This window comes from Juglans microcarpa x Juglans regia, chromosome 1D (assembly GCF_004785595.1).
Source record: "Juglans microcarpa x Juglans regia isolate MS1-56 chromosome 1D, Jm3101_v1.0, whole genome shotgun sequence".
In the NCBI taxonomy this organism is placed as follows: domain Eukaryota; kingdom Viridiplantae; phylum Streptophyta; class Magnoliopsida; order Fagales; family Juglandaceae; genus Juglans; species Juglans microcarpa x Juglans regia.
The window spans coordinates 34,718,627-34,837,048 of record NC_054594.1 but is presented as its reverse complement, the minus strand read 5'-3'; the positions used below and the strand labels follow the sequence as shown (position 1 = coordinate 34,837,048).

The 118,422-nt window shown below is 36.2% G+C and overlaps 7 protein-coding genes and 3 long non-coding RNA genes across 13 annotated transcripts in view; 5 read left to right on the top strand and 5 right to left on the bottom strand.

Moving 5' to 3' along the window:
- Window positions 1–5,871: 5,871 nt before the first annotated feature.
- Window positions 5,872–6,201, top strand: LOC121267851. Its single transcript, XR_005941091.1, has 3 exons — window positions 5,872–5,905; window positions 6,020–6,093; window positions 6,181–6,201. It is a non-coding gene; the product is annotated as an uncharacterized LOC121267851 (long non-coding RNA).
- A 32,700-nt stretch (window positions 6,202–38,901) lies between these two features.
- On the bottom strand, window positions 38,902–39,186 carry LOC121248592. Its single transcript, XR_005937482.1, has 2 exons — window positions 39,020–39,186; window positions 38,902–38,981 (listed from the first exon to the last, which is right to left on the bottom strand). It is a non-coding gene; the product is annotated as an uncharacterized LOC121248592 (long non-coding RNA).
- A 3,690-nt stretch (window positions 39,187–42,876) lies between these two features.
- LOC121236450 (5'-nucleotidase SurE) lies at window positions 42,877–51,231 on the top strand. 4 transcript variants are annotated; one of them, XR_005934764.1, is made up of 12 exons: window positions 42,877–42,893; window positions 43,360–43,401; window positions 43,473–43,611; window positions 44,364–44,458; window positions 45,211–45,275; window positions 45,534–45,577; window positions 46,417–46,494; window positions 48,041–48,194; window positions 48,642–48,818; window positions 49,910–49,969; window positions 50,108–50,323; window positions 50,354–50,438. XR_005934764.1 is itself a non-coding variant. In XM_041132882.1 (12 exons), the coding sequence occupies exons 3-11, from the start codon at window positions 43,481–43,483 to the stop codon at window positions 50,216–50,218; spliced, it is 915 nt and encodes a 304-aa protein (XP_040988816.1). In that variant the 5' UTR covers window positions 42,877–42,893; window positions 43,360–43,401; window positions 43,473–43,480; the 3' UTR covers window positions 50,219–50,237; window positions 50,896–51,231. The 4 variants fall into 4 exon arrangements, 3 of the variants coding, with proteins under 3 accessions (XP_040988816.1, XP_040988834.1, XP_040988822.1); XM_041132882.1 differs by lacking the exon at window positions 50,354–50,438 and adding an exon at window positions 50,896–51,231 and having other exon boundaries at window positions 50,108–50,237; XM_041132900.1 differs by lacking the exon at window positions 50,354–50,438 and adding an exon at window positions 50,473–50,608 and having other exon boundaries at window positions 50,108–50,237.
- Window positions 51,232–52,510: 1,279 nt separating this feature from the next.
- Window positions 52,511–53,309, bottom strand: LOC121234583. The gene is made up of 2 exons (XR_005934423.1): window positions 53,010–53,309; window positions 52,511–52,780 (listed from the first exon to the last, which is right to left on the bottom strand). It is a non-coding gene; the product is annotated as an uncharacterized LOC121234583 (long non-coding RNA).
- Window positions 53,310–68,277: 14,968 nt separating this feature from the next.
- LOC121239140 lies at window positions 68,278–72,119 on the top strand. Its single transcript, XM_041136289.1, has 7 exons — window positions 68,278–68,505; window positions 68,898–69,015; window positions 69,305–69,393; window positions 69,499–69,545; window positions 69,656–69,744; window positions 70,262–70,395; window positions 70,874–72,119. The coding sequence occupies exons 1-7, from the start codon at window positions 68,410–68,412 to the stop codon at window positions 71,576–71,578; spliced, it is 1,278 nt and encodes a 425-aa protein (XP_040992223.1). The 5' UTR covers window positions 68,278–68,409; the 3' UTR covers window positions 71,579–72,119.
- Window positions 72,120–74,706: 2,587 nt separating this feature from the next.
- Window positions 74,707–78,446, bottom strand: LOC121256400 (heat shock 70 kDa protein 8). The gene is given in 3 exon segments (XM_041157199.1): window positions 74,707–75,366; window positions 75,369–76,577; window positions 78,257–78,446. Coding segments are annotated over 2 exon segments (1,716 nt in total). The 5' UTR covers window positions 76,576–76,577; window positions 78,257–78,446; the 3' UTR covers window positions 74,707–74,857.
- An 8,637-nt stretch (window positions 78,447–87,083) lies between these two features.
- On the top strand, window positions 87,084–90,586 carry LOC121241046 (thermospermine synthase ACAULIS5-like). Its single transcript, XM_041138647.1, has 10 exons — window positions 87,084–87,566; window positions 88,232–88,298; window positions 88,395–88,489; window positions 88,583–88,685; window positions 89,162–89,250; window positions 89,352–89,508; window positions 89,604–89,679; window positions 89,759–89,817; window positions 90,015–90,151; window positions 90,243–90,586. Exons 1-10 carry the CDS (start codon window positions 87,424–87,426, stop codon window positions 90,328–90,330), a joined length of 1,014 nt encoding a protein of 337 aa, XP_040994581.1. The 5' UTR covers window positions 87,084–87,423; the 3' UTR covers window positions 90,331–90,586.
- Window positions 90,587–108,711: 18,125 nt separating this feature from the next.
- LOC121239665 lies at window positions 108,712–111,362 on the top strand. Its single transcript, XM_041136941.1, has 8 exons — window positions 108,712–108,889; window positions 108,976–109,041; window positions 109,144–109,241; window positions 109,378–109,415; window positions 109,516–109,603; window positions 109,691–109,900; window positions 110,027–110,092; window positions 111,029–111,362. The coding sequence occupies exons 1-8, from the start codon at window positions 108,853–108,855 to the stop codon at window positions 111,200–111,202; spliced, it is 777 nt and encodes a 258-aa protein (XP_040992875.1). The 5' UTR covers window positions 108,712–108,852; the 3' UTR covers window positions 111,203–111,362.
- A 2,318-nt stretch (window positions 111,363–113,680) lies between these two features.
- LOC121267175 (photosystem I reaction center subunit II, chloroplastic-like) lies at window positions 113,681–114,589 on the bottom strand. Its single transcript, XM_041171038.1, has one exon. It carries the CDS (start codon window positions 114,436–114,438, stop codon window positions 113,806–113,808), a length of 633 nt encoding a protein of 210 aa, XP_041026972.1. The 5' UTR covers window positions 114,439–114,589; the 3' UTR covers window positions 113,681–113,805.
- Window positions 114,590–116,726: 2,137 nt separating this feature from the next.
- Window positions 116,727–118,422, bottom strand: part of LOC121235148 (probable linoleate 9S-lipoxygenase 5) — a 5,885-nt gene continuing 4,189 nt past the window's right edge. Inside the window, exons 7-9 of the mRNA XM_041131423.1 lie at window positions 118,189–118,422; window positions 117,826–118,089; window positions 116,727–117,724 (exon numbers count right to left, since the gene is read on the bottom strand). The exon at window positions 118,189–118,422 is cut by the window's right edge and continues 71 nt beyond it. Of these exons, the coding sequence (XP_040987357.1) occupies window positions 116,956–117,724; window positions 117,826–118,089; window positions 118,189–118,422 (1,267 nt within the window). The 3' untranslated portion in view covers window positions 116,727–116,955. The remainder of the gene's footprint in view (window positions 117,725–117,825; window positions 118,090–118,188) is intronic.

The following is a 118,422-nucleotide window of genomic DNA, read 5'->3' as shown; positions in this document are numbered from 1 at the left end:
ATCAATCTATCAATAAGATAGTATGTCGTTGATTTCTTTGTCTCCACCAATTTTTGACATAAATATTCAATGGATAACAAATTCTGAAACTTCGGATTAGTAAGCACGTCAACTTCAAAATACTTCAATTGAAACCTTAAATTAATTTTTTCGTTCTTGGAAAAATCAAGAGGATACTACTTTTTCACAAGACAATAGATATCGTCAATATTAAAAGATTTATAAGCATCATTTGGATCTAAAGCTGAGCTAAGGGTTAAAAGCTTGAGAAAGTCTACTATGGCGCCCCACTATGATCGCTCAATTTAACCGCTGGTCAAATTTATTTATTAATTTATTTTTTATTTTTTACTCAGTGGTTAATGAAGTGATTTTAAATGTATTGGTGTATTTTTTTTATTTTTTAAAAACATTTTAATGTATTAAAAAAATGTGAAAAGAAAAAGAAAAAGAAAAAGAAACAAAACCACTGGGCGGCACGCCCAACGGTAAGAGTGGGGCGGCATAGTAGCTCCACTCTAAAAGCTTTGTTGCTCCTTCACCAAACCTATTGTCAATCTCTTGCATTTGAAAATCTATAATAGCATTAAATATTTCAAAATGATAATGATGCTCTATCGTAATGTGATCTCGTTGATGACAACCATGACTTTGTACATAACAAAAGCTCAATTCTGGAATGTCAATATCAAATTTCTTGGAGAAAGAGACAACATTCGCAAGGAAACTTTCCCAACCTTCATTTCTCAACTTTTGAATAAGTCTTTTTGTAGTAGAAACCATATTCATGGCATTCAAAATGTCTTGAGATTTTTGTTACAAAACTTGACTAAAAACATCAGTAATACCCATGATTCCCTTCATTAAATGCAAAATAAATATAAATTGGATGATGTAATCATTTTATAAGCAACATTCACATCCCCGCGTTGAAAGTAAGTGTATCCTTTTTTTATTATATTTTCAAGCACCGAGCAAGTGGCTCAAAACATTCGTAATAGATTGCAAATAAAATAAAAATGAGAACCACAACGACAATCACCGGCTCGTTTGACAATGCCAATTTAGTTGCTCCTTTTCCACTTTCAAGTTCATCAATAGTTATCATATGTACAATTTGTGTTGCCTGAGCAGCTTGCAATTCATCATAAAGTTTACATGAAGGGCCCACCACATTGATAATGAAATTCAAATTTGAGAAAAACTCATGAACAAAAACTTCCTCTCTAGATGCAGCAACTAATGCTAACTGTAATCGGTGAGCAAAACAATGAATATAGTATGCTTATGGACAATCTTTAAAAAATAATGCTTGCAATTCTTTCTATTCACCATGTATATTACTAGCACCATCATATCATTGTCCACGAATATTTTGGATATAAAGACAATGATGAGAAAGAACTGCAGATATTTCATTCTTTAGAGTCAATACCGATGTATCTTTAACATGTACAAGATCAAAAAATCGTTTTTGTATAAAACCATCATCAACAACAAATCTCAATATTATAGTCATTTGCTCCCTCATGCCTCATCTCATACTTCATCAACAATAATACAAAATTTAGAATTTTTAACATTTTCACGAATTTTATTTCTCATTTTCTTTGCAAGATCTTCCAAAAACTCAAAATGAAGTTATCATCCTAGTCCATAAACTCCCACTATCTCGCCAACTTGGCCATGAACAGGGATCGTGGTCAAACCCCTCCCAGAAGCGTCGTTAGGGTTATCTTCTCGTCATGGTCTTTAGTGGTAGGGGTGGACAGCATCTGAGGCCTCCAGCGGAGGCGGGGGACGAAGGGGGGCCAGCCTCGCTCCGTGCTTCCCCTGCCCCACATATATATATAAATAATTATATATGTATTTATATACATAAACAAAAAATCCAGGCATAAAACGACATCATTTTGTATATGACAAAGTGACGTTGTTTCATGCATGGGATTTTTTTTTTTTTTTTTTAACTTAATAACATATGACCAAACAACGTCATTTTTTCATAGACAAAACGGCATCGTTCTGGTCATATGTTATTAGCCCCTACGTCGTGACTCCCTTTTTTCTGGCTTTCTATGAAAAATCTCTCTCTCTCTCTCTCTCTCTCTCTCATCTTCGTCGTCGTCCGTTTACATCTCTGTCGTCGAAGGAAAGAATCGAACCTGATAGCTCTCCGATTATGTTTATTTTATTTTTTGTTGAGTTATGGAATGAAGATTAGAGGAATGAAGGGATGTAATCGGAGTTGAAGGATGTGATTATGTGTTTGTGAATTATCTGTTGTGGAGACTCGATTGTGCATATGTTTTGGTGTGTGTTAATTTTTGTGTGAGAATGATTTTGTGAATTTAGGGTTTCTGATTGGGTACTAAGAATACTTCAAGTATTATCATAATATCTATTTATTATTCATTATTTTATTATTATTTTTTATCTACTTTTTGCTACTATTTAATATTCTATCATTATTTTATTATTATTATTTCACTACAATTCATAGAATATCTGTGAATACCTCACTACCCAAATGCAACAAATTTAATTTAGGGTTCTAGTACTAAGTATGACCCCAATGAATGTAGAAGAAAGTTAGTTGTATGGTTATTATGGACAAACTTTATTTTCAGTTTGTGGAGGGGGAGGGTTCTAAAAATATTCCAGTTGCTTGGAACCTAGGTTTAAATACTCATTCTCGCTACGCTGTGGCAAATGATATTTAAAAACATTATCAAAAGGAGAAGGATTTATTGAGGGCCAATTGGTGGGTTAAGTTGTAAGCCTCATTACCGATACTTGGACATCCATCCAAAATTTTAATTATATGTCTTTAACTTTACATTTCATTGATTGTGATTGGACACTACATAAGAAAATTGTAAAGTTTTGTCTAATTTTTTATCACAATGGTGAGATGATTGGGAAGGTCTTTGATGTCGCCATAAAAGAGTGGAGGTTGGCACGGGTTTCTACGGTTATAGTTGATAATGTATCACCTAACGATGTCGCATTGGAATATCTTAAGACCTAGGGGTGCTACCCGCCTCTTACGGGAATGGGCCACCCATTCCCTACCCCCCGCCCTTGCATGGGCAGGGGTAGGGATTTTTTCCCCGCAATCCGCTCCCATCCATGCGGGGGCTGGGTACCCCGTCCGCTACACAGTGCAGGGGAGGACCTCCATCCGTCCGCCGCCCCCTACACAGGGTGCAGGGGAGGACCTCCCCCCTAACTACCTCCCCCAACTAGGCCATTGGCCCATAAACACATTTAAACCTATATTTGGGTCATTTTGGGCTTAGAATTTAACTACAAAAATAAATATATTTAAAAACTAAAAGCAAAAAATAAATTATATAGATAGAAACTATTAACTATATACTAAGTTTCAACTAATACCATTAAGTATTAACTAATAATCATCATTAAGGCATTAAGCTATTACAATTATACAAATTAAGAGAACTAATAAACTATTACAATATTACAAACTGATCTAAAAATAGTAAATATTACAAATTGTACTATTAACTATTGTAGCAACATTACAATTAATTTTAAATTAACAAAATTATAACATTTCTAATTTGATCAATTTGGGACGGTGAGTTTATTGAGTTGCGTTGACTGCTGTGAGAGTATAAGAATTGAGATCATAAAATATGCAATATTAATATGTTAAAAATAAACAAATTAAAATTATAAAGTTATAAACATGAAACAAAAATTTAAATTTCAAAATATTAAAAGTACTAACCAAGATGAGATTTGGTCATTGGGATGAAAATGAGCATAGATCATTGGATCCTTAGGATTAGGATTCGGCATATGTATATTGAGAATATAAAAGCTAAAAAACATACAAGTAAAATAATTAGTTACTAAAATATTATATAAAATTATAAATGTAAAAAATAATTAAGGGACAAATTGTGCAAACAATGGCAATGGTGGGTTCGATACACACAAAGTCATACTGCAGCGGAGATAGCTATAGACGTCGTCTCATGTATCACTACAACAATTAAATTTGAAATTAATACCGATTAAATGAAAATAAATTAATTAAAATAAGAAAATGAAATTCAAGTCCCACGATTACCAAATCCAAGCTGATCACCACTCTCCTCCTCGACGTAGGCCTCCTCATAGTCAAGAACATCTGGAACATGAATTGGAGTTTCCGTGATCCAATTCTGCGTGTAAATCAAAGCATCCACAGTAGTATGAGCTAATGAACTCCAAAATGAATCCAATACGTACCCTCCGATGCTAAAGGCAGACTCTGATGCCTGGATTTTTCTTTTTAATTAATATATATTATAAATATATATTATATATATTATATACATTAATATATATGGGCAGTGGGGCGGGGTGGGGTGGGGGGGGGGGGGGGTGTGGGGTGGGGCGGGATATTTGTGGGATGGGGATCACCCTCATCCCACTCCACCCCCTGCTGGGGGCACTAGATGCTGGCAGGGACCAACCTCGCCCCGCATCTAGACGGGGATCCGCCCCGCCCCGCCCAGACAGAGGCGGGGCGGAGGGTGATTATTTGCATGTTAGATGTGCTGCACATATTTTTTATTTTAATTGTATCTGATGGATTGAAAAATGTTGATAACTCGGTTGCACGAGTCAGAATGACTGTGATATTTGTGAGATCCACTCTTGCTAGATTGGAGAAATTCAAAATTGCTGCCAAGGAATGCAAGCATAACATCCAAGAATGTGCCTTTGTACTGATGTTCCTACAAGATGGAACTTAACATTTTTTATGTTGGAGGCGGCCTAAGAATATAAGTCAGCTTTTGAATTATTGAGTATTGAAGACATCCAATATGTCAGATATTTTGATGAGTGCGGGGGATTAGGAAAGCCTATTGATAATAATTGGGAGGTGGTTTCTATCTTTGTAGATTTTTTAAGGCTTTTTCGGGTTGACATTGAAAATATGTGGTTCTTTGTACTCTATATCCAATGACTCCACCCAACAAATATGTAATGTGAAAAAAGAATTGGATGAGATGTATATGAGTGACCATACTAGGATGCGGAAAATGACATTGATGATGGGGATCAAATATGACAAGTATTGGAGGGATTTGAGCAGGCAAAATATTTTGTTGACTATTGTTCTTGACCACTAGGCCCCAGCTCAAGATTGATAGTATAGAATATGATTTGAGACTTGTGCACGGGGCCACATGGGTTGAACTTATTAGAGGCATGGTTAGAGACACCCTCGGTAGATTGTTTGATGAGTTTACCGTGATCAGGGGCGGTAATGCACCTACACCTACCCCAACACCTTCTCCAGAAGCCGGGGTGGGGAAAAAGCGTAGGTTTATGGGTCCAAAGCCTCTCACAGAGCCCCCCAACTAGTTCGTTAATCTACAGACGAAGTCGGAGGTCAACTGATATTTGGCAGGGGATCTTCTCCCATATACAGAAGGGTTTGATAGATAAGCTTGGTGGAAGATCAATGCCATGAAGTATCTCGTTCTTGGAGAGAGCCCGCATGATTTTGGTTATCCCTATTATCACCGTAGCCTCATAGTCGGCTTTTAGTACCGGAGGGCGCATATTGGATCAATTCCAGACTTCTTTGTCCCCTATCACTGTGGAGGCATTGATTTGCATGCATAATTGGATCAAATGGACTCAAATTCATGTTCCGGATGTTCTTGACTTTAATGAGGCCGACGAGAAGGAGGATGAAGATCAACCTGGATCTGGTAATCGTTGATTTCATTTTATTATTTTGATTTATTTTATTTATATTCATTTCATCGATATTAATTTCAAATTTATTTGTTATAGCTATACATGATACGTCTACCTCCGCTGCAATATGACTTCATTATATTGGACCTCGACCCACCTTTGTTATTTGCCATAGGTTTGTACATACTACAATTTGTATTGTTCCCTAATTTTTTTCATGTTTATATTATTTTTGGTATCTAATTATTTTTATAATCTTACTGTCATACAGTTATATGCAAATATCAAGTCTCAATCCTAATTCCAAGTCGAAATTCAAATGATATATTCTCAATGTCGCATCTTGATTCCCATCTCATCTTGGTTAGTTAGATTTTAGTTTGTAATATTTTCATTTGTTTCTTGTTTATAATTCTAATTTATCTTTCTATTCAATTGTTAATGTTTTAGATTTTATGATCTCACGACTCATAGCATGCAACATTAAATTCTATGTCCACCCTTGGCCACTCGCTCCAAATGTCAAAGTCAAAGTTTCCCATTGTCACTTTTATCATTTTTGTTCAATTGTATTTAGATTTTACATATTCAGTTCTTTGTAATGTTGATACAATCACAATGTCTCTTTTATGTTTGTAATTTTGTAATTATTTTCTCTTAATTTGTATTATTGTAATAGTTTAGTTATTATAACTTTATTATAAATTCTATTATTGTAAATTATAGTAGTTTAAGAGTTAGGACTTAGGAGTATTAGTAGTACTTCTTTAATCTTTTTTTCTTAATTTGTATTTTTTTTATTGTAAATTTAATTTATTGCTATTTAAAAAATTATACATTTTTTTTCTATTGCTGAGCTCAAAATGGCCCAGAAACACCTCTAGAAACAATTTTTGGGTACATGACCCATTTGGGGGTCCCGGGGGGGGGGGGGGGGGGGGGGGGGGGGGGATGGCACCTAGGTACCTGGATGGGGTACCCTGCCCCTACACGGGGGCTGATGCCAAGGACGAAATTCCCACCCCCGTCCCATGTGAGGTTGGGGGCAGGGAGGGGGTGCCCCCACACCGTATGGTGCAGGTTGCACCCCTACCTTCTACAAGAGACAATGTGTACTCCTTTCTCCCCTCCAACTCCAACAGTGTTGGCCAAGCTCCAGCACAACTCCCTATTTGGAGATGTGCTTCTATGGTTTTATCTTATTTGGCTCAATAGATAGTTCTATTCCTTGTTTGATTTTATTCATTTTATTTATTTTCTTACTCTCTTTTTCAACAAGTATAAGAACTCTCTCTTTTTTGAAATTGTGGAGAAAAAAACGCACAACAAAAAAGTAGAGTAAAAAGATGCAAAAAAAATGTACAGTAAAAAAGGCACAGAAAAACTTACAGTAAAAAACACAGTAAAAAAATGCACAGGAAAAAAAAGAAGAGTCGGGCTACTCTGCCGCCCAGAGTAGCCCGCTCTACTTGACCGATAGTTACGAAAGTAACTTTTTTTTTTTCATTTCTTATTCACATTCTTTTAATGTATTTAAATATTTTTAAAAAATAAAAAAAATAGCAATACATTTATAATCATTTCCTTCATCATTAAGTTAAAAAAAAAAAAACAATTTTACTGAACGGTCAATTTGGAGCGGCATACTAGCTTTATTCAAAACAGAAATGCACAGAAAAAACGTATAGTGAAAAAACGCATAAAAAAGCACAAAAAAAAAAGAAAGAAAAAAATGCACATAAAAAATGTACGTAAAAAAATGTAGAGTAAAAAAAACACATAGACAAAAAACACACAGGAAAAACATAAAGAAAAAATGCATAACAAAACGTACATAAAAAAACGCACTTACAAAAACGTATGAAAAAACGCACAGCTAAAAAATGCATAAAAAACGTCCAGAAAAAACACAGGTAAAAAAAGTACAGAAAAATGCATAAAAAATGCAAAGGTAAAAAATGCACAGAAAAAAAGGTAAAAAAAAATGCACAGAAAAAACGCGCTTACAAAAACGTACAGAAAAAACGCATGAAAAAAATGCACAGGTAAAAACGTACATAAAAAAATACAGATAAAAAAATGCACTGTCAAAAAACAAATGAAAAAAAAGCACAGGTAAAAAATGTACAAAAAAAAGTACTAAAAAAACATAGATAAAAAAATGTACAGTAAAAAAATGCATGAAAAAGTGTACAGGAAAAACGTACAGTAAAAAACACATAAAAAAGTACAAAAAAAAATACACAAGAAAAAGGTACAAAAAAAAAATGCATGAAAAAAAAAGGCACAAGTAAAAAAACATACAGAAAAAATGCATAGGTTAAAAAACGTACAGAAAGGATGCATAAAAAACTGACAGAAAGATTGTACAGAAAAAAACGTTCAAGAAAAAAAGTGCTGTAAAAAAATGTAAAGCAAAAAAAGGTACAGAAAAAAACCGTACCAAAAAAATACGCATTGCTAAAAGAATAGTTCAATATAGGTGGCCTCATGAAATGAGAAAAGCTTGGGCCAGATGGGTTTAAAACAATTTTTTGCACTAGCCAATGATAATATGCCACGTAGGCATTCAAGGAAAACACTAGAAACCCACGTCCATCCGATCCCCCTCTCTTCCTCCACATCTCTCCCTCCCCCATCATCTGCACTCAAACTTTTCTATCCAAACAAATCCTTAGAAAAGCTTTTCTCTGTTTCACTAGGTTCCACCCCCTTAATTTTGCTCGCATATCATATGTTAGAGGGCCAGATTACTTGTGTATTTGTTTCGCACTCAAAATTGTAACTTTCTACTGGCTTCAATTGTTCACGTTCTAAAATCTTAAATGAAGTTGGAACTAGCTTTTGAAAGTTGAAGGAATCTTAACTCACTAGCCGGGTAATCTAGGAGAAAATCATTTTGGGCTAAGGCGCATCACCGTCCATTTCTACCATAATGAATAAAAAACAAAACGGAAAAGGAAACAAAAGGCCAAAAACACAAACTAACCTAGATTGCCGCGACGGTTGGAGGAGATGCAAGTAGAGAGGACTCGGAAGAGAGAGAAAGAGAGGGATCACGAACCTAGAGAGAATAGGCACCTAGGGGGAAGGGTTTGGTTTGGTTCGATTCGAATGCTAAGCAGTGAAAGTTGCGATGGAAAGAGATTCGAAAGAAAATAGTTTTTCTCTTAGAAAAGCTCGAGTGCAAAGATGATGGGAGGGAAAGAGATTCGAAGGAAAAGTGGTTAATCATGTGAACGTGGGTTTTTGTAGTGTTTTTATGGAGTGTCTACGTGGCACATTAGTATTGATTGGTGCGAAAAGTTATTTTAAACCCGTCCGGCCATAACTTTTCCCCATGAAATATAGGCTTTAATGTGAAATTTAAAAGACCAGTCCAGTTGCCTTTTCAGCCCTTCCGACCCACGAAGCCCAGTCTTTGTCCTATTGCTGGGCCTCTGCCCATTCGCTATCTGCCTCCTTCTCTTTCCAGGTTCTCTACGTTCAGTCCCGACTCCCGAGTCTCATCATCCGTAGCTACATGTATCGACTATCGTACTCCATGTATCGACTATTGTCTTCTTCGACTTGGCTACACTAGGGATGATGAGTCTCAGTCACAGATAGGACATGAGACCTAACTCATTTGGGCTCAGCCGTCTAAACCCCGACTCGCATCCAGTCACCCTTTGGAAGCATCGTATGCTAGTTTCAAACTCTAGGCTTTGAAGGTTTAAAAAATAATTCAGAAATATCGAATTTTACATTTGGAGTCTGAATATGCAACGTTAACATCAGGGATTTTGAGAATCATAACTTCTTCTTCTTCTTCTTCGTCAACAACACTACTCAGCCATGCTTCAACAGCTTGGGTTTTCTCGAAACATTTTTTCAGTGCCTTGTCTCTACAAGAAAATCTCCAAAAACTGCAAAAGAGAGCGCTCCCGGACGGTTTGTGAAATGGGGCTCTCTTGGTTTCTGTAGGACATCAAGGTTTGCCACCAGGTTCACGCCATTGCAACCGAAGCCGTTGGACTCAATTATGGATGTCGAGAGGGTGAAGGATCGCTCACCCGAGGACATCACTTCAATTTGGGATGATGTAATGTCTGAGAATTTCCATTGAATTTTCTTTCCCTAGGATTCGAGTTTTCAGAAGTTCTAAATTATTTTTTTAATGGGGTTTGGTCTAATAAAATAGTTTCTTTGATCAGTTTGGGTGCTTGACAAGTTACAAGAAATTGGTGCATTTTTTTGTGTGTACATTTGAGGGGCTGAAACAAATAGAATCAAGCTTATTGTCATGATGACTTGTAAATGTATCTAATACGATTATCATTGACTTGCTCTTATAGAGAGGGATTTAAAAGATTCAGACACACTTTTAGTATGTTAAAATAGGAACTTTCAAGTATGTGCTATATGGCGTATCCAATTAGCTCTTATTGGTGGAGGGGCTAGGCCATATTTAGACAATTTACTCTCTGGCTAAGTTACTTCTTCGATATCAGGGAGTTCTTATTGCAAATTGGTCAAAGTGTTGTTTTAAGACAATTCTATTGTAGAATTGGGGTCTTTATGAGAATATGATATGATGATTTTTTCTGTAGGCATTACTCCTTACTCTTTGCAGTGTCAAACACACAATTTCTGAATTCTCATCTCATTAATGTACTGTGCAGAGGTTCCTTTTTATACACAAATATGAGGGAATAATGTTTGTTATAGAAGAAATGATCCAGTGTAATACACAAAAAAACAGAAAATTACTAAGGTGTCCCTGGAGTATGTACAACAGAGTGGTCTAGTTTAATACGCCCCCGCGAGTCCATGGGGGTTTCACCAACATTGAGATTCGAACGAAAAATGGAGAATTTTTCAGAGACTAAGGGTTTTGTAAAGATGTTAGCAATTTGATCATTTGAGCTACAGAAAGCTACTGTCAATGTCTTGGCAGCAACTCTGTCCTGTACGAAGTGGTAGTCAATATCCATATGTTTAGTGTGAGAGTGAAAGACTGGATTGACAGAGAGGTAAGTGGCACCAATGTTGTCGCACCATAAAATTGGAGGCTTGGAAAGAGTAGTACCCAGCTCCCGAAGCATGGTCTGAAGCCAAATAAGTTCAGCTGCAGTGTGAGAAAGGTCCTTGTATTCAGCTTCAGTGCTGGATCTTGCAACTGTTTTATGCTTTTTGGAGCTCCATGAGATGAGGTGATTAGCAAGATATAGACAAAAGCCACCAGTAGAACGTCTATCATCTGGACAACCACCCCAGTCAGCATCACAGTATGTTTGAAGGGTAAAAGAGGATGAGTACTTGAAGAGTAATCCATGATTAATAGTACCCTTAAGATACTGAAGTATCCTCTTAACAGCAGACCAATGTGTGAGTTAGGGGAGTGCCTGAACTGACATACTTTGTTTACAGCAAATGATATGTCAGGTCTGGTGTAGGACAGGTATTGGAGGCCTCCAACAATACTCCTGAATAGTGCACAATCATCAAAGGCAGGTGCATCAAACTGAGAGAGCTTGAGAGAGGCTGCCATAAGAGAGGAAATAGACTTGGCTTGAAGCATATTACTACGTGCAAGCAAGTGCATGATGTACTTGCGTTGAGACAATATAATGCCAGAGTCACAATAATCAACTTCAAGTCCCAAGAAATAAAATAAGGAACCAAGGTCCTTAACAGGAAAAGTCATGCTCAGATCACGAATAACAACATCAATGGCATGTGGGTGTGATGAAGTGATAACCATGTCATCAACATAAATCAAAAGAAATATGTGAAGGTCACCACGTTGTAAGATAAACAGAGAGGGGTCAGATTGAGAGGCAACAAAACCATAATCATTTAGCCAAGATGTTAATTTTGCAAACCAGGCCCTCCGTGCCGGTTTAAGGCCGTAAATAGCCTTGTGCAATTTGCACACATGATTAGGAAATTTGGGATCAATAAAACCTTGCGGTTGCTGCATATAGACATTTTCAGATAACTCTCCATGTAAGAAAGCATTCTGAATATCAAGTTGGCGCAGGGGCCAACCACAGGTAACAGCAATTGAAAGCACCAATCGAATGGTGGATGGTTTTACAACCGGACTAAATGTTTCATTATAGTCCAATCCAGGTTGTTGGTGGTAACCCTTAGCTACCAACCGAGCTTTCCTTCGTTCAAAAGTATCATCCGAATGAAATTTAGTGCGATACACCCAAAGACAACCAACAATATTAAGAGAGGGATTATAAGGTACCAAGCTCCATGTATTGTTTCGAAGGAGAGCATCATTCTCAGTAGCCATAGTTGCTCGCCACTCAGGGAACTTGGCTGCGACATAGTAGCTTAGAGGTTCATCTGGAGTAGGACCTGTAGTAAGAAAGCAATGTCATGTAGGATATGGTATCGTGCCATCGGTGGAGATGCGAGGTCGAGAGGAATTTGTGTGACTTCGAGTAATAACAGGAGATCAGGGAGGTTGTAGAATGGGTGGGTGAGAGGGATTTGAAGAGTGCGGCGGAAGGGAGGGGAACTCTCTGGAGGATTGAAAGTCGGGAGAGAAAGAGTTAGGGTTAGGATTAATTTGAGGTGGGCTGGGTAATTGAGTTGGGGCAGGCGGGCTTGGTAGTGGAGATGAGGTAGACGGGCTTGAGAATGGAAGAATGGAAGACGGGCTTGGGCCTGGCCCGAGAATAGAAGAGGTGAACAAGGGAAGAGAAACAGTGGGCTGGGAGGGTGAATTGAATTCAGATTGGGGCTTTGCACCATGAAAGGGGAAGGAAGCCTCATTAAAAATAACATCCCTAGATATATAAAGCCTGCTGGATTTTAAGTCAAGACATTTATATCCCTTGTGAACAGGGCTATAACCCAAAAAAAGACAAGAGGTGGATCGAGGAAGAAGTTTGTGTTTGTTGTAGGGTCTCAGATTAGGCCAACATTCACAACCAAAAACCTTAAGGAAATTGTAATTGAGCTCACGATGATGGACTAAAAAATGAGGTGATTTATTTTTAAGAGACCTTGTGGGAAGAAGATTGATGAGATACACAGCTGTTTCAAATGCTTCAGGCCAGAATTTTGTAGGAAGAGATGAGTGAGCAAGAAGAGCAAGGCCAGTTTCGACGATATGCCGATGTTTTCGCTTAACAATACCATTTTGTTGATGTGTATGTGGACAAGAAAATCTATGAGTAATACCAAATTTTCGGCATAGTGGAGTGAGGGAAGTAAATTCGCCTCCTCCATCTGTTAGAAGTGTAATTAATTTAGTATTAAATATACGTTCAACTAAAGGAAGAAATTGAGAAAAAAATTGATAGCACATCAGACTTGAATTTTAAACGAAAAAACCATGAATATCGGGTAAAATGATCAACGAAGGATACATAATATTTGAAGCCTAGTCTAGATAGTACAGGACTAGGGCTCCAAACATCAGCACTCACTAACTCTAAGGGCCTGGTGTACACAACCCGACTAGAAGAAAACGGTAATTGGTGACTCTTGGCCACACGACATTCTGAAAAGATAAAAGGAGTATCACTTGGAGAAAATTCCAAACAGCTTGTGTGCAATATTTGAGAGACAATGGCGATAGATGGATGGCCCAAACGCTGGTGCCACTGGGAGAGAGGAATCCGTTCTCCAGTGTGAGTGGAAGGCTGTGAAGATGAAGAAGCTGAGGAGGGAAACACGTACAACCCGTTATGCGTTGGCCCTGTGAGGAGGATTCTCTTGGTCCGATTGTCCTTGATACAGAAATGGGAGGAGTGGAATTCAAAGAAACAATTATTGTCAGTGCAAAACTGAAGAACTGACACGAGATTTTTAGTAATGTGAGGTACATGAAGTAAGTTGTGTAAATGAAAAGAAACAGAGTTTGTAAGAAGAGAGGATTCATTGAGATGCTGAATAGGAAGGCACGATCCATCTCCAACACGTATTGCCTCATTACCTTGGTACTGCTTAGATGAAATGCTCAAGTTGCTCAGATCATTTGTGATGTGGTGAGTGGCGGTAGAGTCTGGATACCAAGACGAATCAGAAAAGGAGGTGGGTGAGGTGTAGTTGGCAGAAAACTGAGGACTGGGTGTGTTGTGCGATGGAGAAAAACTTGGAGGTGGTTTGGTTTGATAGGAATGATCAAACCGAAATCGGCATTGGAGAGCAACATGGCCATTTTTGCTACAAACTTGGCACGTAGTGCGAGGGCCAGTAGGTGTTTGCTGAAATGTTCCAGAGGGCCCAGGTGTAAAACGGCCACCACGACCAAAGGATCGACCACGCCCTCTGCCTTGTCTCCCACCACGCACAAAAGACCTACCACGTTGGTCACGACCTCCACTAATAGTATAATTTATGGAGGGTTCAAAAGTGTTTTTAGAGGTGTGGGTCATTCAGCTTTCATGGATAAGTAGAATTTGATATGGTTCGTGGGAGGAGATGGGTTCAAACCGAGTGGTAATTGACATGACAAAGGGCTCATAAGCATGACTAAGACCATTAAGTACATAGGATACAAACTCCTTATCAGGAAGTGGGTTTCCAATAGATGATAAGGTATCTGCTAGTGACTGAACTTTGCCATAGTAATCTGTAATGGATTGATCTCCTCGTGAGAGGTTAGTAAGCTGAAATTTGACCTGAAACTCTTTGGCTTGGGAATGAGAGGTAAACATGGAGGTCAGGTTGAGCCATAGTTCCCTAGAGGTGGTAGAAGATAATACATGGCCAATGACCGAATTGGACAGTGAAGAGAAGAGAATACTAAGAACAAGCTGATCAGTTTTGTTCCAAGTATGAAACTCAGGATTTGGTTTGCGAGGTGCATCTGATCCTGAGGCAAGGAATCGGGAAGGACATGGAAGAGAACCATCAACATAGCAATAGAGATCTTGCCCTCTAAGGTATGCAGTGATCTGAACCTTTCAAATGAGAAAATTATCAGCTGTGAGTTTGGTTGTAACAATGTGAGAAAATGAAGAAAGAATGGAAGAATGAGGTTAAGGGGAGGAGGAGGAATCAGGCGTGGCCATGGATAAAAAAAAAAAAAAAAAAAAAAAAAAAAGAGACTGCTAGTCGAGTAGCTCTGATACCATGTCAAACACACACAATTTCTGAATTCTCATCTCATTAATGTACTGTGCGGAGGTTCCCTTTTATACACAAATATGAGGGAATAATGTTTGTTACAGAAGAAAAGATCCAGTGTAATACACAAAAAACAGAAAATTGCTAAGGTGTCCCTGGTATATGTACAACAGAGTGGTCTAGTTTAATATGCAGCCATTACCTTCTTTTTTGTGTCACCGTAATACAACGTTTAGAAAAATCCATAGATGTTTCTCTTTTTTGCTTCTCGGGAGAGGAAATGTCTCTGCGTACATGACTCTGAAATTCTTATTACTCCTAAGTTTACAACCCTTTCTAAATTCTCTGGCCAAACTTAGAACTTGCCTTGTAGAATAAGCCTTTTGTTGTCGAACACCTATATTACTCAATGAAGTTGCATCCAAGGAATTTCTATTCTTTGTAAAAATCTACCAATGGTCATTTTGGGTATATTTTGCATTGACTATGCCTTCATATTAAACCTTATTGTTGTATTTTCGGGACGATAAATTTTGGGTCCATTTCCAAAATGTTAGGGGCCACATCTTGGGGTAATGAATAGTCTTAACAAACATGTTAGACCGGTTAGAGCACTCTAAATAATTTATATGGTTTGCCCCCGTGCCCCCCATTTTTTTTGAGAAATAAATACATACTAATGGGCCTAGTATTCAATAAATTTCCATGGCCTTGTCTCAAGTTTTAAAAATAATACAACTTGTCCCAAAAATTTCTTGGATCAATTCCCAATTGGCTTATTAGAATATTTTAACCTAATTATTAAGCCCAATAAAACCCATACTCTACCAAAATAAATTTTAGACCCGTAACCTTCTCTAAAATTACTCATTAAAACTTAAATGTGCTTTTCATACATATTAACCCAAACGGAAAATTTATAGATCGCAACTTAGCCTGGGATTGGTGCTAGGCCAGGGTGTTACAATAAATCATTTATACCTGTTATAAAAATGCCTCCCAAAATTGAACGAAAAGAGTAGTTTTCTATATATTCTGTCTCTTTCTTGTAGATCGGGTAGTGGTTACCATCAAAATTTTGAATTTTGTACCGTACCAGCCGGTACGGCCAAAATATACCATTTCTGTGGCGTAGCCAGTACAGAGAATGATATAGTTTCGTACTGGTTACTGGTTAGAATTTCGGCCTTTACTTTTTTCTTCTTTTTTTTTTCATTTCTTCAAACTGCAAGCTCATTTTTTGATCCAAAATTCAGACCAGATTATTTATAATTTATATATATATTTAATTTGTTCATATATAGACTATTCTGAAATAGTATCCGAAATGATACCAATACTGAAATATTTTGTTTCAATGCCTTTTGATTGAAACAGTTACCGAAACTGTATTCGAAACATAGGTTACCATACTCCTTGTGCTCCTAAGTGATCTTGCTAAGTCATAGTCTTACAAAGTCTTGGATCTAAACTAGCTTTGATATTTGAATCTCATGCCACTAAAGCTAAAGATTCAACACCTAGGCCAGCACCAAGCCCAGAAACAATTTAGTTATTTTGGGTCCAGAAACAGCTTTTGGGCCCATGTCCCATTTGGGGGTGCGGTGGGGCGAACGGATAGGGTATCCATCCCCGCACCCTGGTACCCGGATCGGGTACCCCGCCCTCGCACCACGGGGGCAGGTGTCGGGGATGAAAACCCCACCTCCGCACCATATGGTGCGGGTAGCACCGCTAGTTGATGGTCATGTGCTCCCTGTTGAACGAGATAGGTACGTCTTCAGACTTTCCTCCTATCCCTGCTTGATGGTGAGGAAGTACGCTGTTGGGCGTCGCCTTCGTCGACTTGACATAAAATGGGTTAAAAATAGTCGAGCCAACTCACCAAAACTGTCTATAGAGCTGGGCGCCAGAGACCCAAACCATACTCGTGTTGGCCCATTTAAGGTCAGCGGGAATGCCCTGTATGCCACCTCCCTCAGGAAACCATGCAATGTGATGTGAGCCCTAAAAGTTTCATAGCTATGAGCTAGTCCCAAGGCTTCCTCTATGTCTCTTCTGAGCGGTCAGGAACGAGTTGTCACAGGCATACGAAGTACACACAAGATCTTTAACAATCCCATAGACGATACCATTGTTAACGTCATGTTTTGTACGCCTTTGGGCCAGGTTCTAGCAACTCAGGTCTTCAGAACTGGGCTTTCAAAAATAGAGAAGAATGCAACTGGAAGAGGGTTTGTAAAGTCTCATGGAAGTTTGTAAATAAGTAAGAGAGTATAGGGATCATATAGAGGTTTCTCGCACCTGAGAGTTGCTATTTATACTGGAGTCTGGGGGGACAGATCGTGTCTGCCCCATGGAGTCTGTGTCCTTCGTACTGTTCCTTTTGTCAGAGTCTTTTAATGTGGCATGACTCTGCGACGGCGCCATTAATTTGGCGTGTAGCTCAGGTAGTGGTGCCATTAATGTAGTGTCGTTTCCTGATTTGCCTCGTCCTACTAGCGTCCTTGGTGGTTCGTCGATGTCTCCATGCCAGAGGATTGAAGGTGCCCCTAACTTCCCTCAAATTTACGTGGACAGGTACTCAAGGGCTGCACACTGTTAGAGGGCTCTCCAAGTCGGCAATTCTCATCCCCTTGTAGTATGCTCATTCATGGAGGTTGCGTTTAGGGGAGACATCCCGTAGGCCCGGCCGAAGAGTCTACTTGTTCTAGACAGGGCCTTCTCTTCTTATTCCCTTAGTTGCCCTTCTCAGGCATGCTAAAATGGGAGAGAAAAACCCCTTACACCCACAAAATAGAAGAATCAAGCATATCCACTTTTATCAAAATATAGGGAACAATATCATCATCTCCTTAAATATAGAACAGAACTGAAGTCATATTGCAATTATAGCCCATGGATTGTGGCATATGAAACTCACGCATCTACAGCACCACATGCATTGATGAAAATTGTAGAGCAGCCAATGAGGATTTTATTGATTGTGCGCTCTAATACTCCTGTAAATGTAACTGTGAAAAATCTGGGGAAATGGATGAGAAATGTAATATGCTAGCTTACTTAGAGGGTGAGGACCTCCATGTATGAGGAAGAAGAAGAGAGAGGGGAAAATAACAACTTCATGTAGGTTTTGCATAACTGACACAATGCATGGCGTCACTCAAATAAACTTGCCAGTAGACGTAATAAACATATTCTTCTTCTAAAAGACTAGTAGATAAAACGACAATGACAACTAATTACACGACACAGACTCAATTAATACCCATATGAGTTTTACATTCTCCAGACCCTTCTGCCATGGGCCTTACTCTACTAACCTTTACTAGCCCAATTTCCACCCTAGCCAACTAACCCAACTTATTACATGCAAATGGATAGGAAAGCCCAGCTCATGGATCACGACCGAACCCTATTAAGGAAGTTTAGCATTTTCTTCTTCAGTTCTTCATCTCAAATCCTTCATCGCCAGACGTGTCACAGAGTCACCCCCATGAGAGCCCATTGCCCACAAGGTGCGGGTAAGAAACCCTCAGCTTTTCATACAATTCCCAAGTAGCATCATCAACGTTTTGCCCTTGCCACTACACCAGACACTCGACCAAGGGCATATTTTTACTTTGCCGAACCCTACGGTCCAAAATATTCAAAGTTTCTGGTTTGAGTATGTCGTCGCTTCCCTTGGGAGGTAATGAAGGAAGGAGCACGTGCCTCTGTCCCAGTTTCTTCCTCAGCTACGATACATGGAAGACAGGATGGATGGTGGCCGTGGGTGACAACTGGAGTTTGTAAGCAGCAAATTTGACCTTTTGGAGGATGGGGAAGGGCCCATAGAAGCGTGGAGAGAGTTTAAAACTCCTTCGGTGAGCTCCACTGAGTTGCCTATATGGTTGCAGGCATAGGTATACTAAATCCTCCGTCTGAAATTACTGTTCTTTTCTCTTCAAATCATAATATTCTTTTCATCCTATTCTAAGCTCTCTGAATGTTGTGCTTGAAAATGTGATTCATGTGTTCCCTTGTCTATAACATGTCTTCTACTACCTTTATTTTTTACAGCTCCGGAATGTAGGTCATTAGTTTAGGATGGGGGTACCTATAGAGTGCTTGGAAGGGGGTTACCCTCGTTGAGGAGTGCAGAGTGGTGTTGTACCACCACTCAGCGAAGGGCACCCACTGAGACCAGTCTCGTGGTCTGTCCCCTGCAAAGCATCTCAACAAATTTTCTACACATTTGTTCACTGCCTCAGACTGCCCATCTGTCTATGGATGGTAGGCAGTGCTGAAGGCCAGCTGTACCCTTTGTATTTTGAATAGTTCTTGCCAAAATTGGCTTGTAAATGTGTTGTCCCTGTCTGACACAATTGAATTAGGCATTCCATGTAATTTTAAGACATGTTTGGTGAACAAATAAGCAATGATTTTGGCTGTGAATGATGGGTTATATGAATAAAGTGTCTCTATTTTGAAAACTTGTCCACAATCACCTATAGGCTGTTGAACTCGTGTGAGGGGGGTAGACCTTCCATAAAGTCCATTGAGGTATGAGTCCAAGGTTAAGAGGGAATGAGAGTGTTTGCAGCAGTCCATGAGGTTTTGACCGGTCAACTTTGCCGCACTGACAAACTTCACAGTTCCTTATATATTCTTTCACATCCTTCTTCATACCATCCCAGTAGAAATCTCTCCTAAGTCCATGGAGGGTCTTATCATAACTCGAGTGCCCCCCATAAAACTTGCATGCAGTAATTGTAATAACTTCTGCTTAAAATCAACATCTTTTGCTATGACTATCCTTTACTTATAAAAAAACAATCCTTCCCTGAACATGTACTTCTGTGGTAGCACCCATTCTCTAAGCTTTTCCAAGAGATTTTAAATTCTTTGATCCCCACCACAACCTTCCATAATCTCATCCATCCATTCTAGTGTTGGTACATATAAGACAGCAATAGTGGCTTCCACCTTCTGTTCCTCCCCTTCTCCTTTTCTAGATAGGGCATCTGCCACCCTATTCTTAGGACTTCTCTTATACTCTATCAGCATGTCATAGCCAAGTAATTTTGAAGTCCATTTCTGTTCCATGGGGGTCCCCACCTTCTGCTCTAATAAATACTTCAGCTTTTGATGGTCTGTCCTATCCACAAAAGGATGACCCAACAAGTAAGGTTTCCATTTCTGCACTTTCAGAACTAGTGCATAAGTTCTTTTTCGTAAGTGGACAGATTTAGGATCCTTCCTTTCAATGCTTGGCTATAGAAGGCCATAGGTCTAATTTTTTTGCATCAATATTGCTCCAATTGCGCATCTTGATGCATCACACTTTATCACAAAATGGAGGAAAAAATTAGGAAGAGCCAGTACAGGGGACTGACTTACTGCCCTCTAAAAAAGCTGAAAAGCCTCTTTAGCCTCTACACTTCACACAAACCGGTTCTTCTTCAAGAGTTGAGTCAATGGGGCTGCAATTGTACCATAACCCTTAATGAACCTGCGATAGTACCTTGTTAGGCTCAGGAACCCTCTTAAGGACTTCAAAGAGGTTGGAAAGGTCCAATCTGTTATGGCTATCAGCTTATTAGAATCAGCTCTCACCCTTTCAATTGAAATCACATGTCCCAAGTAGGCCACATCTTGGACAGCAAACCTGCACTTAGACATATTGGCCAAAAAACTGTGTTGTTTTAATGCTTAATAAGTTAGGTGTACGTGCCTGAGATTCTCATCCAGATTAGTACTGTAAACCAATACATCATCAAAAAAGACCAATATAAATTTTCTCAAATAAGATCTAAATATCTCATTCATTAGACTTTAGAAAGTGTTGGGTGCATTAGTCAACCCAAATGGTATGACTAGGAACTCATAGTGACCCTCATGAGTCCTAAATGCAGTTTTAGCTACATCTTAAACCAATACATCATCAAAAAAGACCAATATAAATTTCCTCAAATAAGATCTAAATATCTCATTCATTAGACTTTAGAAAGTGTTGGGTGCATTAGTCAACCCAAATGGTATGACTAGGAACTCATAGTGACCCTTATGAGTCCTAAATGCAGTTTTAGCTACATCTTCAGGCTTGACTCTGATTTGGTGGTTACCCGAACGTAGATCCAGCTTTGAAAACAATTTAGATCCACTCAACTCATCCAGCAACTCTTCCACCATTGGGATATGGAACTTGTCCTTCACTGTCACCTTGTTTAAAGATCTATAGTCCACACACATCCGCCAAGTTCCGTTTGCTTTTCTTACTAGTGGTACAGGAGATTAATAGGGACTTTGGCTTGGCCATATCACTCCTGAGATCAGCAACTCCTTGACAATTTTCTATATTTCATCCTTTTGGAAATAAGGATACCTATAGGGTCAAGCTGAGATGGGTTGAGTGTTTGGTTGTAAGATGATACTGTGGTCATGGGATCTTTTAGCCGGTAGACCTTTTGGTTCACCAAACACCAAGCTATATTGTTTGAGAAGTTTCTGGATTAAGGTTATCATCTCTTATTTCCAATACTTGCAACAACAACTCATTCTTTTCCAGTTTATTGTTTTGGTTCAGGTTCCCTTCTTCAATGAGTTTAGCTGGCCATAGCCCTTGCAACTCCACCAATTTACTGTTATACTAGAACTGTATAGAAGTATATTTAAAATTCTACAAAATAGATCCTAAATCATGCAAGCACTACAACCCAAGCACCATGTCACACCCTGCTAACACAAGCACAAAGGCATCTGTCACAAAGACATTTCCCTGCACCCTCACCCTCAAGGATTCACAACTCCCTTCACTCATCACCTGCTCCCCATTGGTTACTCTTACTTTAATTTTTTTCTTTGCATCAACAATGATTCCACCTCTTTTAACTACTGAGGGGTCAAGGAAATTATGGGTATTCCTTGAGTCTATCAAAATGACCACTTCTTGGTTTCCTACTCTCCCTTTAACTCTCAGAGTCTTAGGGTTTAGGGACCCAATTAATGCATGAAGTGATACTTCTGGTTGTTCTGTGTTAGTAACAAAATCCAGCATTTCTTCTCCATTAGTAACTTCTTCCATCTTCATAGTGTCACTAGCATCCTCTTATATCTCCTCAATTAGGAATAACTTGGGCTGTTGGCACTTATGGCCAGGATTTCACTTGAAATCGCAATAGTAACATAGACCCCTATCTGTCATTTCCTTCATCTATTGGGGTTTAATTTTTTGGACAAAGACAATGGCTTTTTGGTGGTTAGAAAAGGTGTTTGTGTGGCTAGATGGGTGTTTTAGGATGCCTGGGTCATGGTTGTAGCTTAACCCTCTCATATGTTTTCTAGAGAGCCCCACATTCTCCACCTGGATCTTAGCCAAGTTGTGTGCTGACAACAAGTTTCAAGGGTTGAACATTCTTACTGTCAACCTTATATCATCCCTCAACCCACTGAGAAAACAAACTCAATTTGTACCCCTTAGAAAGACCTCTCAGCCTATTTGACAGCCCTTCAAAAATGGTCTTATATTCCTCCATTGTTCCTGTTTATTTTAACCTTGTGAGTGATTCCATTGGATCATCATAAGAGGATGGTCCAAACCTCACTAGTAGGGCCCAAACCCCTCCCAATCCTGAATGGTTCCAAATTCTTCTAAATTTTGAAACCACACAAGTGCTGGCCCTTCCATATGGAATGAAGCCAACCTTAGTTTGTTTTGAGGGAGTGTGTTATAATATGCAAAATAATGGTTGGTTTTGTACAACCAACCATTCGGATCCTCCCCATGAAATGCAGGAAAGTCAATTCTTACCTAGCGAGGGTGATGCTCTAGATCTACCTCAAGCTAGCGGAACCTCTGTTGCTGGTTGTTGGAAGAACTCTCTTCCCTGGGAGGCTCATTGTTTCTCCTCTGCAACTCCACGGTAAGAGTAGCTAGTCGTTGCATCACTGCATCAGATTTTCTTTTTAATGCTAACATTTTTATTTCCAAGGTCCTGAGCTGGGAGTTAGTGGATTTCTTCAAGGACATGAGCCCATCCTGAAGCTAGTTGAAACAGGTGCCTTCAGCCATGATGTAACTATTAGAGTGATGGTCACTTGAAATCACTCTCTGATACCGACTGTAATACTCCTATAAATGTAACTATGCAATATTTGGGGAAATGGACGAGAAATGTAATATGCTAGCTCACTTAGAGGGTGAGGACCTCCATGTATGAGGAAGAAGAAGAGTGAGAAGAGAGAGAAAGGAAAATAACAACTTCATTCAGGTTTTGCATAACTGACACAGTACATGGCGTCCCACTCAAATAGACTTGCCAGCAGACGTAACAAACACATTCCTCTTCTAGAAGACTAGCAGATAAGACAACAATGACAACTAATTAAACGACACAGACTCAATTAATACCCGTATGGGTTTTACATTCTTCAGACCCTTCTGCCACGGGCCTCGCTCTACTAACCTTTATTGGCCCAATTTTTACCCTAATCAACTAACCCAACTTATTACTTGCAAATGGATAGGAAAGCCCAGCCCATGGAACATGATCGAACCCTAGTAAGGATAGTTTAACCTTGTTTTCTTCAGTTCTTCATCTCAAACCCTTCCTCGCATTCAAACATGTCACAGGCGCGCGTGATGCAATGATGACACACAACTGTAGATTTGACATCCAACTACAGACACATGTTGTCTTTCTTCCGAAGAAGAGAGTTTGAGAGAGAGTGAGGAGTGAGGAGTCTTCTGTGTATTATAACATTAACGCTTTGATAGTGGCGGACCTATGAAGTGCCCCCCCCCCCCCCCCAAAAGTTTAAAAAAAAAATATATATATATATATTAATTTTTTATGATTTAATAGGATGATATTAATCTCATCTTATGTTGGCCTCCTCTCTAAAAAATTATCTTGGCCCCCCTTTACAAAATTACTTTGATCTTATAGATTAATTACTTATAAGTCCAATTCGAAAAAATTTAATTTGATTTAAAAATAAAATAAATAAAATACATCTCACATAAAATAAAATGATCTAATAACATGATGACACATTTTTACTATAAAAAAAAATAAAAAAGGGAATTTGGATGGTTTTTTCTCGTTCCGTTGCCGCCTAAAAGGCTACACTGCAGTTCTAACTTTCTACTACTAAAAGTTTAAGTCTTGAGTTGTCCTTACCATATGCCAAAAATCCAGCTTTTGATCATTGGCTTACCGCTTACATATTCATGTGTTGAAGCAAAGTTTTGGTGTAGACCTACCGCTACAATAATAGTATCATGAGCTTTGGAATTTTGATAGTTCCGCCACTACCAGTCGCCTGATACTATGATACACGGTTTGACTTTTCTCTATTTTTTTTCCTTTTTTTCAATTTTCTTCTTCTTTCATATATATAATGGTATTGAATCTATTGAATTTGATTCAGTGTTTTTGAAGTTTTTTTTCTCACTTTTCCTCTTCTTTTATGTATTGATGCAGTTGTATTTTTGTTTAATTTTTTTTTCTTTTGGAAATAGATTAATTACTACTTGGTTTGGCTTATATATAATTATGTCTATTGAATGGTTATTTATTTTGTGCTTAAAAATTAACTTTAAATTCATGTTTCATGTCTAATTGAATTCATATATATCTAACTTTATTTTATATGTTTCAATTTGATTTTAAATTTAGGTGCATGAATTACGTCTAAATTAAAAACTATCAACTCATTCTTCAAAAGAAAAGAAGTTGATATTCTAGAAAATTCTTCTAAAATTCTAAGGATTGAATATGAGGAAAATCCTAATTGTAACTCTCCAATTGTGGAGTCTAAAGAGATTCATTTTACATCGTTAACACTTTATTCTAAAGATATTGATATATCTTCTCTACAATGAGATCCAAAATTATGTCCTCCTATATGGGACTATTCAGTCAATAAATGTGATGAAATAAGAAGAATTTAGTTGAAAATGGGTCCATATTTGATACGTCTCTCAAAATATCCATTTTCTGGTTCTGAAAAACATCCTCATCGCTTTCAACCTTCTTGGTTTGTACAATTTGCATCTTGGCTAGAGTATTCTCCATCAAATGATGCTACATATTGTTTACCTTGTTATTTTTTTTACAATGAAAGCATCTCAACATTCTGAATGTGATGTATATACTATCATAGGATTTAGAAATTAGAATGAGATTAATGACGGAAAACATTATGCCCTTTTTAATCATATTGGAGATGATCATTGCTCTTGTCATAATAATACTGTGAAATCTTATAAAGATTTGTTAAAACAATCATAGCATATTGATAAAATAATGAATGCACAAAACTCCGAACAAATTCTCAACAATCAACTCCAAGTAAAAACATCTATTGATGTTATTTGATGGCTTGCATTTAAAGTAGGGGTGAGAATTGGGCGGTCCGGACCGGAAAAACCGACCGGACCGGCCAATTCGATCCAGACTGGACTGAACCGGGAATGGTTCTGGTCCAGTCCGGTCCAAATTTCATAGGACCGAATTCCTTCGATCCGGTCCACAGTCCAGGGGTTTTTCGGACCGAACTAAACCGGACCGAATGAAAATAAAAAAATATATAATTTATATATATTAATTATATAATTTTCATTTAACCAATTAACCTAATCCTATCACTAACTCACCATTAAGTAATTATTAACTAATATTAATATTTATAATTTTATACTAATACTAATATTTTTTACTAATACTAATATTTATAGTAATACAAGTATAATTTTAATAGTCTAGACTCTACTTCTAGATTCTAATATGGTATTAACACTAATAGTCTAATATGTTAATTTGTTAAATATTAATTACTAATTTGTTACTAACTTAGAGTCTTAGAGTATGTCAAGTCTATTGTCAATGACTCAAATTCAATGTATTATAAATTTATGATAATTTTCAAATTTTTAATATATTAAACTTTTAAGTTTTTACATTTTGTATATGTAAATTAGTAATATGATTAATAAATCATTGTATTAGGTACATCATTATATGATTAATAAATCATTTTATTAGCCTGTAAGCCTATTAGGTATATATAGTTATAACTTATAACTTATAGTGATATTAATACTATACTATTATACATATATTATGTTATAATACTATAACTTTTATAATATGCTATTAAATTATTAATACTATAACTCTTATATGCGTATAGTTATTATAACTTATAATAGTTATATAGTTAGTATAATATAATACTTATATTATACTAAATAACTATAGACTATACCAAATTACCAATACTAAATTACTAATAGTAATAGTAATACTATATACTATAATAATAGTGATATTAATATTATATATAATTATAGACTTATAGTAGCATATTAAGTTAACTATACTATTAGTCTATTATACATATATTATACTATAATTTTTATAATATATTAATATATACTAATCGTGGAATATATATTATATAATAATACATTGATACTAAATTATTACTAATACTATATACCGTATTATGCTATAACTCTCATAATATATTAATATATACTAATATTGTATATTATACTATTATAGTGTTATTGTTACTACTGCATATAGACTTATAGTGTGTGTGTGTGTATATATATATATATATATATATTATAATGATATAGTAATTCTAATACTATATATTATGTAATAATACATTAATACTATAGATTTATAGTGATTAGTTATTATGAATCATGATTAGTATAAGTTATACTATATAATAGACTAATAGTATTAATATTAGACTATTAGTAATATAGTATAGCTATATACTAGTAATATACTAATATTAGTTATAGTGATTTAGTATAAGTTATAACTATATTAGTATAAGTATAACTATTAACTATAGTCTCAGTCAATATTAGACTATTAGTATTTTTTTTTATACCATATTAGAGTCTAGACTATTAATATAATACTTGTTTTAGTATAAATATTAGTGTTAGTATAAAATTATAAATATTAGTATTAGTATAAAATTATAAATATAAGTATTAGTTAATAATTACTTAATAGAGAGTTATATACTAATACTATATATTATATAATAATACTTAATACTAAATATATATAGTGATAGACTAATTGTGATTAGTATAACTATATAATAGTATTAGTATTAGACTATTAGTAATATAGTATAGTTATATATTAGTAATATACTAATATTAGTTATAGTGATTTAGTATTAGTTATAACTATATTAGTATAAGTATAACTATTAACTATAGTCTCCCCACGACAAGATGAGGGAGGAAGCTCAGACAAGGGGGCCAGGACCTCGCCTTGACCGACCTGCTTTCACCATCAACAAGGCCGACACCTCCATTGCCCACGAAGACAATGACCAAGGCACTGTCCGCTGCTACTGCAAATACGATAGGTCCACATCCCACAACATCAAAGACTGCTTCTCCCAACAAGGGAGGAGGGAGCAGGAAAGAATGGGAAGGTCGAGGGCTGCAGCAAGATCACCCTTAGGGCTGAGCAAAATCCAACAATCCGACTCCGAATCTGACTCCGCTCTGGGTCCGCTCCGACTCCGACAAGTCGGAGTCATTGACGAACCAACTCCAGCTCCGCTCCGCTCCGATCCGCCTCCAACTTGGCCCTCCGACTCCGCCTCCGATTTTATACATTTTATAAAAAGATATGTGTCTTTCTATATATTAATCATTTAAATTTTATACAACTATATCTTATATAGTTAGTTAAACTCAATAATGCACTAGTTAAATAATATATTTATACTATAATATATAGACTAAATTGACTAATAAATAATAATAGTTTAGTATATGACTATATGTAAATATCATACTATTACAAATTTACAATATTACTACCATGTTACATGTAAGTTGTAACACTAAATTACTAATGTAGAAATATAATAATATGTAATACTAATGTATATATAATATACTATAAACACTAAGATGCATAATAACATCAACATGTAATACTAATGGATAAACACTAATCTATAAATTTATAATAACATATAATACTAATGTATAATAACTAAAGTATTATCATATAAATTTTATATAACAATATCTTGTTTTAATTATATTTATTGACTTAATAAATTCTCAACATATTCATTTTGATAAATATATTAGTAATACTAATATACATTAGTATATTAAATCACTAACATATTAATAGTATGATACTATAGTATTAGTAATTATACTATAAGATATAGTAATAGACTAATAGTACATTATAGTAATACTATATTATATATAAAATAGTAATACTATTTTTTGAATCTTCATATATATATATATATATATAATATATATAAAATTAAAAATAGATTCATAGTAATTATAATAGTATACCATAGTAACTATAGTATATGGTGCCTTTTTTTTTTTAATCTTCATTTCGTATACGGTGCCTTTGTTTATTGTAGTGATTAGTTAGATGTGGATATGAAATCGTGGATGATGGGAATACATGTAAAAATAGGACTTTCTTTTTATTTTTAATTCTTGAATTCATGTTAGTATGTTACTTGTTTTATTTAGTTGTATTTTTTATTATAATCAAAAGTTTAATAAGTTTAGATTGTAATTTTGAGAAAATTGAAATTTGAAAGCCCACAATTTTTTTTTTTTAAAAGTGGGTCAAATATGAAGTTAAAAAAGACAAAAAAAAAAGTCCAAAAATCCGACTCCGCTCCGACTCTGTTTCGACAAGTCGGAGTCGGAGGTGGAGCAGATTCTGTACATCTCGGAGTTGGAGTCGGAGGTCGGATTCGACCTCTGACAAAGTCGGAGTCGAAGTTGGAGGTTGGACCCTCCTACTTCGAACTGGTCGGTGCTCAGCCCTAATCACCCCTGCTCACTACTGCCCAGGGGGGGACCTTCACTAAGAGAAATTCAGACAATAGATGGAGGATTTGCAGGCGGGGGCACTTCCTCCTCTAGCAAGAAGGCACATGCCAAGCGGGCCCGATACGAGGAGGTGTATTAGGCGGAATACCACCTCACCAAGCACAGAAGGGGTGAACCGACTCCACTCATCTCCTTTGGAGAGGCGGACGAAGAAGTGGTCTTGTACCCTCATGATGATGCGTTGGTAGTGACCATGTTGGTCGACTTCACCACCTGCAGAATCCTCATCAACAACTGGATCTCCATAGACATCCTGTTCTAGGAAGCCTTCACCAGGATGATAATATATGTTGTCTTGCTGCACCCAGCCCCTACGTGAAGGGTTTCTCTGGGAATATGGTTCATCCTATGGGAACCATCACACTGTCGGTCCTCACAGGCAACGCCCCCTGCACCACCTCGATCGTGGTCGACTTCCTAGTGGTGAGAACCCCATCATCCTATAACGCCATCATTAGAAAGCCTACCCTCAACAGCTTGCGAGCCATCACGTCGACCTACCACCTCAAGATGAAGTTTTTGACTCTCCGTAGAGTGAGAGAAATCTGAGGTGAATTGGTCCTGACGAGGGAATGCTATGTCCAAGAATTCAAGTAGAAGGATGATGGGGTTACCTCGGATGGCACCTCTAAGAGGGAGTAGGTCATGCACTGCATGGAAAGCCCTGACAGGCCTTAGTCTACAAGTCACCCTGTCAGGCTCGAGGGAGAGCGGGAAGGTGCATGGTCCCAGAGGCAGACACAAAATGGATGAAAGCTCCTCGGATGAAGGCTCCATTTTCCTTTCTTTTGTAATGCGTTATTTAATTACTATAAATTCTTATTTTTTAATGAAAGGTATGATTTTTTAGGATAATGCAACACATCTACTTCGAGCTTTCGTGTTTGACAAAACATCGATAAGAAGATCTAGTCTTCAACTGCCCGAACAACATACCTCTCGCTGGATCAAAAGAAGAGCTAGGTCGAACTACTCCTCCCGCAATGGAGAGCGGGTCCCCCCCTACCACCTCAAGATGAAGTTTTTGACTCCCCGTAGAGTGGGAGAAATCTGAGGTGAATTGGTCCTGATGAGGGAATGCTATGTCCAAGAATTTAAGCAGAAGGATGATGGGGTTACCTCGGATGGCACCTCTAAGAGGGAGTAGGTCATGCACTGCTTGGAAAGCCCTAACAGGCCTTAGTCTACAAGTCACCCTGTCGGGCTCGAGGGAGAGCGGGAAGGTGCATGGTCCCAGAGGCAGACACAAAACGGATGAAAGCTCTTCGGATGAAGGCTCCATTTTCCTTTCTTCTGTAATGCGTTATTTAATTACTGTAAATTCTTATTATTTAATGAAAGGTATGATTTTTCAGGATAATGCAACACATCTACTTTGAGCTTTCGCGTTATTGACAAAACATCAATAAGAAGATCTAGTCTCCAACTTCCCGAACAACATTCCTCTCGCGGGATCAAAAGGGGAGCAAGGCCGAAGTCTACTCCTCCCGCAATGGAGAGCGGGTCCCCCCTCCTACCACCTCAAGATGAAGTTTTGACTCCCCGTAGAGTGGGAGAAATCTGAGGTGAATTGGTCCTGACGAGGGAATGCTACGTCCAAGAATTCAAGCAGAAGGATGATTGGGTTACCTCGGATGGCACCTCTAAGAGGGAGTAGGTCATGCACTGCTTGGAAAGCCCTGACAGGCCTTAGTCTACAAGTCACCCTGTCGGGCTCAAGGGAGAGCGGGAAGGTGCATGGTCCTAGAGGCAGACACAAAACGGATGAAAGCTCCCCGGATGAAGGCTCCATTTTCCTTTCTTTTGTAATGCGTTATTTAATTACTGTAAATTCTTATTATTTAATGAAAGGTATGATTTTTCAGGATAATGCAACACATCTACTTCGAGCTTTCGTGTTATTGACAAAACATCGATAAGAAGATCTAGTCTCCAACTTCCCGAACAACATACCTCTCGCTGGATCAAAAGGAGAGCTAGGCCGAAGTCTACTCCTCCCGCAATGGAGAGCGCCCCCCCCCCCCCCCCCCCCCCGCGGGCGGCCTGAACAACTTCTCCCGACATCCGCCGCAATGAAGAGTAGGTTCAGAGCCAGCCTGACCCAACACTTACTTTCTTTGCGATATCAATGAGCGGGAGTGAGACTAGTCTCAAGCTACCTGAACAAAGTACCCCCGGGAGACCAAATGGGAGAACTAGGGTGAACGCCATTCTACCCCTCCTGCAATGGAGAGCGGGTCAGGCCCCCTAGTAGCCTGAATAACTTACCCCGACCCCTATTGTGAGGAAGAGCAGACCAGCTATATCACTGTCTGAATCACCTCTCCCATGGGGTACCAAAGGGATGTGTGTAATGCTTAAGGCTGCTTTATCCCTCCTGCGACAGAGTGTGGGTCAATCCTCAGTTGCCCGAAGACAAAGACTTACCTCCCTCGTAAGCGTCAACAGGTGGGAGCCAGTCGAGTTGCAAACTGTCCGAAAACTTACCTCCCCGCGAGATTCAAAAGGGTGAGTCACTCTAAAGGCTACTCTACCCCTCCCATAGAGGAGTGCAGATCCAGCCCCCCGGCAGTCTGAATACTTATCTCGACCTCTGCTGCGAATGAATAGTGGGTTCAGCGCCAGCCTGACCCATATCTTACATTTTCCTGCGATGTCAACGAGCGTGAGCGGGTTCACTCTCAAACTGCCTGAACAAATTACCTCCCAACGGGGTAGCGTGGATGAGTTGAGTCGAAGGTCGCTCGAACCCTCCCACAGAGGAGAGCAGGTCCAGCCTTTCGGCTACCCAAATACTTTTTCTGACTCCCACCGCAGCAAAAAAGTGGACCGGCCCCATGGCTGTCCAAAGAAGTTACCTCTATAGGCTACATGGTGTCAACGAGTGGGCGCGGGTTTAGTCTCAAACTGCCCAAACAAATTATCTTCCTGCAGGGTAGCAGGAGCGAGTTGAGCCCCAGGTCGCTCAGACCCTCCCCCGAAGGAGAGCTGGTCCAGCCTCTCGGCTCCATTACGCTTACCCCGACTCCCATCACAATAAAGAACGAGCCAATCCATGACCTTCCAAAGAAATTACCTCATCAGGGGTTAAAAGGGCAGGTTGGCCTAAGGCATCCTAACCACTCCCCGGTGGAGAGCGGACTAGGTTCTTAAACCGCCTAAATACTGCACCAAGGAATGCGGACATCAACAATCCGACAAAAGCGGCAAGCAATCACGTCACAGGCCAGAGGGCCCAGGTTTGTGAAGTCTAACTTCTACAATGCTAAGGATAAAATTATGATGACATTCTTATCTTCCAACTAGGGATTGAATGCACAATGCCCATGGATGGGAGCAGATCCAGTTCCAAACTACTCAGATAGCCTACATCCCTACAAAACAAGGATATGGGTCGAGCCAAAGGCCGCCAAGTCTCCCCACGACGGAGAGTCGGATCAGCCTCACAGCTACCTGAATAACCTACACCGGCCCCCAATGCAGCAAAAAACGGCCTGATCTATTTATATTCAAACTTCGTGGCCACAGAGCCCCTTAGGGGGGCATAAAGACGAGTTAGCAGAACGCTTCCCAGCCTTTCCTCCCAAGGAGGCAACCAAAGTCTCCCTGATGCGGCTACTCTAAAAAGGGGGCTTCCATCTCCTCCAAGTTGACGACAACGAGCAAGGGCTAACACGCACTTATGACATTTCTCTCTTCTTTCAGTTACATGCCAAAATAAAGCATAACAACGCAAAAAGGAAGAATTGAGGGACTAGGCTGGGTAAAGCATATCCAAGAAACAAACGGCAAGAAGGAGGAAATTGACGTAAAGGAGAACTCAGGAGACATCGGCCTAGTCAAACATTATCACTAAAAGCCCCCAAAGGGATAACTACCTAAAAAGGGCGAACGAAGAAAGCATAAGCAGAAGAACGATTGGCCAGTGGGGTTGTCAGGAATAGGTTAGGTGCTGGCAGCGTTGACCATAAGTATGACGCCCATCCCCGCAGCAGACCCAAGCCCATAATTTCATGTGACAAGACTCTCCAGGCTGGCCATAAAAAAAAAGGAAGAAGAAGGAAAAACATAGAAGAAAACGTCGGGGAAGAGCAAAATGACAAAAAGGAAACATCGTAAAAACAAGCAGTCCAGTACAACAAAATATGAAGCAATTTCATTAATGACCAAAAGTTACACACAAGCCGCATGTCGACGGTGCACATGTATACAACATTTATAAAAAGGAAAAGAAAGAAAAAGAATAGCAAAATGAAATAACAACAATGTCACCAAGAAGCTAGGGCATTGCAACATTAGGCACCATGCTTGGAGACCTCAGCATTGAGAGCTTCAACCTCAGGAATGCTAGGATCAGGATCGCTGTGTTCAGAGGTAGCAGGCTCGGGCATGGCCTGGAAGGAAGAACCCGTAAAAGCATCGGGGATCTATTTCATCTCCAACTTGCGGCTGAACGCAAAGGCTTTTTCTTCGATGGTAACTCGGGTAAGGTTAAGGTCCCGCAAATACTTTTCGAGAGTCCGCGAACATAACTGCGGTCTCTCTAGAATGTGGTCTCGCATCGACCTAAATCTCTCTGCACACTCGTGCCTCTACGCGGTATTGTGAACGCTCATGACCGACTTGATCTGGCTGTCTAGGCGGGAGGTCACCTCCTGCACTCGAGACAAGTCGCCCCAAAGATTTACGACAAGTTGCTTCATCAGCTGGTCTTCTTTCAGTCCTTCTTCTTTAGCCTCTTTCGATGGCGGTTAAACTTCTCAGTTTTCCTACTCTCCTCCTCCAAGGCAAGTAATACCCTCCCTAGCTATTGCTTTGGCCGCTCCCTCTCTTCCTTCTCGCCGTGAGGGCATCGAACGGTAGTATAGGTCATCGCACGAAGATCCTAGTTTTCTTGCTCAATGGCCTCCTGGCCTTCCAAATGAAGGCTGCTAGCTGAGAGAAACCCTGACAACAAAAGAGGCCGACATGAATGATCAGTAAGGAGAATTTAGGAAATAGCGAAAGAAAAGAAAAAGACAAAAAGCAGTCGCTAAACCTCATGGAAAAAGCCAGACAAACACTTGGTGACCTGGATGATGGCTTCCGCGAGGCACCCCGATTTCCAGACGCTTGTGCAGCCTCCTTGGTCCAATGAGCCCCTTCGACAACCTTTTTGGCACGCATCCCCGCTTGGGCAAGCAGATCTTTGCACGGACCCCTCGAACCTATGCCGACTACAACATCTACATGGAGACCACCTTCAGTTTGGTGCTCTGCCTTTGAGACACAATTACTGGAAGTAGCAGGCATCACCCTCTTAGTAACGGAGTCCAAGCCTCCAAGCAACAGAAACCAGATCGTCCTGTCCCACGGCAGCAGGCGAAGACATTGAGGAAAGCAGGGCTGCAGAGCTGGGACCCCCCAAGCACCTCGCCTTTCAAGGAACGATTGCCATAAGCAAAATGAGCAGAAGAAAGGGAGGAGACCCCTGGAAGATGCCCCCACATGACAGCTCGCCGAGGGATCCTGATAGCCAAGATTCCCGAAGTAAGGCGCCAAGGTCACTAGTTTCCAGAAGCACGTCACAGACATCAGTCGGCAGGGACGACATCACGGGAACCTCAACCAAAGGGCCTCTCGTCGATGGGTCCAAGGGCTCCAAAGGAAAAGATTCCGCCAGCACCTCTACGCCAACTGGACAACGGGACGCTTCCACCGGCACCACCTGGACAAAAGAACAATTGGCCTTAGGCATGGCCGGGGCTTGCCCATCAGGGATCGGGGCTTCAGCAAGGGCCCGTTGTCGACCCTGGCCCCCTCCAAGCAAGGTTTATTTCCCTTACTCGATGGAGAAAGATCCAAGGGGCGCTTTCAGGTAGGAGTGACCCAAGGCCGGGCAACAATCACCATGTCGTCGAAAGAAACATAACTAAGGGGAGGCAAAGAAACCCTTAGGCTCTCCTTGGAAAGAAGGGCTTTCGAGAAGACGTTGTTGGAGTTCTTCTTCATCCACTGCCTAATGATAGTGATACGCTGCGACTAGGCAGGGGTAGCCGTCGGATGCACTGCCTTATTTTTCGATACCATTCCCCAGTTAATTTGAATCGGGAACTCACGACAGTTCACCTGACCCACCGAAAATTCCCATCCATGGCCAGACACGAAAAAGAACCTTGGAGACCAGTCCTTCACCTTGTGGTATTGCGACTCCAAGTTGACAAGAGCGTGCATCGCCCTAAAGTTGCAAACGTTCCCCTTCTTCCACAACACCTTGTGTGCATCAATGACACCCTCATGTGGACCAAGGACCTGGAAGATCATTGAATTCGGCACCTAGTAAGTAAGGACCAGAGATGCCAGCATCGCCACTTGGACGATTGAACGCCAAGTGCTGCCCCAGAAAGATGGCTCGGCATCACCAACCTCTGGAGCATCTCCCCCCCCCCCCCTCACCCCCGGGAAGCCGTGGGGCATTGAAGAAGAAGTAGAATGTATCAGAGAAAGGGGTATGAGTGAAAAGAATGAAGAGTTAGAAGAATAAGGATGAAAAGAGGATTACAGTATGGTGAAAAGAGAAAAGACCATAATCCAATTGCATTTATGTAGAAGGAAGACGGTGGATAATCTCCCATGCCCCGTGGTAGAAGGAAAATGTACGAGATGCTTCAAATCCCATAAAGTACGCACCACGAAGTGACGTGAAGGCGAAGAGACACCTGACGCCCTTGATACTGATACAACTGAAAAGATGCCATCAAATTTATTGAAAAATGTGCCAACAAAAGTGGGAAGGGAAACGGTATCAGGATAGCCAAGCGACAAGAAACCACCCTAAATTTCGAAGCCACACACATGTCAGCAAGGGATCTCGACCTCAACGTCAAGGCAGATTTAAGATTAAAAATAATTCCCACTGTACGAGTTCGATGAGAATTAGCGGGGTAACTGTAAGGAGTTTTTCCCCCCTTTTATCTTAGCGGGCCTGAGAAGGGCAACTGAGAGAATAAGAAGTGAAGGCCCAGTCCAGAACAAGTAGATGCAACCTCCATAAAGGAGCGTACTGCAGGGGGATGAGAGTCATTGACTTGGAGACCCCTCGAACAGTATTCAGCTCTTGAGTACGTGTCCACGTAAATGGGCGGGAAGTAAGGGGCACCCTCGATCATCTGATACGAAGATATTGACGAACCACCAAGGACGCTAGTGGGGTGAGGCAAATTGGGGAACCACGCCGCATTAATAGTACCACTATTCAAGCTACACGCCATATTAATGACGCTGTCGTTGAGCCACGCTGCATTAAAGGACTCTGACAAAATGAATAGTACGAAGGACACAGACTCCATGGAGGTAGACACCATCTGTCCCCCCAAACTCTTGGTATAAATAGAAACTCCCAGGTACAAAAAACCTCTCTATGCTTCCAAGAATCTCTTACTTATTTACAAACTTTCAAGAGACTTTACTAATTTTGGCATCGGAGACTCCCTAGGCCCGACGTCACCCTCTCTTAGTTATCTTCTTCTTCATTTTTGTAGGCCCAGTTTTGAAGACCTGAGTTGCTGGAACCTAGTCCAAAGACGTATGAAACATGATATTAACTGTAGGAATTTGGCTTTTGCTTGATCTTCCTCACCTAAGGGACGAAGACTTAAAAAAATTAAATACAACGTGCCTAGCTCTTTTTACTGTGAGTAACTAGAGTAAATATTTCAAATTCTTCATATTTTTAAATGAGCAATGATACACAACCCTTTTTATAACTCTTTAAACAATATGTTGAATGAAGAAGAAATCTCTTTCATTAATTTGTGAAAGGATGTGTACAAGTGTTTAAATAAAAAGCAGAAGCTACAATCATGCCCTATAATCTACACTATACATAGAAAGTAAGGTTGTGCTTTGACCAAGAAAATAAGGAAAATAAATTAAGGAAAGAGGTTGGTGGCTCATATGAATATGCGTGACATAATACTCACTTTTTTAAGTTGGTGCATGAAAATCTGTAATTCCAACTTGTCAGCTAGTTGACTGGAGGCCGAAAAATGAGTTAGAGAAATGAGACGATCATGAAACTTCTCACAAACCAAGTGACAATCAATCTCGATGTGTTTGGAACATATATGGAAATAAGATTACCAATGATATGGAAAGCAACTTGATTATCACAGTGAAGTCGCATGGGCTGAGGATGATGAAAAGCCAAATCTTGAAGTAAGAGCTTTAACTAGACTAACTCTCGCGTGGTATTGGCTATAGCACAATATTTAGTTTCAGTGGAGGAGCGAGAGACAACAAATTATTTCTTTGTATGCCAAGAGGTAGGACTTTCGCTAAGGTTGATGAAGAAGCCCATGGTGGAGTGGCGAGTGGTGGGACAATTGGCCCAATTAGAATTGAATAGGCATATATATATGAAAACTACGCGTGGAAGGAAAAAATAGACCATGACTAGGAGAAGCCTTGAGATTTAAAGCGCAATAAGTAAACCCAAGTGACTCTAAAAAAATCATTGACAATGGTTAAAATAATGAGCACCCATGTTAGATTATGTTTGATAACCACCCCAAATATCATAATAAATACAATCAAAGGCAAACATGCTTTTTGAAACCAAAGTGAAAGGAAGTCAAGTATGTTTCCCTTTAGCACAAATATCACAATGTATCAAACTTCTAGATTTAGATAAAAATTTAGGTAAGCAAGAAGAAGATGGGTGACCAAGTTGTTGGTGCCAAATATTATATGAAATTGATCGATTCATGTGAAGAACTGTAGGAGAGATTGACTTGTAGTAATAAAGTCCATTACACTCCTCACCCACTCCAATCAGTATCCTCGTGGTTAGGTTTTGAAAAACACAAAAGTTGTGAAAAATATGAAAACATAGTTCAAAGATTTGGTAAGCTTGTTGATGGACTGTAGATTATTTAAACTAAAGAACAGAAAGTACATTATGAAAGGAAAGAGATGGAGATAATGAAAAGTGCCAATATGACATATTGCAAGAATATCACATATGGGTAAACGAACTAATTGAGTGGACTAAGAACATATGGCTGAGTGAGAGGTGGTTGGCAGTTAGTCATTTGATCGGATGCACCATTGTTTATTACCCATTCAAAATTAAAAACATAAGTCGAATTGCAAATGAGAGAGAAAGAAGTACTAGCAAAACTAACGGAAGAGGTGTGAGTAGATCCATTAACTAGTGATACTGCTCATTAGTCAAACCAGGAATTGCATCCTCGGTTCAAGTGGCATGTAGGCTAGCAAATACCTGGTGCGCCATGGGCTGTCGAATTGGGTCATTGCATGAAGTGTTGTGGTTTTGATTTGAGTGCACAGGAAAACCAATAAGTTGATAACAAGAGGATTTGGAGTGGTTGACTTTGCCACAATGTTCACAGGTGATAATGGTCTTTCCCTTGCCTTTAAGCTCACGTGTAGAATAAGATTGAGCCTGATTAACATGCATAACAACGACGTCCAGTATAGGTAAAGGAAGATGAAGAAGACATTGAGTTTCTTCTTAGTGCATGATAGAATATACTCGACTAACAACAAGTAAGGGATCCATGGCCGAAATTTGGCTTTTAATTTGAGCTTATGAATCATTTAATCCCACAAGAAATTGGAAAACATGTTCGGTTGCTTGTAAATTTGGCAGACTCCTTTGACGCTCCACAAGTGTAGTGTGGTGTGGTCTGGAGTGCACTGAGCTCTTCCCAATGTTGTTTAGTGATGTTGTAATACAAGGCAAGAGAGGCGGTGTCCTGGCGAAGGGTGGTGATGTCGCGAGGTTGGTTGTTTTGACAGAATTGAGCCCCAAGTTCAAGCCAAAATTCACAAGGCATATTGCAATATATAAGATTGCCCATGAGAGATTTATCAATGTTGTTAAACAGCCAAGACAAGACCTTATCGTTGCTTCTCTCTTGTAAGTGGGTTGTTGCAACGTCGTTGGTTGGCCTCTCGAGAATGCCATCAACAAAGCAAAATTTGTTCTTAACATTAAGGGCATCTTCATGGCTCCACGGCATGTGGAATAATTGTCACCATCGAGAACATATGAGACCAAAACAAGAAGGAAAATGCTACATCTACTTTTCCCTTTTCCCGTTTTTGCTTCCCACTTGACGTGGCATGCTATTTTTTTTTTTTTTTTTTTCATTTTTGCTTCCCTGTAATTTTTCTTCCCATGTCGTCTTTGCCATTTCATTTCGTCTTCTCCATACTCGCCAATCATCTTTCTCTTTCTCTCAATCATCTTCCTCAACTTGTACTGTACTACTATTCCCTAGCTACTTCCCTCAATGTTCTTTTGTAATTTGTTTCTTGCTTTTCTTCGTTCTCTTTCAGATCTCCTCAGATACTATCATCTAATTGATACTCTAATTACCTTTTATCCGTCCTTTTCTATTTTCATTTTAGCTGTACATGGTCTTTATGACATAAAAGCATGCCTCCTTCATGGGTTTTCTTTCAATTTCTTAATGCATATGCATTTTCGCTGCAGACCCTATTTTCATATTTTGATTTCCTAATTCTGAATGGTATACATGCTTTAGTTTTGATAATTACTAGACGGGTATTTTGGAAACGAAAAACATTTTCTAGACGTTAAGTCTACATCAGTTGCTTTGTTCTAATCTAGACTAAATTCCATGTGTTCTGCTTCTGCGCTGTCTTACTCTGTTTCATCGACATATGGATGATTTCATGCTATACTTTGATCGACATGCAATGGGACTGTGTGCTTTTGCATTTTTATTTTATTTTATTTATTTTTATCTCATGTTCCTTTCTTGAGGTCATACATCCATTGATGAAGAAATGGGTTGGAGGGGGAAGACGAAATGAGAAGGAAAAAAAATGAAAAGCAAAACTAAAGGGAAAAAAAATGCATAGAGACGAAATGGAATGAGGATTCGGGAAGATGAAATGAAATGAGAAAGACAACTTGGGAAGGAAAAAAAGGGAAGCAAAAATAAAAGAAAAAACATTCAGAGAGACGAAATGGAATGGGAATTCTGGAAGACGATGTGGGAAGAAAAAAAAAAGTAAAAATGAAAGGAAAAAAAATGAGAAAACCTTCTGGTCGGTACATCTGAAGTAGGCTTGAGAACAACCTCCAATATAATAAAGTCACGTAGTCCACCCATTACTGAAGGAATGGTCGTGCACCGCACCGAACCTCGTCTCTCTCTCTTCGAAAATGCAAAAGCTATTCTCTCCCTCATGCTCGTTTGTTTTCCTCGTAGAACCCATCGATGCAACTAAGTCCAAGAGTGGGCACCGAAGCTCGTCTCTCTCTCGCAGAACCCATCGACACAACTTCCCTCTTTCTCTTCTGTCTCTCCCAATCACACAAAAGCTCGAAGCTCGTCTCTCTCTCGCAGAACCCATCGACGCAACTTCCCTCTTTCTCTTCTGTCTCTCCCAATCACACTGAAGCTCGAAGCTCGACTCTCTCTCGCAGAACCCATCGACGCAACTTCCCTCTTTCTCTTCTATCTCTCCTTGTCTCTCTCTCTCTCGCAGAACCCATTGACGCAACTCTCCCTCTTTAATGCATGTCTTCTTCTATATAGAAATATCTGCTATAGAATCAAGCGGCCTCATTCACTTTGACTTTGTATTCACGCTACATATTTTTATTTATTTATTATTAAACAGAAAAGAAAAACTCGAAACAAAGCCTTTATTTTTCCTTATCTTCATTAACCAGAAACTACTGGCAGTGCACATTTTTTTTCAATGTTCTCTAATTTCATTTGTCTTTCATGCAATGCAGTGTAAATTGTAATGAAAAACAGTGTCCCCAACAATAACTATAATCAGACAGACAGAAAAAGGGGCTATAAAAGCAAACCATGGAGGACGACAGTGGTGGTTGGTCAATCGGGCTGGTGGCTGCGTCGGGCTGTGACAGTGTTTGGTGGAGATAACGTCTGGATGGGTGTGGGATCGTGTGGCTGGGTGAGGTGAAATGCTAAAGGAAAAAATGTTTAGGAATTTTTGAGAAAAATTCTGATGAGAGGGTTCTCATATAAAATTTTACCATATTAATGACATAACAATTTCTTATTTAAGATTGGTTTTCTCACAAAAACGGTAGGTACCGCTCCAAAATGATTTTGAAAAAAAATAGCAGGCCACTTAAGAGTTTAAATTTAGAGATGAGTTGAAATGGTTTGTGAATAGTAAAATAAAAGTTGAATTATTTATTATATTTTATATAGAGATTTGAAAAAACTGTTTTAAAATTTGAAAAAATTGAATTGTTTATTATATTTTATATAAAAATTTAAAAAAATTATAATAATAAAATAAGACGAATTAAAATAATTTTTAAATGCAAACGAAACCTTAATCAATTTTAAACCGGTGTGGCCAGACTTGAACATCAAGCAGAAAGTAAAAGAGATAAAGGAAAACGGTGGCTTTAGTATCGTCCAAATAACAATTGGTGATCGGCTGAGCGGAGAAAATAAGGAGAGGAAACATCACTAATTAATGGTGATACGAAGGACCGAGGTCTAGAGGAATTAGGCAGCCGCCATGTTTAATGGCTCTGATGTCATGTTGAATGAAGGCAAAATCTCTTTTATTGATTTGTGAAAGGGTGGCTCTACAGCCGTTGGGAGCTCTTCCTAGTCTATTCATTTATATTTATTTTTTAATATTTTTTAATATTAAAAAAAATCATAATATTATTAAAAAATATTTTTTTAATTAATAAATAAATAATCCCAACGAAAATCCCGAATTGACATTTTTATTTGTGAAAAGACGTGTACAAGTGTTTAAGTAAAAAGCATAAGCTACAATTATGCCCTATAATCTACACTATACATGGAAACTAAAGCTATGGATTGACCAAGAAAATAAATTAAGGAAAAGAAAATAAGAAAAGAGGTTGGTGGCTGATATAAATTTGTGTAGAGCTGAATTACTGTGTCACTTGCAGCGTACGCTGGTGTAAAAGTAGTATTCTTTTATTCAGATATTTTTATTATTTTTAAAAAATATATCAATATATTAAAAATTATTTTCTTAATTATTAGATAAAAATAAAATAAAATAACAATTATTAAACAGTCAAATAGAGCAATCTTATTTGTATTTAAAATCTACCTCAACTTATCTTATTCATTATAATTTTTTTAAATTTTTATATAAAATATAATAAACAATTTAACTTTAACTTATACTAGGCAGCATATTAATTTTTTTCATATGTGTAATACAATCTTATTTTAAAATGAGAATATTTTTTAAAATAATATCCATAATTTTTTTTTATAAAAAATAATATCCATAACTTTAAAATATCATTTCCTTCCTCAATTACAACGACAACCGCGGGACCTATTGACACACTTCCTAATTAATTTCTTATTTTTACCTTCCAGTTTTTATTTCAAAGTGTATTAAGGTTTCGTTTGTTTGGTAAACTCATCTCAATTTATTTTAATTTATTATTAAAATTTTAATAAATAATTTAATTTTTAAAATTTTAAAATAATAATATTAAAAAATAATATTTTAATAATATTTTATCATCTCAACTCAATTTAACTCAATTCAATTCAACATCCAAACACAACTTAATAATTATCGGGACTCGTCTCGTTGAAGTGTCAGCATGAACGAAAATGTTTTCGTGAATGAAAAATATTACTTTGTCTATTTTATTTATTTCTGATTTTAATATTTTATGTATTTTAATTTTTTTATTTAATAGTTAAAAAATAATTATTAATGTATTGATATTTTTTTATATTTTTAAAAATATTTTAAAATAATTAAAAAATATGAATAAAAAAAATCTTGAACTGGTAAAGTTGAACGGTGCCATGCATTTTTCTTGTCAATCAAAATAGTATTTAAAATGGAAAGAATAACACTCGCCCGAGGATCCATCTCGAGAATGCGTCCCGATGAAATTTTATTTATTTATTTAGTAATTTAGAAAGTATTTTTTAAATAATATTGTAAATTTTTATATTTAAAAAAATATTTAAGGATATAAAAAATAAAAATAAAAAGTAAAGTTTTTTTAATAACTTGTCGGTGGGTCTAGCCGGCTAAAATAAGAAAAAAAAAAAGATACACAGTAAAAGCTCGAGTTTGGAATGCGTACGCAAAACGCTCCCATTGGTTCCCAACCCTTTTCATTAGCAATGGTTTACATTGCCAAGTCTCAAGTCTAAAATTTAATTAGAATCTTATTTTTGATTATAATATTAATTTTTGATAAAGTGAATTTATATTGAACTAATTATTATAAAGTTAAAATAATAATATAATATAATATTTTTTATTTTTATTTTTTTTTACAAATACAATTTATATATTTCTTAGATTTTTATATTTTATAAAAATAACATATCTACTCTAACAATCAATAGAAATAATGTACATATTATACATATTTTACCATTCAAAGAGAGAAAAATGATGAAATAATTAACTATTACTTTCTATTATAAATACTAACTAGCTATGTTTAGAGAGAATTTAAAATTTATTATTTATCAAATCGACTATTAACTAATCTAATGTAAAAACTTTTTCTCATATCTAACTAGAGTTTAGCCTTGCATTCACATTTACCTTGATCATTACCAATTATCTTAGGGCCTTACCAGCCATCGAAACTCTTAACGCCTTTCTCAGTCGCAAGCATTCAAAATCACTTCAATCTTCTGCGTACTTTCTGCGAATCTGCGTCTCTTAAGCTCTGAGTTCTTTCAGCAAAAAATGGAGAACATCCACAGGCCCACGATCATGGTCACCAACGACGACGGAATTGACGCGCCAGGTCTCCGAGCCCTGGTTCGCGTCCTCGTTTCCACGGATTGCTACAATGTTCAAGTCTGCGCTCCGGATTCGTGCGTAACTGTTTCCATTTTCCCTCCGTGCATATATCTATTTGTATATCTATGGGGGCGTGTTTGTGCTAACGTGGTAGTTGTTATTATTTTCAACTGGATTCTTGAAATTCTAAGCTCTGATTATTTTAATTCTGGCCTCCATTTTCAACGCTCATATATTCTATTACGAAAGTGCTCTGCCTGCACGAACAATCTTGCCTTGCCAACGGATACGATGGCTATGCTGTAACTAACGAGTCTTCTGTGGCCGTTTTGCTGTTATTTATGTCAGTGTTTCCGTGACTATGAATTGCGCAATAGCCTATAGCATTATCACCATTCACTTTTGTTATATTGGAATTGTCATGTGGAAGTCTTTGTTTGTGGTTGAGATCATGATGAAGGATAACCGTTTAACCGGTTTTCTTTTGATAATATAATTGTTTTAGTCTGACTGCTTGGTTGTATCATATATGATGTAAACGGAGCTTCAGGATGATTTAATAAACTAATTTATTAAATGAACTCCTATGCGCTATTGTGCATGGTACTATGTATAATCTCTATATGATCTCTTACTTATTTAAAAAAAAAAAAAATCTCTATATGATCTCACATCTCCATAAGCGTTCGTGTCAGCCTGCGAGTTATTGTTGTCATTTGTGTGTCAAAATAGCAGAAATGTTGCTAACTTTGGATACCAAAATTCATTTTTATGAACAGAGTTTTCAATCTGGAGTCATTTAATGTCGTTATTGCACCACTTTCAGGGAAAAGTCAGCTGTTAGCCATTGTATCACTTGGCGTCACCCAATTTCTGCCAAGCGAGTACATATTGATGGAGCAACAGCCTTTGCAGTTTGTGGTATGTAGCGTCTTCCATTAATTCATACTCCACTACTTCCAGTATTTTCAATTTTGAGCTGGTATCACTCACAATCTATTTTTAGCTGGTGGAATCTGCACTACCATCCATTCGAAGAGCATGTTGAATCAGTAGAGATATTCCGACTCTTATTTAGAGTATAAATTTTGTGATATAATTTTGCTATGCGTGATCACTTTTGGTAACTTCCTACTGCTGTATGTGAGCCGGAACTATTTCCTTGTAATTTTTCATATATTTGAAGGAATTCAGCACCTTAGGTGATTAATGAATTTCTTAAAAGAAGTACTTTTACTTTTTTTTTTTTTTTTTTTTCCTTTTAAACATATTATTATATTTGTAGAGGAGAACAAAGAGATTAAGGTAGTTATAATGAAGAGAGTAGGGCATTGAAGAACACAAATGAATGCTGTATGGATAAAACTATGATTATACTGTAATGAACTCCATATACCTCTAGCAACGTGCTTACAAAATTCACCCTTCTTGATATCATCTTTTAATTCAGCAGTGGGGTATATCTTACTCAAAAATATTAGGCCCTAAGAAATGATCAACTAGTGGAGATCATTGTGCTTTTAACTATTCTGTAATGCTACCAGTACCCTGTAGCGTGTAGCCAGAATTATGATGTTGATAGATAGGGGATGATCCGCCCCTTTTGATCCTGCATTCCTCAGATGGTTCTTGATAAATATTCAAAAGGCTCAAGTCTTGCATATGATTTACAGGAACTCCGGCCGACTGTGCTTCTTTGGGAATCTCCAAAGCACTCTTTCCTACAATTTCTGATCTGGTAATCTCAGGCTTTACGTATATGCTTAAATTGTTTGTCCCTAGTTGTGCTTTCATCTGACTTATTTCTCTGTTTGGACGGCTTAAAACTTCAATACTCTTGTCTCTCTCTCCCTCTCCCCAAAACCTCAACAAGGGGCTGTTGGGACTTGAGATGATTACTGCAAACACTTAAAACTCAAATTAGAATCCATTCGACTAGACATGTGGTAAGTAAAGTTTTTTATTTTGCTACTAATGTTTTCTCTTCTGCACACAGGTGATCAGTGGCATAAACATGGGAAGCAACTGTGGTTATCACATGTTAGTCTTCTTTTCTGCCGTCTCTTTGAAATTTTGAATTGTGAAAATGCCGCTTTCTCTTTTCAAAATGAAGACCTTTCTTAAAAATAGAAAGGGAGGAAGAATATGGGACAAGAAGCTTCCCCTTAAAGAGCCAGATAAAGTAAAAGTAAAAAGGATACCTGAATAAAAAGTCAACACAGTCTATAAATATCTTGATGTGTTTTATTTTGGACTTCTAATTAATGGAATAAGTTTGGATTTGTGACAGAGGCTGGTTTATATTCTTTGAACACCATTACAGTGGTTTCATTGTGCTTTTAAACGGCGTGGAAACAACATGGATCTGTGCCATTGACTGCTATGAAAAAAATGAAATGACTCTGTTATCAAAAGACTTTTTCCTAGCCCACCTGATAACAAGGGAACATGTCCTTCCAAAACTGTTGAAAAAAGAGATTGAAATAATCTTAGGCCTCGTTTGTTTTCAGAGATGAGATGAGATGAGATGAGATTTTTTGAGATTAAAGTAAAATGTTGAATAAAATATTGTTAGAATATATATTTTTAATATTATTTTTATTTTGGGATTTGAAAAATTTGAATTGTTTATTTTATTTTGTATGGGAATTTGAAAAAGGTGTAATGATTAGATGAGATGAGATGAGTTGAGAAGTTTTCTGAAAACAAACGAGGCCTTAATCTCATGAAACTTTAAAAATATCCATTTTTAACCACTTTCTTTGTTCAAGTAGCCAGTGTCTCCGCTGGAGTTCAGTGTGTAGTTAATACTGTGTAATTTATTTCTTTGGTCAGTTATGTTAATATCTTTACCGATTCTTTTTTTGTTTGGAATTCAGAATTTACTCTGGCACAGTTGCTGGTGCTCGAGAGGCCTTTTTCAATGGTGTACCTTCTGTCTCTATATCATACGATTGGTATGTAAAATACATGTATGCCAATAGTCCTAAATACACACACACACACACACACACACACATATATACATTTCATGGGTATTTCTTTTACTAGTTCCTGGCTTGTAACTAGGTTCAGTTTTTGTATACTTCCTATGTACTTGACTTTGCCTTGCTACTTGTCTCAATAAAATTTCTTCTTCATCAAAAACAAAATTTCATGGGTATAATTGGAGTTGAGGCTGAATATAAAGGACGTGGCAACAATTATGGTCATTTAGGCCCGGTTTGGATTCACAACCCATTTCAACTCATCTCATTACTATTCATCAACTTTAACTCACAAATCTCACTACTATTCACAACCCATCTCACTACTATTCACAACTCATCTCAACTCATTTTTGAATCCAAACGAGGCTTAGTCTTTGGCTAAAAGCTCTTTCAGCTTTCTTGCATTTCATCCTTAAATCCATCTTACTTTTTTTTTATAAGTAAATAAGTATTATTAATCAACAAATAGGCATAGCCCAGTACACATACAGAAATTATGCGCTATCTAAGGAGGCGCAATAGAGACAAGAAAATCATGTAGATCCATGCCATTAAATCAACAGCAATGGCCTAATTACATAGAGTTCTAATAAAAAAAGCTTTTAGTTCCTCTAGCGATCTCTCATTGTCTTCAAAAGTCCGTTCATTGCGCTCCTACCACAAACACCACATGACGCATATGGGGACCATCTTCCACACAACTTTAATATGTTGAATGCCTCTTAGATTTGTCCAGTTGGCTAGAATTGCCACCACTGTCTCGGGCATAACCCAAGCCAAGTCTAGTCTATGAAACACTTCATTCCATGACACCCTAGCTGTCTTACAATGTAAAAGGAGATGGTCCACCGACTCAGCCCCTTTTCTACACATACAACACTAATCTGCGATGATCACCCTCCGTTTCCTCAAATTGTCAGTTGTGAGGATCTTACCCAATGAAGCTGTCCACACGAAAAAGGCTGCTTTGGGCAGTGACTTATGTCTCATAGCCTTCTCCATGGAAACTGAATATTGGGCTTCTGTGTGAGGGACTTGTAGTAAGAGCGAACCGAGAAAGAACCTTTACCTGCTGGTGTCCACCACAACATATCTTCCTGCTTGTTGCTCAGTTTTATAGAGTATAAGAGGCTGAAAAATTCTTCAAAGCTGCTCATTTCCCAAAATTGTGCCACCTGACTAAAATTGATATTCCACTGGATTTGCTCCCCTGCTATCACCATGACTTCAGCCACTGAAACATCTTTGGCACTTGCAAACCGGAAAAGTGAAGGAAATACATTCTGTAGAGTCACCACACCAGATATCACTCTAGAATTTAATCCTGGAATCCTCCCCACAAGAAATCTTGTGTGTCTAGTGAATATCTTCCATCCTCTTCTTATGTATTTCCGCAACTCCACTCCGTAAGCCCCTTTCACTTCTTTCGTACACCATCCTCCCCATAATCCTCCATATCATGGTAAATGGTTCCTTTTCTCCTAAACTAGCAATCTGTGTTCTTAACATTCAGGGTTGGAGGTAAGAGCAATGTTCATGACTATACACTTGCTGCTGAGGCTTGTTTACCGATCATAAGTGCAATTGTGGATGAGATCAGGAATCAAAATTATCCTCATAGATGCTTTTTGAATATTGATCTACCAACAGATGTTGCTAATCATAAGGTAAATTTAAACTTTTTTGAGAACATATCACTATTGAACGTTAATTTTAAGAGAATATATGAATAGCCATTGTTTTTTCTCATAGGAAGTCATTTCTTTTTAAATTATGCAAAAGAGTAGCATATCTAGAAGGTTGAAGAAGAGGATAACTTTAGGACTAGCATTTCTGGAATATGTCGAGTTCGTCTGATCATTTTAATGAGTTTTTTCCTTAGTATTTTTAAAAACGAGTTAGTGTTCTGTTCAATGTGATGACCTGACACAGCTTTGTTAACCTCATTATGCAACTTATAGGCGTGCATATATTGATGGATTAGCCATTTAGCTTTATTTGATCAATTAGGAACTCCTTGGACTGTTTCATGATAAGAATGCCTGTGTTTCTGTTGGGCATTCACTAAGTGAGATTGTAATGTCATTTTGGGTTGTCTCATGTGCCTTAAAAAGGGGTATAAGCTGACTAAGCAGGGTACAAGCATATTCAAAATGGGATGGAGACAAGTTACTTCTGACATGCAAGGAGAAAAAATGGCATCGACTATGACTATGGAGTCTAACTCAGAAGCATCAGCAGAAACTCAAACATCACCTTTATCGCCGGAAAATCCTTTGTTCAGGAGGGAAGTATGTGCATTTCTTTATCCATCTGCCTCTTGATATTGTGAATGCATTGTCCATTTGTTTTGCCAAGTTAATCTTACTCTGATATTCACTGAACTCTTTATACAAATTTTCGATTACTTAAAAAATAGAAAAGATATCCACTGAACTCTTCTGTGTTTGCTTTTGCTTGCCAATTTTCTGCTTGAAAGAAAACATGTACTTTCTTTTAATAAAGAGGAAAATATGTGGTATTGAATGAATGGATGAATGAATGAAAAAGGCTGTCTGTGTTTGTTTGAAGCATAAGTTTCTCTCTTTTGATCATGAAGACTTTTAGCTTTTGTTTTATACCTGATTTTCAAATCACAAGTTTGTTGAGAGAGAGAGAGAGAGAGGAACATATTTACTATTGATGTTATTACCATTGGTATCATAACCTTTAGTGGTGAAGATGATGGTTATGGTTTTGAAGAAAAATGACTTTGTGGCATAAATGTACCTGGTTGCCAGTCACGTGAGTCGCACATGGCTTAATTTTGTTACCTACTTTAGCCATTTTCAGTACAGTCTAGACCATGAAGGGTTGAGTTTTACTACTTGAACAATGAAAGATTTCCATGTGTTACGGCCTATGAGTTGAAGTGTATAATCCAAGAAGAAAAAATGTAGGCAATCACACCAGCTAATAGAAAGTGGAGGGAGGGCTCCATCTTCATGAACCTGAAATAGAAGCCCTAAGATGCGACCCACTCAGTATATTCTATAGAAGACAATTTCTTTTCAAGGAAGAGAATATGATTGTGTTGGATGGTATATTAGATTTCGCATCCCTTGTATTTTTTTTTAAATTTTCGAACCATATAATTATAAGATTGTGATCTATATCATTTCATCTAATGACTAATGCTTTTGAGGACAACATCTTTTGGAACAAAATGGTGAGTCAAATGTGATTGCTGAGTTACTTGTTATAAACATGCAGGAAAGCTTTGTTCTTTTTAGAAAGCCCTAATACAGAGGACAAGTTTCCTGATCTTTTGCTTGATATTTAAGCGTGTCACTTTTTTCTGTTTAAATTCTTCATATATAACTCTGCTTTTCAAATGTTGCAGTTGATCAGTATTGAACATGGCGACAATGATACGGACCACCGAATTCTTCAGGAAGGATATGTATGTTTATATGATTGATAAAATTTATCTATATGGTTTTATTTCAGCCCCAATAACTTTGATTGAAATTAATAATAATAATAATAATAATAAAAAAAAAAAAACCATCAGTAACTTGGCAACTTGATTCTATTACAGATTACTGTCACTCCTCTTGGTGCCCTTTCACCTGCAGAGAAAGATTCTCATGCCTTCTTTCAAAATTGGCTGCCAAGTGTGGCTGCACACCCCTCTTCTTCATCCTTATAATGCTTATATCCTTCTTGTTGTAAGTAACTGCGGCCTATATAATTTTCCCTTTACTCAAGAAAATTGAGTGAACAGCACCATCGCACCATTGCTTTTACATGTTTGGTTGTCAAACTTCATAATGCTTTGATGTTGGTTTAGATATGTAGGTTTCATGTGTTTGCTATTTATTTGCTGGCCTAATTATAAAATATTAGTAGTAGCACCGATTTTAGTTCAATCATGTCATGCTGAATAAAACTTTATATTATCAGGGAATCGGATTGTGATACCTTAGAATTCCCTATTCCAATTCTAGGGGTGGATTTCGGATTTTTGTAACACCATTCCTGTGGAAATGAGCGAGTGAGGTGGGAAATATACACTAGTATATCTTCAGTTCGGGAAAAAGAAAAACCATTTTATCCCGTAGTTTTCACAATTTCTACATTTACGGCAGCGTATCTTGAGTTCAACAAAACCTTCTTTTTTACCCATTCATTGTCTCAAATTCTACTTTTTCTCCCACACAATGGATATTAAAAAGGTCTCATTCTAAGCTGTTTGATAGTTTAAGTAGATGATAATAGAAAGAATAGCTTAATTATCCACGAGGTAATAGTAATCACTACCTTTTTGTTTTCACTGGACGAAAATACTGAATTACACAGGATTATTCATGTTAATCTTATTGCTAGGGCAAACTGAAGAAAGTAGAGCTCAAATAATTCCTTTGGATTCGTGTGCCAGATGATATCATTTTTCATTGCCCTCAGAATGCCGGCGTCTGGTCGTAGCACGCGCATCTCACTAAAAGGATCTGGAATGCCTCTATGAACACATTTGCATGATTAACAATCCTATGTATGCTTTTACTTCTCTATATATTACTTTGGTCGTAGCTTTGAACTTATCTAAATTTCCTATAGACGTGGATTAGAATTTCCGTAGAACAAGCTACCACCGTATCGCCTGCCTGGATTTGTACCAGAAAACATGCTCCTGCAAGTAAGTACATTAGAGGATTCCTAAAAGAAAAGAAAATAATGTTGTTTTCGATGATGTATGAAGTAAGATGAGCACATGATTGTGACTCGTGAGCAGGACAGACTTTTACCTAACCCGTTTTGACCAGATATGGAAGGTTGGATTCGCCAAATCAAAACATATAGGAAATTCAATTACACTACTTTGGAATGGTAGATAATGGCTTTTGAAGGCTCGTACATCTTATAAAGCTTCCTGAAGGTTGAATCTACAGGTAGAGAGCGCGCGCACAAAAAAAACAAAAGAAAAAAGGGAAATGGTTTTAAAATCTAATAGAATATGGTGGAGTAGTAGTACTCGAACACTACCTAAATAGCCGAAAAGCAAAAATGCTTACGAAGTTTGGTTAAAAGTTGAAGCAACTGGTGCCTGCAAATAGTATATGTTTTTAGCATAAAACATATTGGGTTCCTTTCACCATATCAGAGAGATGAAAGTGTAGGGTTCATACAGCCTCACCAAAGTTTTTTTTTTTATTGGATGACCAACCTTTTCCTTTGCAACCAGGCAATTCATGAGGTTCTCAAGACCTAAAATCACACCAACTCCTTTTTTTCTCATATAATTTTGCCACGAGGACGATTATTCTAATCACATTTCATCTGTTGTTTTATGTCTTAAATTAGATATTTTTTATACGGTCTATCATTGTAATCATTATGTTTTGTCTGTTTTTTTTTTGGAAGGCATGTCCACGAGAACCTTGTTGAATCCCTATGTGGCACTTGGAAAGCTATGTTTCAACGTTCTTTATTGATTTTTTTTAGTATCTAGAAAGAAAATCAACAGCGCTATTGAGATTGCTTTAAGTTCAGCAATATTAAGACGTGAAAATCTTGTCGGTTTTCCGTCGATTCTGTAGTTTTCACATGTCATCTTCAAGAAATTTTAGTCCCCTAAACTCTAGGGAAGGAAGAAACAAAGTGCCACCTCAACTACCGAAACAGACGAAGCAACAATAGGAGGCCTCGTAGAAGTAGAAACGAGTTATACCTTCAGCCTAATATGCAATCTAGAAATAGAGCCATTACCTTTCCCCACCTCCCTTACCAAAACCAAGAAAAATAAAAATAGAGAGAGAGAGAGAGAGAGAGAGAGAGAGAGATTTGGGACATTGAGTTATTAGGCATATAGAACATGTAAAAGAAAAGGCTCTTCCAGATTTAGAGCCAAATAAAAGACGTTGCATAAACACAGATAGTCCCGTATGCTAAATAATGCGTATCTCAGATGGCAGGGGGAGGGGAGTAATTGAGGAGCCGAAAATACACAAAAAGAAAATATTAAATTTTTTTTTTTTTTTTTTTATATGAGTGAAGATGTCATAAATATTTTTATGTACATAGCTGGAACTTGACAGAAAATAAGAAGTGTAAATAACTGGAAATTTCTCATATTCTGTCAACTCTGTGCATTGGAGCCCTCATTTTTTTGGTTGCAAAGGTGCATTAGATTCCACTAGTATTGACCAAAGGACATGCACATCTTCATAGGGGCAGGATTTGACATCCTCATACAAAATGTATATCCCTCTTCCTGAAAACCCAAAGCAAAATGATATAAAAAGATTAACATAGAGGAAAGAAAGTAAGAAATGCATGCATGAAAAGGATCCAAAACGACACCAAAAAAAAAAAACAAGTAAACTGCAGAAAGCCTTGTGCTTCTGAGAGGAAGAGAGAAATGACAGTAGTTCGTGTGTTTCTAGGAAACCATATGGCAATGTGATTAGTGCAAAGACAATATTGGAAGCAGCAGTACTTACTCTTTCTTTCAGCTGAATGCAGGCGAAACCAGAGCTTCTTCACTGGAGAGAGGAGGGATTGAAGCCACCCCATTTAGGAGAAGTGGGTGTGGAGTCTCATGTGGGTTAAAAACAATTGGGAGGAATTTAAGACGAGGGAGGCTGTTGGTTTTGCTTAGACAAGGGTGAAGAACATTTTTAGGTCACAGTTTCCAGAGAGACATTTTAACATTACATTCCCTTGCAGACTAATCATGCGTATCACATTTTGCTCTTGGTGCAATGTCTCTTTCAAACTCCTTTTTGCCTTGTAGAAGAAGGAGCCTCGGCCACCACACCAATCACCAGTGCTTCTCACACTTGTACCATGCCACAATACCCTTCCCTAGTACCCATTTTTCACTTTAAAAATACCTTCCACCTCAGATCAGATTTTGGTGATTTTACCATTATTATACAAGTTTTAGGATATATATATATATATATATATATATATATATATATATATATATATTTATTTATATATATGCGCGCACACATCCTTGGGGTTCCTTTTATTTCCTATATTTGGGTCACCTCGTGTTTTTGAAGAAAAGACAAAGCTTCTTTCAAGAGTCTCCAACAAGCATGATGATGAGTCTGTCTTCCATAAGTCCCATTGGGGGCGGGTGCCTTAGAAGTGTTTTGTGTCAGATGTAGCTTGCTGACTCAGACATTGGTTCACTCATGAATTTTGGTGTGTCATGCTTCTTATTTATTTTTAAAAAAGTTATACTACTTTTGCAAGATATTGTCTATTTCATGAACAAACTGGATCATTACCCACAATTTAGATAATGTAAAACGTAGGGGGATGTGCGGAATAGATAAAATAATACAGAAACATACAAATTTCTAGAAGAGAACTGTATAATCTGTCGAATGAATTATATTTCCTTTTCCTTTGCGGTACTTTATTTTCAATTCTAGTCATTTTAGATGAACAATGCCTTTCGATCTTCAATTATATTTCTAAAACCACCAGCTAGGGTTGTCTCATATCGGTTGTAAAAGGAGTTGGTGGTCAGTTTATAAGTGTGAGGAAAAGTCTCACATTTTAAGCTAGCTTTTGAGGTTGAGAGAAGTCCAAGACCATCCAACACTGGTATCAGAGCTCAGATTTACCAACAGTCTCAAGCCCAATAGTCTTCAGGAGAAACGGGTTGTTGCTACTTCAACCTAGAGCCTGATATGTGAGGGAGAGATTATTGGGATTGTCCCATATCGGTTGTGTAAGGGGGCTGGTGGCCAATTTATAAGTGTGAGGAAAAGGCTTCACTTCTTGAGCTAGCTTTTGAAGCTGAGAGAGGCCCAAGACAACCCAATATAACCATCGTTTCCTGACAATTTCAAACTATGTAAATGTATCTTTTGTAGGAGAGAGGTCAGGAAAAAGGAAAAATAGACCATATATGAGGGAGGATGAGGGATGCATTCTGAATGCCAATAAAAAAAGTGGCTAATATGAGAGAAAACGTTGCTTACATTTTGTAACTATTAGGAAGTCATATTGTGTAATGGTCTTTGATATTTTGTAATAGAATTAACTAGAAACAATAGAGAGATTCAAAGATAAATGTATTGATACTGGGTACATTCGAGGTACACCCAACCTCCATAGCCTACGAGAAGCTTTAGAAAATATTCTAAAAAACATAAAGAAATCATTTATGTTCTCCCTTCCTATATTCCCTTTTAGATAGGTAACTAACTATCCCAATTATTTGCTTACACCTGGAATTCTAAAACTGAACTACAAAAGAGTAAAATGGTAAACTACTAGATTATAATAACAAAATCGTTTTCTAGAACATAGACGTGACCCACGCAGCATTGTAGTCCATCTTCTCACGTAAGTTTCCTTCTGAAACAGCTCCAAAATGCCCCGTTTAGCTAATGGTCCCTTGGCCCACTTCAATTTTCTTCTTCTCAACTTTTTATTATTCCCTCAGCTTGGCCCAACTTCGTGGGTTTCATAACAAACCCACCCACTTAAATAACCCTACCCACATGGTGTGGGTAAGATTCTTGAAGTGTCTTCAAACATTCCCAGATGTTGTTCTCGACAGAAGCCCCAACCCACTTCACCAACACTTCTGTGCGAGCTTGGCGGCCATGGCGGGTGATGCGGCAATCTAGCACCATTTCTGGCTCGGGTTGCACTTCGTTTGCGTCTTTGATTGGAGGCAATGAAGGGAGGGGTTGTACCTGAAATCCCAACTTTCGTTTGAGGCAGGAGACGTGGAAGAAGGGGTGAATCCTCGACTCCGGCGGTAGATCCAAACGGTAGGCCACGGCTCCCAGGTGCTACACCACCTTGAAGGGGCCGTAGAATCTAGGCTATAGTTTGAGGTTCTGCCGTGCAGCCACTCATCTCTGGTGGTAAGATTTTAACCTAAGGTACACCCACTGCCCAATGTTGAACTCTCTCACTGTTCTATGTTGGTCAGCATATTTTTTCATTCTTTGTTGAGCAAATATGAGGTTTTCTTTCAAGATTTGCTTGGTTTGCTCTCTTGACTGGAGGAATTTGTCCACTATGTCGTTAGAAGTCGTGCCAGGCACATAGGTAGTTAACTTTGGGGGTTGATACCCATACAATGCCTCAAAAGGTGACATCATGGCAGAGGTGTGGTAGGAAGTATTGTACCACCACTCTGTAAGAGAAAGCCATTGAACCCATTGTTTTGGCTTAGCCCCCACATTGCATCTGAGATACCCTTTCAGAGCCTTGTTCAAGGCCTTGGTTTGACCATCAATCTGGGGATGGTAAGTTGAGCTGTAGTTTAAAAAAGTTCCCTATAGTGAAAAAAGGGTTTTCCAAAATGAACTTAGGAATGTAGGATCACGATCAGAAATAATTGCCTTTGGAAAACCATGGAGCTTGAATACCTCTTGTAAGAAAATCTGAGCTACATCATTGGTAGTGTAAGGGTGTGAGACTCATGAAATGGCCGTATTTTGTGAGTCTGTCAATCACTACCAAAATGATATTGACCCCTTTTTCTGATGGGAGACCTTCCACAAAATCCATTGAAATTTCTTCCCACGCTTGTTTAGGTATGGGTAGAGGCTGTAAGAGGCCTGCGGGGTAGAGGGTATCATGTTTGTTAGATTGGCAAACATCACAGCACCTGACCAGGTTCTTGATGTCCTTCTTCATGCCATGCCAAAAAATATCTTGTTTAGCTCTTTGATAGGTTCTAAGAAACCCTGAGTGGCTTGTTTGTGGACTACTGTGGATAAGCTGTAGGACCTTTTCCTTGAATGCAGAATTAGGAGCTATCACAAACCTCCTCTTCTTAAGAAGCAGCTTTTGCTGTAGTCTGTAGACTCTAGGAACCTCCTGCTTGGCCTTGAATTTACTCACCAAATCTAGTAATTCAGGGGCAGAAGAATAACTCTACCTCAATTCTTCTACCCAATCTGCAGTTTGAAATGAAATAATGGCTAGCAATCTCTCCTCCCCTTCAGACTTGTCATGCATTCTAGGGAGAGCATCGACCACCTTATTTTCCCTTCCAAACTCAATTTTAAAGTCATAACTCATGAGTTTGGTGACCCATTTCTGCTGTGTATGGTTCCCACCTTTTGTTCTAGCAAAAATTTCAAGGCCTGTTGGTCTGTTTTAACACGATTGTCCCAATAAGTAGGGTCTCCACCTTTTCACTACTGACACTAGTGAAAGTAACTCCTTCTCATAAGTAGAAAGTGTCAAAGCCTTTTCTTTTAAGGCCTTACTGAAATAGGAAATTGGTTGCCCCCTTGCATGAGGACTACCCGTATCCCACATCCACTAGCATCACATTCTATCATGAATGTTTGTGTAAAATCTAGAAGCCAAAGAACTAGGGGCTGAGAAACTGCCCTTTTTAACTGCTTAAAGGCCACAATGGCTTCTTGATTCCATGCAAAGGCATTCTTTTTTAGAAGAGCTATTAGAGGAGCAATTATAAGGCCATAGTTCCTTACAAATTTTCTATAGTAGCCCATTAAACCCAAGAAACCTCGTAAGGCTTTTAAGTTTATAGGAACTAGCTACTCCAACATCAAGGCCACCTTATTTGGGTCTGCCTTCACCCCTTCACCCAACACTACATGTCCCAAATATTCCGCCTCATGCACCCCAAACTTATATTTAGACAACTTGGCATACAACTGGTGCTGAGATAAGACCTCTAGAACTTGTTTAAGGTGACTTAAGTGTCCTCTAAACTGTGACTATACACAAGTATATTGTTAAAAAAGAAGAAGAAGAACAACAACAACAACAACAAATCTCCTTAAAAATCTCATTTATTAACCCTTGAAATGTTAAGGGTGCATTGGTGATGGCATCACCAAAAACTCATAATGGCCCTCATGAGTACGAAATGCCGTTTTGGGAGCATCCTTTGGGGTCACCTTGATTTGATGGTACCCAGACCTCAAATCCATTTTTTATAACACCACCGAGCCAAATAACTCATCTAGCAACTCATCAATGATTGGGATTGGGAACTTATCCTTGATGGTCTCCTGATTTAGGACCTTATAGTCCACACATAGGCGCCAACTGTCATCTGCCTTTTGAACCAACAAAATAGGCTAGGAGAAGGGGCTTGAGCTGGGTCTAATCATACCAGATGTTAACAAGTCAATCACAATTTTTTCTATCTCTGTTTTTTGATAAAATGAGTATCTATAAGGTTCTGTTGAAATGGGGGAGTTCCTACTTTAAGGATGATTTTGTGGTCTTGTGCTCTTTTAGGTGGTAACCCCACATGCTCCTAAAAAAAAATTTCATATGTTGTAGCAATAGGTTAATATGATTGTTAAAAGGTTTATGTATTGTGCTATCCAACTGTGGTAATAGCTCCATTGCCCTTAGCTGAATTAAAACCCCCTTAGAGCCATTGCTACTGTTGAACTTAACCTTTTTGCCTTCCTGGAAGGATGGCCTCCCAAGCCTTAGACCCACTAACTCCATCTTCTTACCCTTCCACTGAAATTCCATAACTAGTTTGAAAAAATCCCAAGTGATACACCCCAAGGTTTCTAACCAATGTACTCCCAACACAGCATCATACCTTCCCAAAGTCAACAAATAGAAGAGAATGTTAAACTAAGTACCTTGCAGTTTGGTGGGGGTGTTCTGGCAGAATCCTTCACTGGTCACCATCTCCCCATTAGCCACGCTGACTTTCAACCTCTTTGTAGTGTCCACCAAGAGTCAAGCCTTTCTTGCAATGGAGGGATCTAGGAAGTTATGAGTACTTCATGAATCCACTAGGATCACCACCACTTCACCTCCAATCGAACCACATAATCTCATGATTTTGGGATTTAGAGTTCCTGTAATAGCATTTAGAGAGAGTTCCAACTTTTACTCATTTTTTGCTACTCTGTGTGTGTTTGCCCCACCGAGTGAGTCAAAATAAACTTCCTCCCCTTTGTCCTCCCCACTCTCATCAAACCCTTGAAGTACATAGACTCGAGGTGATTTGCATACATGGGAGGAACTCCACTTTTCTTCACAATGAGAACACATACTATAGTGAGGTCCCAAGTTAAAACTTGAATTTGAGAACCCAATGCTATTCTCCACCCATCCTTTCACATACTTTTTAGAGTTGGCCAAGTACTCCTCCTGAACTTTGGCTAGCCTAAATGCATCATTTAGGCTTAGTGGGTTGAACATTCGCACGGGGAGTCGAATCTCATCCTTCAACCTCCTGAGAAAATAGCTCAACTTGTGTGTTTTTGGGAGGCCTCAGCCTATTCGAGAGTGCTTCAAACTGAGCCTTATAATTGACTACATTGGTGACTTGTTTGTGGTGGGTGAGTGCTTCCATTGGATCTTCATAGGCTGTTGGCCCAAAGCGAAGTAACAATGCTTTTGTAAAACTTTCCCAGCTATTAAATTGTCCCGTCTTTGCTGCATCTTGGTACCAAATTAGTGCATCTCCCTTTATGTAATAAGAAGCCATTAATAGTTTCTATGTAGGTGGTGTTTGGTGATACTCAAAATAGTGGGAAGCCTTGAAGACCCACCCTGCTGGGTTGCTTCCATCACAATAAGGAAAATCAAGCTTGACTCTCCGTTGGCCTTATTTGTGAAAATCATGGAATTCTCTGTGTTGGTGCATATTTGGATCTCGATGGACTACCTGGGTAGCTTGGTTGGTGACTAAGGTGCGCACCATTTCAGTGAGCTGGGCAATATCTTCTCTCATGGAGTGCATCCTCTCTTCCTGCGAGTGGATCCTTTCTTCCTGGGCATCCTGGCGCTGAAGGACCTCATGGTGTTTGAAATGTGTGTTGTCAGCCATGAAGGATCGGTGCTCTTGATACCAATTGTAATGGTTTTTGATATTTTGTAATAGAATTAACTAGAAACAATAGAGATTCAAAGAGAAATGTGTTGATAATAGGTATATTCAAGGTACACCCAACCTCCATAGCCTATGAGAAGCTCCAGAAAATATTCTAAAAAGCTTAAGGAAATCATTTATGTTCTCCCTTCCTATATTCCCTTTCAGACAGGTAACTAACTTCCCCAATTATTTGCTTACACATGGAATTCTAAAATTGAATTACAAAAAGATAAAATGGTAAACTACTAGATTATAATAACATAATCATTTTCTAGAATATAGACGTGACCCACGTAGCATTGTTGGCCATCTTCTCATGTAAGTTGCCTTCTGAAATAGTTCCAAAACGCCCCGTTTAGCTAATGGTCTCTTGGCCCACTTCAGCTTTCTTCTTCTCAGCCTTTTATTCTTTCCTCAACTTGACCCAACTTCGTAGGCTTTATAACATATTGGGTATGATCTGTAATTGTTTAACAACTTTGTACGGAACTATTGCACAACAATCTTATTCTCTCTCTTTTCCTTACCTCCAATGGTAACGTCTCTCCCTTCTCTCGAAATTCCTTTTTCCCAAGTCGTTTTTCACATCGCTCTTTCCAACTTCTTTCTTTATAGCTTCCTCTTGAAATTTCTTCTCCGAGTCCCCAAGCCGTTCTTTCACATCAAAATTCCCTCTTGATCACATATTTTGAGTTGTGTTTCTTTTGGATTTATTTTGATGTATTGATTGTTTTTTAAAATAACGAGAATGAAAATGAAGTTAATTTGATGAATTTAATATATGAATACAAAAACATTAAAAAATAAATATAATAATAATATTTTATTATTATAGAAAGAATAGTGAATAATCCAATGCTAAATTTTGAAATAAATCAGCTAACGTGCAAAATTTGACATCTTTAATAAAATAAAATAAAATAAAATAAAAAAATATCTCAACCAACGCTAATGCTCAGTAAAAGTCTCAAATCGGATTTCATCAAAATCAGAAACATAAATACACAAGTTTATGCAACCAGAGGGTCAGCAAAGCGAGCTTTCTGGTGAAGATTGAAGTTTTTATTTTTTACTTTTTAAACTATATCCTTTTTTATTAGTGGGATTATTTTGGGTAATATATTAATGAGTTTATGGGCCTGCGAAAAACCGGAAAAAAAGGCTAATGTTCATTGTTTTTGGGCTAATTACTGTAGTAGAGGTTCTACTCATCTCATCGGGCCCAATTGAATGGACAGGAATGGTGTAGCCCAAGGCCCCAAACAAATCTTTTTATACGTTTGTCTCACTTTTAGAAACCAAGAATAGGTTTAGGATTCAATATGGTTTGTTTGTAACTTTTTATAAAAGGAAATTAAATCCATAAACTTGAAGGGAATATAAGGAAATATTATATCACCATTTTAAAATATAGTCATTTATTATCTATTGATATAATGTCAGATGATCAGAAAATGAGTAATGCTACATACAATCGTAGAGTACGCAAACGTCATGCAGTCGCTTTGAAAAAGAGTAGGTCTACTATTAAAAAATTAATTTTCTCATCATGTAAGTCTCATATTTATTCACTTTTTTTAAACTGATTACGCGACACTTGCACACTCATAACTGTAACTATCATTTTTCCTATCAACGTGTTTTTCATGGATCTTAAAATTGTACTGATCGCAGGAGAGAGAGGGGAATGGAAAAGAGTCTGGAAAAAAAAATGTACCAACAAATATAAACAAAATTATCACAAAAATACAATTAGAAGTCACGGAGACTGTCCCTTAATAATTGCGGAGGAAAAAAAACAAGAGGCAAAGATACAAGGGGAAGCATGTACGGAGGGGAGGGAGGATGAAATTCATGAATGATAGATAGTATAAGGTCCAAAAGATAATTGAAAGCTGTGAGCAGGGGATCGCAGGCTTTAAGGAGGCCGCACTTCTGATCTGGGTCTCCTCAGACATTCGTATATCTGAGTGAGTTTGACATTTTCTTACCATTTTCCATCATTGTGTATAATGTATGTCTCATCTCCCAATGCCTCCTAATGTACCAGCCCACAACTAAGATACTCCCTACTCCCTATGTTGACACTCCCCTCGTGCAACATAGAGTTGTGCTTAATGAGTTGTGCTTAAATTACAACTTACTTTAAAATTTTAAACTAAGAAAAAATATAGATTTTATTATTTATTTTATAATTTAACACTCTTTTTTACTTGTGAGTAAAATCAAGATTCGAACTTAGGACTTCTGCTCTGATATCATATGGAATCACCACTTATTCTAAAAGTTTAAGTTTATGAGAAGATGTGACTTTTATTATTTATTTTATATCTTAACACTATATGTAATTATAATTTTACTTACAAGATTAATTTTGTTAGTTTTCTTTTAAATTTTAAATATAATAATATTCAACATATCAATAATTGACATATGAAGAAGTAAATTCTTCTTAAATATATTAACATTTTTTATTATTATTCATTACTCTTGATCTCACAATGTGTATATATATATATATATATTCTTTTATTAAAAATCACATAACCTAGATTTTATTACATAAATGTCATGCCTATATGAAATCATGTAATATTTACAAAATGATACGGTTTGATTTAGTGCATTAATTTGTAAAATTTATTTTATGTAAAGTGAATTTGATGTCTCACGTACGTCGAGCCGGAACCATCGCATTATAAAATCTGAAATGATTTATATAAAATCTGAAATTCAAATAAATAAAAAAGTAATATTTTTGATGAAGTGACATCATTATGATCATCATACTAATTTATTATAAAATGAGTTGTAAACAAATTATATCAATAATATAATTATAATTGTACAAAGCCGTCATAAATCGCATACATTTTTCTATTACAAAGATCATTTATGATCTTGGTAAATTAGATTATTATTTTAGTTATTGTCCAAGTAAGTAAATTACCGTCTACTCTATATAAAAAAGAAATAAAAAAACAGTTTTTCTCTTTTAACATATAGCTTAATTCCCTATTGACTTTTTAGTTAATATAGAGCATAAGCTTAAAGATTAAAGGTAAGATATGATTCATGTGATTTGGTAATTAAGTACTCTAAGATTGTAAATAATCGTTGGTGTGATCTCCTTTAATAACTTGAAGATATGCTTGCTTTTCTCTAATCATGCCGTCACTTCACTGTCTCAAAATTTAAAAAGAAAAAGAAAAAAAGAAGACGCTTAAAGCCTAAAGACAAAACTCAATTATCATCAGCACTTTCACTTGAACAAGTGTGTTCTTTACGGCAAGCCAGCGATCCTTAATTTATTTACTTCTACTTTAACGTACTTCCTTCTTTTTTTTTTTTTTTGTTTCTTGTTTTTTTTCACCGTTTCTGGGAAGAAGGGATCTTGGTTTAAAGCATGAATTTAAATTAAGGGTCCGTTGGGATACAAGGTTACATGATTTTATCATATCTTATATCATTTAATTTTAATTAATCATTTTATTATTATTTATAAATCATTTTAACACATCTCACTATTCAATCGGATATGTGTGAATATAATATTTTGGAAGTTGGCCGAACATTAACCTTTAAAAAAATACATAAAAAAAAACAATAACTTGATCATCAAGCTGTGCCGTTTAATTAATAGGAAAAAAAAAAGAAAAAAATAAAAAGAGGTTATGACCACAAAGTACTCTGATGAACGATATATAATTTGTCTCGCATTGACATTTGGTTGTATTAGTTTAACAACCCTAAATGCCTACAAACTATCTATTCTGCATTTTGCATTCCCTCACATGAGTTGTGATGATCTTCCTAATCAGTGATTAGACAGATCAACTTCCCTTAATCATAGAAAATATGCGTCATAGATAATAATAGTTTACTGTCAGCAGCTTAATTAATTGATAAAAGATGAAAGAGTTTTTCTATTTATAGTAAATGTAGATACGTATAATTTGATTTGTAATATTTAAATTTTTTAATTTATTTTATAAATTAAACCATATCTTATTAACCATGTGTAAAGTGCGTCCTTTAGCTAACTTATAAATATAATTTTTGAATTTAAATACTTTTTAACAATTTCTCTTTTTATATTATTGGTTGAATAATACTAGATATAATTTTAAGGCGTATAAGTTGCATATACTGTTTTTAAAAAAAATAAAGTTTATTATTAAAAAATATTTTTTTATGTTCTATATTTATTTTTTTTTTTTTAAAGAGTAAATTTAAATTACATATTTTAAGAATGTAAATATCATTTTTATCGATATTTATATATAAATATCAAGAAGAAATTAAGGAGCGAGGCCAAAGCTGCGGGGGCACCAAACCTTTTTCCTCAATGGTGGGGACTTTCAGTCACAAAGGTAACGGGGGACCTCTACCCCCCCACCCCAAGCAAAGAAAAGCATCGTGGTATCATGTGAGCCTGAGGTTGTAGTCAACATTGTTTAGTTGTCTTTGTAACGGTTCCTTAAAGATATAATGTTTTGTTCGGTTGTGTCGCAAATGTCCAATCCGAAATGATGGTAATTGATTCCATTCGCAACTTGCGCACACGTTCTTTGCCTTTTCACAACGTTAACAGACAGACACAACTCCCTCCTCTACTTTACGTAGTACCAGTAGTACTACTTCCCCCTTTCCGATTTGAAAGGGTTAAGGTTAACCACTCAATAATATATATATATATATATATATATATATATATTTATTCAAAATATATATAAACATATAAATGTCAATTTTTCAAACATTCGGCAGTACTGATCCTTTTTTTTACTTTCGGTCACTCATTTTATGCAAAGATTAATACGCGTATGATCCACATGCTCGCATTATATATATAAGGAACAACATGCAACGACGTCGTACCATGGCGTATTAATGAAGTAATATAGTATGAAGTTTGCATGACACTCTCCTGTTCCATCTTGATTTGAATATATGGAAGCAGGTTTGGCAAGTGAATGTGACATAAAATTTTTATCTCATCTTATCTTATTATTATAATTTTTTAAAATTCTCACATGAAATATAATAAATTAATTTAACTTTTTCAAATCTCAATTCAATATTTTCAAATCTCAAAACAATAATAATATTAAATTAATAATATTTTTAACTTTCTTCTAAAATAAAAAAATTCTCACATCACTATCCAAACTTGTGATTGTTGTCAGTTTGACCACGTCTTACAATTTGCCGACACATATATACTCCCAATCTTGAAATTCTATCAATTTTTTTTATATAATATATTGATACCGTTTAATATTATTCATATAAATTATACGGATAATGTGATTTGTACATCAACCTTTAACGTGGAGTTATTTATGTTAATATTTTCCATATAAATAATAGAAAAATGATTTCTTAAAACTTCAAATTATAAACAAGTCTCGCGCAGTTCTCTTATAAAAAAAGTATAAAAAAATCTTTTATTTTTTAATGAAACTCACATTTTTATAAAAGATCTATACAAAATCTGTCTATTTGAAACTTTTACCTTATATTACTGAAATTACGTTTTTTACATTGTTGATTGAGGTTCGGGTTTTCTGAGTAATGAACAATATTATTAATTTACCTACGGGTGTTGTACGTTATCTTGGTGTAATATATCATGCGAAGAGCAGATTAGAGAATTTTCAGTAAATGCTAGCTGTGACATGTTAAAGAGGGATTTACTAGTGGTAATAACTCGTTAAAATAGATGACAATTAAATTACACATGCCACGTTTCAGAGGTGGGAAAAGAGGGCACGATGACAAGCTTAAAATGCAGAGGACCACGAGAGGTGGCGACACAATTTAATTAAGAAAATCCGCAATAAGAGATCGATGAAGACGGATCGACAACGTAATGATCATGTGTGGTCATTTGGTAGGGACGAGAGAGATCATGAAAAAAAAGTGTGACAGGGCAACTTTCTGTGTGATGATTGCTGCCAGATTTTATCTAGCTCACACCATTTAATTAGTTTTATAAACTAATACATGGAACAAACATAATAATTAATTAATCCCGTTCTGAGTCAGAGAAAATTGCGTCAAAATCAGACATTCTAAACCATTAATCTTGTTTTTTTTTTTTTTTAGAAAAAAAAAAAAAAACATGCACTGCCGGTCTCCTGCCTATGTTAATTAAAGGACTTGTAATGATTTAATTAAATGACTTGTAACCATCACCAATAAGCTAAAAATAATAATGGCATGGTATTTATAACTCGATCGTTAATTACATTAATGTACGTACGTGCTGAAAGCGGAGTAGTTGCCTAAAAACTCTCATACAAGCTTCACAGACAGAAGTAGTTCCCAAATGGGCAACACAACGAAGCATTTTTTTAATTAATGCTTTTTTCGTATGGACGTTATTATACATGAATAACTAGCCAGTCAGTTGCTCACAAGTTCTGAAATGCCTGCATGCCCAGCTAGCACGTCTCTCATGTTGACAACATCCCCTAGCTATTACATGTACGTAACCATATAAAGTTACAACAACAGACAGAAGCTTCCCATATGAACTGCAACTTTCCTAATTTTATATAGTACTCCATTTAATATTTAACGAAGTCACTGTTTCACCTTAATTTGTTTTTAATAGGGGAAGAGAGAGAGAGAGAGAGAGAGAGAGTAGCAGCCAGAGAGGAAAGCAATAGGAATAGGTTATTTGAATTTAAAAAGGACATGATTCAACGATGATAATGATACAGTTTAGGGGGTGGGGTGGTGCATGTGAGATCATGAGAAGGGAGGGTAATGTTTCAAATTTTGAAATCAGTACTAAAAAATTAGAAAAAAGAAAAAGAAAAAGAAATAAGATTTCAAAGGGTAGGTGAGAACTAAGGAATAAGGATGCAACTTTAGGACACTGAGGCCACGTGGGAGGTCTGCGAACCAACAGTATCATATCCACCAAAGTCCTCATCTCTCGCCCAACTCTCTCTTATCATCATATCTCAATTACTTTGGATATTCACACGCAAATCAGATCAGAGAGAGAAGATCAGGGTTTTCTTTTTTATTATTATTTTAATGATTTCCCTAAAAAGAAAAAGAAAAAGGAAGAAGCTTAGGTAAAGAGAGAATCTCTCCCACATTTGAATGTGGACAATTGGAACAAATCGTTAGCTAAATACCACCTTTTATGTTATTATTTTAATCAAATCATCACGATAAGGCTTTTAACTCGTTCCTTTTTTTTTTTTTGGCCCCCCCCCCCCCCCCCCCCCCAGCATAGACCTACTTACAACTTTGGTTTTGGGAAATTCGACTTAATGGATCCTTAACTCCTCTCAATTAATCTCAACTCATTATTATAAATTCTCTTTTTTTTAGTATTTAAAAGTGTCGATATTTTGCTATTATTAATGATATATACTAAATTTTTATTTTATTATATAAGATGTGATATATTTATTTTATTATTTAATAATAATAAATATGTTAAATTTTAAATGAAAATGAAATAAAAATGTGCTGCGTAGAATTTTCTTTTTTAAATAATTTGTACAATGTACTTATATATTATTAAAAAGTACTCGACACGTGGAGAATGTCCTGGAATTTCCACCTAGTAGCTACGGAGGCCGGGTCTTCGCCGTGACAACCACGGACTTGTGGAAAACAAAGAACGAATATATAATGGACGACAAATACCAATGTTTTGACTTACGGGACTACGTGTTGTGTTAATGTGCAATGCCTCGATCGTGTTTTCACAGCTTTGAACGTGTAATATTAATTCTACATTAATTAATGATCAGTACCAATTGTTTATATATTCAAATAGAAAGAATATGTTTAAAAATATATATACTTATACCTTTGAGTCAAATAAATTCTACAAAAAATAATAAAATAAAATGAGTGATATGAATTATATATACCGCAACGTACACTACTGTTATATTGACACTATGTTTGGTTTGGTTATTACAACAAATTCAACTCATAAACTCATCTTAAATTAATTATTAATGAAACTCATTATTTTTTTAATTTTACATAAAAAAAATTAAATTCATCTCAACTTATTTTATACATTTTAAACTCATCTCAAATTTTTTTTTTTAAAAAAAATCATTTTAATAAAATTTATAAAATATTATTATTCACAGTTAAATTAAACTCATCTTTAACGCCCAAAAGTAGCAAAAGAAAAGATACAGGTAAACCGTAAAAGCAAAGCAAATTGCCTAGCCTACAAATAAATCAGAACGTACAAAACTCTGTCCAACCCAAGTACCTGAAAACTATACAACTACTGTGTATCATGTGATTCATGTGTGTGAATGTGACCCTTAATTTAATTAATTAATTTTTTTTTATCCCTTCACATGTTCGATTTTATTTTGGTCCCATTATTACTCGCACACAGTGCTTAGTCAGCAAATTATAATAATATTAACCCTATTTAAATTTGCCAACACAGAACGTTCTCTCTCGTGTAATATTTACATCAAATGCCATTTTCTGCATGCTTTTTTCACACGACAATCCAATTTCATGTCTCCTTCGTGAAAATGGGGTTGTAAATTGTAACACTCCTCTGACGCAGCACATATATATAACATAGGAGTCTAAAAATGGAAACTCCATTTTCCAAAACCAAGGAGGATTAAACGGAGAGGAGGGGCAAGAGTGGAAAGTACTAAGGAAGCCATGACCAATCGATGGTCCCAGTAGGGTCGGGCACGTGACGTTTTCCGTTAGGAATCGCCATCGTACCGTCTTTGCGATGACACATTGGCATTGACCGAAGCAATAATGTTGTGAGGTTGAGAGTGCATTTTATTTAATGCCTGCATGCGCAAATATGAGCTTATAACGGCGTTATTAGCCGTCGTTTGCTATAAATACGGGCTCTTAACCCTCACTTTTTATTGAACCCTATATCTCTGTCTCTCTCCATCTCTTTCTGCTACGAATTGGGAGTTTTTTATGGTTGCGTGAAGCAGAAGTCTGGTATATTCGTGTTTTCTTGGAGACTCGTAAGTTTTCTTGAAATGGGAAAGAAAGAGCAGAAGGATCAGAAAGACGATGGCAGGGTTGAAGCTGTTCTGGAGCTTCTCAGAAAACAAGCCCCCCTTACAGTAAAGCAGGTGGGAGCTGGGTTCTCTTTCTTACTATTACGCTATTTGTCACCAAACTTAATTTGCTACGTCTTTGAAACAATGAGCATCTCTGTTTGAAAGATCTGTACGTCTTACTGTTGCTACTTCTCTCTCCCTCTCTGATATCTCTCTTTCTGTGTATTTTTTTTTTCTCAAAGAACCATCGTGCATGATCTCGTGGTTTGCTTAACTGTATAGAAAGCTCATTCTATAGAGAGTAAATAGTAGCTAGCCTGTTCAGCTAAAAGTATCTTTCTTCGTTAAATTCTTCAAGTTGTTCCATGTACTTGAGATAGACAAGCTAATCATTTTTTCTGGAATTCCGTTATGAGTTTTGTCATGGCTTTACACTAATATATATGTGGCACTATTGTTGATAGGAGAAGTTCTGCAACAAGGCTTGCGTAGAACGGTTTCTGAAAGCAAAAGGAGATAGTGTGAAGAAAGCTGCGAAGAACTTAAGAGCTTGCCTTTCCTGGAGAGATGGTATTGGCACAGGTAAACGTTTCCTTCTTCTACTCCTCAAAAGCTATTCCCACCCGTCTTTGCAACCAGCCTTTTCGTTGCCGGTTTCGTTTCTTTTTGTCTCAATAAGCAAATTAAGAATCTTGCTTTTCCACTTTGAATTAAGCGTTAAAGTTAAATTCCCCGTAATGATTAAAGTCACTTCCTCACGACACCAAAAATAAAAAATAAAAAAATAAATAATAATAATAATAATTCAAAATTGAAGTAAGTCTATGGTTGTTTTGTAATAATCTGTTCGCTTGTTTCATTTTGGACATAGATCACTTGATAGCAGATGAGTTCTCAGCTGAGATCGCCGAAGGCGTTGCTTATGTGGCCGGTCATGATGAAGAATCCAGACCTATTTTGGTAACTCCCCAGTTACTTGCTCTATTTTTTTTTTTCTTTTTGTTGAAAATGCAAGAGAGTGAGTCGAGATCGGACTCAGAAAAAATTGTTCTACCTTTGTTACAGATTTTCCGGATTAAGCAAGATTACCAGAAATTCCATTCCCAAAAACTGTGAGTATCCAGACATGAAACTGGAAGTTTTTGTCGTAAACGACGTTGTAACAAGTCTCACAATATTACTCGTAATAATTCTTCTTTCTTGTTAATTTTAATTCTTTTAGGTTTACTCGTTTGCTGGTGTTTACGCTGGAGGTTGCCATCCAAACCATGCCAAAAAACGTCGAGCACTTCGTTCTTCTTCTCGACGCGAGTAAGTTTACTCAGAATAACTACACCAACCTTTTGAAGTTCATATAGGTTCGAAATTCATGTCTAGTTTTATGCTTTTAGCCATTTTAGAATATTGACTTCAAATCTGTACGCATGCTACTGTACTTGGCAACCTGGTCAATGGCTCCAGGCACGCCACTATGTCGGAGCACCGGCAGTCTCTGAGATATTCTCAAGAAAGTGTCTGGAGTGCCCCTGAACTATCATGGTCGAGGTCCGAATAATGGTTCGGCAGTGTAGGGGTATTATTGGGAATTGGAGCTTGTACTCTCCTAGATTTGGTCAATTTCAAAGCTGTAGCTTCCTTAAAGAAATGATCTCCGGCAGAAATACGTACCCAGGATTCTACTTTTTGCTTTGCCAGTACATAATAAAAATAAAGTTTTTTTTTTTTTTTTTTTTAAATTTTAATTTCATTGAGCAAATCTTATTTAAGGGATATATATATATATAAGCATTAAGCATCGAGCTTACTTTGAAAGCATGATGCAATGCAGGCTTTTTCAGGTCTGCATCGGGTTTTATGAATTTATTGCTGGCTACACTGAAAATTGTGGCAGAGTACTACCCAGGCAGGCTGCACAAGGCTTTTGTCATTGATCCTCCATCTCTATTCTCTTATCTATGGAAGGTAAAAGTGTTTAAACCCATGCCCTGTTGAGGGCATGCAGCTCTCCATGGAATCCAGTTTGTACCAATATTACCGTTGAATTTGGATATTGCATTGTTTCTTAAGTGTTTGAGTGGACCACCTTTATATAATTGCTCTATAGTTTTCTAAGTACTTAAACCACCATTATATCATCCTTAGTCAATTCTAAAACGGCCCCGTTTCACATTTGGCTTTCGACAATCCTGCCATAGATTATTGAACCCTAATTTAAAATTCATATTTTAGTATGATAAACCAGTTGAAATTCAGCTGAATTGTTGAGGTTTTTCTTTTCTTTGATCAAATATTCAAAAGTCAATTTTCTAGATTATTTTTTTGTTTCCAGCATTGAAAATGCAGAAGATGATGTCTGATCATACATTATTTTCAAATTGATTAGAAATTTGATAAGGTGTTGAGTAAAATCTTGACCATCTGTTATATTCAATGGATGCAGGGTGCTAGGCCGTTCGTTGAGTTATCAACGGCCACGATTGTTGTATCGTCACTAGATTTTGAAGAATCCCTGGACTTTAACGATTTCTCAACCTACCCAGGACCACGAGCATCGTCCCTTCGGTTTGACCCTTCGTCTTTGAAATCAACGGCCAAGATCGGCTCATGCTCATCCTCCCGCTTCTCGTTCACGGTCTCGCACCACTTTGACTCGCTGAAACCTTGGTACCTAAGCTTAACTGACACGTCAGCTTCGAAAGTAGGTCCCACGACACCATCTTCTTTGGGCCCCGCACTAATTTCCCCACTCAACGCTCGATCCTTCTCGTTCGCATCACCGGCTGCGAGAACTCCACCTGCGAGCATCTACGGTGGAAGCAACATGACTAGGCCAACGAGGAAATCTCTGTTCCCTTCAACCCCGTTGCCACAGCGTACCACCAACAGTGAGCCTAGCAAAATCTCCCACCCTCGAACCCCACGGCCCTCGTTTCTCCAATCACCGGCCATGTTTTTCCGTAAGGATTGCCACGTCAGCCGTAACGACAGGTCTAGGGAGTTGTTCTTGCCATTCTTGAAGTTCTACAGGAGGCCATACGATGAGATGATTTACAGGTCAAAGATGAGGCCCCCACTTGGTGGACTAATCTCCATCGTTTCTCCCCACCTAAGACGCCGCCACGTGTCCGTATCACAACGGTTCTGATCGAGCATGGAACCCGAGAGAAAGGGAAAGAAAAAAAAGTACATAATGAATTAACAATCTCCATGACACTACTTCTAATAATTTGATTAATTATTTCTGCCTTCAACTTCGAGGAAAAAAGAAAAGTCACAGCGACGACGACGTGCTAGGTGGGGTGTGAGAAGGTGTGCACCATGTCCCATTTTGAGGTTTGTGGCTTCACAAAGTCTACGTTTTGGGGGCAAAGCATCATCATCATGCACCGGAACAAGACAGCGTGGTCGAGACGGAGAACATTTTGCTTTGGAAATCATATGGTGGGAAATAGAACTGTACTAGAAGCACCAAAGAGTACTTGAAAGGAATGCCTCTGTTTCGATTCAAAGTTGATATATAAATCTTATTTTTTGTTGTTTGTGAAAACGAGACTTTTTTTTTTTTTTTTTTTTTTTGAGGTAATAGAATCTTTTGGACTTATATTACGTGGTTGCATGGTTGGACTTTGTTTATAATAATAATAATAGTAATAAATAACTCAGATTTGAATACTTTCATTTTGTAACGTCGTTCTTGTATTATTTTGCTGATATCTCATATTTTAATGCGTTGGTTTCAACGTTGTAGCAGAGTTTTAGTAGGAATATGTGTCGGGTTTTGTTGTTTGAGAAGTCAAAATGGAGTCTCTACATTTTATATTCTAAATACGATAAAAATAAAACAGTACTGTTGCATAACATTGGGAATTGAAATTGACATGATACTCTACAGATCGACACTGCCTGTACACACATATACATCTGGTTCTGAGGATGGTGTTTTGTCGTGAAGCTGGTGTCATTTAGGCATCAAGGTTCTTTTACTTAAGTAGTGACGTAAGAGATTTGGGATCCTTCCATTTGGAGTCTACTGTTGTTTCACTACTTCCTAGCTTGGGCCTTGTATTTTACCCTCAGAGTTCAGGGTTCATTCAGCAGGTAGTGTTTTGTACTGCTATAATATACTGTTAAAGAGTTTGGAGTTTATTCTTTGTTGTTTGCGAGTCTGAAGGTGTCCTTTTCAGGGTTTTTTGGAGTACCTCTCTGATCAGGTGAATATGGACAAGGGTTGTGAACTAGTGATGATGACAATGACTGGGATTTGACATAAGGTTCCCCAACTATAGTTCTCTTGTACATAGAATAGATCGCATTGAGACCTATCCCAATGTGAAACTCCTGGAACATCATCCGTCGGATGGCAAAGTTAATCTCGTTCATCGTTTTGATATATCCAAACAAAACATTTTAGAATCCAAATTCCAAGTGCTGCCCAATTAATCTGCATGATATATAGCCATCCCCATGGGTGATTTGATGATTTCCAGAATGAAGTGAATTGAATGGGCTTGATTGAGGGTCTGTACCTCATTTACATGCCAAATGGGTAATACTATAAGTAAGCAATCCACTAAAAATGTCATATTTCTCAAGTATTCGTCATAATTATACTCCAAAAAGGGTAAAAATTGTTGTCTTCAACGCCATAATCGGTATACTTAAGTAAGGTTGGGGTAAAAAGTACCATATATAGTTGTGTTCAACCGTATTATGTTTTGGTTCTCATTGAACATAGCAAATATGCAGGCCTCCAAATTCAAGTCTGCCCTTCTCGGAGTGCCTCCCATACTCGTCACATGCTTCTTTAGGTTGTAGATGTTGGCATTATCTATGGTTGTATAAGGCTCATTGCCCTCAGTAGGCCAGCCGGTTTCAGACACCACAATTTTGACATCCTCGCCCACCGCTCTCACCATCGCCGCTACAAAAGCATCTACCGTAGCATGCAAGTGGTAATCGTAGTACTTGTAACCACCGTCTATAACTTTGGTGTTTGAGACTGAAAAAGAGCATATATAGTCTGATGATATATGGGTAGGGTCCGAGACAAGGGCAAAGTATAGGGTACATTGATCTGAAGTGGAGACCCATATAATATAAAATCTTTTGACACTCCGTCCATGATGTTGGAATTCTCTTCATCTATAATGTTAATGATAATACAACAACTATCATTAATAATGTTGATGTCGGGACCCGCTTCATCTAGTGACTACCTATGAATCCTAAAAATACATGAACTTGTAGTTAGATCAAATAAGCCCCAACTATAATAGTGGAGGTAAACTCCCAACAAATCCAAAAAACACAAATGAAATAAAGAAAATATTAACATTTGTGCTCAAGGATTTAAAAGAAAGCATATTAAATTAAAGTTCATACTGGAAAGGAAAAACAGAATTCTTGTGAGATTGTGGGAGGGGGCACCATAAGAACCCCATTTTCTTGTTATTTACGTTGTCTTGTGTGTTTGTCTTTACAGTACTGTCTCTCATTCATGTATAGAAAGAACAGAGAGCAAGAGTCTCTAAGTACCCTTGTGGGACACATCTCTCTTTCACAATCCAGTTCTAACAGAAAGTGGATCGAAGGCAAGTCTTATATGCTAAAGGGCAAGGCTCGGACAAAAGACACGTGTCTCTAATCCAATGAATCCAATTCTAACGGGACCGATGCCACACCATAAACTTAAAAATGCACCTTGAAAAATGACTGTTGCATTAACATTGCGAGAAAGCAGAAGTAGAAGATAATGGGGAAATAAAAATGAATAAAGAGAGAGGTGCCCTGTTCTATATTCGCTATTATTGTCAAAACAACTAGTGAAAGAAAAAAATCCTCATGATGAAACCACTATGTAATGAACTTTTCTTTCTTGCAAGACTCCTTAAGATGCATCGAATGCTCAATAAAATATTACCCCGACTTCTAACAAACAATGAACAAACCAACACCTCTGCCATTGGTGAACCGTAACTTATCTCGCTGTTCTTTACTAGCAAGCAAGTCCTCCACATCTCTACATTAATTGCATATCTAATAATTAAATACTACCTAAATGATAGAAAGGCCCTACTTTAATTCCTTTCTGTAATTGCAAAATAATCCGTTATTGTGACTTTCAGCAGCTAAAAATTTACATTTATTAACCATCCAGATTCCAGTGCATCATAAAGTAATGACAAAATGCCAACCACGAAACTGTATTACACAAAATGTAGCTGACACAGAAATCATAACATGCAAACTCGGCATAAAAGTAGCAAATTAAAGTACATGAAGTCAACATTTATTATTTATGTATGTAAACCAAGTATAACCTTTCAACAGAGTTCTTACAGAATCGATATGTCCAGGATCACCGGAAACCTGAAAAACCATAGCAACTTAAGTTGTAATGAAACTGAACATTTACATCCCACCGCTATATCTTCTTCTGAACTGTAACTAAGTTCAGTCTAGACCCAAAAGTTCTGTGCAGAGCTTCTGCACACCAGCCATGCCCATCATCAATTGTTGGCATCCTAACTTCCATGACAGGAATTGCAGGCTGTTGAGATCCTGACACCACAACCCCAGCCAGTACTCTCAGTACATCCGAGGCATCAATGTCCATGCACACATTTATATCTGGAACTCCCTTGGGAGCTGGAGGAATACCCACGAGCTTGAAATATCCCAGAAGATGATTCTCTTCCACCTTCTTCCCTTCACCTTCATATACAACAATCAACGCTTCAGTTTGATTATCATGAACAGTTGTGAAAGCTAACTCTTTCCGTGCTGGCATTGTAGTGTTTCTAGGTATAATGGGTACAAAATTGTTTCCATCGGCCTGAATCCCAATAGCAAGGGGTGTAACTTGAATGGTCAATAAGTCCAAACTTCCGAAGGGATCATTTATACCCGAAGCCACTGCTCCTTCTAGTGCTGCCCACAGACAGCAGCTTCCATTGGGTTTATCCCTTTGTAAAGCTCCTGTCTTTTACATGTAGTCATAATAAGATTCTTTATCTTTGGAATAAATGAGCAACCTCCCACGGCAATTATGTCAGTCACATCATCGGGTTCTATCTTGGCATCACGCAGGCATTGGATTATGAGGCTCTCACACTTCTCGAACACCTCTCTGTTGACTTCCTGAAATTCCTCCTGGTTCACGACCTTACATATTTTTGACCCGTTTCCCAGGTCAACATCAATTTGTACACTGGTCTCGAAGGAGAGCCTGTGGATTGCATCCTGGGTTGCTACTCGAAGCAAGCCCATTGATTTAATCTCATTGATCCCATGGTTTGAGAAGACGATCTCTGAATCAGGCAACAAATGTCGCATCATATTCTGAAGCATGTCTTCTCCTCCTATAGCACTTCCTGCCAGAGCTTTTATTTGCGAAACTCCTCCAGCTGTAGCACTAACAGCGACATCAGAATAGCCAGCACCCATATTAAATATCAGTGCAATCTTCTCGCATCCACTTCCCATATTCTCACGTATAGTCTGTTGCTGCTGCTGTGCATATAACAGTGCCACAGCTGTTGGTTCAGGCATCAGTCTTAGGACATGAAGGCCAGCCATGGCACAGGCTCTTTCGATACGGGTCACCTGGAAGCGACTAAATGAAACTGGAATGGTGAGAACAACATTTCTTATGGGCCGCTTTAGTGCAATCTCAGCCATTGCTCTTAATTCCACCAGAAATATTGCCAAGACTTCTTCAGGAGTGGTGGATCTCCAGACATTGTTAACCAAGGCTGCAATGAAAGGGCGGACACCGATGTCCAATGTTTGTACCAAAAACGGAAGGCTTTTGCTCGCATGAACAACTGGATCAGTATCAACTCTTCCAATTAAGCGTTTCATGTTGAAGATCGAAGCTCCAGATAACATTTCAAGCTCATGGGTGTGCTGATTACTGACTCCCCCTGAAGGGGTATCATCTTTGAAAGTTACATATGATCGCATCACCTTTTGGTTTCTAGTGTTTTTAAGGAGCTCTACTTGGGAGCCATTCCAGACTGCAACACTACATTGTGAAGTGCCGATATCAATTCCTATTGCAATTTCTGGAAAAGCAGAAGATGATTTCTCCTCTCCTGTGGTTTCACTATCTGATGCTACGGTGTATTCTGGTTCAGCCATTCCTGCATTTTGACAAATTTCAGAAGGGCTGAAGATATCACTCAACACTTTGCGAACAAAGTTGTCAGCGGACAACCATTGCAGACATAGCGATATGGGAATATAAATGACAGACCACGAGAAATATCAGATTCTTCATCTGATGTAAGAAACACAAACTAGCCATACAACATTAAAATTTGTTTAAATAGAATTAGATGGGAGGGGAAAATAGAGAGATGACTACACTTGCCAGGCTTTTCAATCAAGGATGAGAAATTTTCTGGAAAACAGTTACAAAAGACGTGGCACTGGAAGAAAAAGCTTGCAATAGATACCGTGTCCTAACAACACGACAGAGATTCAATGTAGTAGAAATAATATTGTCAGCAAGTCCTCTCGAGTGTAATCTGCACCAACAGAAAAAATCCTAATATTGAACTGTTGACTTTCATCTTTCTTTAGGAGCAACCAATAACCTTCCACGTTAGTTGCAATGAATCACAACATTCTCAAATAAAATCATAAATTGAGCAAAAAACAAATGCTAACCTTATATGAGTGCCTACAAACTCAATTCACACGCTAAACAGCGTTGATTCAGTTTGTCTACTCAAAAACGACTATTCCACCTGATGACAATATATTTGATTCCTTTATCAGCCGAGTGCAGTATAGATTGGTGATCAAACTCCTCACAAGAGGCCAATTTCTTGGCGACTTCCAATTAACAAGAATTTTCAACAAAAAGTTAACGCGAAGTCTCAAAAAAAATGCAATATATGGTCTTATGGAGTGAGAGAATGTGCATTAAACAATTGTTGCAATATACATGCGACCATGAGTGGGTAAGTCCCACGTTGGGTGACAGCCAAAACCAGGCTCAAGCTATTGGTTAAGGGGTTATTCCAACATGTTATACCCCCAAAATGTTGTTTCATATCTAAGAGGACAATCCTTTCATTGTTGGAACGTATGCTTTATTGGTCTTTTAAGTTTAAGAATATGGTATGTTCAAGCTTATTTCTTCCTAAACATGACATTGACTTTTACCGCAGTAATTATGAGAACTAGTTATGCCCAGAAATGACTCGAGTGACCGAGTCACATTGATTGCAGGTTCCTTGAATTAGACACAGCTAGAAGCACCAAATTCCTAGGTTATTAATGTGGAGCTGTAACCTAACAGGACATGACCAACTTCTTCACAACTAATATTTGGACTTAATGATGTTTATTTTCAATTTTCAGGATGATGATGCCTTCGGGTAATTTCTAGTAAGCACGGTTCTTAAGCCACACTTAAGCTGAAAAGGCAATGAATCAGCATTAAGCAACAAGCCACAACCCTTCTAGAACATTAAAACCTCTAAGGTCTAAATGGCTTTCCAGAGTAACGAATTGTAAAAATAGTTCCGTGTAGGTCTTCCCACAAACACCTTCAAGGTCTTTCAACTCCTAATCAATTGATGTGAACCCCACAAGACCACACGCAGAAGCATAACACTAAAACAAAACCGACCCATTTCCTCATGAACTAAAATAAACTAAATTAGCAAAACAGAGCGTAAAAGAAGGATCCTCCCATACCAAGAACGACTAGAAAAGAAGAAGGAAGCATGTCAGAGAACAGACAGTTACTAGCCGTGGGAGCCCGTAATAGCAAAGCAAAATGAGACAAAAAAGGAAATGAGGTACTTACTGCTCTGAGAGTCGACGAGGTGAGATAGAAAGTGAGAGGAGCTCTTGAGAAAAGACGGGGGAATTGGATTGGAAGCTGCCAGACACTGCGTGCTTGAAGACTTGAGAGATTGCCGAGGAACTAAATAGGAAAGTCGCTCAACTTCTAGAGTTTCCCAGAGAGAGTAGGAAAAATAGTGAACTTTATTTTGTACAGAAGTGAAAACAGCAATATGTGAGCACTCAGACGCAGATCACGTTAACGATGTACACGAGCATTCTCTATGATTTCATTTCAAAAGCATAGCCGTCTGATTCATGCCACGTCTCACAAATTATGATGTGAGGTCAGATGTGCATCATAGGAGTCGCGCACGATCCGAAACCACATACATCACAACATTTTTTGGGTGCCCGCGAGAAGTGTCGAGAAAAAGAACACAGAACTGCGTGGCGGCCTGGAGATTAAACTTTGTGCTCGCAGATGTCACCGTCCACAAGTCAGCTATTTGGGCTCGGGTGACTGACTCGGATCCGATTCTTTCCGGTCTCCTGGATGGTGGGCTTGGCTTAGTTTCTCTTTCACTACCCATATTTCGGCTGAAAAGACAAAGTCCTAGTCTTTAGCGACATGGCCCAATAATATATGAAACAAAATAGAACAAAATAGTCTTTCTTTTCTTGGTGAAATATCACTATGTGAATATGTTTGAAGAAGATAATGAATATGATGAACACAATGATCATTTAAAAGTTCAACAAAGATCTTAAAATTGAGTTTATTGGAAATAATTCAAATAATTTTGGAGGAGTTAATATTGGTTTAGCCCAAACTAGGGGCCCAAGGCCCATCATTCATAAAAGACTTAACGTGGTGATTAGATAATTCCTATACATCACGGATAAGCCTCCTAATGGCTAAGTATTGTGCAAAGTTAATCAGTTCATAGTATTCATCCAATATTCTACATGCCTATATATAGAGGCAATAGGTAACTTTCGATCAATCTGATTAAGCATTCTTAAATTATTATCTCTCACTCATTACTGACTTAAGCATCAGAGGTGTCACAAGCACACCATGCCACCCACTTAACGATTTGCAGGTTAACTATCACGACTGGTGGTGGGACACGTCCTTTTACAGTGGCACCGTCTATAGGATAATTGTGATTTCATTTTTTCATTGGACTTCAACCTGGTTCCCTCATGCTGACTGTGACACGTTCTCAAGCAACTCGTGAATTGGAAGCGGCACCTGCATACATGGAAACAAGATTAGCAACAACTGAAGAAAAGTTGAAGATGGCATTAGACGTCATGAAAAACCTAATGAAAGAGAACGAAGAACTCAAGCGCCGCAACATTAAGCTTGGTGATGCTACCATACTCGGCCATAGCGAATAGGGAGAATGAGAAGCACATAGGAATAGGGGAGTGGACGTGGAGGATGTGGAAAAGAAGAAGTTGCATAACAAGTTACGCAGCCTCGTCCACAAGTACGAGGAGATGGTGGAGAAAATGGGAGGATCCTCCTTAGTGGAACAACTGTTGAGTCGTACAGATTTGTCTTATAGCGCGGAAGTAATGGCCGTGCCACTCCCATCGAAATTTAAAGTGTCACAGATAGATATGTATAATGGGTCCAAGGACCTGGTAGATCATTTGGAGACTTCAAGGTGTATATCACACTTCAAGATTTCCTAGAAGAAATTGTCTACCGATCTTTTTCCCTAACTTTGAGGGGAATGACGAGAGGATGGTTTGGAACGCTCCAGTCGAGGTTGATTGATAGCTTTGAAGAGTTAGTTAGGCAATTCTTAACACAATTTATGTCCAACAGGAGGCGTGGCTTCTATCAATGTACCTCCTGACCATCAAACAGAGGGAAAAGGAGGGCTTAAAGACATACCTCACCCACTTTAATAAAGAAAGGTTGACGACAGATGACCAAGACGAGAAGATCACTCTAGCCATCCTGTTAGGCGAGATTTGGCTACGCAACCCGTTCATGGCTGAATTGGCTAGAAAGACCCCATTTACTCTGAGAGAGTTCATGGATAGGACGGATGACTTTGTCAACATCGAAGATACATTACAGGCTCTTGTAAAGCCAAGGAAAGGGGAGTCAAAGGCGGAACGCAAAGGCATTTCGGGAGACAAGAAAGCTGCACCGAGCCACCAAGACAGGAGGCATGAAAGGCGACAAGATCATAATACCCGACTCATCCACAATAATTTGAACGTGCAAGAAAAGGAAGAGTCAGGAAGAGAATACCGCCAGCCTAGAACCGGCAGGCGCTACTTCAAATTCCATCAAACAAGCTCATAATGGACAAAGGATTGCATGACCATGAAGAAGAGAGTGACAGGGCTAGCGGGCACTGGAGAGCTTGAACGAATGGTCGCGGAGTAGGCAAAATCCAAACGACGATTTGAGAGAGGACACAACCCCTATAGAAGCAGAAGCCTGGATAGGCGGCGCCCATCGAGAGAAGACACCCATAATAATGATAGGGACAAGGCGCCTCAGAATAACGATAGGGACAAGGCCCCCTAGGTGAAATCAAAACAATAGTAGGCAAATTCATTGGAGCCGACGCATCCTCGTATAGTAGAAGGGCAAGATATGACGAAATTTATATAGCGGACAGGTCGCCCAAGCACCAAAAAATTGACTCATCAGTAACTATCTCTTTCAGAGAAGAAGATTGTGAACGAGTATTGTACCCTCATGATGACGCGTTAGTGGTAACCCTTCTAGTCGCTAATTACACTACCAGACGTATCCTCATTGACAATGGGAGATCCGCAGACATTATTTTGGGAGGCCTTTATACAGATGGGCATAGATGCCACTAAGCTAAGACCCTCGTCGACACCATTGAAGGGCTTCTCTAGGGATCTGATCCAACTGGTAGGCGCCATTACCCTCTCGGTCATGACAGGAAAAGGGACGCATACCGTGACCACCATGGCCGATTTCTTAGTCATGAAGGCGCACCCCTCCCAGTTAGGGCAGTTACATCCACGTACCACCTCAAGATGAAGTTTCCAACTCAAGGTGAAGTGAGGAAGCACGAGGTGAGCAAGCCCTAACACGAGAGTGTTATGTGTGAAAACTGAGGAACAAAGGGGGAGAAGTATACACTATCGAAGGCGACGACGACTAGGCTACCCAGATGGATGGTCAAAGCACATTATTCCCACCTCCACGGTTCGTCTATTCAAGCTATAATCAAATCTAAATGTACTTAGCAGACGAAAAAAAGACCTCATTAATCACAGATCATGGGTTGTATTTAGGGGTGCAACCAGTTTGGTTCGGTCTGGTTTTGTATATATTTTAGAATCAAACTGGTATATACCGGTTTTGAGATTTGAAAAATCGATACCATACCAGTTACACCCCTAAACCGGTACTTCCAGTTTTATCGGTTCCGGTCTGGTTTGGTTTTATTTTTTCCATATATATTATAGTATATAATAATATAGTGATAATATACTGTAGTATATTATAATATATATTACAATTATGTTATAGACTATAGTGATATATTATAATATATAATATAGTGATATATTATAGTATATTATAATATATAATGATATAGTATTAATATAACTACTAATACAACAGATTTTAGTGATAATATATAGTTATTTATATAGGAATTTAAAATTTAAAATTATATTAATTAGTAGTTTATCATATAATACAAAATTATTTTATATATAATTATAAATTATATATATTTAATATAAAAAATCATATAATTGTTTTTATAAAATATAAAAAAATTAATATATATATATATATATGAACCAGTTCGGTTTGGTATTAGAAGAAGAAAAATGAGACCGATTTCGAGAAAAATTGAACCAATACTGGACCAAACTCGATACCAGACCAAACCCACCGGTTTGGTCCTGTCTAGTTAACTAGTTCATCTTTTTTTTTTTTCACCCCTAGTTTTATTGCTACCAAGTCATGTTGTTTGGCCTGAAGAACGCAAGGGCAACCGTCAACCGGATGTTTAAGAACCAAATAGGACGGACCATAGAAGTTTATGTGGATGACCAGTTGGTTAAAAGCAAAGAGTCTGCCCAACATCTAGTCGACCTAAGGGAAGTGTTCACGGTACTACGACAATACAAGATAAAGTTGAACCCAACAAAGTGCACATTTGTAGTAGGGTTGTGTAAATTTCTAGGGTTCATCATGTCGGAAAGAAGAATTGAAGCCTCCCCAGAAAAAATTGAAGCAATTATGAACATGAAGCTGCCCCTAAATGACATGCAACAACTGGCGAGAAGAATAATAGCCTTAAACAGGTTTGTATCTAGATCCACGGACAAATGCATCCATTTCTTTAGGGTATTGCGAAAGGTACACCCATGGAGCGAGGAGTGTGACGAAGCTTTCCAAAAGTTTAAGCAGCATTTAACCAATTCGCCACTTTTGAGGTAGCCTATAGAAGAAGACACACTCTATGCGTACCTAGCAGTATCCCCCCACACCGTTTCAGTTGTCTTTGTCAAGGAAGAAGGGGCAGCGCAACTACCTATGTATTACACAAGTCGCGCCCTAAGGGGAGCAAAAGTCAGGTATTCGCGAATAGAGATGTTAGCGTTCGCTTTGGTGGCAGCGGCCAGGAGGTTACGCCAATACTTCCAGACACACTCAATCAAATACTCACAGAAAGCCCACTGGTAAAAGTGTTGTAGAGACTAGAAAGCTAGGGGATGCTAGTCGGGTGGTCAATCGAACTCAGTGAGTTTAACATCAAGTACTTGCCAAGGAAGGCCGTGAAAGGGCAAGCGTTGGCGGACTTTATTGTCGAATTCTCAGGTTTCCCACCTGAAATAGTCGTCGCCCCGATAGGAAAGCCCTCGGTCCTTTTTGTGGATGGCTCTTCTCGTCATGCTGGTGGAGGGATAGGAGTCCACATAATCAACGGCGAAGGGCAAGAGTATCGCTACATGGCAAAGGGTAGGAGTTAATATTGGTCTAGCCCAAACTGGGTGCCCAAGATCCATCATCGATAAAGGACTCAAAGGAATCCTGTAGCTTAACGAAGACCCTAGCTGACCTATTTATTAGGGACTAAGGAGGGATAAAACCTTACATTATGAATATGAAACACGTGGTAATTAGATAATTGTAATACATCAGGGATAAGCCTCCTAATAGCTAAGCATTGTGCAAAGTTAATTAGTTCATAGTATTCATCCAATATTCTCCATACCTATATATAGGGGCAACAAGTAACCTTTGATTAATCTGATTAAGCATTCTTAAATTATCATTTCTCACTCATTACTGATTTAAAAATCGAAGGTGTCACAGGCACAGCACACCGCCCACTTAACGATTTGCAGGTTAAAGATCACGACTGGTGGTGTCCTTTACAAACTTAATCCAGTTCAAACATGATCATGCCGAGGGCACGACCATTCTCAGGTTTGAGAGTATGAGGGGCTCGAGTGACACTATAGATTAGCCCAACCCAAATTCCCTGAAATCAAAAAAGTCCATGTAGGGCCCAAATAGCTTGGATATAAATCCCTTGTACAACTACAGCACTCGGCGATACATTTCCTTCTCGAACATCTGGTCCTAGGTGGAAGACCCAGTTGGCCCAACTAATTGCATCTAAATTTCATGTTTAGTATAGTCTATATTGGATCTCATCATTGAGAGAACCAACAGCCGATGCGAAAAGTTTAGGCACATGCCAAAAATTGGGCCAAAGTTGAAGAGAGAGTCCATACGCAGGAAATATAAGGCCCAACAAAGGAGGGCTTTGACCACGTCTACTTTGCATATCGTAGCCCTTGAGACCTGACCTTTAATTTTATTATAAAGTTGTATTAATTTTCTCTCGCATAAATAAAATATTTTTTTGTTAAAAGTTAAATAAAATATTATTAAATATAATTTTTTAATATTATTTTTATTTTAAAATTTAAAAATGTTGAATTATTTATTATATTTTTATATCAAAATTTGAGACAGTTGTAATTATGAAATGAGATAAATTTGTCTATCCAAATTCACCCTTAAATGCATGCATCCGTCCGATCAATGTGCAACTCCATGCATCAGTTTGTTGGGCTGAAAGTAGAAGAAAAAGAAAAAAAGAAGGAAAGAAAAGATCGACATCATAGTGTGTTGAGCTTCATTAAGGCTGCACCCGTTTAAAACTTGGCCCATTCGGTTGCACAATTAAGGGGTCGCATATTATTTAGAAGGGGAGTGTTAGAGTTACAAATAGTTACATAGAAGTAATTCTACATATTAATATAATTTTATTATGTTATATCTATTTTATAATAAAAATAATTTTATAATTTGATAAGTCACATCAAGCCACATTAATTTATGAGATTAATTTGTATAATTTTTTTGCGGATATAGTATTTTCTTATTTGGAAATGAAAATTTATTGTTCTTTATAATATTTTAATGAGAGCTCCAATTAAATCATTGACTAGTCCTTTTAAAATATAGATATTGTAACTTGGACTTCGCATTACAACTTTGGTTATGACCTACAGTACTTCAACAAAATTTGTCTATGTACAGTAACTTAGTCAATCCTTTTGTTTATATTATTTTCTTCGTTTTAACATTTTTTCTTCATGTAATTTTGAGGAGAATCTCAATTTTATTTTATTTGATATATTTTGATGCTTTGTGGTTTTTGGATATATTTTGATGTATATATAGGATATTGTTTTTGAAAATAATAGAATTGAAAATGAAGCTAATTTGATGTATTTAACATATGCACTTAAAACATATTTAAAAATAAATAAAGATAATAATAAGATTTTATTATTATGGAGAGAATGTCAAATCTTATTAGCCTATCTATTAGTTGAAATTACGTTTGACTAGTGCTGTAAAATACATGTTACATTACCATGCAAATGACAAAGTAGCTACTTATGTGAGTCACTCAATTGAATTGGAGAAGTGTTGCACACTTATGTGACAAAGTAGTCACTAAATGACAAAGTAGCTACTTATTGGCCTATATATGTTACGTTATCATAAAATAAAAGAGAAATATTTTAATCATAAAAAATATATAAAAATAAATTTATAAATTAACGTGATTTAATATGATATATTAAATTATAAAATTATTTTTATTGTAAAACAAACACACATAAAATTATGTTAATTTATAAAATTCTCATATCACCTCTTTCTATCTCAGCATCCAAATGAGTTCTCATTATTTATACTCCTTTTGTACCGTACGTGAGATGATCAGTGGATTGCACATGCTGCTTAAATTAAGGCCAGCATTACAAGAACTGTAAATATGAACACCTTACTAGTAAAGGAAAAGTTAATAAGGTATAAAATTCCTTAAAAGATGCGTAGCATGTGAGGTTAGGTATAACAAGTGCAACCTTGATTTATCTTATATATGGATGTTGCGTATGTCAAGCTTAATTAAGATATCTAAGAATCCATACAATTTGTATTTTTTTTCCTTTTCTACTAGCTATCTTTCTTTCAACATTAATCACAACTCATTAATTCAAGTTTATAAGATTTTTTAGAAAAATTAAGAGTAATACTAAATACAGTTTCATGTATTAAAGACATAAAAATGGAAAATGTTTTCATGTTTTAATGGTATACGTCTCGTATAGTACTGTACACGTACAATGTGCAAATTAATTAAGCCCCAACAGGTTGTATTAAAAGGCCCGGAGATTAATTGGGATAAAATCATGATACGTTCAGAAGTCTAAACGAGTCACAAAAACAGAACGATAAGATTTTATAAATTATGTAAGTAGGTGCATGGCAGCATCGATCTGGTAATTAAACTTGGATAAAGTAGTAGATAGGCATATATATTTGTCATGATTTTTACAGGTCACGAATAGGGACAGAGATATATCCAGCAAGTAAAAGATATCTAAGCTAGGGAACAGATCAAGAGGGAAAGTAAGAGGGTCTTCGGAACCAGGCCATGATCACTGTGCAATCCATTATCACTCCCCCGAAACCCTACAAGTATGATTGCCTTTGTATTCATGGTTGGCGTGCGTGACTGAAGAAAAACAGCACTTCTCCATGGAACCCTCCCTGTCCACCAATGGTCCAAAGAGGCATATCAGGCTGATGCCCACCTTACATCACAACTAGAACCTGGCATCCGGGTCCCACTGGACCCACAAAGTGGATCAAAAGATGGGATCTCACTCTGACACGTGGCAAGACAAGCATGATAAATGTATATATATATATAGTTGAACTCGGAACAGTTCTAAAGGGTGTCGTTATTCTTTGTTTGTATGATGGTGGGGGTGGAGAGGATTGATGCTTTGATTGTGATGGTGATTATGAGTGGTGCGCCCTGGCACAGCACGCTCTCTCCCAATCTTTTGAGGCAACAAAGAGAATATGATGATGGTTTCTGCTGCACGCTCTCCCCAACTTCCTATTCCTCTCTGTCTCTCTCCAACCAAGATTTTGCACACATTTTCTGAAGAAAGGAATAGCCAAAATTTCCGGTAAATGTCACCCCCTTAATCATCATTCTTTTTATCTTTTTTCCATCCGCTAATAAAACTCTTCGTACATTGTTCGCCATCTCAGCATTATCCATGCTATGTCTTTGTCCATATATGATCATACTGAGTATCCCACTCGTCGATTGCGCATTGGAAAAATCACAAGGGTCCCGTATCTAGAGCATACCTAGACAATCTTTAACCCTACAAAATCATACACGTTAAATCAATTGGTTTCTTTGCTTCCATGGCTGCGCATGCACATGGAAAGGATTATCACGTATGTCCAATATGATGAATATTATGGATAAAAGAGGACGAAGACAATAAGGATACTACAACCACGCGGGCAAATCAACCTTAGAAATCACACACGCACTGTATTTTTTCCCGTCACGAAAATCCATTAGGATTTTTGTTCCTTTACACCCTCTAGCACACACACTTCGATAAATCTCCCTACTCATCCATACCAAAAGCATATCATAGTCCTTTTCAATTCCCCGGCCTGCAGACACCCTCCCATTTATATTGTGCACCAAGCCTTCTAAACTTCCCCATCACTTGCCTCTCCCTCCCTCTCTCTCTCTCTCTCTCTCTCTCTCTCTCTCTCGGTTGAGGTTCTTTCTGATCAGCTGTAGGAAGATGGGAGATATTTCTTGTTCCAATGGTATTTCCAATGGTAATGGAGTTCATGGAAAAGTCTTTCCTCTAAATGGGTATAGGAAGAGCTGTTGGTACGAGGAAGAGATTGAAGAGAATCTGAGATGGTCCTTTGCTCTCATTAGGTATATGCAAGCAGCTTGACATTGTTGCTTATGGTTTAACTTACGCCATCTCATTTATATTTACTTTAAGATCATATATATACACAACTCTACAAGGTCTCATTTATATTTATTTTTTCAGTTCTTTGATTTTGTTTTTTTATTTATTAAGCAAATGCGAGTAGATAGAATAACTTGTGAAAGGTGGCGTCAAGGTAGTTTTGTTTCCGGTACGGGATACAATTAATATAAACTGGCGCATTCAAAACACCAGTGTAACTGTAAGAGCCCAGTAATATTTTTTTCTTCTGTTCTTTTCTTCAGGGTTGGCGGCCTATTTGTTTTACATTTTAGTTGTCATGACTCAATGAAAAGATTCATGGACATAATCATGATCGGGCACCTTCAAGATGGTAAAAAAAAAAAGGCAAACATCTTTAACTTAGTAGGTCACAGACCAAGCAGTCTGCTGGGTCGATATTCTGCATTTTGGAGTATTTATTTCTTTCGAAGATGCCACACTGGGAAGTGGGAACTAGTTTAATAAAGCAAAGCTTTTTCTCAAGTTAATAAAGGGCCGCATTCTTACAAAGCATAAAAGTCTTTCAGCTCAACGTGGATGTCATGAAAAAACCAGACAAGATTTTAACTAAACACTGATTACTTTCTTCTTTATATATATACAGTATTTTGCATACAGGAGCTTCGCCGTACCAGGACATCGCGCTTTTGGACACAAAACCTTTTGGAAAGGTTAATTAACAAAAATCTTATTTAGAAAATGTAGATGCAATATTTCTTTTGCAGAAGTTCCGAGTTTTGTTGTGCTTAACGTTGTTTTGTAAATAGGCTCTAGTCATTGATGGAAAGCTTCAAAGTGCAGAGACAGATGAATTCATCTACCATGAGTCCCTTGTTCATCCAGCACTTCTTCATCATCCCAAGTACCTTTACCTCTTATTACATGTCATTACTTTTGGGTTGGACGGTGTGTAACGCCGGCGCCATTGAAATCTAATATTTGTATTTGATTCTAGTCCAAGCACCATCTTTATTATGGGAGGAGGTGAAGGCTCCACAGCAAGAGAAATTCTGAGACATAACACTGCAAAAAAGGTTATCATGTGTGACATTGATGAGGTAAAACCCCCTTATTCTCTTATATATTATATGTTATAATTTAGGTTTTCTGCTAGGCCCTTTCACGACATCAGAATTTTTGCTTTTTTAGGATTTTGATCTTATTTCTACTTTTAGGATCATTTTCTTAAAGTCATTTCTAAATAAAACGGCTATCATCAAGTTTGTCTTTCAGTTTTTCCATACATATAATTTGAACGTGAATTGTGTTTTGTCTTCTCTGTATTGCTGTTGCTGAAGCTCTATTGTCTTGTCAACACAAAAGACAAGAAGAGGATTAGCGAAAGCAGCTAACAAAACCTTTTGGATAGAAAATTCTTAACATTTTGTCTGACCTTTTTACAAAGTGTTTAGACAAAGAAGACACTTTTCAAGCCGCAAATAGATGTGATTAAACATATATAGAAGTTTCATAACATCCCACAAAAAATCCAAAATCAAAAAGGTAATTCTGCAATTTGTCTTCAATGGGGCAGGAGGTGGTAGAGTTTTGCAAGTCATACTTAATTGTGAACAGGGATGCTTTCTGTGATCCAAGACTTGAGCTGGTTATCAATGATGCCAGGTCCCACTCTCTACCTACATCTCATGGCTGCCATTCTTCTTCTTGTTATCGTTATTTGTCTTAATATTATAACCACCATGTGTTCTCGTGGTTTGCTGCAGGGCTGAGCTAGAAAACAGAGAGGAGAGTTATGATGTGATCATAGGAGACCTGGCTGACCCAATTGAGGGAGGCCCATGTTATAAACTCTACACCAAATCCTTCTACGACTTTACTGTCAAGCCTAGACTTAATCAGGGTGGCATCTTTGTCACACAGGTGTGTCTGTCTGTGTGTTTGTACGCTTGTTGAGGTGTGTGGAGAGACAACGGAGGAAAACATTTTAACCAGGTTATGTATCTTAATCAATATAGGCAGGGCCTGCTGGGATATTCAGCCATACGGAAGTATTCTCTTGCATTTACAACACTTTAAAACAGGTTTTCAAATGTAAGTAACCTTGAATAGCATTGCATTTCGGAGCTTATCGTAAAGATTGGACGGTTCACTTTACTCCTTTCACTTGCAGATGTTGTGCCTTACTCAGCTCACATTCCTTCTTTTGCTGATACTTGGGGATGGGTCATGGTATGAAAAATCAACACCTTCTATGTGCCAATCCCAGTACAAAATCCTATGAATTTCAATCTTTCTTGAGATCCTTTTTACTGTCTCTAGAAAATAGGATAGTTTATAAATGATTTGTTTATCTGACAATACAAGTATTAGACAAACTGCTTGAAATTCATTTGGTGGACTAAAGAATTGTTGAAATTAAACGGCAGGCTTCTGATACTCCCTTTGTGCTGAGTGTTGAGGAGTTGGACCTCAGGATGAAACAGAGGATCAAAGGGGAGAACAGATATCTTGATGGGAAAACATTTTCATCGGCATCCACCTTGAGCAAAGCCGTGCGGAACTCGTAAGGATGATAGTATATATTTAACTTATATGTAATTTCCAGTTCTGAATATATTTTAAGCAGCAACTGATTTGAGAGGAGCATTTAACAGGCTGGACAACGAGACTCATGTTTACACAGAGGGAACAGCAAGGTTCATATATGGTCATGGTAGTGCCTACAAAAAAGCTCAAGAATGAGAAATGGAGCCAGAACAAAAGCTGTGTCAAAAACCAAAGGGAAACATGAGAGACTGCAGTAGAACATAAATCTTTCTTGGGTTTTATCTTATCTATATTATTTCTTTTCTCTTTCGTTATTTCTTTCTTTCTTTTTGCATTTTGTACTTACTTGAAAGGTATGATATAATTAATGTATTGCTTTGTGTTCCTCTTTTTCGTGGTTTTGTGTAACCTATATTATGAATATGGAACACGGATCGCCAATTACTACTCATTTTCTGTACCTTGATCAGCCTTCACCATTCTGAGTAGTTTGTGCAGATTATGAGAAGAACGACCAAGATATTACGATGATCATTGAAGAAAAAAAAAACACAAACAAATGCATGCAACTTACATTAATTAACCACAAGCTTGGATGAAACTAATTTGTTCTAACTGGCATGGAAAGAACTTGATGCAATTGACCATGTTCCAACATTTTAAAAAGAAAAAGATGCACATAGCTAGGAGCAACATTTAAAACAAAAGAAAGGTGATTGTTTTGGTATTAATTAATTTCGAGTGGTTTGAAGAACAGGGTCACTCTGGATCCGTTGATTTATGGGTTTGTTTTACACCATGTACAGGAAACTAATTAATTACCACATATCGGGTGATCAAGCCCAAAGTTTTATGAAAACCATCGCATCCTTGTAAAAGTAGACATTTATTTTCACTTTTACAAGGTCGGCGTATTAATATATATGTATGCACATGTTTTTCAAAGATTCCCAGGCCAAAGTGTTGAAATAATTAGGGGTTGCTTACAAACATCAAAGCAAGCCCGTTGTATTGAGACTCTGGACAAAATTGCTAGCCTAGCTATATATATATATATATTGGGTCATCACCAATCCAAACCGTTGGTCGGTGCTAAAATTCTTTCGAAAATCAACCTTGAGCAAGAAGTTTAGTATCAGTACTTTCTGTCCGTCCCTACAAGATATTTGATTGGCTTGTAGCCACTTGATTGAACAAAGAAATTGAAGGAAACCCAAAAGCAGATAATTGACTTCTCATTCGCATGCGTTTTGATGATTTTCTTTTGGGGAAATTACACCGATCTACCTATTTTCTATTCATGTAGATTAAAATGAAGTTATTTTCCTAGCTACCTAGCTTAGCTTATTTAGTGGGCATGCATGCATATACACATAGAATAATTTAGAACAAGCCATGCATGACATATTTTTTTTTGGCACTGAGTTGTCATCTGTCTGTCGCTCTCAAAGTGGGCTGCGGTGGTTGATGTTGAGGAAGCATTATAATTATTTTGTTTAAATTATTTGATCCCGATTTATTGGCCCAAATTGATGTCATTTTCCTCCAATATAATCAACTAGAAAAAACAGATACCGCCTGTTATTAATATTGTTTATTTTTATCAAATGCATCTGACCTGATTGGTATAACGCTCAGTTTCTAAAATGGATACGTCTGGAGTTTGAAACTCCCTCCTCTAAATGTATCAAAAAATATATATTGTCTATTTTTTAATTTGTATAAATTTGTCCTACGATATCTAAAATATCATTAATTATAATATATTTATGTATTACAATGATAGTATAAAAATAGATGATACGTACACATTTGTGATGACAGAATCCACGATCGAGTAATTTATTTTAGAAATAAAATAATTTATTATCGAAAGAGGAGATGTTGCATTATTAGTTTTTTTATTCTTTTTTTGAAAAAGTTCAATTATTAGTTGAATGGGCTAGATATATGTGGGTGACACACATCCAGCCCACGTGGCGGTGTATCACAAATAATGCCATAATCAACTATTAATTAAAGAAATCAATCGTGTTTGGTATGGAATAATTTGTTAGGAGATCATCTTGTGTACTTCGACCAGCGTCGTCTTCTTTCTTTTACAACAACCCACTCCAGGTCAAAGCCGTTAAGACCATCCTTATCCTAATATGGAAATTTCCGACCACCTAAAGAAAATCTTTAGGGTATTTTAGTTATTTTAGTCGATCGATACCAATCCGTTCAACCAAATAGGCATGAAAAAATGTTCGAACAAACAATTTGATGATTAAATAATAAAATATATTTGAACGTATTGAGTAAGACATTCAATCGGACTATGATAGGATCGAACGATTTCTTATGAGATGACGTTCGAACGTTTATTTCATGTTCGATGATTTCGTTGGAACGACTTTAAGTACTGTTCAAATGTTTAATTCCGATTACATTCGAATATTCTGTATCAATGTTGAAATGGTTTTACTTATCTTGTTCAAAATGATTTTTGGTCGTTCGAACGGTAACTATTTTATTTTATCCAATAATTAAAAACTAAATAGACATACATAATATTTTTTTAAAAATATATTACAATTGGTTCAATACCCATAAAAGTATTTTAATAAGTGCGAACTAAATAAATAAAACAATAGTACTAGTATTTTTCGTACAGAAATAGATCTCAAAATCTGTAAGTATAGTGTAAATCAGTTGCTTTGAGGCCTGAACTATTGCATAAGCATATACATTTGGAGTTGTACCTCTCTCCTAAACTTTTCTTGTTGTTGTTCTTGTTGTTTCATGCGCATCTTCATGTCTGCTTGTTTCGCCAATTGAGCCTATAATATATACTACCTGTAGTCAACTCTTCGATCTTGAAATTCGTTTTCTCTAACGCTATAGTAGTGTTAGAGACAAACCCGAACAATGAGGAAGAGTTAGAAGGTTTTACACAGCGACCCAAACCCCTTAAATATTTTGAACATTGGCCTAAAACTAGTGTAAGAATTTTAACATCATTTGTTAAGGAATTTTCATCTGACGCAGATTCAGCACGTAGGGCAGTCATTTTATTCTACACACAAGAAAAAGAATTAATATCGTCACAAATATTTAAATATTTTTAATTAAAACATATTATAATACTTACATAATTTTCAAGGGTATCGGGATGAGTTCACTCTCCATTACGATCAGAATGTGATGCTGCATATAATTTTGTCAGATCATAATTGGTATTTGGCTCTTGCTACAAGAGACATTTGTTAAGATATAAAGTCATTAGAATACCTCAAATAACAAACTATATACAATAAAAAAAATAGCATTACCAATTTCTTAGAGAGACGATAGAAAGATCTTGAGCCTGCATGATGATGAATCTTCAACTTCGATCTATTTATTTTATTTATAGAACTTTGCTCCTGCATAGAAGTTGTAAATATTAGGAATAAAAAATTATAAATAGGACACGTAAAAAATTTACTTAATTTACCTTATATGATAAATCTTTAAATATATCACAATAATGCAAGATACAAGAATATATCAAACCACGGCTAAAAAACTTCCGATTGTTATATTAAATTTAATAATTAATTAAGATTTTAAATTATTCAAATTATTATGAAATATTTGATTTTCTATGATTTTCTTGTAAATATGATTATTATTAGAATAAGTTAACAGGTTATAACTTATTCAAAGAATTGTTAAATTTTATCCTCTTTTTTCTGGTCCTATTTTAAGTATATTTTAAGTATTCTAAGTATTAAAAAATATGTTAAGTATTAAGTTTTTTTAAATACTTTTTTATACTATCCGTATGTTTAGTATTAAGTATTTTTTTAATATTTTTTTATACTATTCTTATGTTAAGAATTAAGTATTTTTTAATACTTTTTTTATACTATCCTTATGTTAAGTATTAAGTATTTTTTAATACTTTTTTTATACTATCCTTACGTTAAGTATTAAGTATTTTTTATTATTTTTTTATACTATCCTTATTTTAAGTATTAAGTATTTTTTTTATATTTTTTTATACTATCCTTATTTTAAGGATTAATTATTCTTTAAGTACTTTTTTATACTATTCTTATGTTAAGTATTAAGTATTTTTTTATAAGCATTTTTTTATAGTATCCTTATGTATTCAATGATTTTCTTGTAAATACCATTCTTGTAAATATGTATTTTTTATAAGTATATTTGCTATGTGTAATCTGTACTAATGCAAGTTAACGTTCGAACGTATAAAACTTATGTTCAAACGCAACAGTACCGATCGAATGGTAACATATACTATTCGAACGGATTCAACCCAGATTCCAGTTACAAACCTAGAACAACATCAAAAAATACAAGCCTTCAACACAACCTCATAAATCATGTACAGTAGAGACAAACACACAAATACATAAATTATATGAGTAAACTATAAACCATAAAACATGAATTTTACCTTCAATACAATTCCAAACAACTCAATAAACAATAAAACACCTACACAACATGTAGACAAACAATAAAATTAGTATAAATAAAATTCATGTACAATGAAGAAGATGAGTTAACTGTGCATAGATATCTAACAAAGAACATACATTCAAAAAATACGTGTGCAACCCTCTTTCCAACGTGAGTTCAATCTAACTTACTCTATGTCTATTTCTATGTCACTATTTGTCTCTCTTTAATCGAAATGGGAGAAGAATGTATGAGTGTGGAAAGAAGAATGAGGGAGTGCGGCAATGAGTTGAAGAAGAATAAGGGATGAAGAAGTAATATGCGGCATTGAGGGGTGTTGTGGGGTATTTAAGTGGGGGCATAATTTTTGAAGTTATTATGGTGAAAAATGTCATTGTAATAAGTTTCCTGGCACGAAACGTTGTTGTTCCATTTAAAACTCCTCTTACTAAAGTGAAAAAAAGTTGTCTCCTGCCCGCCCTCTTAAGTTGTTAACCATTCGAACGAAAATATTATACATTAGAACGTGAAAATAAATTCAACGTGCAAGTTTTCCCGCTTGATAAATTTCTGTGCCAGCGTTTGAACTATAACAAAGTACCATTTGAACGTAATTCCGCTGCTCAAGGATTGGCGGGAGACATTCCTGCCATAATTTTAGGAGTCGTAAAAAAACCTAAAAACCATTCGAACATGCTTCTTCATGGTTAAAAATGTTCAATCACTAATATAGCATTCGAACGCTAGGTCATACCATTCGAACGTATCTTACTAAATATTTTATTATAGTATAATATCTACAGTATACGTTATAATTTATTTATATATATAGTATATATAGTAATATATATTATAGTATAGTTTAATAATATATAAATATATAGACGGTATAACCAGCTATATGCATGAAAGCATGTAAAACAAGCGGTATAACCGACTATATGCATGAGAAAGTAAATAAGATAGAAATGATATACAAAATCAATTTTATTAGACATAATACTTACAAGGAGATTAATTCTCGGGATAGAAAATCAGGAAGAGAATTAGATTCTCCTTTAATATGCTCAATATCAAAATAAAAAATACTTAATATACCTTGTCATCTAGCAATAATTTGATTAGCAGCCAGGTTTTTCACATCTGTAATCAAAACTTCATTGGTTGATTTACAATCTATTTTAAGTAAAAACTTTTGATTCAACAAATCATCCTAAAATTTAGAAATATATAATACAATAGTTAAAATTTCTTTTTTGATAGTACTATAATTTTTTTGGGCAGGATTCCTACATCCTGAATGAAATAGATCAATCTGTTCCGAATTCGTTGATAATTTTTGTTTCATAATTCCTCCATAACCAATATCAGAGGTATCTGTTTCAACAATTTTTAAACTATAAGGAGATAGAAGTCCTAGAAATGGAAATTTCTTAACATGAGTCTTAATTTGTTTTATAATATTTGTATATTTTTTTGTCCATGGAGGTGGATTCTTTTTTAGCCTTTTAAAAAACTGCAACATAATTTAGATTTCCCAAAAATCTTTGTAATTGTTGCTTATCTTTTATTTCATCCAAAAATTTATCAACAAATTCTATTACTATGCTGATTGGTGTGATAATTCCTTGATAGTTATCATGTCCAAGAAATTTAATTTTATTCTGAAATAATTTTATTTTTGGTGATGAAACAACTAATCCATTTTGCTTAATAATTTGGATAAAAGTATTTATATGTTTACAATGTTGTTCAATAGATGAAGAAAATATTAATACATCATCTATATAAACTATTTAAAAATGAGTAAAATGAGTAAATATTTTATTCATAATATTTTGAAATTCACTAAAAGTATTTTTTAACCCAAAGGGTATAACATTTCATTCATAATGTCCAAATGGAGCTGTGAATGCTATTTTATATCGATCTTTTTCAGCAATTTGGAATTGCCAAAATCCATTCTTCATATCAAATTTTGAAAATACCGTAACATTATATAGTCGGAATAATAAATCTCTTTTATTAAGAATTGAGTATATAATCCATTGTAATACCTTCTATAAATGTTTATAATTGATAACTAGCCGAGGGACTCCACTTTCTAATTTTGACTGTTTTTTAACATAAAATGCAGCACAACTCCATGATGACTTACTTTTCCGAATTAATTCTTTTGTTAATAAATCATTAATTTCTTTTTTACAGAATTCTAATAATTTATTATTCATTTGAATTGGCCTAACTTTAGTTGGAATATTCTTTTCAAAAAAAAATTTTTTCATAAGAGAATTCGACTATATGTTATTTTCTATTCCAAAAAGCATTAGACAGGTTAGAGCATACTTTATTTGCAATTATAGTTTTAAAGTTATCAATTTTTTGAGTTAGTAACGGATCTTTTAATTGTTCTTAGATTATTTTATATTTTAATTCTTGTTTTAGGAAGCTTATTTGTTTTTCCTTTCTTTTAATCCTATTTTTTGTTAAAAAATTAATTTATCTGGTTAATGAAAATTCATTTAAAAAGTTAATTTCTTTTGATACAGGGGAAAATAAGAATTTAAATTGAATTTTTTGACTAAATATTTTAGTAGAGATTCATTCTTTTGTTACAGATAAATGGTAAAGTAAGACAAGTAATGGATTTTCTAATATTACTTTAGTGTTAATATTTTTTTCTAAAATAAATGTTATTTTTAAAACAGATTCCATTATTACAAATATGTGCATTAGATAATTTATAATTTATATTTAATTTGTTTCATTAGCCTAGGACAATGTCTATTTTATTTTTTCAAAATATTTAGAAGGTATTAATTCGTCTCATATACAATTTAAATCTACTCCTATGTCTAATAGTGCAATTGTAATAAAAGAAATTTTTTGATTAATAGAGACCGTTATTTCAGGATACCATTTCTGAAAATTTATCTTATCATAAATATTAATGAAATTGCTTGTTTCGTCTTTTATAACTATTGTTGAATAATATTCTTGTTTTTTATTATAAGAATTATTTACGTTTTTATCTATTTTTAAAAATATAATTTCTTGTAGTAATTGTTCATTTGAAACTTCTAGTTTAAGATTGGATATTTTCAATTTTCAAATTTCTTGTTTTATTTCATTAATTTCTTGTTGAAGATCTTGTATTGTAATTTTTTATTTTTCTGTTTTAAATCTTCCTACTATCTCTGAAAAATTATAAAGTGTTAAAGAGGTTATTGAAATGTTTTGACTATTAAAAGTATCTTTTAATTTTTCTAAGTAATCTTTTCTTTCCTAGGGATCACTAATTTTGTCTATTAATTCTAATATAATATCTTCTTGTTTTGAAAGTACATTAATATTTTTATTACAAATCCAATTATTCTTATCTAAACAATTGCAAACATATATCTCATCTTCTTCAGATTCACTATTAGAAGATTGTTTTGAAAAACTTAATTTTTTTAATTAATAGATTTCTTCTTCTTCTGAAGAGCTTTCTTCCTCTTCACTTGAGTGTCTTATAAAAATGTTTAAAAGTTTTTCTTTTAGTGTTTCAGATATCTCTAAGTCATTAATCTGTTGTTTGACTTTACAATTTGATTTATAATGTCCAACTTTTCCACATTTATAACAAACAATTTATTTTTTTATTTTTATTATTCTTTTTAGGATTTTTTGTTGGTTTATTATATATTTTTTATCTTTTGTCTTTTTATATGGTTTTTTATATTTTCATTTTTTGTTAAGATAATTCTTATAAATTATTTTTTCCTTTTCGTGTCATCTTGAATTGGCTAATAATGGAGTATAACCAAACTGTTCACAATAGATACCTAATTCATTTTTAGTAAATTTCTTTTCTTTATCCATCTATTTTTTAATTTTAAATCATTACACATAATTAAGCTTGTTTTGTTAATAGTAGTTATTATATCACCATATGTGAGATTATTAAAATCAATAGTACCGTCTGATTTTACTAATAATTCTCATACCTTTTAAGTGAAGTAATATGGAAGTCCAGCTATGAACTTTTCCTTCAAGTATGGTTGTTGGCAGTCATTTCTGATCATAACCTTAGTTAGAAATACATTTTTATACTAACGAAAATAAGATAATTAAGGACATCTTAAATTAATCAACAAATCAGTGGTTCTTTCTTTGAATTGAACAGGGATCACCAACAAAGTGTTTGGTTGATACATATATTAAAGTATTTATAACATCTTTTAACGGTAAACAATTTTCTGTTTTAATCATTTGCATGTTTTTACCATGTTTGTATGCAGTTAATATTTGTGTCTTTTGTTTATTTGAAAGGTAATGAACCCACCAGCCTTTTAATTGGCCAGTAAAACCTGTAACAATAATATGTGTTACTTGGTGATCAATTTTTCTAATACTTTTATAGACATTAGTTACCATAATCAGTTTTTAATATTTCATACTCAGATAAATCATCTATATTCCATTCATATACTACATCTGGTGCAAAAACAGATTTTACTATATGTTCTCTTTCTTCGAATTGCATATCCGGTGATGTAGGCCTCGGATACCAATTATAAGTAGTAGCAACATGATAGTTAGAGTCCCTAGCTAAAAAATTATTAATATGATCTCCTCTAATCTTATTTATTTGTAAATCTAAATTTTTAAATTGGTTTTCAATATTACTAATTTCAGAATCAGATAATACAGGTGAGTCTGTCTTATTTAACACATTAATATAGGGTTGTTTTGAGGTAAATACGGTATTGCTAATAGTTAACTTTTCTAATTTATTAGAGATTTGTTTTAATAAATCATTTTTGTTTTTAGAAAAAAATAGTTTTTAAATGAGATGAGATTTCATGGGAAACAAATAGAGGTGTTTCTTTTACTTCTTTAATAGTAGGATTAATAGGAGATATTTGGATTTCAATTCTTTCTAATTGTTTACTGATGGTTTTTAGATATAAATTGGTGTAATTATTTTATCGGATTATATTATCAGTATTTTTACCTTCTATTGTATTATTATATTTTTTTTATTGGTGAAATCAATATTTGAGTATTTCTTTTATTGAACTTGATGGCTTCAAAATGAGGTATTCTTCATAAATAATTTGATTATTTTCTTCTTTAATCCATTGATTAGTAGTCATGTTTATGATAAACAATTGATTTGATTTATAGATGTCAGACCATGTAAAGAAATGTATATTAATCTGTATATTTTCAGATATTTATAATATTTCTCTTGAATATCATCTCTTTCTATTTTTGTAAAAGTTGAGAAAAATACTAATCTTTTGTGACTATTTTCTTCTTTCATATAATCTTGTTTGAAATATTCTTTGTTAATTTTAAATTCTTCTTTACTCGAGGTGTATTTTAAATTCATATTATATCATAAATATATAAATATAGTTATGATATAATATAGTATATATAATATATATAGTATATATAGTAATATATATTATAGTATAGTTTAATAATGTATAAATATAAAGTATATTATATATAATATAATATATATTATATATAATATTATATACTATAATATATAGTATAGTATGGTTTAGTTTAGTATATATATTGAGTATATATTATAAATACTATTGAACTCCACTTATTATTAGTTCACGTAGGAAGATAAAATGTCAGGCATATATTATTGATAGTTACTGTTTTAGTATCTATAAAAAAGAATTTGTAAATAAAGGAAAACATTCAAAAACTTTCATCTGAAGCCAATCATTCTCTTCTCTCATCCATCTCACTTCCTAAAAGATATCTTTTATAAATCTTCATTCATGTCTTTTACTTCCAATCCTTCTAAGAATTAATCTCCTTGTAAGTGTTATGTTTTTATGAAATTAATTTTATCATATATATTTTCTATCTTTTACATTTATTTATGCATATAGTCGGTTATACTGCTTGTCTATATTATATCATGCATATGGTTGTTTATACCGCATATTACTATATTATAAATTAACTAATTAATATATATCTAATATATATATATATATATATATATATATATTACCTAGGATACGTGATTGGTATCAGAGTCATTGGCTGTTGATATTAGTATTTATTTATATTATTGTTGTTATGATATCTATTGTTTTTATGGAAAAATATTTTGCTCATAGTACTAGTTATCGAGATTTATATCAATTAAGATATATAGATTATAATACAAGACTTGAATTAAAAGTAATGATGGATAATATAAATGATCTTAAGAGAAAACAATAATTAATGAAATAATATTTTACATTAATGATGACTAAATATCATATATTTCAGAGTAAACAAGCGGCAATAGAGGAATGAAAAAATCATTGCGAATTCTTAAGAAAAGAGATTAAAAGTACAAGACACCATCTGAGTATCTTTGCTTTATATAAAAAAAAATACTGATATAGATTTTTAACAAAGATAACCTATAGAAAAAGAAAATGAAGTATATTGAGAGGCTTGTGTTGGTAAGTCACGAAAATCCATTGGTCAGCCCATTTATGCTGGAGAGCTTTAAGAGTGATCCCGGTGGTATTCCCTCTAGATCTTAATCTACTTATTTCTCTTTTCTTATTTCTTTTTTAATATAGGAAATATTTGCCTTAAAAACCTGTCTTAATGAATTTTTTATTTAAATCCGATAAATCCACCACTAGTATTCACATAGAATCAGATAACATCAACCAAGAAGATTATAGTATAATAGATATATGACTCACTCAAAAATCAGCACAAACGCTATTCCAAGTACATGAGAGTGTTGCGTAATAATTAAGAATAAATTTCTAAATCGTCTCCTCAGGAAAAGTGCTTAAAAATCAAACTCGTGTAAAGAAAGGTATATTAATTTGTATTCCTTCTAAGTACTCATAATATTTTTCTTGAATATAATATCTCTATATTTTTGTAAAAGTTGAGAAAAATCTAATCTTTTTTTATTATTTTCTTATTTCATATAATTTTGTTTGAGATATTTTTTATTAATTTTAAATTTTTCTTTACTCAAGATATATATTTAGACATCATCTCCAACTTGTGAATATGTTAGAGAAGAAGGTTCTTATACTTGTTTGGGATTATGAGAGGTGGATGTTATACCAGGATAATTAATAGTATATATTGGTGTATCAATAATATTTTCAAGAATAACTCCCCGGATCTAAGTGTCTAGATTCTGGGATCTAGTGTCAAAAGTTTGAGATTTATTTCGAGAAATTGAAATAAGAACAGATCTGGGTGTATGATAACTAGAAAGTGTTGAAGAATAATAATGTGAGTGTGATAAAGTATATATAGTAATATATATATATAGCATAATTTAGTAATATATAGTATAGTATAGTTTAGTTTAGTGTATATATATATATATATTATGAGTAGATATTATAAATACTATATTAATATTAATATAGTATAATACCATAATATATTATCATAGTATATTTTATAATACATATACTGTCAATATATTATAATATATACACTATCATATATCATGATATATATGGTGTCGTTTGGATTCGAAGATGAGTTGAGATGAATTGTAAATAGTAGTGAGATGGGCTGTGAATAGTAGTGAGATTTGTGAGTTAAAGTTGATGAATAGTAATAAATAGTAGTGAGATGAATTGAGATGAGTTAAAATGACTTGCGAATACAAACCGGGCAGATAAAATATATTTTATATAGGTTTGGTTAGATTATTTGTAAAAAATAGGAAAACTTGATTTTTTGGTTGATGGCCACCATAGGTGGCCAGGAATCCACTGTAGGTTGTTAAATGAGTGTTGTGTACTTGTTATTTGTGGAAAAACGAAAGTAATCGATGGATTCATTTCGTTTTCATGGCGACTGAGTTGACTCAGTCATGGTTGAGTTCGATCCATATATCATTCGAATGAGTTTGTATGCATTTGAACGGTTGATCGATTCACCATACGTTCGAACTAAATTTAATTTTAGCATTCAAACATATATGTTTCACGTTCGAACGGTTAGGGATTCGTTTGAACGGTATAACAGAAAACAGTTTCTCATTGTTTTATAATTTTGTGAATATTCATGTATTATATCGTATAACTAATGTTGCATATATATTTTACTTTTTAAATTTTAAATTGATAATGTCTTATAGGGGACGTAAGCATCATAGACGAAGGTAACCTTCCATCGAAATAGTTCAAGAAATGACTATTTTATTAGAGCGTCAGGTGAAGATTTCTAACTTTCTGACTCTTATATGGGAGGGTCATTCCTTGACATCAGTCTTCATTGATCTTGGTTAGATACCAATCCTCGACCAGAATGATGAAGCATGGGACCTCGTTTCTTATATTGACATCATCTATGTGTTCTAAAAAGATCTCGGTGGTGCAAGCCCAGATGACAGAGTAGCATACACGATCTTGATTCGATTACCTTCAGTTATATTTTCAACCGACAGACTCACTGATTTTATTGGCATTCCACGATTGCACACTACATATCCGAATGCGGTGTCCAGAGAGTCTCCAGCTTCGGGTGATGAGGAGACGGCTGAGGATGAGCCATGAGGGATCTTATACAGATGAACTCGATGGTCATTCTGATCACGATATGAGGCAGTTGGTTGTTGGTTTAGATGCTCATTCCTATGATGGGACAGAGAGTATCAAACATGCATATCTATCTGGTTTCTTCAAGATCAAGAACTTGATCATTGCCAACAACATTGATTCTCGGCAGTACAAGACAGAAGTTGGCCTGGATCGGGCAAAAATTATGATACACGTCGCTCGGGGGGTTCCTATCGACCTAGTGGATTATATATTCAATAGGATTTGATCAAAGACTTAGTGTATTACGACAGATATATTGTCATTTGAAATCCTGATCACACAATTTCAGTTGCATGTCGAGGTCCTGCCAAATATTGTTGACCATGTTTAGGAACCAATGGGACCGATCACGAAGCATGGGACACTCGAGACTTCATCTTCATAGTCCTATTTTAGACCTAGTAAATACTTAGAGAGATATACACCCGAGAGATCGTGGAGTATCAGCCGGTGAGACATCCATGCAGTTTGAGACATCAAGCACAACTACTCGTGAGGAGATGACATATATAGTGCATGCAAAGATCAATGGACAGGCATCAACGATGATTGATGCAGTGCTTATGGAGATCCGTATTGCCATGTTTTACTTATGTACAGAGATTAATGATAATATATCTGACTTACGTACAAAGATTAATGCTCGCATCTCTAACTTATGTACAAAGATTGATGTCATGTATGCGATTCAGGTCACGATACTCGACTGACATAGCTAGAGACACGCTTAGCTGCAGTCAAGGATGTGTATAGAGAGTTGATTATTCCTATTATTTAATTACTAATTTTTATATAAATGAAATATTTATCCATAATTAAGTAAGGTATTTTGTTTCCATCAATAATTGTAAAAATTATGTAACCATTCGATTGGAATAAATTACATTCGAACGTTTCTCCATTCCCTCTAAATATTTATGCAATAAATATCCGTTCAAACTCTTTATTTTACATTCGAACATTGATCAACAAATTCGTTTGAATGGCAAGTCAATGTCTCGCTAAATTTATTGACTTAATTCGCCAATTTCTTGTTCGATCATATATAATATCTGTTTGAACATTGATTAACTTTGACGTTCGAACATTGTTGTATGTTGTTCGAACGATAATTCAATGTCCTGCTAAATTTTGTCACTTAACGTGCCAAATTCTCGTTCGACTATATATAATATCCATTCAAATGTTTATTTTATTTTATTCGAATGTTTTTGGTTGATGTTCGAACAATTATTTTATTAGGGATGAAGTTTTTTGTCCCTAGATATACCTTTCAAACGGTAAACACCTTTCGTTATTTTTTAGGAACGAAATCTTAATTTTGTCCATATAACTCATTTTTTGGGATGATTTTCATTTTATTCCAAACAAAAATTTTCTCAAAAATGAATTTTTTTGCAGTATGATGCCGTGTCAAAGGACTCGATTTCGACTAACAGCTAGTGTGAGAATATATACACTTATAAATTAAACATTATACAATAATAAAGAAAATTATCTTAACTAAAAAATTGTACTGAGATCATTATTATCACAACTTTATTTTGAATGGAGAGCATTTTAATAAAATAATAATATTTTTATAATTATTTTAAAATTTATTTTATAAGAAAATATATATTTGTATATGAAGACTAGGTGAAGAAACAAATGTCTTAATATCTTTTTCCTTTTAGAGAAATGCGTTAATATCTGAAACAGACTGTTTCAAAATTAAGTTGTAATCTAGAAGATCGAAGAAATGTGACAATATACCAAAGTATGCATTTACTATCTATTTTTTGTGATTCAATGTAGAACTCTGCAATAAATGTATAAACCGCGTTTACTCGGCACTCCAGTTGTCTTCTATGAAGATATATATATATATATATATATATATATATATATATATATAGATATAGACATATACACTAGTTGATGGTGCAACGTGCAAGGCATGTTTTCCTAGTTGTGTGAAAAAATCATGGAAATAACATTTATATACATTAAATAAAATGTGGTTGAAAATAGGATAATGTAGAGTAGTATAAAAAGTTGGTATAAGGAGATTTTTTCCCCTCAGTCTAAGCGGGCCTAAGAAGGAAGGGAACAAACCAAAGGCCTAGTCCAGAACAAGTAGAATCTTCGACCTGGCCCATGAGTAGGCTCCTCTGGACGCTACCTGCATGAGGGAACGTGTTGCAGGGGATGAAACTAGCTGACCTGAAGATCTTATAAATAGTGTCCAACTCTTGAGTGTTTGTCCGCATAATGGGCGGAAAATATGGGGGACCCTCGATCCTCTGACAGGGGAGGTATCAACGGACCACCAAGGATGCCAGCAGGGTGAGGCAAATCAGGGAACCGCGCCACATTAATGGCACCATTACCAAAGCTACAAGCCACATTAATGACGTCGTCGCAGAACCACACCACATTAAATGACTCTGATAAAAGGAATTGTACGAAGGACACAGACTCTATGGGGGCAGACACGATCTATCTCCCAAACTCTTGGTATAAATAGCAAGTCTCAGGTATGAGAGACTCTCTCTAATTTATAGACTCTTTCACTATTTACAAATTTTTAAGAGAATTTACTGACTTTGGTATCGGAAACTCCCCGGCCCTAAGGCCGCCCTCTCCTAACTGTCTTCTTCTCTATTTCCTTAGGTCTAAGTCCTGAAACTTTGAGTTGCTGAAACCTTACTCAAATGCATGCGAAACACGACGTTAACACTTGATATAAAACTCTAAAATTGGTTCAATTATATAGCAACGGGTCAATAAATAAGGTGGGTAAAGAGTAGCATTCAAAAATAAGAGAAACATTCATGGACAAAAACAGAAAGCAAAGATCCCTTAAAGTCTACTATTCATAAGCGGATGGAATTACCGATGTGATTGTATTAAGTTTCGCAAAGTGTGAAGCTGTTGACCCCAAAAGAGCGCCTTCGTGGTTATGAGATTTTTTTACTTATTTATTTTTCTACTAAAAATCATCACGCCTTTCACATGCCTAGAAATTCTCGAAGTTTCTAATTAGGTCGGTGCTTATGCATGTTTTCACGTGCTTCCAACACGAATTTACTTGAATGCCCTCAATCAATGTGATAAAATTATAATTGTGTAGCTTCCAACGTATCCTTGCAGAGGAAGAAAATACAAACGTCCGATTTCTTTACCTAGACGAAAATACGAATTTAATTCTTATTATTGAGGCTGCTAACCGCCCTTATTAGCGCTGGTATTTGTCCTCCCTCGCTTTCGCCTCTATTCCATCTTTGATACGCTTCACTCCACTCTAGTTGATCGGGTGAACGGATTTCCCATCCTATAATTTTTATAGAAAAATGCTATTATGCTGTCTAAAATTCTCCCGCTCACTTTGTTGTATTCATGATTTATTAAAAAAAAAAAATTAAAAGACTAACATAACATAAATTGAAGAAATCTAAGATTTCAGTCTTTCATTTTTTATTTTTTTATAAACTATTTTATTTTAAATATATACTTTTTATTTTTTAAATAAAACACGGGACACTATACCATGTCAATGTGATAAAATGAGTGATATAACTAAAGTCACATAATAGCGATACTCATTTATACATCCGTCCAAAATTAACATTAGAGTACAAAAAACTCAAAAACCTTCAACTTTTTTTTAAAAAATCATGTTGTTAAAAATCTAACCATTGATCCAAAAGTTCTAAGACTGTTAGATACTAATTTGGCTAAACTTTTAACCCTCATGATCATAACATTCCACCATGCTTTCGAATTCGACGTTCACAGTGACCTACTCTATTGACACTGATCCGGTGGTAACCCTTTCTCTTTTGACAACTTCACTCATCTATTAGTATTCAATAATTTAATACTATGCATATACAAAGTATCAATATATTTTAATCTAACTTATAGGTCGCCTCCTCCATGACCTAAGCCCATGACGTAGTCCTTACTTTGATACCAATTGTTAAAGACACAAACTATTAATTCAAAAGTTTTAAGACTGTTGAATACTAATTTGATTAAAACTTTAACCCTTAAGATGATAATACATGCAAAGATCTTTGTTCATATGCTTGAGATTCTGATTCTAATAAAATCAAAAGAAAAATGAATTAAAAAAAAAACCTAACATATAGATCAATCACTTTCCTTTAGGAAGAAAAAAAAAAAAAAAAAAGATCAATCACTTTCGCTGAAAAGAAAGAAGAATGAGATAGATTAGGTTTTGTTAAATCGAGACCGAGAATGAAAGAAGAAAAAGGAGAAGAAAATAAGAAGGAAAAAGAAAAAAAAAAAAGAAAGAATGATAAAGATGAAGAAAAAGTAGGAAGGATACGTAGCTGAGTGATTAGTCGGTGGACACCGTAATATTTTCTCTTTTTAATCTTTTATGTATCAGAAAATTCTTACTGACTATGAACAATGTGTTTGGCCAATCGGTATAAAGCAATTAATTGTGAATTAATAAATCAATTAAAAAAAGAGTACATATTCGAATATTTAGTTTATATTTCCTTAAATAACACCACTTTCAAAGAAAATCATACCAAAACTAAGGTTGGTAAAACTATAATTGATCTACGTTTTTTTAATTGCAATAGAAAACACGGTTACTTCTAACTGTCATCTTAAATTAACCTAACTTGAGACCTGAAACTAGTTAAAAGTACATCTTTAGGCATTGTGAAAAGTCAAGAGTTAATTATATCACAAGTGTTATAATTATAAAAATAATTTATAAATTGATGTGATTTTATATAATTTATTAAATTTATTTTATAATAAAAATAAATATATAATTTAACATACTACAAAATAATACGTGAGGCGTGAGTTTATAAATTGATCTTAATAAAATCTCTAGATAAAGAGTAATTATATTTTTATAACAGAAGGGTATTATCGACAATGAGAATAATTCTGACTGGGTATTGCGTGTGGACCCGACAATCTACTCGGCTAACAAATCTGGCAATACTACACAATTTCTCCCATCTCTAGGTATCATATTTTTATAAATTTTTTAATATTTATTAAAAAAAATTTAAATTTATTTTTTTTAAATTAATTCAATTCTTCTATTTATTATTTATATATTAAATTTTTAATAAAAAAAAATATATGTGAAATTTGTATAAATAATAAAAATTTGTGTAAATTTTTTGAATAAATTCACTTTTTAGATCGATGAGCGTGCTCACTTATACCGTTAGTTAATTTTTATGATTTTTTTTTAATTTTTTTTTCATATTTTTTAATAAATTTAAATATTTTTAAAAAATAAAAAAAATTAAATATTTTTAAAAAATAAAAAAATATATCAATACATTTAAAATTATTTTCACTTCTTTTCTTAAACTATTAAATAAAAAATAAATAAATAAATTATCGGCTCGGTATACGTAGCGGTGAAATAGAGGCGGCAGACAAGCTTTTCTATTAGATCGACTTGTCTGAGTCAGCTACGTCCCTATCCGTCCACGTCTATTGCCTTTACCTCCCTTATAAATACCTCTCTTCTCCACCTTTCTCTGAGTCTGAGGCCCCTCCATTTCTGCTCAACTTTCTTAGCTAACCTCCATTCCTGCTCAACTTTCTTTGTTTTCTTCGTTTCCGGTTTCACAGCACCCTTAGCTTCTCTACCTTCTCTTAAGCCATGGATTCTAGCTCTCCTTTTGACTGCCTTATCTTCGGTATTTCTCTCTCTCTCTGTATATGAAATTTCTTTTTCCTTTGAAATGTCTGGTTATTTATTGTGTTGAACTTTTCTCTGAGACAGATTTGGATGACACTCTATACTCTTCCAAGATTGGACTTGCCGAATCTCTCAGGAAAAATATTGACGGTGCGAAATCTTATATTCGTCTTCTACTATATTTCACTGCTATTTCGTTTCTTAAAAAAAAAACAGAGATTGAAAATTTCTTGTGTCTGATTGTTTCTGCAGATTATCTTGTTGAGAAATGCGGATTCCCAGAGAACAAGGCCTCAAATCTCCGATATGAGCTTTTCAAAACATACGGCAGCTCCCTTGCTGGCTTGCGGGTAATTCACCCCCCTTTAGACTCTCGCCCCCAAAAAAACTGAGAAATACTAAACAAAGAAACTTTGTTTTATCTTTCTCTGTGACAATTTGCTCTTCCTAAAATTTACTTGTTTTGTACTTTTGTATTTGTCGCAGGTTTTGGGGTATGACATTGACTCCGATGATTACCATGGGTTAGTAGTGCTTTATCCCACTAATTACCCTTTTGAACATTCAAAACATTTTCACTTTTTAGAAACTTCTGGCTGCTAACTTCAGACTGTTTTACAACAGTTTTGTACACGGAAGATTGCCATATGATTTGATCAAACCGGATTCTCAGTTGCAAAACCTCCTACGTAACATTACTCAACGAAAAATCGTATGCGCCGAAAACCTTGATTCTCACACGTTCAATATTTTGATTTTGACTAAATTTATCCTAATTTGTATTTTAAATCTATTTTAGATTTTCACGAACTCGGATAGGAATCACGCGGTTAAGGTCTTGGACCGGCTCGGATTAAAAGACTGCTTTGAGCAAATCATATGCTTCGAGACAATGAACCCGAACCTCTTTAAGTCGACCCGGCCCGACGAGTTCCCTGTGCTTCTCAAGCCATCTATTGACGCCATGAAGATCGCGCTGGATGTTGCCGATGTTGATCCCCGTCGAACGGTACGCCCGCGAAACAGACTACGGTTTTCCCATTAATGAAGTCCTTGTCGTTCAATGGTTGTGAGGCGAACGTGTTTTTAACAAAACGCAACGCGTGCCGTTCTTTTTTGTTCTTCTTTGTTGCAGTTGTTTCTCGACGACAACGTTCGCAACGTCGCTGCCGGGAAAGCCTTGGGTCTCCAAACCGTTCTGGTAATTACACGTTGTTTGACATTTTAACTAAATTAACTTTATATCAAATCAGTGGTTGTTAGCGTACGCGGACACGGTACGATGGTCTAGATTGTCTTCTTCCACCTTTACTCTCTCTCTTCCAATGAAACATGTCGTTTTCTTGATAATGCATGAAAGCCTTTGGAGATTCAGCTATAAACAATTGGTGGACCAGCATTTCTCTAAACAATTAAGAAAATAGGAGTATTTTATTTTATTTCATTTTATTATTATAATTTTTTTTAAATTTTACATAAAATATAATAAAAAATGAAATTTTTTTAAATTTTTAAATAATAATAATAATATTAAAAATAATATTTTATTCAATTTTTATTTCATCTCAATTCATTGTCTTTTCAAGAAATAAAATAAAAAATAAAAAAATTCACTGTCCAAATGCAGAACGTGTGTTTTTCATCCTTACATTTAAAGCCTTCATTTTGGGGCCGAAAGATAGGGAATAGTGGCTGTCTAATCCTTGCAACCAAAGTCTCACACGAAGCCAAAACATATGAAAGGGTTGGCAATAAATACGACGAGGGTTCTTCAGCATAAACACAATGACGCCATCTCAAAACAAGTTAAATATTAGAATAATCCCAGATTGATTATAAATTTGAGAAATGCTTGGTATTCCGATAATGGTTCGACATTTTTCTTGTTAGTTTTTTTTTTTAATTTTTTAATTTTTTTTTGTTTAGTGATTAATAAATATTTTTTATTGATGTTGTAAATATTTTTGTAAACGTAAAAAAAATATATGAAAAAAAATTCAAAAGATTTAAAAAAAAAAAAAAAAAAAAAAAAAGAACAGTTTGCCTTGTCGGAGAATCCCTCTGGGTGACTGTAGTGCCTCCCAATAAAGTTATGAATTGAGTTTCATTCGATTTACACTTTTTTGTTTGCGTGAAGGTCGGAAAGACCGTGAAAAGCAAAGAAGCCGATTATGCAGTTGAGAATGTCAAAGACCTGGCACATGCAATTCCTGAGATTTGGGTAAGCGGAATGGATGGTGGTGATGAAAGGATCAGCCGTACGAAAAGCGAAATGGATTCCATTCTTGCAATCACTGCCGTTGGTGCTTAATTGATTCACGGTCAAGACCTTGTTCAAGTGTTGGGTTGGATCCTGTTGTCCACAACTATATATTGTAATCATGTGTAGATATATACATGTATGTATGTATGTATGTACATGTAAATGCGCATTAGTGTTCATAATATATGCAAATGGGTTGTCCATATAATGAAGCATATTCACCCAAATTTAAGGGATGTAATACACCAATAATGCTGCTTTCCTTTCTTAAAAATAATAATAATAATAATAATAATAATAATAATATTCGACACGTTAGCATGATATGTTGGAGAAGAGTATTAATTTAAGCTATGATGATGATCTTATCTTGGATGTTGCATAAAAGGGCATCAGGAAAAGATGTGCACCACCAACTTGTCGTGTGAAATGTGAATTAAAAAATATGGGTTTGGAGACGTGTCTTGTTGTCTTGAAAAGATGGCTAATATGTGTGTGATAGCTCTGGTTTATTTTATTTATATGCATATGTCGCAAATGATGGTGGTTGGGGAAAACATCGATGATCCTTTTTCCTTCATTAAATATACATTAAGACTATTTTAGTTTGATATGGCCATGTCATGTGCTTTGGCATTTTAAAAATTATTTTAACCGAGAGCATTAGGAAGGATTTGTAGTAACAATTATTTGGGATCAGGATTAGAGGCCTCAGGGGATTTGGATCGGCCCAAAAGCCCAATCATCAACGTATCTCAGTTGTTAAGAGAATCATAAGCCCAACTGCTTAATAAAACTAATTGCACCAGAAAATTCTTCACATGGAAAAATCACGAAAATAAGGACTTGTGGCTGGATTTTACAAAAGAAAAATTTTACTCACCAGCTCTGCATCATGTATTTGTTTTTTGTTTTTATCTTTTTATTTATTTTCTATAGAAAGTGTGTGATATAAGATGCTAAGTAGAAAAACTCTTTTACGAATGTGAAAGATCATCTCTCTTTGCAACTCATTTGTTATATGCATGGGATACTCTTGTTTAATGCAACAGTACAAATCTCGAAACAAATCATTTGAAAAAAAAAAAAAAATTAGATCCTAAAAGGGTAATTTTTTCTTAATAGGCCCAAAACTTATATTATGAATTATTAGGGAGTTCTTCTGCTTAGAGCATTGACATTGGACTTATCAAATTAAGCTAATTATGCACCACATATTCTTGATAAAATTAAGGTAAATCTTGTAATTAAGTCGGATAGAAATCTTTTAGATAACCGGAGGGATTCGATATCTTTTCCTGCTTAAAATATCTAATATGGTTAGTGTAACATATTACTTAATATATGATTAGTGTAATTGTAAAATATGAAACGCTCTCCAAACAGTTTTAGGGATTTCTTCTTTCATACTTTGTTGCTCTGGGCCTCTACCATTGTATGGGATGGAACGAGTCTTAATGTTTTGTATGCTACTATTAGTAGCACGTAGTTTGTAATTAGGCTTTTTCTTGTATACTTCCTGTGTACTTGGGCTTTGCCTATTTACGTAGATCAATAAAATTTCTTTTTACCTATAAAAAAAATGTAAAATATGAAAAAAATAAATTAAAAATATTATTATTAAAAAAATAATATTATATTATTATTTTGATGAATTCAATAGCTAATTCAATATCGGATTATGACTAGAGAGATTTTAGACTTAAGAAAAATATGTACTTTTTATCAAATTTTGAAGATGATTTTGACGAAGCTAATGCTAATGCTATTAGTAACCCTACAGCACATGCGAAAAAAAAAAAAAAGGTAAAAAATATAAGCAAGTGTGTGGCATATTAGAACTGCTTAATAGAATTATTTATTTATTTATTTATTTCACATGGACTTGACAGTCGCCTGGTATTGGAGAATTTTTCCTTTTGCAATTGTGATAGCTGACAAAGTCCTTTTTTTTTTTTTTTTAACCAATTTCTGAGCGTAGGAGTAAAGTGGAAAATATTTAACAAAATTGAACAACCTTGCACCTAGCTACTTGGTTTTCCAAGATAAAATTAATTAAAAATATATATGAGAAAATATAAAAGATCCACAACCATAAAAATATATATGAGAAAATATAAAAGATCCACAACCAAGTATTAGAATCACTCTAAAATAGTCTTAATTGAGGAGTGCAATATCAAATGACTAGAAGATTTGAGAGTCTCTTCTAATAATATTGGTTTTAAATGAGTTGATAGCTGGTATTAGAATCAAGGTCATGAATTTCAATAGTGGGAGCATATCGTACAAGAATGATTTTTCGAGATTTATCTACAATTAATGATTTGAGGATCCATGTAAGTTGCAGCTCTTGGTTAAGGAGTTTTCAAGAGGACGGATTGAGTTCATCGATCTGGTCTTATTTTTTCGTAGGAAAATCCCATTTCAACTCAATTTTCAGTAGCGTCTTCAGATGTCACATTAATTCTAGGTTATTTCTCAGGTACTGATATATCTAAGCTAATTAACAGCATAAACAAACAATAATACAACATATACCCTTTTGATGTAGCAGCTTGGGAAAAACAAAATGAAGTTGGTTCAAACATTAACAACGTACAGTCACGTAAATAATAAATACATCACAAACAACATAAGAATCCAACACCTCACAAGTCATACACTTGCTTGCCGGTGAACTTGACCTCGATCGGGTTCACATTCTTTCCAATTGACCTGAAGTTCACTCCGACACCTTGACGGCCGGGGTTCACCTTCTCAGGGTAGACACCGTCCTTTGGGTGCAAATATTGGACCTCCCCATTTGGGAACACCCTGTAAAACTGGTACTTGATCTTGTACTTAGACCTCAGCCTAGTCCCCAGAGCCAAGCACTGCTCCTTCCTGGCCAGTTTGAGCAGGTTAGGACCCTGCCTCATTATGGCTGCACCTCCCGTGGGCATCTCAAAGATTTGTTCTTTGGGAGAGTCCCAAGTGATCACATAAAACTCTTCAACTTGAGCCTTCCGCAGCAGGCCACCAGTGCTGCCGGCGAAAATCGGAGAGGGAGTGCTTGGGTCCAACTCAGGTGGAGTGAATCCCACCGGCGCTTCCTTGGTGGGTGCCTCGGCGGCTTCCCCAGCAGCTGCCTTGATTGTGCGCTGGGAGACAGAGAATTTAAGTTGCTTGGGACTGGTGAAGGAGAGGGTTGAGGATTGTTTCCATGGCACGGTGACACGGTCCCCGGACTTTGAGGCTGAGAGGGGAGGGGTGAAGAGGGAGGCTTGGGTTGCCATGGCCATGAAGGGCTAGAGATAAGGGGATGATGGTTGGTGCAAGCTGCTTGATAACGGGGATGATGGTTGTGTGGGATCAATAAGGTTGGGGATGTCAGTATGGGGGGAGAGTTTGTAGGATTTTGGATGCGTGGTGGGAATTTGGTGTGGATAAGGTGATATGCCTTGGACCAATTAGGATGTCTGCTTTTGATACGTACCGATCGGTCCTCAGCAATATCTTAGCACTTCACGACAAAGGAAAGAGCCTGTACTCTTTCTTTCATTTTTTTTTTTTTTTTTTTGTGTGTCTCTACTTGACAAATCCTTTCTAATTTGATAGTGAAGATTGAAGAAGTAATCGACTTCAAGGGTTTTTTTTAAACCTTTATGATAAAAATAAAATCTATAAACTAATTTGACTTGATTTCTTGTTTGGTTTATACATAGATTTTGCACTGTAGATACTACGTACTATATATAGAGGACATCTTTCCTCTAATTGAATTATTCAATTTTAAAAGAGAAAGACGCAATAGTACTTGGCAAAAGATGAAATGTGATCAATTATGAGTGCTATGTTCTAATTCGAAGAAAACCGAGATTTGTTTTTTTTCCTTTGTGCAGTAATATTTCATACGTACTTTGCATAGGCAATTAAGTAATAAATGAAAAGTGTGCAGAAAAAACTCTTTATATATAAAAACTAGAATACATCCTCCCTTTTCGTAGTCAATTTAAGGGGGGGCATCCTTCCCCACTCTTAGATTAGCTCCGTTAAAAGTGAGAGGTTCCACGTTCTTATTTGACACAAGGCCATTCATGCAAAAGTTGTCAGTATCAAGACACAGAATTTAGTTTCAGGCTTTCTACCGTTCAGCTCAATCAAAGGGGAGGCCAGGCGTGAATGGGCTAATTAGATGCAACCGAAAGTCTAGTAGTATCACAGAATGTGGTAATGACATGACTGTTTTTTGATCAATTAAAATAAGGTAATGATATCCTAATTAAGCATAGTTTAGATTCAAAAATCATCTAATCTCATCTTATTTAATTATTATAATTTTTCCAAACTTTTAAATAAAATATAATAAACAATTCAATTTTTTCAAATCACAAAATAAAAATAATATTTTAAATTTTTTTTATTCAAATCTCAATTATAATCTAATCTCATCTCATTTCAATTCATTAAGCGTGCAAACTTCCCCTTAATACTTTCCACTACTCCTTTACTACCCAAGCCTACATGGCTTTAATTTTTTTCCTTTATCCTCTCCTTCTCCCTTATGCGTCCCTCTGCCTTCTGCTCTGCTTTGTCCGAGATTTGATTGAGCTTCTGACAGTCTTTCCTCAAAAAGTAGTTTTTTCCTTTTGAAATTCAAAACCACAACCTCAATCGCAGACTCGATTTCGGCCTTCTTCTCTCAAATTTGGCCCAATTTCTTTAGTGCTTTCTGTAGTGTAATGTTGACTTGTTTTTTGGTTATCTCTTTGAGGGATTTTTGGAATGGGTTATCAATATTGGCAAGAGTGTGAATGAGTTAAACTTGCGTGTAGAAAGAAAGATTTTGAGATGAAAAATACTCATTTTGACTGACATAATCATGGATTACAAACAAAGTTTTTGACTTTGATGATTAATGCAATTAAAAGAACCCAACACCATAAATCATAAAGATATATGGAGGACCAAAGTTTTACCCTTATGTTGGTAAGCCACCGGTGCTTCTTTTCACTAGTGGTGTGGCATGGAGAACTTTTTCTCGGGCCGTGCCTAGATAGACAATCTTGATTATTAATTTTGGTCCTTCATAGATTATGGTGTTATTGGCTATGATCACTTAGGCCACCGAAAGAAGAAAGCGACGCAAAGGGGGCTTCACACATATAGAGAGAGAGAGAGAGAGAGAGAGAGAGTAGAGGGCACTCTTTATAATGGCTCGCCATCAGCGGGGTGGGAGTTCATACTCAGCCCGAATTAAGAAAGCTTTCTGACACGCAACTTCATGTCAAATTTTGAATAGAGCAAAGTTGGGAAGGGAGAAGGAAAAAAAAAAAAAAATAAAGCCATGTAGGCTTGGATGGTAAAGAGGTAGTGGGAAGTTAAAAAAATTGGTAAAATAACATCGATCTTCGGTGTGCAATATCGTCGACAAGCCTGGTTCTAGTAGGCATCTCTATTACATGAAATGGTCTCATGGGTACTATGGTCCTATGTTAGTATGGCGTCCACTCCTGCATAATCGTTGGAGCACTTTACCCATATGAATTTCGACCATTATACGGTTCAAAATATATACATTTGGGGATAATTTCTGCAAATCTGCACATATATTCCACACAATACAATCACGACATTGTTAAATGTTAACACAACGCACAACTACTTGACTGCATTAATGCTAGATGAAGAGAGAGAGAGAGAGAGAGAGAGAGAATTGAGGATACAGAAACATTTCCGACAATCTCTCACTTTAACACAACTTACTAGAAAGTAAATGCTTCAAAAATAGCCATTTTTACTTTCAAACCAAAAGATTTCTAGATTGAGATGCTGTTGGGAATTCCCTTGCCAGTGAGGCCGCCTTCTCTAGAGTAATCTGAGGTATTAGGATAGAGCAAGGTGTAAGGTACCTTGACTGGCCCAACCCTATTCTTCCATCTACTGTCATTGTTCATTTCTATAATCCTGTTTTCGATTTCCATCAGCTTGTTTTGAAAACTCTCTAATGCTGCCAGTGGTTCGGCATCCGAAGTCCACTCAGGAGTATCTCTCTGCCCAAGATAAATCTCATCAGATGAATGCCGGGACAGAATTTCTATCAGTGATACACCCAGGAGGGTTTGGAACTGGGCTGTTATTGTTTTCAGGTAGGCTACGTCAGGGTTTGACTGAAGCTCGGTATACTCAGGTGTGCCTGGCTCAGGCATGAAGCGGCGGCTTACCGTTGGGCGATTAGGGAGGTAGCCAGCATAAGGGTATTGCCCGAAATTGACAGCAGCATGGAGGGCCGAAGCCACCCATATAATTATGGTGCAGGAGTGGACAAGCTCCGCCCGTGTCTGAATCTCAGGCCACCATGGCTCATCTTTCTTGTCACCATGACCCTCATTACGGATCTCCATCCACCATAATTGGAGTTCAGAATCTTCTTGGACCATTTCATCTGTTGGGTAGTAGAAAGAGCAATATTCACTCACCCAATTCTCAATTGCTGACCAGATCTCCAGCCCATCAACAGCGAAGGGATAATCCTCTATAAGAAGTCTCAGGCCATGTGGGTAGCTTGAGTCTGGAACTGCGATTCCTCTAAAGAGAAGCAAAAAATGGATTAAAATTATTCTTGTTAAAGAATAGAGATCAAGATTCAAAACTATTGAAATTATTATTTAATAACAAAGCATGCTGACCTCTTGAGCAGATCAGCAGGTAATGCCTGTTCAGTGAACACCCAGTGCTTGTATAAAACAGCGGACATTTCCAGGGCGTATTTAGCCGGGAAGACTGTCCTCTCAACCACGCCACCAGCATTGATGAGGATCTGCCGTGCCAAGGCATTTATGTTCATTGTGTCTCGGAAATGGGGTTGCAAAAGCTTGTGAATCGGGTGAAGCACACTCAGCTGTCTGTTTGTCGCAATCACGAAAGGCTCTATGATGGCATGGGTATTCAACCTGAAAATATAATCAGAAGCAGTTTGGTATGTAATATTTAGGTTAGAACCAAATCTTCTACTTTCTGCTACCATTCAGTATTATTCTTACGCATCGTACCAGTGGCTAATAAGCTGATGGTATCCAGAATCATTCACAGCAGCGTAGGCTTTGGCGAGCTGCCACACCGTTCCTTCAACACCTTCTTCTGCAGGAGTGAAAACTTTGCTAACTGCACCGTGATTCTCCCCTTGTGAATGTGGCAAGCTTAACTCAATTGCCAGTGGCTTCAAGGTCCCATCATCTTGAAGTAAAAGGAGCGTTCTCGTGGCATAGGTCTTTGTGGTCGTTGAG

What these genes read in the sequence shown, in the direction of transcription:
- LOC121239665 (XM_041136941.1), top strand. Translation starts at nt 108,853, where the DNA reads ATGGATTCTAGCTCTCCTTTTGACTGCCTTATCTTCG. An exon ending in ACATTACTCAACGAAAAATC is followed by an intron (nt 109,604 to 109,690) that starts GTATGCGCCGAA and finishes AATCTATTTTAG; the next exon opens with ATTTTCACGAACTCGGATAG. An exon ending in TGGGTCTCCAAACCGTTCTG is followed by an intron (nt 110,093 to 111,028) that starts GTAATTACACGT and finishes GTTTGCGTGAAG; the next exon opens with GTCGGAAAGACCGTGAAAAG.
- LOC121241046 (XM_041138647.1), top strand. Translation starts at nt 87,424, where the DNA reads ATGGGAGATATTTCTTGTTCCAATGGTATTTCCAATGGTAATGGAGTT. An exon ending in ACACAAAACCTTTTGGAAAG is followed by an intron (nt 88,299 to 88,394) that starts GTTAATTAACAA and finishes TTTTGTAAATAG; the next exon opens with GCTCTAGTCATTGATGGAAA. An exon ending in ATACTTGGGGATGGGTCATG is followed by an intron (nt 89,818 to 90,014) that starts GTATGAAAAATC and finishes ATTAAACGGCAG; the next exon opens with GCTTCTGATACTCCCTTTGT.
- LOC121236450 (XM_041132882.1), top strand. Translation starts at nt 43,481, where the DNA reads ATGGAGAACATCCACAGGCCCACGATCATGGTCACCAACGACGACGGA. An exon ending in CAAGTCTGCGCTCCGGATTC is followed by an intron (nt 43,612 to 44,363) that starts GTGCGTAACTGT and finishes CACCACTTTCAG; the next exon opens with GGAAAAGTCAGCTGTTAGCC. An exon ending in TTCCTACAATTTCTGATCTG is followed by an intron (nt 45,276 to 45,533) that starts GTAATCTCAGGC and finishes TTCTGCACACAG; the next exon opens with GTGATCAGTGGCATAAACAT.
- LOC121267175 (XM_041171038.1), bottom strand. Translation starts at nt 114,438, where the DNA reads ATGGCCATGGCAACCCAAGCCTCCCTCTTCACCCCTCCCCTCTCAGCC.
- LOC121239140 (XM_041136289.1), top strand. Translation starts at nt 68,410, where the DNA reads ATGGGAAAGAAAGAGCAGAAGGATCAGAAAGACGATGGCAGGGTTGAA. An exon ending in GAGAGATGGTATTGGCACAG is followed by an intron (nt 69,016 to 69,304) that starts GTAAACGTTTCC and finishes TTTTGGACATAG; the next exon opens with ATCACTTGATAGCAGATGAG. An exon ending in AAATTCCATTCCCAAAAACT is followed by an intron (nt 69,546 to 69,655) that starts GTGAGTATCCAG and finishes TAATTCTTTTAG; the next exon opens with GTTTACTCGTTTGCTGGTGT.